Source organism: Quercus suber, unplaced genomic scaffold (genome assembly GCF_002906115.3).
Source record: "Quercus suber isolate HL8 unplaced genomic scaffold, Cork oak 2.0 scaffold_383, whole genome shotgun sequence".
In the NCBI taxonomy this organism is placed as follows: domain Eukaryota; kingdom Viridiplantae; phylum Streptophyta; class Magnoliopsida; order Fagales; family Fagaceae; genus Quercus; species Quercus suber.
In genome coordinates, this window is record NW_027069835.1 from 24,576 (window position 1) to 146,471 (window position 121,896).

General features: G+C 36.1%; 10 protein-coding genes, 1 long non-coding RNA gene and 1 pseudogene across 13 annotated transcripts; 3 read left to right on the forward strand and 9 right to left on the reverse strand.

Moving 5' to 3' along the window:
- The first annotated feature begins 13,521 nt into the window (after positions 1–13,521).
- Positions 13,522–16,068, forward strand: LOC112012581 (uncharacterized). The gene is made up of 4 exons (XM_065760827.1): positions 13,522–13,582; positions 14,066–14,826; positions 15,349–15,588; positions 15,787–16,068. Exons 1-4 carry the CDS (start codon positions 13,522–13,524, stop codon positions 16,066–16,068), a joined length of 1,344 nt encoding a protein of 447 aa, XP_065616899.1.
- Positions 16,069–18,429: 2,361 nt separating this feature from the next.
- On the forward strand, positions 18,430–18,867 carry LOC112008452 (uncharacterized). Its single transcript, XM_024040782.1, has one exon. It carries the CDS (start codon positions 18,430–18,432, stop codon positions 18,865–18,867), a length of 438 nt encoding a protein of 145 aa, XP_023896550.1.
- A 17,430-nt stretch (positions 18,868–36,297) lies between these two features.
- Positions 36,298–38,829, reverse strand: LOC136062123 (uncharacterized). Its single transcript, XR_010623952.1, has 3 exons — positions 38,232–38,829; positions 37,810–37,887; positions 36,298–37,461 (listed from the first exon to the last, which is right to left on the reverse strand). It is a non-coding gene; the product is annotated as an uncharacterized LOC136062123 (long non-coding RNA).
- Positions 38,830–51,320: 12,491 nt separating this feature from the next.
- Positions 51,321–105,189, reverse strand: LOC112018144 (putative UDP-rhamnose:rhamnosyltransferase 1; annotated as a pseudogene).
- LOC111990710 (uncharacterized) lies at positions 56,295–59,426 on the reverse strand. Its single transcript, XM_065760830.1, has 3 exons — positions 58,493–59,426; positions 57,330–57,459; positions 56,295–56,860 (listed from the first exon to the last, which is right to left on the reverse strand). The coding sequence occupies exons 1-3, from the start codon at positions 59,050–59,052 to the stop codon at positions 56,507–56,509; spliced, it is 1,044 nt and encodes a 347-aa protein (XP_065616902.1). The 5' UTR covers positions 59,053–59,426; the 3' UTR covers positions 56,295–56,506.
- On the reverse strand, positions 63,916–66,458 carry LOC111990699 (uncharacterized). Its single transcript, XM_024022486.2, has 4 exons — positions 66,254–66,458; positions 65,015–65,144; positions 64,216–64,550; positions 63,916–64,120 (listed from the first exon to the last, which is right to left on the reverse strand). The coding sequence occupies exons 1-4, from the start codon at positions 66,430–66,432 to the stop codon at positions 63,997–63,999; spliced, it is 768 nt and encodes a 255-aa protein (XP_023878254.2). The 5' UTR covers positions 66,433–66,458; the 3' UTR covers positions 63,916–63,996.
- On the reverse strand, positions 68,605–71,380 carry LOC136062125 (uncharacterized). The gene is made up of 3 exons (XM_065760832.1): positions 70,863–71,380; positions 69,624–69,753; positions 68,605–69,155 (listed from the first exon to the last, which is right to left on the reverse strand). Exons 1-3 carry the CDS (start codon positions 71,039–71,041, stop codon positions 68,817–68,819), a joined length of 648 nt encoding a protein of 215 aa, XP_065616904.1. The 5' UTR covers positions 71,042–71,380; the 3' UTR covers positions 68,605–68,816.
- Positions 73,577–76,988, reverse strand: LOC111997927 (putative UDP-rhamnose:rhamnosyltransferase 1). 2 transcript variants are annotated; one of them, XM_065760824.1, is made up of 2 exons: positions 75,253–76,988; positions 73,577–73,958 (listed from the first exon to the last, which is right to left on the reverse strand). In XM_065760824.1, the coding sequence occupies exon 1, from the start codon at positions 76,669–76,671 to the stop codon at positions 75,271–75,273; it is 1,401 nt and encodes a 466-aa protein (XP_065616896.1). In that variant the 5' UTR covers positions 76,672–76,988; the 3' UTR covers positions 73,577–73,958; positions 75,253–75,270. The 2 variants fall into 2 exon arrangements, with proteins under 2 accessions (XP_065616896.1, XP_065616895.1); XM_065760823.1 differs by having other exon boundaries at positions 73,577–73,962.
- LOC112018133 (uncharacterized) lies at positions 77,574–80,493 on the reverse strand. Of its 2 annotated transcripts, XM_065760825.1 has the most exons (5): positions 80,270–80,493; positions 80,049–80,178; positions 79,300–79,646; positions 79,085–79,203; positions 77,574–78,002 (listed from the first exon to the last, which is right to left on the reverse strand). In XM_065760825.1, the coding sequence occupies exons 3-5, from the start codon at positions 79,644–79,646 to the stop codon at positions 77,935–77,937; spliced, it is 534 nt and encodes a 177-aa protein (XP_065616897.1). In that variant the 5' UTR covers positions 80,049–80,178; positions 80,270–80,493; the 3' UTR covers positions 77,574–77,934. The 2 variants fall into 2 exon arrangements, with proteins under 2 accessions (XP_065616897.1, XP_023906422.1); XM_024050654.2 differs by lacking the exon at positions 77,574–78,002 and having other exon boundaries at positions 78,718–79,203; positions 80,270–80,481.
- LOC136062128 (uncharacterized) lies at positions 87,908–89,719 on the forward strand. Its single transcript, XM_065760833.1, has 3 exons — positions 87,908–88,286; positions 88,329–89,175; positions 89,473–89,719. Exons 1-3 carry the CDS (start codon positions 87,908–87,910, stop codon positions 89,717–89,719), a joined length of 1,473 nt encoding a protein of 490 aa, XP_065616905.1.
- Positions 105,190–106,717: 1,528 nt separating the features above from the next.
- LOC136061052 (putative UDP-rhamnose:rhamnosyltransferase 1) lies at positions 106,718–107,444 on the reverse strand. The gene has a single exon (XM_065760826.1). The coding sequence runs from the start codon at positions 107,429–107,431 to the stop codon at positions 106,733–106,735; it is 699 nt and encodes a 232-aa protein (XP_065616898.1). The 5' UTR covers positions 107,432–107,444; the 3' UTR covers positions 106,718–106,732.
- Positions 107,445–114,387: 6,943 nt separating this feature from the next.
- LOC136062121 (uncharacterized) lies at positions 114,388–120,763 on the reverse strand. Its single transcript, XM_065760822.1, has 6 exons — positions 120,406–120,763; positions 120,234–120,322; positions 117,014–117,834; positions 115,788–115,917; positions 114,974–115,320; positions 114,388–114,878 (listed from the first exon to the last, which is right to left on the reverse strand). Exons 1-6 carry the CDS (start codon positions 120,698–120,700, stop codon positions 114,755–114,757), a joined length of 1,806 nt encoding a protein of 601 aa, XP_065616894.1. The 5' UTR covers positions 120,701–120,763; the 3' UTR covers positions 114,388–114,754.
- Positions 120,764–121,896: the final 1,133 nt, after the last annotated feature.

Sequence of the window (121,896 nt, forward strand, 5' to 3'; positions counted from 1 at the left end):
ACAAACGCCACTATAGACTAATTTTTTTAAAAAATAAAAAAATAAAAATTGGTCTATAGTGGCGTTTGTAGGTGGTCCTATAGTGGCGTTTGCAAACGCCACTATAGGGCAGTCCTATAGTGGCGTTTTTGTAAAACGCCATTATAGGTCTATAATGGCGGTACAATAGTGGCATTTGTAAACGCCACTATAGCAAACGCCACTATAGCTAAAATGGGCCTATAGTGGCGTTTTTAGTACCTATAGTGGCGTTTCAAAAACGCCACTATAGGACCAGTTTTTTGTAGTGACTCCTTAAATAGATAGTGTTATATATATATATATATATATTTAACACAATTGTAATAGATACTTAATAATTGATACTAGAATATATAATTTCGTATTTAAACACAAGCATAATTAATCATCACAATCTTAATTACCAAATACCGTGATGGAGTTTGGATTAATTAACATGAAAAAGGATTATCTACTTTTACAGTTCCTTCTTAAAAAAAAAAAAAACTTTTGCAATTTGGGTAGAAGATTCACCTTGTATGCTTATTGCCTCCTCGGTTGAAGATGTATCGAATTTATCTTCTCATGATTAAAATTTTTAGTCTTCACATCAATAGTGATAATGATAATGATAATAACAATAATAATAATTATAATAATAATAATAATAATAATAATAATACAGTGATCGAGCTATTTGTTGGCAGAATTTCTTTAAAAAAAAACCTTAGTATATATAATTGAAAGGAAGATACTTGATGCTATCACCAAAGGAGTCAAGAAATTGATAGCTAACACATGTCAAGTGCGGGATAAAATGAAGGGGGATAACGTGGCCTTATTTGTGTGAATGGTTTGTTGGGTTATTTTTATGAAATTGTATAGCTGGGGTGTACATCCCAAAATTCGAGGCCAAATATTCTGTCTCATTCTTTCTGCTCTACTAATAAAAACTTATCACATGTGCGTTGTATTTAATTCATATTTAATTTTTAGCATTTTTTTACTTCAACTTTCTAAAATAAATAAAATTTCAAATAACCCTAACCTTCCCACCAGTTCTCCACCACATCCCACCAACCACACCACCAATCCTCCACCTGTTGGAAAAATAGCATAGAGTGAATAAGAAATTGATGTTTTCTATATTTACTTGAAGATGTTATTAAAAGTGGTAAAAATCCTGAGTCTCACATGGGAAAGGAAACATAGGAAAGAGATAATATATGAGTTTATATACTCATGAGTTGGACATTGGGTTGGGCCTTTGGCATATGTGGACCGGGCCTACTTGTCTAAATAATAATATTTTATTATTTTAATTTTTTAATAATTCATAGTCATTCATTCATAAAAACCACTTTTTAGAAAATTCTTCCAATGAAAATATTTTTGTGCATTCATTTTGTGTCAAAGAGAGAGAAAGAGACATTAAATAGTTCGCAGAACACGACTTTGTGTGCTTTGTTTTCGTGCTGTAAATCATTTTATCCTGTGAGGCAGACGTCTGTGAGTCTCAAACCACCAAAGTGATTGTGTGAAGGGCGAAATCTGTTTTAAGGAGATTGTGTCAAACACAATATTTGATTTGATTCAATCATCCTTCATGCATTTGGTCTGTGAGTTTTTAATTATTTGCATATTTCTTATTATATATATTCAGTATTTGTTTATTGCTTTTGCCTATCACATCTATTTGTGTTATTGCTTATTCTTAGATCTGTGTGTTGTTTCATTTTGCTTAATCACAAAAGTAAATTGTTGAAATATATCCAACAATCTTAAAGCAGATTTTCTATATTTTACTTTATTTTTGTGATTTCCAGTGAAAGGAATTTTGTGATTGTTGAAAAGCACCAAATCGGCAATTGTTTGTGTTCCTGCGCAAAACTTGGTTTGTGTTTATCTTATCGTGAATATCTATCTTCTTTGTTTTTCTATAAAGTTATTGGTCTTTGTCTTCCATGCATTACGTTTTGGTGTCGGTTTGGCCTTTGATATTGTTTGTAGATTTTGTTTCCGTGGGTTGACTGTAGATATTTTTATAGCTTCATTGGTTTAGTATTTTTGATATTATTATAAGCATTGGATAAAATTGATTTCATGCTTGACAGTGTAGGTGGTTTAAATTATATTATATAATATTAAGCTTTTTTGTCTTATTTACTTGGCTGGGCATTATTTAGATTCTGTAGTGTGTGTACTGTGCTGCTCTTTTTCTGCAATTCGGTGATGAAGTCAAAGCAAATGTTTTATTTGCATCTCTTGGTAAGTGGTGATTGGTCATTGTAGTACATACACGACAGTGTATGGAAAGGCAACGAATAACTGTTTTAATTTGTGAACCTGTGCTATCAATTGCCTAGTTTAATGGCCTAGTAAACTGAGAGTTTGATAATATTGATAGAATGGTATTTAATCTATGAGTAATAGATAAATGTAACAATGGTGTGACTGCCATCTTAAATTTGCAATGGCATATGGGTTTGATGAACAAAGAAAATTCGGTTAGAATAAAATATTTTGAATCTATTTTAATAGACTCAATTTTGGGCGTGACTGCCATTTTTTAGTTTTTGGTTAGCCTTTACTAATTCATCAAGTGATCCTCTATTTGATAATTAAAATAGTATTGTGAGAGCTATTATTAATAATTTCAAATGTGTGGATATAAGTCTAAGAATGAGACCAATTGCACACTTGTGGGGTTGTAATTATGGGGTTTCACTCTAAGTTAGAGTATACAGTTCACCCATTGGCTAGAGGTGTTATTTATTTATAAAGTTTAAGGCACAATTATTTGTATCGGTATGGAGGACACATGATTAATGTATTTGAGCACATATAGTCTTATTTTATATCATACATGTATATATATATATATATATATATTTTTTTTTTTTTTTTTTTTTTTTGGGGCATGTGTGAGCTTGATTGGATATTAATGTGTTTAATCCCAATATATGTTTTGTAATATTTCTTTGGTTGAAGTATATGTTACATGCCTTAGTTAATATGCTTAAGTTGTCTAATGTTTTGGAATGCACAAGAGTCTATTATGAGTGCTTATTAAGTAAGCAAGAATGAGGCATTAGAGATATTCATTCATTATAAGAATGAAGTTGAGAATAACTCAATGAATGCAATAAGTTCTTGATTACCATGGAACTTGCGGGGGAAAGCTATTATTTCGACCAATTATTTGTTCATTGAGATGCCTTAAAAGAAACCACTAAAACACATTGTGAATTATGGAAAGAGTGATCGCCTTTCTATAAATTCTTTAAATGTGAGGGTGTTTGATGAAGGTGGTGATTCCTATTCTTAAAGGATAAAGAACCATTGATTATGTTTTCATTGGTTATGGTCATAACAGTAGTGCATAGTGCTTTTATAATTTATGAATCTATTATTTTTATATGCATGACAATTAATTAGAATATATTTCAAGTGTTAAACTTTTTTAAAAGAAAGTTTGAGTCTACGTTTAGTATCTCTCATGATCAAGAGTTAATGGAAGAGAGGTTGAGTCTAAGCGTCGTACAAGGACAAACATCATGGTTGTTTGGTCCAAATTTTCTAATTTATATATTGGAAGATGAACTTAAAGCTTCAAAGAAGCAAAATCCTAAAGTGCCTTCTTGGAAGAGAGATTATCAATAGTGCAATAAATCCATCTTTGAAATCTATGCATAGTAATTGGTGGATCTACCACCTAAGAGTTTGAGAGTTGATGGAATTATTGACTATTACAATGCGAGACCTGTTTTAGAAGGCTACAAATAAAAGGAAGATGTGAGTTTTCTTGATACACAATAAACCAAAGGGGTTTATGGTTCTTGTACAAGGAAACAAAGTGCTTAAACCTATTAAATCTTTGTATAGATTGAAGCAAGTTTCAATCCAATGACATGAAAATTGGACAATGAGATGATGTCAAATGAGTTTAGATTTAATGCAACTAGTGTGTGATGTGAAATATATCACAAGAGGCTATGTTATTATGGGATATGCTCGTGTAAGTGTTGTAAATGTGATACAAGAAATGAAAATTTCTAATATATCTAATGGACTTGTCTTGTTTCAATCACATTAGAAATGTGACAATAGTCTAGTGAGAACACCTTATGCAAAGAGCATATGTCTTTTTTGGGAAGTCAACAAATCTAAACATGCATGCATTGTTGGAAACTCGTGCCTCCTATTTGTATATATTGGTAGGGCACAGAGTTATAGTAGGCCTCAACATATTTGTTGGAGACATAATACCATGAGGCAGTTGCTCTCAAATGGAAGTATTTTCGGAATATAAAATGGATCCGTATTCAATTTTTGAGTGTAGAGTAAATAACTGCGTGTTCATCGAGGGGAATGGGGTTAAAACCTACGACCTAAAGTTTCCACGACAGTAACCCCACCTAGTTGATTAGAGATCCCAAGATCTAGGTTTTCAAAGGGACAACAAAATTGTGGAGACTATTTTTATCACTATGGAGATAACATCTTCCTCCCATTCCTATGATGAAATAGTGATGCCTGTAAGCAATGTTTAGGGTAAGCTTTACTTTTAATGATTCTTATATCTTGGAAAACCAAGTGGGGTATAGCAGGATACTCTTAATAAGAGTCACCTATATGAGTGTGAAGTGGGCCGCTTCCATGAGAGTTTTTAAGGCTAAATTCTCTAAAGCACTTCATGAATTTACCGGGATATGTTCATGGCCGAAATGAACACAACTATAAGAACGAAATATGTTCGAAAAGGAGCTGTATAAATTCTATTGTCTTAATATACACAAACGGTTGAACAGTTCAAGACATCATACTCACTGGTTAGCCAGTACATCCAATAGTCTTTCACAAAGGAAAGTTCAAAGCTACAAGCTACTTCTCCCGATATAGTAACTTTTCTTCTACTCTCTTTGTGTCTGCATCATCATTTGCATTGTGTCTATCAATTTCTATTCATGTGGGGGATTGTTGGAAAAATAGCATGGAGTGAATAAGAAATTGATATTTTCTATGTTCACTTGAAGATGTTATTAATAGTGGTAAAAATTTTGAGTCCCACATAGGAAAGGAAAGAGATAATATATGAGTTTATAAGCTTATAAGTTGGACATTGGGTTGGGCCTTTGGCATATGTGGACTCGGCCTACTTGTCCAAATAATAATATTTTATAATTTTAATTTTTGAGTCAGTTAGTCTGTGCACAGCAAGTATTACTGAAACAGAGTGCCTATTTAGTAACATATAATAATTCATAGTCCCTCATTCATAAAAACCATGTTTTAGAAAACTATTCCAGTGAGAATATTTTTGTGCATTCATTTTGTGTCAAAGAGAGAGAAAGAGACATTGAGTAGTTCGCAGAGCACAACCTTGTGTGCTTTGTTTTCGTGATGTAGATCATTTTATCTTAAGAGGCAGACATTTATGAGTTTCAAAACACCACAGTGATTGTGTGAGGGACGAAATTTGCTTTAAGGAGATTGTGTCAAACACAAGACTTGATCTGATTCAATCATCCTTCATGCATTTGGTCTGTGAGTTTTTAATTATTTGCAGATTTCTTCTTATATATATTCAGTATTTGTTTATTGCTTTTGTTTATCACATCTATTTGTGTTATTGCTTATTCTTAGATCTGTGTGTTGTTCCTTTTTTCTTAATCACAAAAGTAAATTGTTGAAATATAACCAACACCACCACCACCATCAACTTTCGCCGGTGCCACTAGGAGAAGATTGCCAACATCATCAACAGCCAACAACCACCATCAGGTAGCCACCCACCACCGTTGGTCAGTTACCAAAATAAAAAATAAAAAACAAAAAATTCAAACTTTGGTAAGGGATGTGTTGCGATGGTTGGTAGGCATTGATGACATCGCTATCTCCTCCAGATGGTGCCGACGAAGGTAGGTGGTGGAGGACCGTTGGTGGTGGCTGTTGGGATGGTTTGGATTTTTTGTTTTTTTGTCAGAAATTTCATCCCATTACCAAGTCTTCACCGTCCAGAAGATTTGCAGGCTTTGGTTGGCATGTGATAGAGAAGAGATGACGGACTGTAAAGTGGTGAAAATACCACGTTGAGAACAATTTTGATTTTTGTGAGTTATTCCAAGTGGAGAAGAACCGTAGTTTGGGTTTGGGTTTATGAGGGATTTGATTTAATTGGGATGTGAACGACAACCATTTGGGAGTTTAGTGGCAGAGGTGGCATGGCCATAATTAGCAGCACTAGTGACCTGTGTCGGTGAAGATTGGTGGTGGTGTTGCTGCCATGTGCTGTGATGTATTAGTTTTTGTTTATTTTTTATTTATTTTAGGTAACTAAAGGAGAGAAGGCATAAAATTCAGTATTAATGAAATAAGTAGACGTGGCAAATTTTGATTTGTGGAACATAAAGTATAGCACAAAAGGTGGAACAGAAGATTTGGATTCCCCAAAATTGTTATTCTTTTGTATCATTATCATGAACTTTAATTGCATGCAATAAATTTCTACTGTTTATGATTAAAAGAAAAAGAAAGAAAGAACCACCGCGCACCCTTGGTGCAGTGGTCACTCCACAAATATAAATGCATGTGGGGTGTGGGGGGTAAGGATCATGATTCAAGTCTCAAAGAGAGAGTTTCACACACATATACTAGATTATGCTAGAGTAGAAATTCTATCTTATATAAAAAAAAAAAAGTAAAAAAAGATAAGTAAGATACAGAATCACCATATTTTGGCCCCCCAAAATTGAAAACTACTCTTTCAAAAAGTTTCTTTTTGAAAACTAGACTTTCCAAATTAAAAGTTGACCCAAAGAATTAAAAAAAGAAAATGGTCACTTGACCTATATTTGTTTTATATGAAAGTTTGGAAATTTAGGTTTAATTTAAATACCCTTGTTTAAATTCCATATCATTATTAGTTTCATTACTAATTTCAAAAGTAAAAACATTCAAATTATCTCTTTGATGTCCGGAGATAATATGTACCAAACTCAGAGTTGTAAAATGAGGTGATCTCATGAATTTCAAGTCCATATTAATCATATCTTGGGCCTGACTCTGGACTGATATCTATAACACAACTCGAATCAGAATAAGCTTTCTCAATAGAATCTACAAACGATGCATCGCCTATGCTTGAAATGCTTTGTAGTTGTAGAGAGAGTTGATTCATAAACTGCAGGTGAGTTGCATAAGCCATACCTCCCCAGTTAAAATCCCTTATACAACGAATGTCTCTCAAAGACTACAAATATCGAAGATTAACAGTACTCCCAAATTCAGACCCAACAAACTGCCATTAAAATGAGGACGAACATTATGGCTATGATGAAGAAAATGTAATTTTCTCTTGGCATGGGATTAGGAAAGGCCAGGAGAGGCCAATGACATTTCTTAAGATTGTTATTGCCACACCACCATTTGGGCTAGGATAAGAGCCCAAGAATGATGATTTACGGAAGATAGAATTGAAGAAGATGGCTTGTGCCAAGGACAAAGTAAAATGGCTCCCTAGTCCACCAAAATACTGAAACCATACACTCTTACTTTGAATGGGATGCCATTCGACATTGTTTAAGTGTCGAACGTCACTTCACATGTGTTGTTTGGCACTCTTGGAGTGCCGAAATGGCAAACATATTTTTGTTATAAAAATTCAGATCTAATTTTTACCTCTTGAAAACCATATTTTTGTTATAAAAATTTGGATATGATATTTTTTTTAAAATTTAGATATGATATTTTCTTAGATTATAACTAGGACAAAAAGCGATGTAATTAAATGTAATTTCATTCAATACTTAATGAGAATTCAGTTCCTCAATTTGTATTTTATTTTTCTATTTTTTGTGTAATATAAAAAAAAAAAAAAAAAGTGCCGACTCCACAAAATAAGAAATTCCACTAGTCTCTTTTGAAATCAAACCAATTTTTTACGTTCTCTCAAAATAGCGGTGGGGTTGGAATTTGTGGCCCAAGCCCAAAATTATAAATTTGTAGAGCGTGGGTGATAGAGATAGGTCGATTATGGAATTACCAACGGTTAATTACAATCTCCAAGTATAAACCAGCATAAAGATATACGTAAAGACGAAATGAATTAAAGTCTGAGGAGGTTTATGATAAATTGAATAGTGATTACAGTTCTTAGAGCTACAGTAAAACCTTTCTTTATTTGCTATCGTCTTTTTTCTCCCCCCCCTCCCTTTCTCAGGAGCCCTTCTTCTTTATATAGCATCCTTCCCCATCATTCCGATCGTCCACTTGTTCTTCATCCGTGTACCTACTTGAGTATATGTCACGTCATGTATCTTCTTTAGCTCTTTGTGAGTGGCGGTAGTTGAGGTTACACTGTTCAGGGGTCTTCTCTACATAAATGCAGCCAGAAAAGTTGTTGTAGTGCATTTAATACGGTGCTAGCAGCTTTTCCTTTAGATATTTCTTCGGTCTTATCGTCTCCAAACATACCCAGAGCTTATCTTTATCATTGGGGTTGCTAGGAAGATCATACGGACCTTCCACACGTTTGATTAATCAAGACTATTCGTATCCGAGGAGTAAGACCTCTTCGGACCAATGGTAACCTCTTCGGATTGTACTCCTCCTTCATTTCCAGGTATCTTTCTTCCAGATGGACTCCATCTCAACCGGTTCCTTCTCTTCGGACACACAGTAATCTTCAAATAGGGCCCTAGGCCCACTACGTAAGGTTGGGTTTTTTCCCCCCCACAATAGCAATTGAAGAATCGAGTAAAATTGGTTGGTCAAGTAGTTGGTGGTTTCTTTTTGTGTTGCTTTACCTTAGGTTCTCCTTCATTTTTGTTTCAAATTCACCAATTACATTTGTCTTCTATGGGGTAAATATTAATATGGTGATGGACTTTCGGTATCAATGTATTTTCTTGAATTTCTATGGGTTCTATTCATTAATTTTGGTTATAACAACAATCTGAATTTCCTATTATTTTGTTTTACAGTTTCCTCAAGACACAATTACAGATATCAAACCTCATTTACTAAGCATAGTTACTTCAAGGTACCGATTATAAACAAATCTGAAAATTATCCAATTGTAAATAACCAAAAGTAGCTTTTTTTGAAGTAAGCTAGGATACAAACTTAGATTACAAATGCAATTCTAAATGGATAAGCTTAAGGGAAAATTCTCATATTTCTTTGCAGGCATAATAACATATGTTTGTATGTTTATTATTAAGTTTGAGTTTATGTTTATAAAAAAAAGCGAGTTCTCTTAGAAATATGGTCAACCATGTCAAATACCAAATTTCAAAACACCTGCTTTTCGCTCATCTCTCCCGGAAAAATGAACCCACCTAGCCATTCTTCTATCAATACAAAATCATATAATGAAATTAGTTTATTCACCTCACATCTCCCACTTTTCATACCCCACACTCCAAATTCAAAAAAAAAAATCAAAAAAAAAAAAGAAAAAAAAAAAAATTGTTTTATAACTGTTGACAAAAATTGTTGACCAATGTTTAACAATAGTTGTTAAATTATGTTTGACAAACATTGTCAAATTGTGTTTAACAAGAATTGTCAGATTAGTCAAATTCAGCATACATAATTTCACCCATAAGCCGTTTGGCGTATGAATTTTATTGATGTGAGTAGTGCCGATTCAGGATAATGTATTTCTTAATTACAATCCCTTGTTTCAAGGAAAGACCCTTTGATTCCAATCACGACATCTTTGTACTTCATTTATTTTCATGTTTAAGGGAATATGTGTTTTTATTTATTTGTGGCTGCATCTAATAATTTATTTAGGTTGCCTACGTAAGCTTAACGGGGATGAAGCCAATTCGTAGTTCTTAATTTGAGGTTTTAGATTTAAAATCCTCAAATATGATTTTGCCCAATTAAGCATCGACTTAATTTTGTTTTTGGGTGAGATAATTGATTTTAATCTCAAGGATAAGTCAAGGACCATGTTTTTATGGAAATTGAACCAAGGATTCTCTCTTTGAGAAGAGTTGAATGTCCAAGCAATTCTTTGTAGGAATTTTAGTGATATTTTGATTGAGGTTCCCAAATTTAATTAAGGTAAAGAAAACTCTTTTGAAGCAATTTTTTATTTTTTTTTTTATGAACATTTTTTTAGGAATAGGGAATTGGAAAATTTCTTCAAATCAATTTTTATGCTCATTTTATTTTCAGAATTATTAATTCCAATCTTGATTAAGAAATTACGATTTCCAAATAATTAGTCATGTTGGATTTTGAAGGAATTAAAATCCTCACTTTATTTAAAATAATTTTGGGAGCCAAGGACTCTATTGAAATGAGGTGGAGTCGAGGACTCCATTAAAATATGGTAGAGTCAAGGACTCCATTAATTTAGTAAAATCAAGGACTCCATGAAAATGTGGTATAGTCCTTGACTCTACCTCCATTGATGAATTTGATTTGTTAGAGTCAAGGACTCTAGTTGAAAAAAACACTTAACCAAAACTTGAAAGAATTTTTATTTGGTAATGTTCAAATAGGATTTACAAGTCATGGACTCGTATCTAAAACTTCATGTATGGAGTTAAAAACTCCTAGTGAAACCCAACCCTATTTGTTTTACCAAACAAAAATTCAGATTTGAAGAAAAGGGAGAGAGAGAGATTTTGGTAAAGTTAAGGACTTTAGTTGAGAAAATATTAAATCAAAACTTGAGAGAATTTTTATTTGATAATTTTCAAATAGAATTTACAAGTTAGGGACCCGTATTTAAAGTTTCATGCATGGAGGTAGAAACTCCTCATGAAACCTAATCCTATTTGCTTTTCCAAACAAAAATTTAGATTTGAAGAAGAGGGAGAGGGAGAGATTTAGAGAAGAAAGAGGCTGATAAAATCTCAATCTAATGATGTTGTTGTGTGTTCCTCCTCTGCTTGTTGCTCTCTATCTCTGTTTGTGTCTCTCTTCTTCTTTTTCTTCTCTCTATGTTTTGCTATGTGTTATCTCTCTATCTGCGTGCTCCTCTTCTTTTTGTGCGTGATTTTTTTTTTTCTTCTGCTGCGTGTTCCTTTCTAATTTATAGAGCTGAGAAGCAGTTTTCCCCTATTTTTTTCTCTTAACCGACCAGTTCATAGGCCAAAACTGCTAAATAAAAAAAAAAAAAAAGTTGCAGCAGCGCATCCGCACTAGCATCATTCGGGTACAGTTGGTGAGGATTGTGGCTCATTTTCAGGTACTTTTGCTTTTGGAATTACTTGAGTGGTGCGTGTGGCAGAAAGTTACTCAGCCACACGTCCCACCTAATCTTCTCCCTTTTTATTTTTATTTTTAATTTTTTTTATTAAAGTAATGACATTAAGCCATCAATTTGACAAGACTTTAACCTCACTTCTTTTGCACGTGAGTGTGAGGTTATTTGATATATATATATATATATATATCATCCTTATTTTTCTTATTTTTCAACTATTGACTTTTGGGTTGCGCAGAAAACTCGTTAACCTGACAATTCCGTTTTCACCCGACCCAACTCTTCGGGTTGAGTTGGTTTTTAAGATTTGATGGGTTGTGTTCTGTTACAAAATTTTTTTTATAGTGAGTTGGGTTGGGTTTGGGTCATAAAATTACAAATCCGTCAAATCCGACTTGACCCACTTATATTTTAATATGTTTAAAATATATTATATATTTAATAAATTAAAAAAAAAACCAGCTGTAGAACACTTTCTCAATTCCTACTATCATATATAATATAAAATTCTATTAGTTCTTTTAATATATATTTAAATATTTTATATAATTAATAAATTTTTTCTAAATTTTAGATATATTTTGTTTATAATTGAGTTAGGAACTCATGTATATTTTGTTTATATGTGAATTATGATACTAGTTCATTTATATTTTGTTTATCAACTCAGTTGAATACTTAAACATATTTTGTTTACAACTAAGTTGGAATATTAGTTTATATATTAATGTATATTTTGTTTATCAACTCAGGTGGCAAGTGTGATATATTTTTTTTTCTGCTTAATTTAATAATAATAGTAATTAAAAAAAAATGTCCAACCCATGGGTTCAACCCGACCTTGGGTTGGACTTATGTGATGTGTTGGGTTGAGTTAAATTTTTTTTTGACCCACCTTAGTGGGTTGGGTCAAAAACTCCCTGTAAGGACTCAATTTGAATTGAGTGTTGGGTTTTCAGCCCAATAAGCCCAAACAATAAATTTATAGAGTATGGAATCAAGAACTAGTACTGTTTTTCAGGAAGGGTTCTACTCATCAAGTAATAAGGGATACTATTGATTCTCTCTATGAGGAAAAACTCTCCTCGGCCCTCTTCCAATTGGTCTGTTCTTCTCTCTCTCTCTTTTTCCTTTTTCTTTTTTTGGTCAGAAGTCCTTTCTGCTTTCTTCGTTTCTATATTATATACTTCGTTTCCTTTCTTGTTTCCTTTGTACACGTGTAGTTCTTATCCTGGGAGCTCCTTTCTGTCCCATCTAGTCCCTACCGGAACTTTCAGCTTAGTGGTCATAAAGCTGCTTAGTTACTATTCAGGTATCACCTCCACATTAATGCGGCCAGAGTGTTAGGTGGTCAGCATTTAATGAGGAGGTGATAGACTTTGGAAGATATTTTCTACCTTCTCCGACGCCTCTTTAAGCTATATCCAACTTCCAATTCAGCTACAACCTGGCAGAATCTTTCAGTCAGTACGAAGGTTACCTTCACCTCGGACTTTGGCGTCCTCGGACGTGTGCTATACCACTGTATATAACACCTGTTTATACCTTTCATATCACCTATTTAACGTGAATAAAACTTCTTTAGGCTGTCCTCGGACATACGCGTATCCTCGGATCGGGCCTTTGGGCCCTGGGCCCAATTCTGAGGGCTACTATACCTTTTTTAGGTAACAGGCCCCACAATAGCCCCTCAAAATCTCGTTTTTTGCCATCTTGGAAAAAAGGAGATTTTGATATCCAGCCCCACCTAATTCGTAGGTTTCCCCCACTTTCAGAATGTCTTTTTGTTTGCCCAAAGCGCGTTCCTGACGCTTCGGTGTCATGGGCACGCCATCATTAAATGGTAACTGCTTTGCTGTCCCACACGTTCAACGACCTGATGCAAATCTAACGGTGGGGTTCCTTTGCATTTATGGGCGGGGCTTTTCCCGCTTCTTTTTTCTGTGCCCTTGTAAAGTGCCTTTCAAATCAAATCTTTCTTCAGTTACATATTACTTTATCTCTCAGCACGTATTCATTGAATCTGTCTTTCTCTCATTATTCTACACTCTCATAAATACCAAGAGTCCGTCCGAGGAGCTTATTTTCCACACCTGTAAGTTTCTTTAACTTTCTCTCTACTCTTTCATTTTCTGTATCAAAAAATTTCTTTTTATTGCTAGAAGATGGGTAGATTTAAGTATCTAGTCGATTCCGAGGAGCAAATGGAATCATTTAGGGCTAAGTACAAGATTCCCTCGACAGTGGGTATGAGATACGCTTCCTCCCAAGTTTGGCGGCGCAATAGAAAAATGGGGGAGGTAGTCATTCCCATGGTGGCATTTGTTGAAGGGGGGATGACTATCCCAATGGGTAATTTGACCAGAGATTACCTTAGGTTTTTCACGTTATCTCCCACACAGTGCGCCCCGAATATGTTCAGGGTGCTTGGGAGTATAGAGGCTTTAAACGCCTTATACAACCTAGGTCTAACACACCATGATGTGAATTGGGTATACAGCCTTAATCATTTGAGGGTCAGGGGTACTACCTCAAGTCTAGGTACCCTGCGGTAAGACTAATTCAGTGCCTCCCTACCTCGAACAAGGGTTTTAAAGACGACTTCCTTATTCTTTCCGGGGAATGGCACGATGGTTCGCCTTGCCCAACTGAAGAAGGACAACCAGGTGGAGTTCCCAGGATATACGTCCTCGATAAGTCAAATTAATTTTTAATTAATTCAATTCATTTATTTATATTTATATATATATATATTTTATTTATTTATTTATTTATATTTTTTTTATGGCGCAGTTTTCATTTCTAATGGAATTTTGTGTTTTAACTACCCTGCAGACAAGCGCGCAACTAAGCGTCGTCTCAGGTTGATCAACAGGGAGAGCCTAGATAGAATTCTTCGGTCCGAGGTATTCGTGAATCCCTCTGACGGCCAACTACGAGCCGCACACCTAATACTCAAGTATACGCCTGCATCGTCCACAGCCTTTCAGGCTCCCAAGTACGTAATAAAGGCAGAGGATCCTCGGCTCCGCCGTGTTAGTGTACTCTTTGAGGGATTCGTCGTTCCTGAGGGCGAACCTATTCCTGAAGGTGAACCCTTTACGGAACCTTTGCCGGAGGCTAATCTTTCTATAGGAACTTCGTCATCACGCTCCACTCCCCAAAAAGTGGGAGAAGAAGACAAAGAAAAAGAAACCACAGAAGAAGAGGAAGGGGAAGAGGAAGAAGAAGAAGAAGAAGAAACGGAAATTCTTGGAGGATTTGTGGAGTTGCCCGATTCTGCTGACGAACTCGAAGTTTCTGATCGTCCCAAGTCTCCTGAAGCGACTTCTAGAAAGATGGTCATCCAGAGGAGAAGTCAGAGGAGCTTGAAAGAAGTAATTGAGGGTCAGCCTGGTGGGGTAGTGGAGAAGCAAGTTCAGGTCCAATCTCCGTCTCTTCCACCTCCACCTCCCCAGCCATCCCAATCGACGCTAAATGAGCCCAGTGACCCGAAGAGAAGAAGAGAGTCGAAGGGCAAAGAAGTGATGGGCGCTGGGCGGACTTCTACTACCAGCGAAGATGAAGACGAAGAGCTGCTAAGCAGCAGAAAACAGGTCACGGAACCCAACGAGGGGTGGATAAAACAACCACCCAGTCCTCGGATCCCGAGGTTTGGCTCCCCACTCCTACGCTTGACAAAAAGCCTATAAAAGCGGATGCTTCAATTAGGAACTTCTACGGCGGGCTTGGGTGCCGAGTTGCCTCAGCGTTAGAAGAAACACTTCTTCTTCCCAAGGATATGAATGAGCTGAGAGCGATTAAGAGGGACGAGGTATTTCAAAATACTAAGAGATACTTGGGCATGGTACGGTATTATGATTGTTGCCCTATTCTTTTTAATCGACTGTTATTGTATGCATAGATATATTTCTTACTGTTACATATTTTGAACTCTTTTTTTTTTTTTTTTTTTTTTTTTTTTTTTTTTTTTTTTTTTTTTTTTTTTTCTAGGCCGTACAAGCCACCTTTAGATTGGAAGAGATAGCCAAATCCTATTACGACCAAATTGACGATGAGAAGAAGAAAAGGATATCGGCTGTACGCACTCTGAATGCTTCCGAGCAAACATTGCGCAGCTAAAGAAGAAGTTATCAGCCGAAGAGGAAGCTCGGAAAAAAGCTGATTCGGCCCTAGAGGGTTCCAAGCACAGGCGAGGAACAGGGCGGCTCTTACATGACGCCAACGCCCGGTTGACATCCTCTAAGGAACAAGTGCTGGCCTTACAAAAACAACTGGAGGAAGCCCAAAAGTTCAAAGATCAGGCTGAGAAGGCTATGCCGAGGCTGAGAGGAGGAGAGATGCCGCTGAGCAGCAGGGTTACAATATGGGAGTAGCCGAGACGGAGGATAATTTCCGAGCCCAGGTTCCTGCCGTGTGTCGGGAATATTGTGCCCAAACTTGGCAGGAAGCCCTTAACCGAGCTGGAGTTGAATCTTATTCCGAGTTACGGAAGCCTGAAAACATTTATTTCCCCCCAGCCATTAGGGCCCCCGCTCCCTCTACCCCTATAGAAGGTATCTGTCATTGTTGCTGAGCCTCCTGAGAAAATTCAGACTCAGGCTCTTCCCACACTCAGCCAACAGGAACCACCACCAGTGCCTGGCAAAGAGAAGGATCTATCTTCGGCCGAGGACACAGCAGGGCTCAAAGATGGAGCAGCCTCCTCCACTTTTGAACAAGCCTTAGCTTCGACTACCCAGCCTACTGAAGATACTCCCACAGCACAAGAAAAAGATGCTCCCCAAGAGGTAGCTGGCAAAGCCCCTCCCAAGCTTCAAATAAAGTTGACCAAATAGCTGCTTGTAATTAATTTTCTTATTAGTATTTTCTTTCTTTTTTTCTTCTTTTTTTTTTTTAAGTTATAAGAAACCTCCAAAGTTTATCTGTTATCTATATAATTTTATGCATGATTACTCTTTATTGCTTTCGTTTGTCTATCCATTGGTTTTATGGTCTCGGGTTGTAAGGAGGATAAAAATGATACAATAGAGAAGAATCAAAACTTCATACCCAGAATCATAGTAATGACCTTCGCAGCTTTATAAAGGCTCTTTATAATAGTCTTTAGAAGATTATGCTTAACCAGGATAGTACTTTTACGATTCATAGTGTACTTAATTTCCACTAAGCTGTGGTCCGAGGACCTGACATGACTTAGCTTCTGTTTAATACTTCCTTTCATAGTGTACTTAATTTCCACTAAGCTGTGGTCCGAGGACCTGACATGACTTAACTTCTGTTTAATATTCCTTTCATAGTGTACTTAATTTTCACTAAGCTGTGGTCCGAGGACCTGACATGACTTAGCTTCTGTTTAATACTTCCTTTCATTCTATAAACACATATTGCAAAAGCGAATAAATTAAAGGGAAAGTAAAACATACTTGTTAATAATAATACCTTCTTAAGTTACTTACATTCCAGGGATGGAGTACAGTTTTTTCATCTAAATCTTCTAAATAGTAAGCCCCTATCCCCGCAACAGAGGTAATGCGATATGGCCCTCCCAATGGCCCAACCCCAGGCTGGGTTTTGGTATTTCCCAAAACTTCCTTAATACTAAGTCACCCGGAGATAACGGTCTTAGTCTGACATTGGCATCATAACCCTGCTTCAGCTTGTGCTGTAGTATGCTAGCTGAACATAGCTTTCTTCTCGTCCTATCTATTTCAAGTCTAACTTTTTCTCAGCAGCTCATCTTCCCGTCCGGGGTGAAATAGGCCCGATCCGAGGATACGCGTATGTCCGAGGACAGCCTAAAGAAGTTTTATTCACGTTAAATAGGCGATATGAAAGGTATAAACAGGTGTTATATACGGTGGTATAGCACACGTCCGAGGACGCCAAAGTCCGAGGTGAAGGTAACCTTCGTACTGACTGAAAGATTCCGCCAGGTTGTAGCTGAATTGGAAGTTGGATATAGCTTAAAGAGGCATCGGAGAAGGTAGAAAATATCTTCTAAAGTCTATCACCTCCTCATTAAATGCGGTCCACCTAACACTCTGGCCGCATTAATGTGGAGGTGATACCTGAATAGTAACTAAGCAGCTTTATGACCACTAAGCTGAAGGTTCCGGTAGGGACTAGATGGGACAGAAAGAAGCTCCCAAGATAAGAACTACACGTGTACAAAGGAAACAGAAGGAGAAACGAAGTATATAAGGTAGAAACGAAGAAAACAGAAGGGGGTTCTGACCAAAAAGAAAAGAAAGAAAGAGAGAGAGAGAAGAACAGACCAATTGAAAGAGGGCCGAGGAGAGTTTTTCCTTATAGAGCGAATCAATAGTATCCCTTTTTACTCGATGAGTAGAACCCTTCCTGCAAAACAGTACCAGTTCTTGAGCCCATACTCTATAAATTTATTGTTTGGGCTTATTGGGCTGAAAACCCAACACTCAATTCAGATTGAGTCCCTACAGTTATATTGTAAAATTTATATTATCCCAATATCTTTTATATCACTCTTATTTTTTAATTACATAACCATTACAAACTTATCATTTGGCATGAAAAAAAAATAGTAAAATTAATTATTCTGAGATTATTTATTAGAGAAAATTTATTATGAGATTAGATTGATTGTATCTAGAAACATTGTAAATATTATCTTGTTGTTATAAATTAGTATTATATTTTGTTTCTTTACGACAAAGTGGGACCTAAGACAAAAATATATCTTCTTTAGTGAACTCCACACCACACGGTAGCGGAACGCGTGTCCACCTCAAGCCAAAGTGAATTAGGGTAAAACAACGCGTTGTATTATATTGCACTTGTCGTACTCTACACGGTTTCCTTTTACGGTCAAACCTTACTTGATAAGATCTTTAAGTGAAAAATGTGAAGAACACGTAAATTTACACAATTTTGCTACAATAGTCACATGGAGTGATAGAGGTGTGGATCCTATGGAGGTCAAACATCTGTCAATCACAACTCTTATCATACGATAAAAATTGTATAAATTTATGTAGATGGTATTGCTCATTTTATATTTTGCACCTAACTTCATCTTTTTACGTCTATATATATATAGACCCATATCGTGTTAAGTTTCACAAGCTAGTGTTTGCTCAGCAAAACTAAAGAGAGAAGCAAGAAGAAGTTTAATTTCACAACCAACCTTTGCTTGAACTTGTTAGCTAAAACCTCCAATAATGCAAGCAACCAATTATAACCCATCTTCCCCCATGCTTTGTCCAATTTCAATATCATCATCTCCTCGCAAGAGAAAACCCTTTAGCCTAATTGTGAATGCAAGTAGAGAAAGAAAAGGAAGAGATTATGGGGGTAGACTTGTGGATGAGAACATGATTGTGCTTCGAGTACGCATGAAGGACTTGAAGATGCAAGAGACAAAAGAGGAGCCACCTTCGAATTGGATGGAGTGGGAGAAGCAATATTATGCGTATTATGATGAGGACGTTTGTGAAGCTGTAGGACATTTACAGTCTTATTTGATGAGTATTAGGCCAAGTTTGGCATTAGGAATGGTGGCACTTGTTACTTTGAGTGTGCCAATATCTACCGGGGTGGTCTTGTTTCATATTATAGAGATGGCTAAGAGAATCTTATCTGGTTGCATGTTTTTTTAATATAAGTTATTGATATTGTATTTGCAATTAATTGGCTTAATCTAAGTTGATGTTCTCTTTTCAATTGGCTTAATCTTTTATCAATTACAAGTGGGTTATTATTCTCTATTCCTGTATTCAAACGTGCATTCTTCCTAAGATTGCCAAGATATTTTATGTTATAACTTACAAGTTATTGTGATGCCCCAATTTGATTGATTGTGTGATGTGTGTGGATGTGTAATGAGTCCCACATCGGGTATTTACTAAATAGATCTAGGTTTTATTAACAACTATAAGGAGTCTCAATTGTGACTAGTCCTTCAGTTTAATTAAGGTTATAATTTGCTGTTTTCGGCTACAATATGAAATTTACCTACCCCAAAATCCCAGCTGATCAAAACACCACCTTTGAACTTATATACTACTATTGTAGAAGCACATCCTCTAAATCTAATGGTGGCCTCCTTCCATTGCAAATAATACCAGTTCCAGTAGAGTTGAACTTGAAATGGCTCTTTGCCTACGGACCAATTATACACATATAGATATAGGAGTGGATTTGCATTAAATTAATTATCGCCATTCATCCACTGCAACCTAAAATCATTTAGGAACTAAAAATGATGGCTCTTGCAGCACATTCACGCGGAGATGGTTCTCACCGTATTAGTGTTGTCGGTCTCGTCACCAACGTGCATGCGTTCTTTTTATTATCTCTCAAAGACCCGTTCCTCTCTCTCTCTCTCTCTCTCTCTATTAGGGATTTGAGCGTGAGTTTCTTTTCTTTCCTCTTTTGAGAAAAAGGTAAACGAAATTATATTAAAGAAATTAAGATAAATCAGATTGGAATACATCTTCTAAATCGCGGTAGATATTCTATCCATATATCAGTGTCTGCAAATAAAACTATTCTTCTAGCTAAACCATGAGCTAACATATTTCCTTCTCGACGAACAAGCTGAAATTGACATTGCCGTAACAAACATCCAAGCCTCTTGGACTCTTCAATAATGTGACCAAACAATGTGTTACTTCAACCTGAGCACTTTAAAGCTTGTATAACGCGAAGAAAATCTCCTTCAATTATCATATTAAACAAACTTAGTTCCCTAGCCAACACCACAACCCTTCTTGCTACCAGCGCTTCAGCCATCTCAACCGAATGGATCAAGTCAACTTTTTGACTCAAAGTTGCAATCACATTTCCTAAATGATCCCTAAACACCATACCTATCCCAACATTGTTCGTTCCTTCAAAAAGTGCAACATCAAAGTTTGCTTTGTAGCTTGCTTCAAGCAAAGGAGACTAATAGACCGGTGGTCAGCAAACAGGTCCCTGCAACTCCCTATGATGAACATCCTACAACTCCAAAACCAACTCCTTAGCTCTATCCCAAATCTCATGTAGCTACCAGGTGGTTTAACGCTCCCTCAATTTGTTCCTCCTTTGCCACAAGCATTATGCCACCGTTGCAAACAGAGAACATCTAAAATCCGAACCTTCATTGAATAGAGCCTCCAAAACTGCAATGAAAGACCTGCAATTTTTCTGAACCAAGAAAATAAAACCCAGATCGAAAAACCAAATTGATCAGGCTTGATCATACAGCCATAGGCAGTGCATGAGAGATTCTACATAATCCCCACTTCCATCACAAACTTCATCGATTGGAATATGCCGAGTCTTCAAATTCAGCTTGGTAGGGAGAGAATCTTTTGTAGCACACCATAGAAAGTGTCGAATTTTATTTGGGACTCTAAGCTTCCAGATTTTCTTCCATATAGCCTGTGTGTTATCCGCGAGGAAGAGCTTGGCATTGAGAGATTTTCAGCATCAACTAGCATACGATAGGCACTCCTAACACTATATTCACCATCTGGAGTTAAAAGGCCAAATCAAAATGTCCTCATCCCAACCTTCACTCACATGTATCCTCCCCACCATCTCGGCTTCCTAAGGGGGAAAGCAGCTTGCCAATTTTCGCAGATCCCAAATCCTAGTGTTTGGATAAAATAGGTCACAAACCTGAGCTACTAAAGAACCTGCTCTTGGAGACACAATCTTGCTACATGCTGGTTTAGGCAGCCAATGGTGACTCCAAACATCAATTCTTTCACTGTTCCCAACTCTCCACATTGCCCCTTTATTAATGACCTCTTGAGCTTGCAAAATACTCCTCCATGCATAAGAGCACTTCGGATGAATAGGAGCCTCTAGAATGCTACCATTCGGAAAATACTTGCACAAACACTTTGTAAAGTAATGTGCCTTTGTGATGAATAAGACACCAAACCTATTTTGTTAGGATAGCATTATTGAACTTTTGGAAATCTCGAAATCCCATACCCCCAATTGATTTAGAAGAACAAAGAGAGCTCTATTTAACCTAATGAATTTTCTTTGAATCTCCATTACCCCACCAAAACATTCAAATTATTGCTTCAATATCTTTGCAAAGACCAACCGGTAACTTGAAAACACTCATTGAATAAACTGGGATAGATTAGGCCACAGCATTAATCATAACCTCCTTACTAGCCTGAGACAAGAGCTTTTTCTTCCACCCCTGCATCCTATCCCATATCCTCTCTTTAATCTGAGTAAAACATGCCGTCTTATTTCTAGCAACAAAAGAAAGGAGCCCCAAGTATTTCTCATAATGTCGAATTGCCGAGACATTTAGAGCCACTTTGATAGCCTCCTCAAATTCTCATCTGTATTCTTGCTAAAGAAAAGAGTTGTTTTCTCCTTATTTATCATCTAACTAGAAAGCAACTTTATAATAAGCAAGCAACTCCTAAATTTTATCACACTCTTCTAAGGTAAATCTGCACAGGATCTAACAATCATCTGCAAAAAATAAATGGGTTAGTTTCGGTCCGTTTCTACATATAGAAAACCCTTAAATTTCTCCTCTAGCAGCAGCATTCTGCAACAAAGCATTTAACCCTTTTGCACAAAACAGAAATAAGTAAGGAGAAAGAGGATCCCCTTGTCTCAAACCTCTTAAAGGTGTAATCATGCCCTTCGGTTTTCCGTTCACAAGAATAGAATACGATACTGTGGTGATACACTTCATTATCAAAGCCACCCATGATTCTTGAAAGCCCAATTTGAGAAGAATTCTTTCCAGAAAACTCCACTCCACCCTATCATAGCATTTGCTCATATCCAACTTTATAGCCATGAATCCTTTCTTTCTTGTGCAACTAGTCTTCATATGATGCAAAGACTCAAAAGTGATTAAGATATTATCAGTAATCAATCTATCTGCAGTAAAAGCACTTTAAGTCTCTGAAATAATAGAATTAAGCATAGGCTTGAGACGGTTAGCAATCACCTTGCTAATAATTTTATAAATCACATTGTAAAGGCTTATAGGTCTAAAATCAGATACCATTTCCATGTTATAAACTTTAGGAATCAAAGTAGTAAAAGTATGATTTACAAATTTTAGGATGGAGTCCAAATTTAAACTAGATAGCACAGACTAAGTAACATCCATACCTACATCAGTCCAGTAAGTCTAAAAAAATAAAGGTGGCATACCATCCGGTCTTGGAGCTTTAAGTGGGGCCATCTCCCTGATTGCTTTGCTCACCTCCTTATTAGTATAGGGTTTATCAAATTTAGCTCTCACCTCATCAATAACCACAGTCTGGACTCCATCCAATATACAATTTAGATCATGTGGGTTTGAAGAAGTGAAAAGTTAGGAATAAACATTCAATAGAACTGAAAATACCTATTCATCCTCTTGCGATACTCCCTGCCCATCACGTAGACCCTTAAAGAAATTCTTCTTCTTCCTTTGAGTTGTTGAGCCATAAAAAAATCTAGTATTCTGATCACCACTCTTCAACCACTAAATACAGGATCGTTGCTGCCACATATTTTCTTCCTTATCATATAAAGCATTCAACTCCTTCTTCAACCGAGCAACTTCCTCATGATCACCAGATCTGGCCAAGGCCTCATCTACCCTTTATAATTGATCCTTTGTTTGCTTAATATTTCTCTGCACATTGCCAAAGTGGTCTCTGCTCTAGGCCTTCAAAATTTTCATGCACTTCTTCAATTTCTTTGTAGCAACAAACATAAGTGTACCATCACGAAAACAATCCCATGCTCTCTAACCCTTTCGAGCTTAAGCGGAAGGATGACTCTTCAGATCATGTTGAAGATAGGTATCATCTATGCTATCATTGATCTCTCCAGTGTATGCCTCGACCCCGGCCAGACAAGGCGAAAATCTTAGCTGATGACTAAGGTGCCTTAGAGTGCCTGGACCCTGCCTAGCCATGTCATTAGCCTCCAAATCTATGTCTAGATCAAAGATGAGTTCATCGTCTAGCTCTGCACCCCCAAGGCCTCCTCCCTTCTCGATCTGAGGGAACTTTGAAGAACCACCTCCTGAACCAATGTGGGATTGAGATGAGGCATTGGTTGTCTCCACTGAACATTGACTCTTGGTGTGATGTGCTATGTGTATGCCTCTAGTGGGCGCAGTATCATCACCACCTTGGTCAAAATGCTGCTGAAGGGTTTGTGCAACCTGCACGCTGGCTAAGATAGTGTCGTTGTCACTGCTAGGCGAGTCTACTCAAGATGGAACAATAGCAGGAGCCTTCCTACGATTCCCACTAGATCTCGCCCGTCGAGACATGATCTGCAAAAGCAAATTTAGATTTGGTTAATAAGCCTAAATCATATGGCAATGCAAATAGGTAGGTAAGTTTGTCTAACCCTACTACCTAATCTATATCATGCATATTCATACCAAAATTTCATGTTTTCTTAAGATATCAAAGTTTTCAAAATGCTTCTCTCAGGATTTATATTCGGTGGAGGTCGTTTAATCTTACCTATTTTGCCTCAAAAGTATTCGAATTTTCAAAATGCCTCTCTCTCAAGATTTATATTTGGCGGTGATCGTTTAATCCTATCTCTTTTGCCTCAAAAGTGTTTGAGTTTTCAAAACGCCTCTCTCAAGACTTATATTCGGCAGCGGTCGTTTAATCCTATCCATCTCTTCGAGATTTATATTCGGCGATGGTTAGTTAATCTCTCTTAAGGTTTATATTTGGCGGCAGTTGCTTAATCCTATCCATCTTTTCGACATTTATATTCAGCGGTGATCGTTTAATCTCTTTCAGGGTTTGTATTCGATGGCAACCATTTAATCCTATCCATCTTTTAGAGATTTATATTTGGCAGCAGTCGTTTAATCTCTTTTAGAGTTTATATTTAGTGGCAGTCATTTAATCCTATCCATCTTTTCAAGATTTATATTTAGTAGCAGTCATTTAATCTCTTTTAGGGTTTATATTCAGCGGCGATCGTTTAATCCTACCCATCTTTTTGAGATTTATATTCATTGGCGGTCGTTTAATCCTATGTTTCCAAAATTACCCTCACTCAAAATTGAATTGTTCTCACATTTTCATTCTCTCAAAATTTTCTATCTTTATCATGCAAAGTCTCTCAGATTTACCTAGTTTTCATAGCATTCAACATATGCAAGTTCGCCTATGCAACTTAAACATGTGAACGAATATATTTTCCAACATCATCATGGCATAAATGATAATATATATATATATATATATATATATATATACAAAAACAACAAAAATAAAATAAGTGCTAGCATGCTTTCCTAGTTGCATTGCTACTAACATATTTGCAGAAAAAATAAAGAGAAAGTGGAAACAGACATTGACATCAAGTGCAGAACAGTGGGTTGAAGCTGTGAACTAAAGCTGAAAGCTGGACCGACTAGATCGCGACTTGCTCCAAAAAATATTTAGAAGTGAGAATTTAGAGAAATGAGGTGAAATGGTCAAAATGAGGCTTTGGGTATATATATATATATATATATATATATATATGCAAAAACACCAAAAATAAAATAAGTGCTAGCATGCTTTCCTAGTTGCATTGCTACTAACATATTTGCAGAAAAAATAAAGAGAAAGTGGAAACAGACATTGACATCAAGTGCAGAACAGTGGGTTGAAGCTGTGAACTAAAGCTGAAAGCTGGACCGACTAGATCGCGACTTGCTCCAAAAAATATTTAGAAGTGAGAATTTAGAGAAATGAGGTGAAATGGTCAAAATGAGGCTTTGGGACCCTTTATAGGCCTTTGTATGGCCTGGACAACTCGACACACCTTGTGTGCCCGCCAGGTTTGCCTAGTGCACATTGTATGGCTACCGGTCAACGTTGACTAGGTTGGCCTTTGACCAAAAAAAAAAAAAAAAACCAAAGTTTCTTGCCTAATTCCAAAGACCACGTTAGAAAATTTCTCCGGACAAGCTGTAGCAACTCAACCTTGTCAAGTAAAACCGGCCTCGATCCATGAACAACGCAGTTTCCGCACACAATTTTGTGGCAACAAAATGCAAAATCATGTACTTTATCTGACACCTCTCATTGCACTCGAGATATCAAATAAAGAAGGGGAAACTGTAGAGATCGTATTTTGTCCACCCTCAATTTGCATGCCAAACCCCGAAAATTCCAAAAATATTATCTTTTCTTCATAGGGCTGCGAAAACATCTAGATTGGCATGGCGCAACCCGTTTGAGCATTGAAGCATCTAAAGTGCCATTTCAAGTCAAATTGACCAAAACACCCTTGGTTAACCCTGGGTTGACCAAAAAGTCAAAGGTGTTCAAAATCATCTCAAAACAACATTTTTCATGCTTTTACATCAAACCCGAGCCACTCGGAGTTTTTTGTCAACTTTGACCAAGTTTGACATGACGTTGACTCTAAAAGGCACTAGAAACCTTAATTTTAATTTGACTATTAGAACGAGTTGGGACCAGCATCATTGTCAAAATTATCAAATTCCTTTTCTAAAAACTATTCATGAGTCAAAATCGGAGTTAAAGCAATTGAGATATTAAGAAAACCATACAAAGTGCATCAACATACTTCTCGAGGCTATAACTTTTTATACGACTGTTGGATATTTGATTTCTTTAGTGTTTTGGAAACTAGACGTCCAGATCTTTTCAGGGACACTAAGATCAGCTCAATTCGAGTTCAAGAATACCTTCAAATACGTGTCCGAAACTAGACCAGAAAAACCCAAAACTGCTGATGTCAGGAGGGGAGGTCGGCGACCCTTAAGTGGCCGCAGGCAGTTTATGGCCGCCAGAAGCTGAAGGGTCAGTTTTTAGCTATAAATGCTTCCAAACCCCTCATTTTGCAAGAAAAAGTATATTTTAGGCAGTTTTTTGGGCATATTATCTCTCTCTTCTCTCTAATTTCTCTCCTAAACACATCCAAACACCTTTGATTCTTCTCTTTTCTCCACAATCACAAGGTAGTGTTCTTACACCCAATCTTTCTCTCCTTGGTTCCATACCTTGGATTTGAGGTTAGGGGTGCTAATGTAGCTTTTTAGCTACAATCTACACCCCTTTCTTTCTATAGCTTTTTCTTGTTCAATAATATGTTTTATTGCTTTTCCTAGCATGTTCTTCTTTCCTAACACGTCTTTATGGTTTTTCTAGCATCTTTCCTTGATTTTTCCATGATTTATCGCTTTTATGTTGTTGGCCTAGCCTTCTTGGGTTAGGATATGTCTAAATTTAATATTTGTTCTTAAATCTAAATGCCTATGTGTGCTTTGCCATGTTTATGTTTAGATCTACATGCCTACGTGTTCTTCGCCATGTTTATGCTTAGATCTATGCCTCTTTAGGCCCGATGTCATGCTTATGCTTTGGTCCTTGTGCTTGTACCATGTTTGTGTGCTTAGATCTATATGTTGGTTGCTATGCGATGTGCTTCTATAGCCCTTTTGTCCATTGATATCTCTCTTTCTTGTGTTTTGGCCCTTATTGGTGGGATCTCGTGGTCTAGGCCTACATCAAAGGGTTTGGATTATTTCCCTATTTGTCTATGTTTGCTTTGCTTGCTTCTATACTTTATGTCAATGTTAGCCTCTTTAGATCTAGGCTTTGCCATGCTTTGCACCCTCTATGGACTTGTGCTTGTTAGTCCTTGAGGCCACTTGCTTGTGTGGTTGCATCCATCCCTTCTAGGGCTTGTTTGGATGTAACCACTTGTGAGATACACCTCCGTGGCGTTGGTGTGCTTGATACACACCTTTCTCCACTCTGTGTGATGTTTATGTGCTTGCCTTGCTTGCTTTATGCCACCCGTTTGGTTTTCTTTGCTTCTTTTGCATCTTTGCATGCATGCCTACATGTTTATGCATGAGTCTATGTGTCGTCCATACTCCAATCCAATGGAATTATAGACACTCGATCCAAACCTACATTTTTCCTCCTAGGACACCCTCTTTTGTTTGATAACAAGCTTGTTTGCCCTTTCATATGCTTAGCATGCTTTTTTTTCCCCCGTTTGGCTCTTTTTGTTAGTATGTTCTTTGCATGCTCTTCCTATCTCCTTTGCTTCTTTCTTTACTTGTCAACTAGCTTGTTTATTTTACCTTTGCATGTACACGCATGGAGCACAGATGCTTGGAGCAAGGGTGAGACCTCCTAGGCATGAGCAAAAAGGGCAAAGACACAACCAAGAAGGGAAAAGATGCAAGCAAGAAGACATAAAGCCCAAAAAGGGCCATGATTAGTAGATTAGGAGGCCTAGCCCCTCCAAAATGATTTTCTCTTTCTCCCTCTCTTTAAAACCTCTTCCCTAAAGCATGCATTAGGGTTCCCTCTCTCCTTGTACCCTTTACTTTTCCTACTCCTTGCTTGGACCGCGTTCCCTAGGTATGGCAATGTTTGTTTTACATTTCATATACCTTGCTAGACCATACCCTTGGAACATTGGCAATATTTGATTTACTTTCCTCCTCTATGTGATAACATTGTGCATGATGTATGTATGTATGTATGTATGTATGTATGTATGTGTGTATATATATATATGTGTGTGTGTGTGTGTGTGTGTGTGTATGCGCGCGCGCTCACGGTGCTTGCCTGGGTGTGTGGCTGATTGTGCACTTTGCATGATGGATTCTCATGGTTATGTGAGTGACCCTCTTTGACCATGAGTGTTGTTTAACCATGTGGCTATGAGTATGTGCTCCAGGTGATTGTTGTAGGTGCATATTCGTGTCATACTGTGCATATAGTCACCGTAGTGTGATCATCCCAATCCATGTCACCAAGTGACATCGGTTTCCCCATGTATGCGCCACATATCAATGCGTTTAATGCTTTAAGGGGCTCTGGCTCATCCTAGCATGAGCACGTTGGTAGGCACCATATACATAGGCACGAAACAATGCTGGCACAACAAACACAAAACTTTGCCAGATTTTCTCTTTGAAAATGGTTCATCCTCATTGCTGTATTCTCACTTGGTGAGAATAGCATTTGATGTGCTATGACGCATCTGAGTCGAAGCGCTGCTAGATTTCCACCACGAAAATAAGGTGAAATGCTGTTGGATTTTTGCCATGGAAATTTGGCACCGATTCCAAACACACTTCGAAAGCATCGATCGAGACCACACCCATCTTGAAACCAAACCTCAATGCCCAATGCGTTTAAAGCCCTAAAAGCTAATGCCAATAGCTCATTTTCAACTACCAATGTCCTTAAATTATGATTTTACCAAAACAAAGGACTATTTATGGACAGGCGTTGTGGGGTACCTAATAACTTCCCCACACGTAACCAGACTTTCGAACTCAAGAATCAAGATTCTTTTATCAATTCACATTAGATTAGGAAAAATGCCCTTTTTCTTAACCTTTGATCGATAATAAAATCAAATAGAATCAAGTGACCAATCACACCTTAGAAAAACCCAATGATCGGTGACGACTTCACTTACCCTTGGTAATATCTTTAAAATCGACTCATATTCCAGTCACAAACCGAGGTATGACACACCTCCACCTTCATATATTCTCACAGCAAGAGAGAGGCGTGCGAGCGTCGCTAGATGGGTGGTCAAGCGGTCGCAAAGCGTCGACATAAGGAAAGATGTGAGGTTAGTACGGAAAAACCAAGAAACCTCCTTCACACGTCCAACCAATCAAAGAGCAACACGTAGAAACAATCAGACGTGTAGGTTAAGGCGCATTTAATGCGACATGAATGGCATCCAAATATAGAAATCCTTATCAAGACGAGTACAATCTGTCAATATTCCTACAATCATCCAAAAGATTGACGAAGGAATTAGGGAGCAACTAACAAGTACTAAAATTACAGGCTTGTCATACAACTGATGAGCATTCAATCTACAAGCCCGTTCATATAGATTATAAGCATACAATCCACAAGGTCGTCCATGAGAGGATGACCATACAACATTTATGGCACAGTCATTAATGGTTTCGTAACTGATGAGCTCCAACGATGGCCAACCATGAGCTATTTTAGCCTTATTTAAGTTCAGGCATATGTTACAAAAGACAGCCAAGAAAGCTATTAAGAGGCTGCCATCAATTACACTCTTAATGAGCCTCCCAACAGCTATATTGATGCTATAAATAAGCCACCAAGCACCAGGAGAAAGGTACAAAAATTCAAACATACTGAATTGCATTATGATTTTCTAAGAGATATTAAGAACTCTACTTACTTTTTCACTGGAGAACCTTTGGTTAACACCACTCTAGTGTCTTTCTCTCTCATCTTTGCAGGAAACATTACCTCATCATAAGCTCTGATGAGGCTATTGACAAACGACCATTTTTGGCTTCATCAAGTTTGAAATTTGAGCTTCTATATAAGAAAATATAACCAACGTCATAGTCAAATTCAAATAATTACAAGCTTGAATAATTATAAGTAATATGAAAGCTATTACTGATCAGCCAATTAACTTGTCTTATCATAGGGGTTGTAGACTAGCGGTTTTGGTGTCTATGTCTTCATTTTCACAAGGATCATGTTAACAGACACCTTAAATAATCGCTTTATTATGTAGATCATGACATCTAATTCTTTTAATTATGTCAACTTTGTTGAATTCGTAATTTCACACGCGCAAAAGTAGTATTTTCTTTTTGCTGAATTAAAAACAAATTGTGGTATTATTCGTGGGACGTATTTCTCACTTCCCTACGAATTTGGACGGTGGTACTCTTCTTTATTATATATATTTTAAAACGATCTCAATGAGTGGCAACTGGCAATGGCCCCCATTGTTGGTTATTGGAATTTAGACCGTACTCATCTTTTCACCACAACTTGTAAACTCATGGAGTATACAGTTTTTATGCAATTTCTTTCCGTGAAAGTTTACGTGACTTGTATTGCTTCTCTAGTGAAACTTCGTCTTATGCCAAGCATCCAATTAAAAAGGGGAAAAAAATTAATAATTAAAAAAACAAAACGGAAAACAAAATGTGAAAAAAAAGAAAAAAAGAAAAAGAAAAAGAGGTGAAACTTTCATCAGATCTGAAGGTGCCAAACAGTAATACCCGTAGTAAAACAAATTGTCATTGTTTTTATTCCCTATATAAACATCCAAATCTTCCTGTTTTGTTTCACCTCTAACATTTGATTGATATCCTCTATATCTTTGCCTAGAAATTAAGAAGATATCTTTAGTATCTTTTGTATCTTCATCAATGGAGGCAACCAACCTTTCTCTACCTAAGCTTCCCTGCCCACCATTTTCTTTTGCAACGCCACACCAAAGAAGGCGTGGTAGCTTCCATGTCACCGCGAGTGCTGGAGAAAGGAAAAGACGAGACTATTGCGGCAGGGTGGTGGATAAGAACATGATTATGCTCCTGTTACGGATTAGGGAGATGAAGATCATGGAGACGAATTACAAGCCGCCTTCGAACTAGATGGGGTGGGAGAAGCAATACTATTCACGTTACAATGATGATGTTTGTGAAGCACTAGGGTTTCTGCAAGATTATTTGATGAATATGAGGCCAAGTTTGGCTTTTGGAGTAATAGCACTCGTTACATTTAGTGTGCTCATATCTGTTGGGGTGGGTTTTGTAAGCTCGGAAATGTGTTGAAAACACAAGAGCAATTTAGACCCCTCCAATTAAAATTACGGCTTGGTTGATTTTACACTAACTTAATACTAAGTGCGGAATAGTGTAAACATAAGCGTATATGGAAGACAATTACTCTAATCTATATTTAAAACAACACAGCAGTAAAAATGAAATAAACAAGAGTAGGGAAGAAGGATGCAAATACAGAAAACACCGAGACGTGTTCTCGAAAAGGAAACCGAAGAACTCGGCGAAAAACCTCTCCGCTGCCCTCCAAGCGGAAATCGATCCACTAGACAATCAGTTAAGATACATGAGTTAGCAAGAGACCCTCCAAGCCTAATCTACCCGATGTACCAAAGCCCTCCAAGCTCCTACTCTAACAAGGCTTCTCGAAACCGTGTCTTGTCCTAGTTTTCCGGATCCCGCAACAAGCTCCATGTTGCATCTGCCATCCTTGGCTTCTTCCAATGCTTCCTAGGAACTCCAAAACACTCACTACACTCTGAATATGTGTGGGTTGTGTTTGGGTACAAATCTCATCTCAAGGTATGATAATGGGAGAGGGATGGAGAAGAGACTACAATGATTTTTCACTAAGGATGAGTAGCTCTTTCTCAAAAGATGGGTGTGTGGGTTTTAGAAAACCTCTCTAGGGTTTTTCTCTCTGAATAGTCTCACCTACATATGTGGGTAATGAGGGTATATATAGAGTGGGCAAGGATAGAGTGTATCAAAAATGACAGATCAGCTAAACAGAGCGTTTCGCGGGTATCTCGCGGGAAGGCCTTACCAGCGAGATACTCGCGAAAAGAAGCTATCTACATCTGTCCTGACGCTTCGCATTCCAGCATGTGCAGGGCACATGTGTCAATTTGCAGGAAGCTAAGTCGCGACATACCTGCGAGAAATCTTCAGTCTTCAAATGCTTGAGTTTTCTCACTCTCTCTCTTTAACACACAGCCCTTACAATGAAATCCCACAATAAATACAGGGTATAAATGATTGAATAAAATTACAATCAAATTTGGCACGGAATAAAAGCCAATAAAAAACATAATTGTAAATAACAACTTTACAATCTCTCTCTCAAAAGATGGGTTTGTGGGTTTTAGAAAACCTCTCTAGAGTTTTTCTCTCTGAATAGCCTTACCTACATATGTGGGTAATGAGGGTATATATAAAGTGGGCAAGGATAGAGTGTATCAAAAATGACAGATCAGCTAAACAGAGCGTTTCGCGGGTATTTCGTGGGAATGCCTTACTAGCGAGATACTCACAAAAAACGGCTGTCTACATCTGTCCTGACTCTTCGCATTCCAGTATGTGCAGGGCACATGTGTCGCGGGAAGCTAAGTCGCGACATACCTGCGAAAAATCTTCAGTCTTCAAATGCTTGAGTTTTCTCACTCTCTCTCTCTAACACACAACCCTTACAATGAAATCTCACAATAAATACAGGGTATAAACGATTGAATAAAATTACAATCAAATTTGGCACAGAATAAAAGCCAATAAAAAACATAATTGTAAATAACAACTTTACAATCTCCTCCTTTGTCTATTCCGTGATAAAACCCTAAAACGGACTCTAGACTTAAATGTGAGTTTGGGAACAAAGGCAAAACTCACTCACACCTAATTCTAGATTCTGATAAGCTTTTGAACATATGAACAAGTATCTCCTGAAAAACAATAACACACTAATATCATTGTATGCAGAAAACTTGAAATACATATGGAGCAAATATAAAATGATTAAGCAAAATAGAATAAAAACAATAGACCATGGCAAGATCAAACAAGCAATCACTTATACACAAGTAATCACTATGCTCATTCACACAAGGAATGATCATCCAGACATGCAAAATATAAGCTCATTTGAAGAGAATCATTTGCAAATCCAACACTCAACCAATGCAAAATACATGAAGTATTTGCATCTAGGAACAATCCTACTAGGGCACAAGAGTGTTCATCACTCAACCAATGCATAGAACGTATATGCATCTAGGAACAATCCTACAAGGGCACAAGAGTGTTGTACTGAAGTAAAATGTAAGACATTAAACAACAAGTACACAAGCATAAAGGTTGCATAAGCAAGGTACTGCATATGCATGGCACAAACCATAAAAGCCTACAAACGCATCATGGGTACAAACTATAAAGTACTTCCCTATCATATCACTCCCCCTATCATGAATCATAGGAGTTGTGATGAACTTGGAACATATATACCTGTAACCTAAAACACTTGCACAAAACACATTAGACCCTTAAGGTAAATCAGGTGATAAAAAGACAAGTATAATGTAACAAGTAAAATGCGATCAAGTAAACATGTTGTGAAACATATGAGCAACTTGATCAAACACATGACAGTCATATGCAAATGACAACAATGATCATATAGCAAAGCAAATGATCATCCAAACATGCAACCAATAAAGCACAATAGCATAAGAGTAAAAGCATGTCCAACACATAAGCACGATGCAATAAAAGCAATAAAGCATATCAAAGCACTATAAAGTAACAAGAAAACAAGTAAGTAAATCAAGGTTTTCTAAAAAAATGTCTTCTCCCCCTTGGTATATGCATCTCCCCTATGGCTTTCTCCCCCTACGAATTTGCACAAGGTAGAATTTCTCCCCCTAAAAGTGTGCACATGAGTCATATAGAAATGATGAAACACACCGGTATACTCTCTGGTATATTCTCCCCCTTTTTTGTCACGAATAGACAAATGAATCAAGAGGAAAGAGGGAAAGAAGAAAATATGAAGATGATGCATGAAGGATGCAAGATGAATAAGAAAATGAAGCTCAAACATGAGACAAAATCTTTTTTTTTTTTTTAAAAATACTACAAAGCATAAAGAACATGACATGCTAAGGATGATGGAATACAATATGGACCTAGGCATGATATAGACTCAAGAATATGTTAAATGTGTTAAAATGTCTAAAAAGACTTAATTAGCATAAGTGAATGCAAAAACATGTCAAGTGTTCAAGTGTGTGCAGCAAAGGTGCAACTAATGTGCATCTAGTGTGCATGTGAGATGCATGACCAATGCATGAGCAAGGCACTTAAGGGGCAAAGTGTACAAAACACACCACCAAAGATCAAAACATGATAAACATGAATAATTATGGTGATCCCCAAAATTTGGTACTCATCGGAGTTAAAAAAAAAACGAGAAAATGCCATTTGGGCATTTTATCAAACATTTGGAGTTCACACACTACACATGTATGATAAACAATGCAAAAACATATGAAAATCTTGCCTAAATACATGATATTTTTGTCACAAGGGGCCACCATCCAAAACAAATTATCATTTAAAACAAAGCCCAACCAAAATGATTGACAAAAATTAAGTTTTCCAACTCTCATTTGAGAAAATCCCAACTATGAACATAAAACCCCCCAAAAACATAATCTAAGGATCAAAATCAATAAAAAGAGTTAAAGATTACCTTAGAGATGTTAATGAAATGAAAAACACTGAATTTAGTTGGGTTTTGACGTTGAAACCTTAAAATAGGGGTTCGGGAGAAGATGGGAGAAGTTTAAAACAAAAGACCCCCGAAAAGCCCTTTAAAAAGCTGATCTGGAAAATTTCGCGGGAAGTTGACTCGCGAAAGTACTTGCAAAATTTTCGCGGGTAATCCTTACTCGTGAGCTACTCGCGAAACAGTCGCAAAACTCACTGTCCAAAGCTAAAAAACTTGCGAATTGGACCCTTTCACTCGTGACTAAACTTAAACATAAAATAAGTCACAAAAACACCCAGAAAATATGTTTTTCACACAAAAAAACTTTAAAAACTTTGAAAAACATAGGTGATACAAATCATTTCCAAAAGCAAACAACAAGAACAAAAATCTTTTTAGTTTGAACCACATATGGTTAAGCACACACACATCACATTTGAACATGTACAATCACACAAATGAAATAGACATTCATTGAACAAAAGTCTTGTGTGTTGTGTGTGAGGATCATGTGTAAAATAGTCCTTAGACTAGAGTGAAGTTTCAATGATCAATTCAATCTAGTCATACACAACTGATACAAAATCAAGTGGACTATCTCCATTATAAAAACTAGCTTTTAACCCGCGCAATGCCGGGAATTTTTCATTTTATTTATTTTTTATGTTTTATCTTTAAATATATTCCTTACAAAGCAACTTATATTCTTTAAATGTTTTCCTAAAAAGTAACTTAACCAGAGAGAAGGAAGAAATAATAAGAGAAAAAAAAAGAATCATTAAACATCTCTAGTAAATTTCAACTACTGATTAATTATTACAGTCCGTCAATGAGTATTTCATCACTAAATACAATAGCAATACTTGACTGATGCAGCCTTAATGCTACAGTAGCTCTTGAACAATGCGCAATCTAAAATGATAGACTTGTACACCAGTAGCAGGAACACAGCAGTGGTGCAACTTAAACTCCATGGGAAAAGCATACGTAGTGCCATTAAGCGCACACCATTTCAAAAGTAATATAGTACATCAACAGCTTCATCAAGCCAGCAAAAAATATAAAAAGAAAAAACAAATATAGAGAATGTTTGACTATGGCAAAGAAATAAGGAACCAAGCCAACAAAAACTTAGGCATACGCTGCCAAAAAAAAATATATATATATATATATATTGGCTTCTTATAATTACCTTCCACAGCCTTAGGATGCTACCTTTTTTAAAAAGTGATGTGCAAAACTTTTCTTTTTAAAAAAAAAAAAAAACAACACAATATATAACTTTAACAAATAACTCACTGAAACCTTGACCATTAGAAAGAAACAGATATTTGCAAACAAAGAATAGATGAAAAAAAAAAATTTAGAAACTAAGTAGGAAAAAATAAATGTATAAAAAGTTCTTAAGAAGCACTTTAATTTATCAATCACAGTACCTTATACCTTTTAGGTTGATGACACGATCAAAAGTGACAACATCACTGAGAAAAATTTATTAGGTTATCAATATTTTGCATATTCAAACTTCCTAACAACAGGGAAATAAAGATTTAGGCCTCTTATAAACTTCATTTTCCTCTTTTTGTAACAATGACATCACCACCTTAACAAAAATAGTTCCAATGAATCAAAATTCTTAAGAAAATCAAAATATCCTCATAAGTAATCTCCAAAAGGATTATAAGCAGAGCACTTACCTATAGGACTGCCATATTATCAATGGTATACTTAGGCTTCCAGGCATTAGTGTATACTTTTCCTTATTCCATATTCAGATTGGCTATACATACATGAATTTCTCTAGTATAGCGACTTCCTATAGACTCATATTATCAATGGTATACTTAGGCTTCCCAGGCATTAGTGGTATACTTTTTCCTTATTCCCATATCTACATCAGATTGGCTGAAATTACATACATGAATTCTACTTGATGCAAATTCACTGCAAAATGGTATTGGGAGTGGACCATGATTTCCTTAGTACAACAAATCAATGAGTCACATAATTACAGGAGAAACATTAGTATATACATAAAGTATAATATTACAAATAGAACTCAATTTAGAAGTTGCTTTTTGGCTCATTTAAAAATTTGCCAAAAAGAATAACTTGCCTTGCTATCAGCCCTATCAGCCATATCTTCAGCTGAATAACATACTACATATCCTTTTGTCTTTCTCTATTAATATTTTTATGTGACTAAGCATTTGTAGCAGTTGCATTACCTCAAATTCAAAATATATATGATAAATCAATGTTAGATACTTTTGCAACATAAAACCATGTTATCACCCAACTAACCTGACATTCTAAATCCAATCATTAATAGAATTAATGATTGTCCAACCAACTGCAAAGGGGAGGTTTCTCAACAAACAAAAAATTAAACCTGCAAAGAGGGAGAGATTATTATCAAAAGCAAATATGTGTTGGCCATCTTTTTAAAATGGGCTGCTCAATTTATTTGTAATCTTCATCTCAATTGAACATAGATCATAATTTTCTTAAACACCTAGAAATGTAATGATTTGTAAACACAATTTGACTAATGGAAATGTAATGATTCATATATCATTATTTTCAGCCTCCTTGAAACTTTCAATATACGGGATTTCTGTGGTTTTGAAGTGCTTATTGAGATTGTGCAACGAAGAAGAAGAAATATGGGTTTGAAGAGAGTGGTGTTTGAAGCAATGAATTAGTATGAACGCTTAGGGGAAGTTATTTAGCTTTGATTGAAGTGTTGTTAGTTTAGGCAGCATCTTTTGGGATGAAAAATTATGTGGGTTTGAAACATATATACTGAAATTGTTCAATCCGCGAAATGAACAGGCACTATTGTTTGGAAACTAAATAAGTAAACCACTGAAAAAGGAACAATTATGAGAAATGAGAAAAAGTCACATGGTGCAATGAGAAATGGTCAATAAAAAATCAAACCCAAAGTACCAATCCATTAAAACTACAAACTTTGAAACACAAATTGAAAGAGGGTTAAAAAATTGAACGAATCTCACCTAGATTCTTCAGTTGGGATATGATTCCAATATCTTCAATCACCTATCCTGGTGATTGCTAACCCTTTTGAAGCAATGGACAAACAAACACCATCCTTCTTTTATGCAGCCAAACTCTCTGCATAAAGCCAATTTTTCAACAAATCCATTAGAAACAGATCCATATCAAGAAAATCATATAATACGAATAATCGAAACAGGAAATAAGCCAAAGAACCATATCAGGGAGGTACCAAAACTTTATCACAACAAAACCAAATAAAAAATTTATTTTCTACCCCTCATTTTCTCAAAACCTAATAAACGAAAACCCGATCACAGGGCCGTATTTATTTCCTAATAAACAAAAACCCCATCACAACCAATCAAAAACCATATCTAAAAACTCAAAACTTTTAATTTTCACATACTTTCTTAGCACACAAACTGAAAACAAACACACACACAGAGATAGAGAGGGCAATACCTTAGTGCAATCATCGAACACTTTTCGAAGAAGAACTTCATAATTCGAGGGCAACTTCAATTCCTAGAATCAAAGACCCTAGAAGGAAAAAAAAAACCATATGAACGCAGATATTAGAAAACAGGGAAAGGCTTAGTGATTTTGTAATCCAAAATAGGGAAAAAAAAATCAAAAAAATTGAGAAAACAAACATTTTCATGGAGAACCCAAAAACCAGAACAAAAAGGAATCAAAACCAAAATGAAAAGCCAAAACTAAAATCAATATTTTTTTTTGTAATTTCGTAAGTTATAAAAAAGAAAAAAGAAAAGAAAAAAACTATCCTATCAAAGAATTTTTTTTTTTTTTTAAAATCAAATTTCATACCTAAATGTTATAAAAAAAAATTCATACCTAAATCTAAAAAGAGAGAAAGAATGTACCGGCGCCAGTTCTGATAATCTGATGGTGGCAGCGACATTCACGAATACTATCTCTGTATCCCTCTCAAATCTCAATCATTCTGTGTTTTAAAAACCTGAAACAAAAATAAATCAAATCTAAACCTATCCAAAAGGAAAACTCAAATAAAAGTAACGTCTCATAGCCAAATCTAAAAAAAATTATCGGTGTTGATGGGCCATAGATTTTTCTTTCTATGTGCTTGTGGTTCTGGTGGTCTGATTTTGCCTCTTTCTCTGTTTCTTTCTCCCTGCCTCAGGCCCCATTGCCTCTCTCTATTTCTATCTCCGTGCGCCATACGAACTCTGCCTCTGTTTCTTTCTCCGTGTCCCAAGATCGCCTCTCTCTTTCTCTGCTTCTTTTCCCGTTTCCTCGTCGCCTCTCTCTTTCATCGCCTCTCTCTCTATTTCTCTCCGTTTCCCAGGCTTCTCTGTATCGCTACGTTTTTTTTTTTTTTTAATGTGCGCTAGGGTTTTTTAAAAGATGCAATCGTTTTTTTTTTATTTTAATTTAACCGTTTTTTTATTTATATATATACAAAAGACTATTAAACGGTGTTAATGTTGGAAACAGCGTAAAGTACCGCTTTTTAAAGTTAAACGTGGCAGCATTTTAAATAGCCTTTTTTGTTAATGTGTCAGCACCTTATTAAAAGCTTCTGCTATTATATATAGTATTAGATGAGTATATATGACCTCCCACACATTAAATACGCAACTTAGAAGTTTTTCATTTGGCTTCTGCATAAAGCATAACAATTTATCCATTTTTGGACAAAACATCTCATTTTGAGATCGGTGCTTGAAATTTTTGATATTTCAACATTGAGGATTAGTCTTTGGCTTTTTGAGCACCATACATTTCAAAACAAAAGTCGCTTTCCCTTTTTCCTAGTCAAATACTAGTATGTGCGACAGGTTTTTGCAGCTCAATATCTCTTTTCATTTGGAGATTTACATTTGGTGAGCTGTTTTTGGAAAAACAGAAAAATAAAGTGGGAAGAGATATAGACACAAGTCTATGCAAGTTTCAAGACCATCAAGACCATTGACCAATCATTCATGACAAGCTTGAAGATCTATTTACAACAATCACACATAGTTTTCAAGATTTCTTCAACAAAGATAAATGTGCATACAGAACAAGCTAAGCTCGTAAATGCACTACGCCATTAGTACGAAGGTACTAGGCCAAACTCACATGTGAAATGTGCTCAAACATATATTATCACACTTTTTGAATTTTTCACTTTTTATGTGATTTTGGATTTTTACTCACACAAAACTAAAACATAAAAGAAAGATTAAAACAAAACAATGCATACAACGAAATGCAAGATGTACAAAATGCATGAAGATATGACATTCAATGCATGAAGGGTCCTACAAAGATCGAAAGAATTAGATCAAGGACCAAAAGAGCAAAAGCTTAACCATAGGAACGCTTCCTCATCCAAACGGAACAATTGTTTGGAATGAGTGTCTCATGAGAAGCGAGACGAAGGTTGGAAGAGAGACGAGGGTTGGAAGAATGAGAACCGGAGATGCACATAGTCAAGGAGTTAAGAGCATTAAACACTTTCTTCAACAACATGCTATTTTCACTCAAATCCGGTTTATCATGCAAAGCACAACTTCCAAGAGGCTCAAATTTCTCTTTTCTTTTAATTCTTTTAAGAGTATGAAACTTAAAGCAATGAGGTCTTAGATGACCAAAAGCACCACAATGGTGACAAACAATGTGTTTAGATCCATTAGGCTTTTTGGAAATGGATCTAGCAACTTGGTTTTGTTCTCTCTTCAACTTAGAACATTGAGGCCTTATATGACCAATCACACCGCAATGGTGGCAAGTTAGAACAAACTTAGATCCATTCAATTCCCTAGGATTGGACCTAAACATAGGCTTTGACTTAATAGCCTTTCTCTCCACTTTTTGATTTCTTTTATGTGGAGGAATGTACACCGATTTGTCCTTTGAGGTAGAACACACATTAGGCACACAATCAGATACCACAACATGATTGCAACATATATTTTCATCATTTTTAACAATAGGTTCAACAATCAAACACTTGGCATGCATCTTAATAGATTTATTTTCAGATTTAAGATCATCACAAGTTTATTAGACAAAACAAGTTTAGTATCCAAGTCCATATTCAAACATTCAAACTCTTTCAGCTTTTCAAGAGAATTTTCAGCAAGTTTCTTATATTTTTCAACCAATTTGATGGATTCATTGAGCTTGCAATCAAATCATCTTTTTCACAAAATAACTTGCTTAAATTCTTTTGAAACTTCTTAGCATTTTTCTTCAAGAGTTTAATGTTAGGAATATCAACAACATCCAAGGATTCATGTAACATAGCATCACAATCATAAGGATTATCACTCATAGAGACACTTTCACAAACACATGGCATGTTACATTCAACAACATCCATAGAAGCATACAAAGCATTATCCATGGCAAAACACACACACGGGGTCAAGGATCACACTTAGGTAATGAAACCAAAACAAGTGTACCCGCTTTGATACCAATTGTAAGCTCGGAAATATGTTGAAAATACAAGAGCAATTTAGACCCCCCAATAAAATTACGGCTTGGTTGATTTTACACTAACTTAATACTAAGTGCGGAATAGTGTAAACACAAGCGTATATGCAAGACAACTACTCTAATCCATATTTAAAGCAACACAGCAGTAAAAATGAAATAAACAAGAGTAGGGAAGAAAGATGCAAACACAGAAAACACCGAGACGTGTTCTCGAAGAGGAAACCGAAGAACTCGGCAAAAAACCTCTCCGCCGCCCTCCAAGCAGAAATCGATCCACTAGACAATCAGTTGGGATACATGGGTTAGCAAGAGACCCTTCAAGCCTAATCTACCCGATATACCTAAGCCCTCAAAGCTTCTACTCCAACAAGGCTTCTCGGAACTGTGTGTTGTCCTAGTTCTCCGAATCCTGTAACAAGCTCCATGTTGCATCTGCCATCCTTGGCTTCTTCCAATACTTCCTAGCAACTCTAAAACACTCACTACACTCTGAATATGTGTGGGTTGTGTTTGGGTACAAATCTCCTCTCAAGGTATGATAATGGGAGAAGGATGGAGAAGAGACTACAATGATTTTTCACTAAGGATGAGTAGCTCTTTCTCAAAAGATGGGTGTGTGGGTTTTAGAAAACCTCTCTAGGGTTTTTCTCTCTGAATAGTCTCACCTACATATGTGAGTAATGAGGGTATATATAAAGTGGGCAAGGATAGAGTGTATCAAAAATGACAGATCAGCTAAACAGAGCGTTTCGCGGGTATCTCGCAGAAAGGCCTTACCAGCAATATACTCGCGAAAAAGAGCTGTCTACATCTGTCCTGACTCTTCGCATTCCAGCATGTGCAGGGCACATGTGTCACTTCGCGGGAAGCTAAATCGCGACATACCCGCGAGAAATCTTCAGTCTTTAAATGCTTGAGTCTTCTCACTCTCTCTCTCTAACACACAACCCTTACAATGAAATCCCACAATAAATACATGGTATAAACGATTGAACAAAATTACAATCAAATTTGGCACGAAATAAAAGCCAACAAAAAACATAGTTGTAAATAACAACTTTACATGTTTCTTTCACGCTATAGATGTTGCTAAGAGAATTGGGTTTCATGCATGTAACCTGATGTAGTTTCTTTTTGCATAAATCCGTTCTCAAAAAGTAAGAGGGATTTGATTGTTTTAACTGTAAACTTTTATTTATGAGAAATGCTAACGAGTGTCCTTAGGGCATTGATTAACAATCTGTTTTAATAAAGTTTTAATATCAGTTTTATGAGAAATAAAAAAAACTATCAAAACATTAATTGCTTTTTTTTTCTTTTCCTATACAATTTTTTTTAACTGAATTATTAACTAATACCCAAAGAGCACTCGTTAGCATGACTCATTATTTATAAATCTAGCTATCTAGTTATATTATATGTTGGAATTGAGTACAATCTTTTTTCTCTTTATTTTTTTGGAAACAATTAATTAGTAAATTTTGGATATGATCCCTTTTTTTTTCTTTGTATTTCCAAGGTGAAATAATTAGTTTCAATGTGGTAAATGACCTTTGAGTCAACTAATACTTGTATTTCCAATGTTGGGTTCGAATCTCTATCCCTCCACTTAAGATGTATCCCAAGAAAAGGGAATAGCTTTGATGTCTCTTTAGCACTGTAACACTACTAAATTGACATGCAATGATAAGTGCTAATAAAAGTAGTATAAGTAGTGGACTTATGTAAAAATGTTGTTATTTCATTCATGACTTTTCAAGCTAGCATTTTATGAAAAATATTGCTAAAAAAAAAAAAATTATCTCCCTAACATTATACTACTATTTGTGCTTGTTCATTTAGATCCCTATAAATTAGATTTATTTAACATAATTAATTAGCCAAGTAGTTACTTAGGTTAATTATTTAGGTCTAGGTTAAACTCAAGCTATCAATTTACTTAATGCGGAAAAATAAAGAAGATAGCAATATGATGACGCAAGAAAATTAATAAAATGAATCATTTCAAGATAAAAAATCTGAGAAGGATTTAATCTAGTTATCCTCATGGTAAACAAATTCACTATGATAGAATGGAAGTTTACAATAGATTTTCTCTCTAAAATCTAAAGCTACATCTTGTAGAACTTACTCACAATACCACATACAGCTCCGACTCTACGAACTCTTCTATCTTGTATTTGTTGAACACAAACACCCACGTTTGTGATTTTAAGATCCCACTCAAATGTTTCAAATCACCATTAGTGGTAGATCTTTATGCAGAAACTTGTTTCCACCAGTTCTTGATTGTAGGTCTCATTCTAGTAGATGTTTGTAGAGTTAGAAGGTTACAGAAACCTTACAGATCTCACAGAAGTAACTCACAAGATTTCCAAGAGCTTCTAAAATGTTTTCCGTTTATACATAGTAGTGTTGGACTGAAAGTTTAAACATTTTCGCGGGCTTTGGCCCTGATTTAAAATCTGAAGAACATGACTTTCGATCGGTCAAAGCTATCTTTTGATTGGTTGAGCTTCATAGTAACTTGCTTCTTCTTTTTGTAACTTGACAGTTCTTGAATCTTGACTTGAACAATCTTAAGCAATGCCTAACAACTAATTTAGAAATGTTTTTATTCTCGGTTTGTCAACATACATAAATTTAGAAACTAAACATTTAACCCTAATATTTAGAACCTAACCATTTGTATTATTACGTTGTTACCAGATCCATAGTTGTGTCATTCCCTTTGATTGGTGAAGCCCACTAAATCTCTACTAGTACTACTTGTGTGAAATCAAAGAATTGTTAGTGTTACACTGGATTCCATTTTATTGTTTATTATATATATGTGTACTAATTTAAGTAATTTTATTTTATAAAATTACATTGTGTTTTCCTTTAACAATACTTTTGATTATTTTAAGAGTAATGCTATACTCACAAACTTTTTTATAATATTTTTACAAATTGTTTTGATAGCAAATTTTTATTGGTTCACATACAAGCCACCACTCACATCATTTTTTTACTTACTAGTAACTATTTATCACATCAGTAATTTATATAAAAAAATTTGTAATTCTAGCATTATTCTCATTTTAGTGACCATAAAAAAATTTATAAATCTAAAATCTAAAACAAAATATACAAGCCAAAAAATAAAAAAATGCTCAACAACAAAAATTACCAATAAAACTAAAAACAAAATTAAGCTCAATTAACTACTTTTATCCAAAATAAATAACCCTACCCTTTAAAAAATTCAAAACAAAAATAATTTTGTTCTTACAAAAAAAAAAAAAAACTCAATAACTAAATAGCAGAATAAAAAATTGAAACCACCACACACAACTAATAATAAAACTACTCCTCCAACTCAAAGTTCTGTCCGTTCCTATTTACCATTTCCATTTGTATTCTTCCAAACTTTGTCTTATGGATCGTGAACTCCACTAAAACCCAAGTTCTGTGGGGTCAAGAAATTCCACGTGGGGTCATCTTCCATTCAGAACAGGAGGGATGTTTGTTGATGAGTTCTTACTTTCCCGTTGAGATGCATAGAGTTATTTTACTATTTTTACAACGTTTGATTTGATGTGATACGATTTTGATAATCGTATCACATCAAATCAAACGTTGTAAAACGTTGTGATACGATTGATCATTTATAATACACAATTGAATTAGCCATTAAAGTTAATATAGGGCGTGTGACTGTCTAGTCTACTACGGCAAGCTTTTACTTTCATTTTCATGTATAAAATAAAATATTCTTTTAAAGTCGAATATATGGACTTCCTTTGCAAGTTGAAATTTTGTTCCACTGTACGTGGCTCCTAGTCTCCTATCCTATAAGTCGTCGTTGTCGTGTACGTAAAAGTAAAACAAACGTAGTAATGGTTTTAGAACTCGCTCAATCCTTTCTCTTGCATGAAAATAAAGAAAAGTATCTATCAAAAGAAGCCGTAAATAAATAAACACCAAATAAGCACTCATAATATTGGTCATAAATTGTAAAATTGCTGTGGCTTTTCTTCTCAAAACCGTGTCACTTGAACTATCATTATTTGTCTTCTCCGATCGAGAATATTTAGTATTAGGAAATAACAAATAAAAAATAATAATAACTTGTGAGGTTATTGTGAACGGTGAAAGTGAGACTCTTTGGAGGGACAATTCGGTAATAACAACACGAATTGCGCAGGTTGGGTCTCGTACTGGCGCTCAGCCGGTACTAGAACTTCTCTATTTGAAAATAAGTGAGTCTATGGAACTTGCACGTATATACTGAGGTGCCAGACTTGCAAGCTCTAATCAGTGCCGGCCTAGGCCACTTATGCCACTGCCCAGGACCCCACTAGAGGAAGACCCTAAATTTTGGGGGGAAAATTGATATATTTAAAAAACAAAATTGAAGATATAGGAAAAAAAATATTAGTTTTATAATTTTCCTTTGTTTTTAAAAAGTTCCAAAGAATTGAGCAATATTAAAGATAATATATATATATATATATATAATTGAAGTTTTTGAAACTCCCACAATTTTTCATGTCAGTACAATAAAAAATAAAAAATAAAAACAAAAAAACAAAAAAAAAGTCATAAACCCGACACTGAAAAAAACAAAAAAAAAAAAAATGTAAGCTCTGCCTCTGCCTTTCCCTTGTCTCCCATCCCCATCTTCTTCCTAAATCCTCTACCAGCACGATGGTCTGCCATCCCCATGTTCTTCCTCAGTCCTCTACCAGCTCCTCTTTAATGAGACCCACCATACCCACAAATCGAAGCCTCGATCTGCTTCCTCAGACCACCGATTTGCCACAAACCACCCACATCCAACCTCTACAACCCAGAAACGGCCCTCGTTTGCCGTGGGTCTCATCAAACCCATGGCCACAGATAACCCACCATGCCCACCATATCCACAAACCCACAAACATCGAGCTCCTTCCTCAAACCACCCATCTTTGTCTTCAGAATCGAGGTCGAGCTCCTTCCTCAGACCTCCCACATGCAACCTCTACAACCCATAAACGGCACCCCTTTTACCGTGGGTCTCATCCAGCCCATGGCCCATCAACTATGTCGGTCAGAAAAACACCCAAACCTGCCCGTCAAAACCGGCCCAAAGGTATTATCTTATAAACCTATAATATATATATATATATATTCTGAACCTGAACTCTATAACTATTAGGACTCTATAACTATTATCTTATAAATAGTTGATTCTTATTAGTGTTTTTTTTTTTCACGGCTGTTCAATTTCTAGGTTTATTCCTATTGCCTTTCTCTTCATTCTTTTCCTCCATTTGAATCAGGGTTAAAGGTATGGTATTCATTTGCCTCTATGATAATCTATGTACATCTAATTTCAGTGTGGATTTATTTTGTATTCTAAAGTTGATTGAATTGTAGTTTTAGCTGTGCTTCTCTTTGTATTTGTAATTGAGTTTGTGCACACACTTAGATAATCAATTTGAATATATGTTTTTGTGTGGAAACTGAGCTATGGTCAATTTGAATTGTTTTTTTTTGTGGAAACTGAGCTATGGGTTTGAATTTGTTTAGTGGAAACTGAGCGAGGTGGAGTTATCAGCTTGCTTCCTGATAATCTTAGCAAAATTGGTGTGGAGTACGTTGAGGTTAGTTATTCATTACATTGTTTGTGAATTTTTATTTGGGTTCATGTGGCTACGCTTCAAAACTTGATTTTAGTGTATAGTTTGAGGATTTAAATTAGAAATTCATAAGGAATTTTAATTTCTAATTCTTTGAGATTGTGTATTTGAAATTCTTTTATGATTCATATGTTAGATATTGGGATTGATATGGGTTTGAATTTTTTATGATTGATATGTTAGATATTGGGATTGGTATTGATGGTGGTATAGGTTTATATTGTAGAAAACAGCATTTGAAATTCTTTTATGATTGATATGTTAGATATTGGGATTGGTATTGATGGTGGGATAGGTTTATATTGTAGAAAACAGCATTTGAAATTCTTTTATGATTCATATGTTAGATATTGGGATTGGTATGGGTTTGAATTTTTTATGATTGATATGTAGAAAACAACATTTAGATAGTTTTGGTAATAGTTGATAGTATTGTACAATTTTTTTTTTTTTTTTGGCTGCACTATTGTAACAAGGTCTAATATAGGATTTAGGAAACATTCAAAATTCATCAATTTCTCTTATTGGAGTGGTCTATATTGCACATGTGGATTGTCACTCTTAAAGAGCATTCTCAAATTTTAAATCTGCTTTTATGCTTGGAGTTTTAATATCATAGTATATTGTAGTGTTCTGTTCACAAATTTGGATTCTTTTCCTTAATAATGGTCTTTCAATATGGTGCAATGGATTTTTTTTTTTCTTTTCGTTTTGCGTTTGTGATGAAGAAGTTGTTGTATATATGTGTACAGTATAATAGGGTGGTAGTATACTGCTTATTGTATTAATTTGTGTATGTGTGTGGTGATAGTTTTTTTTTTATTTATTTATGGGAATATGTTTATTTTGGATATTTCCATGGCTGAAAGTAATGATGGTGATGTTTATAATCAATTCCATCAATTAGTTCACCAAGTGGATTTAACTAAAGGATACAATTGATTTCTCAATGTTAATAATGAAATATGATGTTCTTTTTGTTTTGCGTTTGTGATGAAGAAGTTGTTGTATATATGTGTATAGTGTAATGAGGTGGTAGTATACTGCTTATTGTATTAATTTGTGTATGTGTGTGGTGATAGTTTTTTTATATATGGGAATATGTTTATTTTGGATATTTCCATGGCTAAAAGTAATGATAGTGATGTTTGTAATCAATTCCATCAATTAGTTCACCAAGTGGATTTAACTAATGGATACAATTGATTTCTCAATGTTAATAATGAAATATGATAGATATCACTGCATGTACATGATATGGATTAAGTTTGTTTTTCTATCTTTGGTCTAAGAAGCAGGTGTCATTTGTCAATCTATTTCTTTTTCATTATTGATAGTAGTGACACGTATTTGATTATAAATCAGATATCAGTAATTGCACGTATTTGTTGATTATGGACAACTAAGTTTCTATCATTGGTTTGAGAAGCATGTGTCATATGTCAATCTATATTTTCATTAGGCGTAAATGCACTTTTAGTCCCTATATTTTGAAGTTTTTCCATTTTAGTCCCTACATTTTATTTTTTCCACTTTTAGTCCCTAAAACCAATTTACGCCCTTCACTTTAGTCCTTGAAGCTAACTTCCATCACTAATCTAACGGGAACACTGACGGATGAATAAAATAATATTTTATAATATTAGATTATAATTTAAAATAATTATTTTTTAATTTTAACAAAAGAAAAAATATGAGTTAAAAATTAAAAAAAAAAAAAAAAAAGAAAAAAGAACACACAAACATAAGAACAAGAACAACTTGTTCCCGACCCTCTGGACCACACTGTCCCATGAGTAAACAAATTTGGGCGCACACATGAGAGTAGAAAGGATGGTGTCAGTGGCAAAGACGATGGCTTTGTCCTCGTTGGCGAGGCGGCAGATGACAGGGTCACCACACGTTCAAGACGGCGCTCATTCTTGGGAGTGATGTGGTCAAAAGATCGATCGTAGAACTCAAGAGTGCCGCAGAGGAGGAGGTCCTCAAGTTCAGGGAGGAGAAGGAGAGCTTGGAGAACTTAAGAACTGGTGGTGGCGCCAATGACATGGAGCTAGTGATGGGTGGCAACGGTGGAGGGGGAGCTGGTGATGGGTGGGTTTGTTCTCTCCTTTCTCTGTCTCGGCCTATCTCTCTCAAATCGGCGCGGAGGGTGTGGGTTTGTGGGGATTGGCGTGGTGGAGGGTGTTTGTTTGTGGAGATCAGCGTCTGTGGTGGACATCAGCATTTGTGGTCGAGGTTGAGGTGTGGGTCACGGTGGTTGCTGGGCTGTGGAATCAATGAATCGATGGTCGGGTTATGGAAATCGGTGAGTGGGTTGTGGGAATCGGTGAGTGGGTTGTGTGGGTTTGGGTTTGTGGGTATGGATTTGGCAGTGGTGGCGGTGGTGGTGTTGTTGGATTTTAGGTGGTGTTGGTGGTGGTGGTGGCTGCTGTGCTGTGGGTTTGATGTAGTTACTGGGTTTAATGAGAAATGGCTTCATTTAATTTAAATAAAAAATGACCAATTAGTGAATATGGAAAATGTCGTTGCTGGGTTTGCTCTTTGATTCTGGGTTTGAAGTTGTTGCTGGGTTTGATGTTGTTTTTGTTGTTGTTCTGGGTTTGATGTTGTTGCTAGAGATTGATTATAGGGAAGAACACAAAGAACATGAACATGTTCTTCCCCAAAAAAAAGAGAAACAAAATTAATTAAAAAATTTTCTTTTCTTTTCTTTTTAAATTTTATTATTATTTTATTCATCTGTCAGTGTTCCCGTTAGATTAGTGACAGAAGTTAGCTTCAAGGACTAAAGTGAATGGCATAAATTGGTTTTAGGGACTAAAAGTGGAAAAAATAAAATGTAGGGACTAAAATGGAAAAACTTCAAAATATAGGGACTAAAAGTGCATTTACGCCTTTTCATTATTAATAGCAATGATGTGCTATTTTATTCAATCCTTTGTTTTTTTTTTTTTTTTTTTTTTTTTTTTCCCTTTGCCCTTCTTTATTCATTTATTTTATGTGTAAATAATTTATCATTTTTTGTACCTATCTGGGCTTTTACATTTCTGGATTTTCCACTGATGTAATTGAGTTAAAGTATTTGTTCATAAGCCAATCTTATCCTATCCATCCCAACTTTGTCAGGTTACTATTTTGTGGCTCCATGATGATAATATATATATATATATATATATAAAAGTAGCACCTTTAAAGGATTTTTTCATGAAAATTTTGATTTAATTTTTACACTAATGGTATCATGTCTATAGAGTGCATGTTGATTATCCATGGTAATCATATTATAGATTTTATGATTTCTAAGAAAAAGAAGAGGAAGATGGAATTGATATTTTTTCTTTCTTTTTTCTGATGCAAGCTTCATATCAAATTGTTTGATGATATGAAGGAGATTAAAAAAGAAAAATTTGCATTACACTGCACTGTTTCATTTGAAATCTGCACTACATTGCACTGTTTCAAACTTTCTACACTGCACTATTTCTCTTCTATTAATGATTCTTGGCTGAAAATTGGATTCTTACTGTTTTATAGGCAGGGATTTAGTATTTTGATATTTGGCTGATTTGGTAATACAGCTACAAGACGAGGAAAGTCAGGTATTTACCAATCTTTCCTTTATTCCGTACTATTTATTGCATATTTATTGGTAATATGTTTGTAGAGAGAATTTGAAATTGGAATATGATTGCATATTTAAGTTTCTTGGTTATCTCAAACTTGGTTTTATGTTTGGTTTAATTGTTTCATCTCAAGATTTCCATCATTTTAATAACTTCTATGTACAATTTGTATTTTATCAAATAATCATTTTTTTTTTTTTATTTTGAAGTTACTTTGTGAATGCTATATTTTTCTTCAATTTTTCTTTGCTATATAGTTATATTTATGAATTAAAATTTTGTGAATGCTTTGCTTTTAGTTTATTCCCCAAGCATGGAGTCTGCTTTCTATAAAGATTAAGACAAAGATTAATTTTATCTAAAAGAAGAAAATAGAAGGGGTATGATATTGAGATATTAAAAAAATATTTTTCTTTAAAAAACTCATAATTAGTATGTAACCTAATAATTAGTATGTAACCTAGGCTAAACAAGAACAAGAGATGACGAGCCAGTTGAAAGGAGTATTTGACATAGATAATATAGCACTAATGATGAAAACAAAAAACAACATAAGTGCTACATTTTTTAGTTCTCCCAAAAAAGTTCTAAAATTAGGAAGAAAAAGTGATTTTTTTTTTTTTATTTTTGTCATAGGAAAATTTACAGAACCATTGGATTNGAAGCATGATATCAAGCTATTTATTACTTTTTGGGTGAAATTAAACTCTGAATTTCTGCAAGTTTTTTTTTTTTAATTTGAAAAATATTGGTTGTAAAAATTTTCAGTTTGGCTAAGAATATATAGCATTGAAGTTATTCTGAAACTTTGTTTTTGGTTGTGAACGATTAAATTTGGTACTGCTTGCATTGTTGTGAGATTAATATATGTTGGTGTTGTATATTTTGTATTCCTTATATTAGATTTTGTGATATTGTACTCTGTTAGAAGCTGATATTGTGGTTTTTGTCTTCATTATATTAGATTTTGTGAGAATAGCTATGTTAGATTTTTCATAAGAACCAAATACTGAAAAAATGTTTTTGAAAGCATTTTCAGAACCAAAACACAAGTAATTTTCCTTGAGGTTGAAAAATATTTTCCATCATAAAATATCTTATATCGAAACAAATGCAGCCTAATAGAGCATTTGAGCTTATCCTACCCACAAGAGAACATCAGCCCAAAACCCACCATATGTACCAATTAACCAAACAATAATAGCTGCCAAAATGAAGAGAAAGTTGTCATTGGTAACACTTTTATAAAGGAAAATTTATTGTTTCACACTTCCTGAACTACACTACTTCACACAATGTTCACATTTTTTCAAATTAAGCTAAGTATCCACATGTTTCAAAAATGTCCACACTTTACACATGATTTAGAAACTGTAGATACAGTTTAGAAGTTAAAACTTAAAACAATCACAACCCTAAAGGAACAACGATGCACCAAACATTAAAAAAAAAAAAAAAAAAAATTCTCATAACGGTTGAAAAAAGAGAGAGTAACTTTTGGCGAGATTTTACTTCCTTTTTCACCTTTTAATTATTGATGGAGAGGCTCAGAGGCTGTGGTGGTGTTCAAGAAACTCCACAAACCTGTCTGCATATCAAATATGGTTGTCAATACGTTTTTCCGAAAAGACGTTTTCCTAATTTTTGCGTTAATGAATTGAAACTAATCGAATAATTTCAGTTTTACATGAAAACAACAAGGCATAAATTGTTTTACACCTCTCAACCCCACATTGACATAGCTCATACATACCGTTGTCTCTACTCCTAGCCATATATAGCCCAATCAAGTCGCCATCACCTCTCCTAGCCCACACATAACACAACCACAATTGCCGTCTCTATTGTTCATTGGTAAGTCTTTTATCTTTTTCTCTCTTCCATTCGCAATCCTTCATTTATTTCTTCCTCTTTAATTTCTCTGTCAATATTTTTTATAGAAAAATATCCTCTTATGAGTGTTAGGTTTTAGCATCCATTATTTTACATGAAAGGTTTCCTTAAGATGATTGTTATAAAAAACTATGGTGAATTCCATTCACATATCCTAAGGTTTGGACTAATCTCAACTAGGTCATTTTTTTTTTTAAATAGAGAAAAAAAACTAATCAAGTTAGTTTTGAAAAATCTTGAACCTGATTGACATTAGTTCAAACCTTGTGATATGTTAACGAAATTTTACCCAAAAAAAATATTTATTTTTTCTTTTCCTATGAAAAAAATTCCAAATAATATTTTCTAAACTAATTTCTTTAAAGTATTTGTTAATTTTTCCTACTTTACATCAATACCTACAATTAGGGGTGTTTACCAAAATGCAAAAACTGTAAAAATCACACTATAATTGCCCGCAAAATAGCATAACTCACCGCACTACAAATAATAGTGCATTGCACCGCAAGGTGTAGTGCAGTTTGTGGTTTTATAATAAAAAAACTGCACAAACCGCACCGTCTCTATATATTAATATATTTATTTTTTAATATTAAATATATTATTAATAATTTAACAACCCTAGTTTTCCAAAAAAAAAAAAAGTTTAATAATCATAACAAGCGTTGATTAGAAAAGTCAACCCAAAATAAAGAAAAACTAGCTCAATAATTTAAAACTTGACAAAAAAAAAAATTAGTTTTAGGCTGGGCAGGAAACCCCAAAATTTGAAAAATATACTAACTTCAAGGAGGCGATCGATGTTTCTTGGTGTGGATATGAATGAAATACGATGACCCTTTTGAGCAATGAGCTTGCTGAGCTCTAAAAATGGGATTATGTGACCGAAGGCTAACCATGGAAACATGGCTATGTGAAGCTTCTTGGGCTCAGCCATAGAGTTCCTGGGATTGGTAATGGTCTTCTAAATTCTCAGTTTATCTTCTCACTTTTGATGCTCTGCTAAGATAGAAAAAACTAGAAGAACAAAAATGGCATAATCGTCCCACACTCTGTGGGGTTGATTTTATGACTTTTTCGATGGCATAATTATTGCTGTGGTAGGGCGAAAGTATGATGTGCCCTGATTTTGGCTTTTGTAGTCATTATTGGCCACCGAGGCAAAGTGGCAGACACAAGTGGATGTCGACAATATCCAATAGCACATACCTAAAAATGCTTTAGGAATGCTCCATGTAGATAGTAGGCCTTGTTGGACAATAATCACAACATGTGTGTGTTTTGGGGGGGTGGAAGTATAAAATAAAATAAAAACAAAAAACAAAAAAATCGTCATTCAAGAATCAAGATTAAGGAATATGATAAGTTAAAAATTAAATTAATGCATAATAATAAAATTAGTATCTATTCAGTGTCAAATAAAATTAGACAACAGATGAATTCATTCATGTATCAAATAGAGTTTGGTATTTCTTTAACATGGTGAAAATCAGATTTAATTGATTTTGTATTAACTTCTATGGCAACTTCCCTTCGATAATAGTAACTTCAAACAGTCAACAGATCACAACCTAGACGATATGCATGTCCCTTTCTTATAGTCCACCACAAGGCTTTCTTATAGTCCACCACAAGGCTTTTTTAAGTTAGAAAATAGGTTACTCTCAACAGCAATAGCAATAGAAAATGACGATGCGAAGCGTATTAACATCGGGCATGAATTAGTTAGTTTTGATCTCTATTGTTGGCAGTTTAAAGGTCTTTCTAAACAACACTAGCTATTTCTCACAAAGGTACCTTCTGTTCTCGCCATTACTTGCAAGGTCAAACTGAGATCTTTTTGTAAATAGAAATAGCCTTTATGATGAGAGGCTCATGTTTTACTAGAATGACTACGACCACCTAAATAATTCATGCACGTAGATGACGGAACATGGTCAGGCCTGTCATCCCATCAAAGTGAATAGTACAGCAGAGTTATAAAAAGTTGAGGGGGCATATGATAAAGGTAACATACCACTTGTAATTGACCATTAAGCAATGGAATCCTCCGTTCATGAGAGAACAGAATATCAGTACCAAAACATTATTATTCCGCTAACAAAAGCCTTCTAAGAATAACATATTCATTCAACTACACGTGACGTGATATGCTCTCCTAGAAGAAAAGACGCGCAATAGAGAAAAATGCTCCTGCAGGCACACAGGAAATTCACAAACAGAGACGGACCCACGTTGGGGCAGAGGGGGGCCATTGCCCCCCCCCCCCCCCNCTCACTTTTGATGCTCTGCTAAGATAGAAAAAACTAGAAGAACAAAAATGGCATAATCGTCCCACACTCTGTGGGGTTGATTTTATGACTTTTTCGATGGCATAATTATTGCTGTGGTAGGGCGAAAGTATGATGTGCCCTGATTTTGGGCTTTTGTAGTCATTATTGGCCACCGAGGCAAAGTGGCAGACACAAGTGGATGTCGACAATATCCAATAGCACATACCTAAAAATGCTTTAGGAACGCTCCATGTAGATAGTAGGCCTTGTTGGACAATAATCACAACATGTGTGTGTTTTGGGGGGGTGGAAGTATAAAATAAAATAAAAACAAAAAACAAAAAAATCGTCATTCAAGAATCAAGATTAAGGAATATGATAAGTTAAAAATTAAATTAATGCATAATAATAAAATTAGTATCTATTCAGTGTCAAATAAAATTAGACAACAGATGAATTCATTCATGTATCAAATAGAGTTTGGTATTTCTTTAACATGGTGAAAATCAGATTTAATTGATTTTGTATTAACTTCTATGGCAACTTCCCTTCGATAATAGTAACTTCAAACAGTCAACAGATCACAACCTAGACGATATGCATGTCCCTTTCTTATAGTCCACCACAAGGCTTTCTTATAGTCCACCACAAGGCTTTTTTAAGTTAGAAAATAGGTTACTCTCAACAGCAATAGCAATAGAAAATGACGATGCGAAGCGTATTAACATCGGGCATGAATTAGTTAGTTTTGATCTCTATTGTTGGCAGTTTAAAGGTCTTTCTAAACAACACTAGCTATTTCTCACAAAGGTACCTTCTGTTCTCGCCATTACTTGCAAGGTCAAACTGAGATCTTTTTGTAAATAGAAATAGCCTTTATGATGAGAGGCTCATGTTTTACTAGAATGACTACGACCACCTAAATAATTCATGCACGTGGATGACGGAACATGGTCAGGCCTGTCATCCCATCAAAGTGAATAGTACAGCAGAGTTATAAAAAGTTGAGGGGGCATATGATAAAGGTAACATACCACTTGTAATTGACCATTAAGCAATGGAATCCTCCGTTCATGAGAGAACAGAATATCAGTACCAAAACATTATTATTCCGCTAACAAAAGCCTTCTAAGAATAACATATTCATTCAACTACACGTGACGTGATATGCTCTCCTAGAAGAAAAGACGCGCAATAGAGAAAAATGCTCCTGCAGGCACACAGGAAATTCACAAACAGAGACGGACCCACGTTGGGGCAGAGGGGGGCCATTGCCCCCCCCCCCCCTCCCCGGGGGCCCCATTTTGGAAAAAATATAGCATTGCATGATCTCTATGATGTCTATCCTCTTTGTCTCTATTTTGCCACTGTGATAGACTGGTAGTGCAATGTGTTTTGTGTGTGTGAGTTTACTGTGTACTTTTGAAGTCTCTATTTTGCCACTGTGATAGACTGATAGTACAATACATTTCGTGTGTGTGAGTTTACTGTGTACTTTTTAAGAAGTCATCCTTTGTAATAATGATTGAGTCTTAACTCTTGAATTGGAAAAAAAAAATGGTCAAATAAGGACAAATGAGATAAAAAATAAAATAAAAAGAATAGAAAAACTTGGAACTGGCAATCAAAAAGTGAAGCCTATGGGAACAATGAATCAAATGTGTGCAATGGTTAGTAATAAATATTATTAATTAATGACGCTTGTTTGTTGGTTTATTTTATGAATTATTAACTATTTTTAGAAAATAATTTATTAACATTACTGTTGTTGTAGCTTGTGGGGTATGGTTTGTTTGGTTTATTTTTTGGACTAAATTTTGAAACTATAGAGCTATATAATATGGAAATAATGAAACTTTTATTTGAATGGTTGATGATGGGAAAATTATTATAATATTTGATTTTTTTTTTAAAGAGAAAAAATTACAAGTAATTTAAAGCTGATAATGCAGCATTGCCTCTAGTGTTGATGTCCCAATTTATGAAAATTTTCAAACAAAATTCCAAAAAATTACCACCGATTAAATCAGAATTAATTATAATGTTAATAAAGGGGGTGAAATTCAACAAAGCTTGAGTAGAAGTTAATTTTGATTTTCATAAACTTTTTTATGTTTATACTTTGGCCCCTCCCAACTTCGAATCTTGGTTCCGTCCCTGTTCACAAAAATGCAGTCAGGAATTTCTTATACTAAGAACCATTGGTGGAAAGCATTCTTCTTTGGGGTTTTTCTTACTGTGTCTGGACTTGGGGAATTTGAAGCGAAGTCATCTGTCTAAATTGAGTGCCAGTTTGAGCATGGAGATTAGACATTGCAGCAATTTGTTGTGCCCGTAACTGCATCTGGGGATGATGTCTAGCATTGATAGTGTTGAAGGAATTACCATCCATTGGTAATTCTGATGGGTTTTCAATCTTGACTTGTACCATTGGTCTGTCCTTCTCCACATCCATAACAGGGCGAGAAGCGGATCGTTGGCGTCTTCGGATTCTATCCAGCTGCTGCTGCTGCTGCGGCTGCTGCTGAAAAGTCAAATTTTGGGGATGAACAATTGGCTGCATCTGCGGATGTATTTGTCTAAGCATCTGTACGTTCACCAACAATTATAATGAAATCAGCATACTAATAATGCCACACTAGATCCTTAACAAATGGGAATATATATATATATATATATATAACCATACAAGTCAACATTGAAAATCTACCGACACCTAAAGCTTGAAAACTTACGGAAAATTTTAGAAAACTGGAATCCAGCTTGCCAAACTTAGTCCACACTAAAAGCTAGTGCTAAGAAAATAAACAATGACAATGGATGCAAAAATGTTCATAAAAAACACCATTCTTTGAACAATCCTTTGAGGTATGGAAAAAGCGGGGTGGCAGTTTGTTAAAAGTTAGATGCCATAACTTGATATATAGGAAAAAATCCAACTACAAATTAGAACCAGCTAGCTGAATTTGCAATTCTCTAAACAATTCATCACACTATACAAGGAACCGAGGCAATAGGCAAGTAAAATTCAGAGAGCCAAATGTCAATGCACATACCTGCTGGGCTATTCGAAGGGAATTATGCTGCAGTGACTGCAGCTGCGACTGGATTCCCTGAAGTTGCTGAGTTTGCTGTACCAAATTCTTGGAGCCATCCTTTACATGCTCTGCTAAATGGCCCAAATTACTTGTGAGAAAAGAGAAATATGTGAGATCAAATTACCATTTATCTTACTAATGTAAAACACTAGCACGCTCAAATTTGAAACAATTTATACCTAAAAGAAGTAAGAGACTAAATTTGAAGATCAAAACTAATTTCCTTATATTTTGACCCTTTCAGACTTGTTACCTAGATCTGTTCACAAATTATGCCATATGGCATAATAGAGATTTTTGTGGACATTGATTTGCCCTGGAGCCTGTTTAACATATAGGCTATTCAATAAAATATTGAACCATTTAAAGCATATTGTTTGGTCTAATCAAGCCTTCACAAAATTATGCAATCAGTTATGGTCACTAGATCAGACCTGCTAAAAACATGTCATCTCTTGGCCATATGGGCTATAATGGTATAAAGTTGCTGCAAAGGTAGGTTCCAGCAGGGTATGCTTGAACTAGATTGCAAGTGGAAGGGCAGGTACTTGCACTCCAAATTAGACGGGCTTCAATGGTAAGTTAGTAGTTATACGCACTCAGTAGGTCTTGAATCCATGATGTCAATCTCCATCCCATTATTATGGGAGGAAGAAGTGCTAGTTGAGCCATATTTACTCTTTTCAGGAAGCACTAATCAATCAGCAAGACTATGAGAGAATGATTATATGCAGGGAGAGAGAGATTACTTTTAAAGCCACAAATAAATTACAGTGAAAATCGTTGGCCCTTACACAGTTCTTTAGTTTCACTTTGCATTTAAAATATATAAATTTAGAGAGAGAGAGAGAGATATCATATATAAGCAAGAAAAATTTTTATTGTATTACCAATCAAAGACAAGACACAAAATAAAAAATGAGAACATCTTTCCCAATTGAAGCGAGAACATGCTTATTCCAGAATAAATTCAAGATCAATTAGTCACACAACTATAAAATAAAATTACAAATTCAGTGTTCCTATCTCTCTACAAAAACTGAAGGGGAATAAAAACCGACATGAAAGTTAAATACAATTTATGTTCTTAAAGCATAACATAAAAGAGATTTCATAGTTACCTATATCCCAATGTTTTAAGGAACATCTTAAGGAGTTCGGTAGCTGAACACTGCTTTCTGTAACTATCAACAAGAACTTTCAATATCCGGCCTAATTTACATGCATGACAGCTTAGTAATTGAGAGAAGACTTCCACTGGAACTTCTGTGGCACCATCAAACCCCGAACTTGTCAAAATGCGTGCAATTACCTGTCGAGACAGCTGTGACGCTTGCTCTGGACCAAGATGTTTCCTCTTTCCTTCAAACCCAATTTTTCCATGATGTAAGTTTCCACCATGTTCCATGCTAAGGTACTCAGGCCTGATACCAAGCCTCTCAATCATCACAGGACTCCTGATCATTACTTGAGACAAGTTATCAAGAACTCCATAGATCTCCACTTTCTGGTTTTCTTCTACTCTAGCCATAAGGGGGAGTGCACTATCAGGTACAGAGTTCAATGTAAATATTGTCTCTGGCAAAAAAGGTGCATCATCTTCAATGGAATTTTTACCATTTAAAACAGAATTTGGATGCATGTTTGATGCATTTTCCAACATGGAATTACCATAGCCCATGTAGCGATCCTCCTTGAATGTCACACGCCTTTTTTTCTGCTTCTCAAGAAGTCTTAGATAAGAGAAGACATATCTTCAGGTGTACGTTTGTCTGATTCATGGTCCCCAGATGACAACCTATAGGGTTTGCTAACTCTATACTTCTCAATAAACTGATTATACCATGTTTCAGACAGTTCTTCATTCCTGAATCTCTGGGATACATTATCAATCTCAGACTCACCATATCTTGATCCGACACAGAACCTGCCCTTGATTGAATCTGCACAGTTGAATCCATAATGTTGATCAACCTAATGCATATTGTCCGGGAGGAGAAATAACCAACTTAAAAAGAGGCATAGTACCATCTAGCCAAACTATCTTGAGCCATCAAAAATCCAAAAGATATGATAGTTTAATTATGTGGAAAGCGGAATGAAATATTTATTTTTATTAAATTTTACAAGTCAATTGTTTTTTTTTTTCTTTAAAAAATTGTATTTTATTTTGGGCCTTGGTAGTTAAATAGGCTTATCAGTATTTTTAATTTAATTTCCTAAAGTAAATGGTATTTTTTGGTAGGTTGGGTAAATGGAATTTTTGTCATTCAATAATTGGGATTTCCCAAGTCATTTAGGGTCCGTTTGGTTAGAAGGATGGAAAAATGAGAAGATGGAAAAGTACGTGGGAGGATAGAAAGGTTTTTAGTTTTTCTTGTTTGTGTTTTTGGTTGAAAAGGTGAAAAAGTGGAGAGATGGAAAACTTTTTGGTTTGGTTGAAAATAAGGTTTGTATAAAACAAAAAAGTAATAAATTATACTTTTTAAAAAAATTGTGTATAGATGAAAGTGGACATTTCAAAAAATAGCAAAAGGAATCATCCAAAAGTTTTTTCTTTAAAAAAAAATAAAAATAAAAATTAAGAAAAAAAAAAAAGAAGGAAAAGAAGAAGAACCCGCCACCTGACAAAACCAAAGAGAGAAAAAAGAAAAACCAAAAAACAAAAACAAAAAAAAAAACAAAAAAAAAAAAAAAGAGAAGCCAGAAATGATAAAAGAGATGGGCGCAGTTTTGTCCAAATATTTTTCCCACTTTTCTCTCCCCCTCCCCCTCTCAACCATACAATGAAAAATGCTATTTTCCACCCTATTTTCCATCCTCCCTGTTTTCATCCCAACCAAACATATGAGCAAAGTTAGAATTAGAATTAGATTTTCCCTCAATCAATTAGAATTAGATTTTCCCATATAAGTTAGAATTAGGGCTTAATATATGAGCAAAGTGTTGTACTCCTATGGAGACAGATTATTTTTATGAAGAATTAATTTTCTCTTGAAATCCCAGTGCTATGGTGCTGACTCCAATCAACAAAATCATGGTCAAATATCATTTCCTATCCCCAGGCTTGATAATATGTTGGATATTATGGTCGGAGCCTCAGTATCCCACTGATTTCATTGAGAGATTTCTTAGAGTGGGACATTCAAGTAGGAGGCCTCAGGTCATTTTGGATGTAATAAGACAGTAGAGGAAGTGCCAAATTTACTGGCCAGGCCTAAAGAAACATGTTGCTAGGATCATTTCTCATTAGTCCATGTCATACATGTCAGTTGGACAAAAATAGGAAGCAGAACACTGGCCTTTACACACCACTTTTGATACCTGAGGTCTTGACCGCCCTTCAAAAGATGTTACTATGGATTTTGTACTTGACTAAATTCTTGTGGTAGTGGATAGATTCTCCAAAATGGCACATTTATCGCATGTTTCAAAACCTCTGATGCCTCTAAGGTTGACAAGCTTTATTTAGACAATCATCAAATTATATGGCATTCTCATAAACATCATGTCTGATAGGGAAGTTAGTTCTTATGTTCATGAGTTAGTTCTGGAAACCCCTTTGACACATTTTAGGCACGCATACTACTCACCAAAATATTTTCTAAAATCAGTCTATTTAGCAAATTTTGTTGTGCTTGTTTGGTTGGTTTGGATTTTTTTTTTTTTTTTGGTGAAATAGCAATAGTGTTTACTTTGTTTTTTAGTGTTTTTTTTTTTTTTCCCCTAATTGAGAATGATAATGCTACAACTACAAATATTTTTACAAATTTTTACTAGTTCTAAAAAGAGAGAGAGAGAGAGAGAGAGAGAGAGAGAGAGAGAGAGAGAGAGAGAGAGAGAGAGAGAGAGAGAAGAAAATTCTAGAAGAATAACTGTTCAACTATTCAATACAGTGATGTACAATATATATATATATATATATACACACAAGGATCAACCACGGCCTTACCAGAGATCCCTGGATTTACGAAATGGATCCGTAAATTACAGAGAGAAATTAGGAACTAAGCAACAGTTAATAACTGCCTAACAGACTGAGCTTATCCAACAATAGCTATACAAAACGCAGCGTTTCAGTAAGTGTAAACTCAGCATTTCATTTAAATATATTCACAAGTCTTTGTATAACCAGAACGACATCGTTTTGATGAATTGCTAAAATAGTCGTTGGAAAAACTAGTCGTTGGGCATGCTCTGTTTATCTTTATGACTTCTTCTGGAACTACTCTCAACAATGAATTCATTCATGTACCAAATAGAGTTTGGTATTTCTTTAACATGGTGAACACTAGATTTAATTGATTTTGTATTAACTTCCGTGGCAACTTCCCTTCGATAATAATAACTTCAAACAGTCAACAGATCACAATCCAGACAATATGCATGGCCCTTTCTTATAGTCCACTACAAGGCTTCTTTAAGGTATGGGACCCGATGCATGGTAAGGATTGTCGGTGGAGGAAGTTTAGGTAGGCATAAATGCATAACAATTAACGAACATCACAAAATTTATTCAACGAGCCAGATCTGGAGGAACTTTAGGTAGGCAATCAATATTTCGAGGAGGGTTATTAATTTGTTGCTTTTTATCACAGCTTTATTTTGGATAATTTAACTTTTAACTTTTTGAAAATAAGTTGGTTTTAAACTCTGTCTCACATTATGAAAATAAACTATAGAAAATAAGTTGTTCTCAACAGCTATAGCATGAGAAAATGACGATGCGAAGCATAATAACATCGGGCATATATCAGCTAGTTTTGATCTCTATTATTGGCAGCTTAAAGGTCTTTCTGAACAACACTAGCTAATAGCTATTTCTCACAAAGGTACCTTCTGTTCTATCCATTACTTGCAAGGTCAAATTGAGATCTTTTTGTAAATAGAAATAGCCTTTATGATGAGAGGCTCTTGTTTTACTAGAATGACTGCGACCGCCTAAATAATTCATGCACGTGGATGATGGAACATGGACAAGCCCGTCGCCCTATCAAAGTGAATGGTAGAGCAAAGTTATAAAAAGTTGAGGAGGCATACGATAAAGTTACCATATTACTTGTAATTGAACATTAAGAATTAAAGTTGATGAAGCGTAAATTCGTCAGTCAAGTAAGTTCGTCAGTAGAGTTATACTGATGAACCGTAAGCTCGTCAGTCGAGTTGGTCAGATGGAAGCAATCCTCAGCCAGTATGAATGTACTCTCAAAGGTGGTCACTGGTGTGGTGCCTGCCGCAATGCCTCCGATGCCAAAGTCAGTATAAGAAGCTCTCTTGGGAATAAACAATGTAATTGAACAAAAATGAAAGAGATCTCTTAGTGTCTATGTGTGTATGTACCTTGCACCTGGAAATGTGGAGGCTTTATATATGCGGTTACAGCTCCTAGCCATTGGGGCAATTAAGGTGGTTTTAATGCTCTTCTTAGTAACGTTTCGTGCCTCATAATGTGGCTTCAATGTGCTCCAACGGCTTACACAGCTAGATCTGTAACTGCCCTATGTATTAATTAGCTGTATTGAATGGATGGTTTTACCCTCGTCAGTGACGTGGGCATTGGTTTTGTTCGTCCAAGTATGCCCTCGTCTGTATTGTTGAGGTCGTCTTCAGTAAATGAGTTCGTCAGTCCCGTCAAAAGTAATGGAATCCACCATTAACGTGAGAAAAAATAACATATTCATTTAACTACACAGAACGTGATATGCTCTCCCAGTAGAAAAGACGGGCAATAGAGAAAAATGCCACTATGTGGTTGAGAAAGTTTTTAGATGGATGCCAGCTGGGTTGGCGAGAAAGACATGGAGGATCAAACCAGGTATCTCTTTCGGTGAAATGATGTTCTGTTTTTTTCTGGCGTCACTGGCATGCCTCAAGACCCCAGTGCACCACCATCCGAGATGATGTTATGAATTAACAACCAGGTAACTTGGGCCATCGTCTCCAACTGCCGCTATCAGTTTTGTGAGATGGCGTGTGGGTTCTTCCTTCTGTAGTATGAAAAAAGGTAACTTGGGCCATAAACCCCCAGGCCCCAGCCAACACGGATGATATGGGCCCTATGGCGGAATCCTAGTTCTAAAACACAATCTATGCATCACTATTTAGGGAAAAATTTGTCAAAGTAGGAAGCAAACAAAGTGTTTCTTCGAGACACCCATCTATACCATGCCTTTTTGCTTTTGCATCCACACCACACGCACGTTAGCAACAAAAAGGGGATGAGCCCAGCAGAAGTACAACGCGTGGATTCAAATGAAGTTACAAAACAACGTTCAACGAAATTTTAATTTAACAAGATCCATTCCTATAATCCAACTATACATAAATTATGCATAGGTTATGTTAGAAAATAGAGGTCGGGTCTTGGTTTCACGGTAAGTGCCATGCACCCAAAGCAACATGTCATGGGTTCAAGTAAGGCTATCTCATAATCACTTCTCTCAAACCCCATAGAATTGGGAATTCTGACTCTCTGAGCACTGAATGCGCTACCCTTTATGTTAGAAAATATGCAGAAGGTGGTGCCATTTAGTACAAAAAAAAAAAAAAAGAGAGCTGTGTATTGCAGAAGTACCAAGGTCAATATCACCCACACGTGCAATGAATGATCAAAATACTAGCAAAGCTATTTACTTGAGGGGGACATCAACCTATTTTCATCAGCATCATGCTTTGATATAGCATCCCCACCCATCAATTCCTGAAAGCCCTCAACCTTCACTGGTGGAGCTCTAACAATGCCCATGCTCCTGCAGGCACACAGGGAATTCACAAAATTGCAGTCAGGAATTTCTTATACTAACAACCATTGGTGGAAAGCATTCTTCTTTGGGGTTTTTCTTACTGTGTCTGGACTTGGGGAATTTGAAGCGAAGTCATCTGTCTAAATTGAGTGCCAGTTTGAGGATGGAGATTTGACATTGCAGCAATTTGTTGTGCCCGTAACTGCATCTGGGGATGATGTCTAGCATTGATAGCGTTGAAGGAATTACCATCCATTGGTAATTCTGATGGGTTTTCAATCTTGACTTGTACCATTGGTCTGTCCTTCTCCACATCCATAACAGGGCGAGGAGTGGATGGTTGGCGTCTTCGGATTCTATCCAGCTGCTGCTGCTGAAAAGTCAAATTTTGGGGATGAACAATTGGCTGCATCTGCGGATGTATTTGTCTAGGCATCTGTACGTTCACCAACAATTATAATGAAATCAGCATACTAATAATGCCACACTAGATCCTTAACAAATGGGAATATATATATATATATATAATCATACAAGTCAACATTGAAAATCTACCAACACCTAAAACTTGAAAACTTACGGAAAATTTTAGAAAACTGGAATCTAGCTTAACAAACTTAGTCCACACTAAAAGCTAGTGCTAAGAAAATAAACAATGACAATGGGTGCAAAAATGTTCATAAAAAACACCATTCTTTCAACAATCCTCTGAGGTATGGAAAAAGTGGGGTGGCAGTTTGTTAAAAGTTAGATACCATAACTTGATATATAGGAAAAGATCCAACTACAAATTAGAACCAGCTACCTGAATTAGCAATTCTCTAAACAATTCATCACCTATACAAGGAACCGAGGCAATAGGCAAGTAAAATTCAGAGAACCAAATGTCAATGCACATACCTGGTGGGCTATTCGAAGGGAATTATGCTGCAGTGACTGCAGCTGCGACTGGATTCCCTGAAGTTGCTGAGTTTGCTGTACCAAATTCTCGGAGCCATCCTTTACATGCTCCGCTAAAGGGCTCAAATTACTTGTGAGAAGAGAGAAATATGTGAGATTAAATTACCATTTATCTTACTAATGTAAAAGACAAGCACGCTCAAATTTGAAACAATTTATACCTAAAAGAAGTGAGAGACTAAATTTGAAGAGCAAAACCAATTTCCTTATATTTTGACCCTTTCAGACTTGTTACCTAGATCTTTTCACAAATTGTGCCATATGGCATAATAGAGATTTTTGTGGACATTGATTTGCCCTGGAGCCTGTTTAACATATAGGCTATTCAATAAAATACTGAACCATTTAAAGCATATTGTTTGGTCTAATCAAGCCTTCACAAAATTATGCAATCAGATATGGTCACTAGATCAGACCTGCTAAAAACATGTCATCTCCTGGCCATTAAATGGGCTATAATGGTATAAAATTGCTACAAAGGTGGGTTCCAGCAGGGTATGCTTGAACTAGATTGCAAGTGGAAGGGCAGGTATTTGCACTCCAAATTAGATGGGCTTTAATGGTAAGTTAGTAGTTACACACACTCAGTAGGTCTTGAATCCATGACGTCAATCTCCATCTCATTATTTGGGAGGAAGAAGTGCCAGTAGAGCCATATTTACTCTTTTCAGGAAGCACTAATCAATCAGCATGATTATGAGAGAATGATTATATGCAGGGAGAGAGAGATTACTTTCAAAGCCACAAATAAATTACAGGGAAACTTTTTGGCCCTGACACAGTTCTTTAGTTCACTTTTCATTTAAAATATATAAATTTAGAGAGAGAGAGAGAGAGAGAGAGAGAGAGAGAGGGAGAGAGCTATCATATATAAGCAAGAAAATTTTTTTTGTATTACCAGTCAAAGACAAGACACAAAATAAAAAATGAGAACATCTTTCCCAATTGAAGCGAGAACATGCTTATTCCAGACAGAATTCAAGATCAATTAGTCACAAAACTATAAGTTGACCATGTATATATTTTGTGTGGGTATATGCATGTACACAAACACAAAATAAAATTAAAAATTCAGTGTTCCTATCTCTCTGCAAGAACTGAAGGGGAATAAAAACCAACATGAAAGTTAAATACAATTTATGTTCTGAAAGCATAATGTAAAAGAGATTTCATAGTTACCTATATCCCAATGTTTTAAGGAACATCTTAAGTAGTTCAGTAGCTGAACACTGCTTTCTGTAACTATCAGCAAGAACTTTCAATATCCGGCCTAATTTACATACATGACAGCTTAGTAATTGAGAAAATACTTCCACTGGAACTTTTGTGGCACCATCAAACCCCGAACTTGTCAACATGCCCTTGAGCACAGTGGAACAAGAGTTTATATTGATTTGGACATTCCTGAGACTGCTGAATTCAAAGATCAGTAAGTGCTTTGGTTTGGATTCACATTTTTATTATATTTACAGTATCTATAATACTATGTCTAATATCTTTATGTAATATAACAGGCTAGTGGAAAATAACCAACCAATAGTACAAATGCCAAAGCAATTCAAACCACAAGTGACAATTCAAGAAGAGACGAACATCAATAGAAGAACCATAAGTGAAATAACAAAAATTATGTGGGACTCTGATAATGAGGTAAGAAAAAAAAATACCTTCAACAATAATATTGTGTCCTTAATATTGCTTTATGTACTATAGACTTGCTTTTACAAAATTTAACTATAAAATTATGAATTGATTGATATTAAATTCAATTTCTAGGAAACTATCTTTACCTTTCAAGGAAAGATTATAAACATTGACATAGATAATTCTGGTTGGTACGTTATCTCTTGCGAAGTATGTCGTAAAAAGGTAAAGTCAAGAGATAAATTTTTATGGTGAGACAGTTGCAACAAAAAGGCATGCTTCCCAATCCCAAGGTACACAAAATGAAAATGTTTACGTTTTATATTAAAATACACAATAACTAATATGATATTAACATTATATATGACATTTCTTTTATCAGGTATAAAATTCAATTAAAGGTTGAAGATAATTAAAGGTTTTTATTTATTTGATTCAGAAGCAAAAAAATTACTCAACATATCAACGAAAGACCTTTTGAACAAATCTTTCGAGGTGAGAAGGTGGAAGATAAAATTAGTATTTAATATTTACTGAACTTTACTTGAGTGTACAATTTGAAAAATGTTACTTTTGTTCGGAGCCCGATGAAGTCATCCTTCCTATGCAAATGGAAAATATGAAAGGAAAACAATTTGTTTTCCAAATACAACTAAATGACTATAATCTCAAGTATGGATGGGTATTCTACACCATCAAGAAACTTTTTGACTCTTTTGAAGAAACTGACAAAGCAATTCAGCTTGATAAAATGACAAAAGTACGTATTCTTTAATTTAATAAAATTACAAATATGATATTTAAGATGTATATGTTGTAATACATTCCTCAACTTGTTCTATTGCCAGGCTTACATTAGTGATACTTCAAATGAATGTAGAACAACTTATCAACTAAAGAAGATGGTGATTGTACAAAATTTCAAAAACTTGATGTTCAAAGCAATGTACAACTCACACCAACATCTGTACTCAAGAAAAACAAAAGGGCATATTCAGGGACTACTATAAAAAAATAAAGGAAAAAGATACAAAAAACACTTTAAAGTTGTCTTTCAATCTCTAAGATTTTCTAAGCACAATTTGGTTTAATGGATTTGTGGTTTTGGTACTAAAGTCATATTGGAACAAAGGAAATTTTTTTGCTTTTATGCACAATTTGGTTTTAAATTGAAATAGAGAGGAATTAAACTCTTATATTTAGTTATATGAGGATACAACTTTACTTCAACATTTTTTAAATATAATGAATACATTGAATATTTAGTGAGTGAGTTTACTGTGTACTTTTGAAGTCTCTATTTTGCCACTGTGATAGACTGATAGTACAATGCATTTTGTGTGTGTGAGTTTACTGTGTACTTTTTAAGAAGTCATCCTTTGTAATAATGATTGAGTCTTAACTCTTGAATTGGAAAAAAAAATGGTCAAATAAGGACAAATGAGATAAAAAATAAAATAAAAAGAATAGAAAAACTTGGAACTGGCAATCAAAAAGTGAAGCCTATGGGAACTATGAATCAAATGTGTGCAATGGTTAGTAATAAATATTATTAATTGATGACGCTTGTTTGTTGGTTTATTTTATGAATTATTAACTATTTTTAGAAAATAATTTATTAACATTACTGTTGTTGTAGCTTGTGGGGTATGGTTTGTTTGGTTTATTTTTTGGACTAAATTTTGAAACTATAGAGCTATATAATATGGAAATAATGAAACTTTTATTTGAATGGTTGATGATGGGAAAATTATTATAATATTTGATTTTTTTTTTAAAGAGAAAAAATTACAAGTAATTTAAAGCTGATAATGCAGCATTGCCTCTAGTGTTGATGTCCCAATTTATGAAAATTTTCAAACAAAATTCCAAAAAATTACCACCGATTAAATCAGAATTAATTATAATGTTAATAAAGGGGGTGAAATTCAACAAAGCTTGAGTAGAAGTTAATTTTGATTTTCATAAACTTTTTTATGTTTATACTTTGGCCCCTCCCAACTTCGAATCTTGGTTCCGTCCCTGTTCACAAAAATGCAGTCAGGAATTTCTTATACTAAGAACCATTGGTGGAAAGCATTCTTCTTTGGGGTTTTTCTTACTGTGTCTGGACTTGGGGAATTTGAAGCGAAGTCATCTGTCTAAATTGAGTGCCAGTTTGAGGATGGAGATTTGACATTGCAGCAATTTGTTGTGCCCGTAACTGCATCTGGGGATGATGTCTAGCATTGATAGCGTTGAAGGAATTACCATCCATTGGTAATTCTGATGGGTTTTCAATCTTGACTTGTACCATTGGTCTGTCCTTCTCCACATCCATAACAGGGCGAGGAGTGGATGGTTGGCGTCTTCGGATTCTATCCAGCTGCTGCTGCTGAAAAGTCAAATTTTGGGGATGAACAATTGGCTGCATCTGCGGATGTATTTGTCTAGGCATCTGTACGTTCACCAACAATTATAATGAAATCAGCATACTAATAATGCCACACTAGATCCTTAACAAATGGGAATATATATATATATATATATATAATCATACAAGTCAACATTGAAAATCTACCAACACCTAAAACTTGAAAACTTACGGAAAATTTTAGAAAACTGGAATCTAGCTTAACAAACTTAGTCCACACTAAAAGCTAGTGCTAAGAAAATAAACAATGACAATGGGTGCAAAAATGTTCATAAAAAACACCATTCTTTCAACAATCCTCTGAGGTATGGAAAAAGTGGGGTGGCAGTTTGTTAAAAGTTAGATACCATAACTTGATATATAGGAAAAGATCCAACTACAAATTAGAACCAGCTACCTGAATTAGCAATTCTCTAAACAATTCATCACCTATACAAGGAACCGAGGCAATAGGCAAGTAAAATTCAGAGAACCAAATGTCAATGCACATACCTGGTGGGCTATTCGAAGGGAATTATGCTGCAGTGACTGCAGCTGCGACTGGATTCCCTGAAGTTGCTGAGTTTGCTGTACCAAATTCTCGGAGCCATCCTTTACATGCTCCGCTAAAGGGCTCAAATTACTTGTGAGAAGAGAGAAATATGTGAGATTAAATTACCATTTATCTTACTAATGTAAAAGACAAGCACGCTCAAATTTGAAACAATTTATACCTAAAAGAAGTGAGAGACTAAATTTGAAGAGCAAAACCAATTTCCTTATATTTTGACCCTTTCAGACTTGTTACCTAGATCTTTTCACAAATTGTGCCATATGGCATAATAGAGATTTTTGTGGACATTGATTTGCCCTGGAGCCTGTTTAACATATAGGCTATTCAATAAAATACTGAACCATTTAAAGCATATTGTTTGGTCTAATCAAGCCTTCACAAAATTATGCAATCAGATATGGTCACTAGATCAGACCTGCTAAAAACATGTCATCTCCTGGCCATTAAATGGGCTATAATGGTATAAAATTGCTACAAAGGTGGGTTCCAGCAGGGTATGCTTGAACTAGATTGCAAGTGGAAGGGCAGGTATTTGCACTCCAAATTAGATGGGCTTTAATGGTAAGTTAGTAGTTACACACACTCAGTAGGTCTTGAATCCATGACGTCAATCTCCATCTCATTATTTGGGAGGAAGAAGTGCCAGTAGAGCCATATTTACTCTTTTCAGGAAGCACTAATCAATCAGCATGATTATGAGAGAATGATTATATGCAGGGAGAGAGAGATTACTTTCAAAGCCACAAATAAATTACAGGGAAACTTTTTGGCCCTGACACAGTTCTTTAGTTCACTTTTCATTTAAAATATATAAATTTAGAGAGAGAGAGAGAGAGAGAGAGAGAGAGAGAGGGAGAGAGCTATCATATATAAGCAAGAAAATTTTTTTTGTATTACCAGTCAAAGACAAGACACAAAATAAAAAATGAGAACATCTTTCCCAATTGAAGCGAGAACATGCTTATTCCAGACAGAATTCAAGATCAATTAGTCACAAAACTATAAGTTGACCATGTATATATTTTGTGTGGGTATATGCATGTACACAAACACAAAATAAAATTAAAAATTCAGTGTTCCTATCTCTCTGCAAGAACTGAAGGGGAATAAAAACCAACATGAAAGTTAAATACAATTTATGTTCTGAAAGCATAATGTAAAAGAGATTTCATAGTTACCTATATCCCAATGTTTTAAGGAACATCTTAAGTAGTTCAGTAGCTGAACACTGCTTTCTGTAACTATCAGCAAGAACTTTCAATATCCGGCCTAATTTACATACATGACAGCTTAGTAATTGAGAAAATACTTCCACTGGAACTTTTGTGGCACCATCAAACCCCGAACTTGTCAACATGCCCTTGAGCACAGTGGAACAAGAGTTTATATTGATTTGGACATTCCTGAGACTGCTGAATTCAAAGATCAGTAAGTGCTTTGGTTTGGATTCACATTTTTATTATATTTACAGTATCTATAATACTATGTCTAATATCTTTATGTAATATAACAGGCTAGTGGAAAATAACCAACCAATAGTACAAATGCCAAAGCAATTCAAACCACAAGTGACAATTCAAGAAGAGACGAACATCAATAGAAGAACCATAAGTGAAATAACAAAAATTATGTGGGACTCTGATAATGAGGTAAGAAAAAAAAATACCTTCAACAATAATATTGTGTCCTTAATATTGCTTTATGTACTATAGACTTGCTTTTACAAAATTTAACTATAAAATTATGAATTGATTGATATTAAATTCAATTTCTAGGAAACTATCTTTACCTTTCAAGGAAAGATTATAAACATTGACATAGATAATTCTGGTTGGTACGTTATCTCTTGCGAAGTATGTCGTAAAAAGGTAAAGTCAAGAGATAAATTTCTATGGTGAGACAGTTGCAACAAAAAGGCATGCTTCCCAATCCCAAGGTACACAAAATGAAAATGTTTACGTTTTATATTAAAATACACAATAACTAATATGATATTAACATTATATATGACATTTCTTTTATCAGGTATAAAATTCAATTAAAGGTTGAAGATAATTAAAGGTTTTTATTTATTTGATTCAGAAGCAAAAAAATTACTCAACATATCAACGAAAGACCTTTTGAACAAATCTTTCGAGGTGAGAAGGTGGAAGATAAAATTAGTATTTAATATTTACTGAACTTTACTTGAGTGTACAATTTGAAAAATGTTACTTTTGTTCGGAGCCCGATGAAGTCATCCTTCCTATGCAAATGGAAAATATGAAAGGAAAACAATTTGTTTTCCAAATACAACTAAATGACTATAATCTCAAGTATGGATGGGTATTCTACACCATCAAGAAACTTTTTGACTCTTTTGAAGAAACTGACAAAGCAATTCAGCTTGATAAAATGACAAAAGTACGTATTCTTTAATTTAATAAAATTACAAATATGATATTTAAGATGTATATGTTGTAATACATTCCTCAACTTGTTCTATTGCCAGGCTTACATTAGTGATACTTCAAATGAATGTAGAACAACTTATCAACTAAAGAAGATGGTGATTGTACAAAATTTCAAAAACTTGATGTTCAAAGCAATGTACAACTCACACCAACATCTGTACTCAAGAAAAACAAAAGGGCATATTCAGGGACTACTATAAAAAAATAAAGGAAAAAGATACAAAAAACACTTTAAAGTTGTCTTTCAATCTCTAAGATTTTCTAAGCACAATTTGGTTTAATGGATTTGTGATTTTGGTACTAAAGTCATATTGGAACAAAGGAAATTTTTTTGCTTTTATGCACAATTTGGTTTTAAATTGAAATAGAGAGGAATTAAACTCTTATATTTAGTTATATGAGGATACAACTTTACTTCAACATTTTTTAAATATAATGAATACATTGAATATTTAGTGGNAAGTCATAAAATAAATGAAATTGAAAAATTAAAAAAGTCATAGCAAAAATACATGGTATTGGGACTTATGTGCATCACAAGGGTTCTTTTGTAATACTTATTAAACCAAATGTAAGAGCACATTATGATTATTGTAATATATTACTTCATAATATTTGTATCTATCTCATTTTTAATATTACTTAATAATATTACATGTTTCATCTTATATTAGAGCCAATTTAGCTTTCAATAATTGAAATTAGAGAGATATTTAAACCTGAACATGTTAACATTTGATTTAAAACTATTCCATGCATCACATGGGTTTGAGACTAGTTTTTTATAAAAATTATTGAACGACAAGAAGGATTTTCAAAGCCTGAGGGGCATTCACCCTCTCTCCGCCCTTAAAGCAAGATCGTTAAATTTTATAGAATATGATTGCTAGAGCATGATTTCAAGCTATTTATTACTTTTTGGTTGAAATTAAACTCTGAATTTTGCAAGTTTTTTTTTTTAATTTGAAAAATATTGGTTGTAAAAATTTTCAGTTTGGCTAAGAATATATAGCATGAAGTTATTGTGAAACTTTGTTTTTGGTTGTGAACGATTAAATTTGGTACTGCTTGCATTGTTGTGAGATTAATATATGTTGGTGTTGTATATTTTGTATTCCTTATATTAGATTTTGTGATATTGTACTCTGTTTGAAGCTGATATTGTGGTTTTTGTCTTCATTATATTAGATTTTGTGAGAATAGCTATGTTAGATTTTTCGTAAGAACCAAATACCGAAAAAATATGTTTTTGAGAGAATTTTCAGAACCAAAACACAAGTAATTTTCCTTGAGGTTGAAAAATATTTTTCATCATAAAATATCTTATATCGAAACAAATGCAGCCTAATAGAGTGCTTGAGCTTATCCTACCCACAAAAGAACATCAGCCCAAAACCCACCATATGTACCAATTAACCAAACAATAATATCTGCCAAAATGAAGCGGAAGTTGTCATTGGTAACACTTTTATAAAGGAAAATTTATTGTTTCACACTTCCTGAACTACACTACTTCACACAATGTTCACATTTTTTCAAAGCTAAGTATCCACATGTTTCAAAAATGTCCACACTTTACACATGATTTAGAAACTGTAAATACAGTTTAGAAGTTAAAACTTTAAACAATCACAACCATAAAGGAACAACCATGCTCCAAACATGTTTAAAAAAAAAAAAAAACAACAACAACAACAACAACAACTCAACCGTTGAAAAAAGAGAGAGTAACTTTTGGCGAGATTTTACTTCCTTTTTCACCTTTTAATTATTGATGGAGAGGCTCAGAGGCTGTGGTGGTGTTCAAGAAACTCCACAAATCTGTCTGCATATCAAATATGGTTGTCAATACGTTTTTCCGAAAAGACGTTTTCCTAATTTTTGCGTTAATGAATTGAAACTGATCGAATAATTTCAGTTTTACATGAAAACAACAAGGCATAAATTATTTTATGCCTCTCAACCTCACATTGACATAGCTCATACATACCGTTGTCTCTACTCCTAGCCATATCAAATTTTTTTTTATAGAAAAATATCCTCTTATGAGTGTTAGGTTTTAGCATCCATTATTTTACATGAAAGGTTTCCTTAAGATGATTGTTATAAAAAAACTATGGTGAATTCCAGTCACATATCCTAAGGTTTGGACTAATCTCAACTAGATCAATTTTTTTTTTTTTTTTTAAATAGAGAAAAATAACAAATCAAGTAAGTTTTGAAAAATCTTGAACCTGATTGACATTAGTTCAAACTTGTGATATGTTAACAAAATTTTACCAAAAAAATTAATTATTTTTCTTTTCCTATGAAAAAAATTCCAAATAATATTTTCTAAACTAATAACTTTAAAGCATTTGTTAATTTTTCCTACTTTTCATCAATATCTACAATTATGGGTGTTTGCCAAACCACACAAACTGCAAAAACTACACCATAACTACCTGCAAAATAGTATAACCGCACCGCACCACAAATAATAGTGCACCACACTACAAGATGTAGTGCCGTTTGCGGTTTTATAATAAGAAAACTGCACAAACCACACACTCTATATATTAATATATTTATTTTTTAATATTAAATATATTATTAATAATTTAATAACCCTAGTTTTCAAATAAAAAAATTTAATAATCATAGCAAGCGTCAATTAGAAAAATCAGCCCAAAATAAAGAAAAACTAGTTTAATAGTTCAAAACTTAAAACAAAAAAAAAACAAAAAAACAAAAAACAAAAAACAAAAAAAAAAAAACAAAAGAAACAAAACAAAAAAGGAAAAATCAGTTTTGAGTTAGGTAGGAAAGCCCAAAATTTGAAAAATATGCTGACTTCAAAATGCATCTTATACACTGCACCTCATATGTGACCGCAAAAATGAGGTGCGATGTGGTTATAATTTTGGTTAAATTCTAAATCACATCGCACCACACCACACCGCACCGCACATATGATCACAAAAATGAAATGCAATGCAGTTATGGTTTTGGCTAACCACATTGCAAACTACAACAATATTAATACAAACATATCCACATTTTTAAAAATAAAAAACTAGATGTAAAAAAATAAAAAAAAATAAAAAAATAAATGAGGAAGTTAGAGTATCATTACCCTTTCTTTCTTTCTTTTTCACATTTTTGCATGCCGTTCAAGAAATTCAATAAATTTGTCTACATATCGATACTGTAGGTCCGTGTCTCCAAATATGGTAGTCATTTCCTTAGCTTTGTCCCGGTAAGTCTTTCCCTCCTCTTCCTTCATAACCAACGTTAGTGTCTCAGCTATGGAGTCCCTGGTAAATGACCCATCTTCCTCATTTCTTGCAACCTCAACTCCTACCAGCTTCTCTCCTAAAAACCTTGCGATTGGCCCTTGGTCCACCAACATGAAGGGCAACATAATAAGTGCACGTCCGAATTGTAAAGCCTCTGCAACTGAACTCCAACCACAGTGAGTCAAGAATCCCCCAACCGACTCGTGAGCTAATATTCTTAACTGAGGTGCCCAACTCGTCCAAACAACCCCACGACCTTTTACTCGCTCCTCGAACCCTTCAGGTAGCTGAACCGAGTCCCCACTGGCCGAGTCACTTTGCTTCCTTAGAGCCCAAAAGAATGGCAACCCTGATTGCTCTAGCCCAAGTGCCAACTCGGTGAAATCTTCTTGACTAGGTCGAACTTCACTTCCGAATGCTATATAAACCACTGACCCTTTCTCTTGCTTGTCTAACCACTCAACAATTGAATTCCAAGTGCTATTTCCTTCACTGTCACTGCTCTCTTGGGCCGTGGTTGGCAATAAGCCCACAGGAATTACAGGAATGTCATGAAGCTCTCCAAGGAGCTTCACCCATTCATTTTCGATCTCCATGCAAGTTTTGACAGCCAAGGCTTTGGTGCCTGAGACCGTGGTCATGAAACGAAACGAGTCAGAAACACCGGAAGAATTTTCTTCAAAGGATTCGAAGATTTTCTTCGCCTCAAACAGCCGAAACACTATTTTGGTTGGGAAGGAAACCCATTTGGGAGGGACCAGGAAGTGCTGGAGCTCCATCGGTGGATCATGAGCGCCTTGATTTGCTGGTCCGAAAAAACATAATGTTGATGCCTTCAAAATACTGAAGAAGACCCGGGAGATGCCTAGCTTAGCAGCGATTGGTGGTAACCAGTGAGGGGCAAAGTCGTGAATAATCCAATCAGGAGCTGAAGATTCTAAAAAGTGAGACAATGGCTCTTCGAGACCATCGTGGGCTAGCTTAAGGTAGGGGATTATGTTGTGTGGTACGTCCATGGTAGCCTCTGCGTTTTCTGGCAAGTTCTCTCCACGAGGTAAGGGAAGTTTCACTAAAGTTATCAAGGGGGTTAAATGTGGAGGTATACTTGGGAGGCGATCGATGTTTCTTGGTGTGGATATGAATGAAATACGATGACCCTTTTGAGCAATGAGCTTGCTGAGCTCTAAAAATGGGATTATGTGACCGAAGGCTAACCATGGAAACATGGCTATGTGAAGCTTCTTGGGCTCAGCCATAGAGTTCCTGGGATTGGTAATGGTCTTCTAAATTCTCAGTTTATCTTCTCACTTTTGATGCTCTGCTAAGATAGAAAAAACTAGAAGAACAAAAATGGCATTATCGTCCCACACTCTGTGGGGTTGGTTTTATGACTTTTTCGATGGCATAACTATTGCTGTTGTAGGGCGAAAGATTGATGTGCCCTGATTTTGTGCTTTTGTGGTCATTATTGCCTACTGAGGCAAATACACAGGTGGTTGTCCGCAATATCCAATGGAACATTGTTTTAGGAATGCTTCATGTACATAGATAGGCCTTGTGGGACAATAATCACGACGTGTGAGCTGGGGTGGGGGAAATAAATAAAAAAATCGTCATTCAAGATTAAGGAATATGTTAAGATTAAAATTAAATTAATGCATAATAATAAAATTAGTATCTATTCAGTGTCAATAAAATATAGACAACACATGAATTCATTCATGTATCAAATAGAGTTTGGGATTTCTTTAGCATGGTGAAAATCAGATTTAATTGATTTTGTATTAACTTCTATGGCAACTTCCCTTCGATCACAACCCAGACGACATTCATGGCCCTTTCTTATAGTCCACCACAAGGCTTCTTTAAGTTATGGGACCCGATGCATGATAAGGATTGTCAGTAGAGGAAGTTTAGGTAGGCATAAATGCATAACAATTAACGAACATCACAAAATTTATTCAACGAGTCAGATCTGGAGGAACTTTAGGTAGGCAATCAATATTTCGAGGAGGGTTATTAATTTGTTGCTTTTTATCACAGCTTTATTTTGGATAATTTAACTTTTAACTTTTAACTTTTAACTTTTTGAAAATAAGTTAGTTTTAAACTCTTTGTCTCACATTATGCAAATAAACTATAGAAAATAAGGGAGTGTTTGGTAGAGTAGTTTGAAAATTGTTGTTTATAGTTTTTTGAAATACGTGTGGGTGAAAAAGTGTGTTGAAATGCGTAAAATGCTGTTTAAAAACTAAAAAATGTTGTTTAAAAATACAAACCAAACAGGCCCTAAGTTGTTCTCTACAGCTATAGCATGAGAAAATGACGATGCGAAGCATATTAACATCTGGCATGTATCAGTTAGTTTTGATCTCTATTGTTGGCAGCTTAAAGGTCTTTCTGAACAACACTAGCTATTTCTCACAAAGGTACCGTCTGCTCTCGCCATTACTAGCAAGGTCAAATTGAGATCTTTTTGTAAATAGAAATAGCCTTTATGATGAGAGGCTCTTGTTTTACTAGAATGACTGCGACCACCTTAATAATTCATGCATGTGGATGATGGAACATGGACAGGCCCGTCGTCCTATCAAAGTGAATAATACAGCAAAGTTATGAAAAGTTGAAGGGGCATACGATAAAGGTAACATATCACTTGTAATTGAACATTAAATATTAAAGTAATGGAACCCCTTTCTTAAAAAAAAAAAAAAGTAATGGAACCCACCGTTAACGTGAAAGACGAAATATTAGTACCAAAACATTATTATTCCGCTAACAAAAGCCTTCCCAGCATAACATATTCATTCAACTACACGTGACGTGATATGCTCTCCCAGAAGAAAAGACGCGCAATAGAGAAATGCCATTATGTGGTTGAGAAAGTTTTTAGATGGATGCTTAGCTGGGTTGGCGAGAAAGACATGGAGGATCAAGCCAGGCATCTCTTTCGGTGAAATGATGTTCTGTTTTATTTCTGGCGACACTGGTATGCCTCAAGACTCCAGTGCACCACCATCCAAGATGATGTTCTGTATTAACAACTAGGTAACTTGGGCAATACACCCCCAGGCCCCAGCCAACACTGATGATATGGGCCCTATGGCGGAATCCTAGTTCTAAAACACAATCTATGCATCACTAGTTAGGGAAAAAAATTTCAAAGTAGGAAGCAAACAAAGTGTTTCTTCGACACACCCATCTATCCCATGCCTTTTTGCTTTTGCATCCACACCGCACGCACATTAGCAACAAAAAGGGGACTACCCCAGCAGAAGTACAATGTGTGGATTCAAATGAAGTTACAAAACAACATTCAACGAAATTTTAATTTAACAAGATCCATTCATATAATCAAACTATACATAAATTATGCATAGGTTATGTTAGAAAATAGAGGTCGGGTCTTGGTTTCATGGTAAGTGCCATGCACCCAAAGCAACATGTCATGGGTTCAAGTAAGGCTATCACATAATCACTTCTCTCAAACCCCATAGAAGTGGGTATTCTGACTCTCTGAGCACTGAATGCGCTACCCTTTATGTTAGAAAATATGCAAAAGGCTGTGCCATTTAGTACAAAAAAAGAGAGCTGTGTATTGCAGAAGTACCAAGGTCAATATCACCCACACGTGCAATGAATGATCAAAATACTAGCAAAGCTATTTACTTGATCGGGGGGACATCAACCTATTTTCATCAGCATCATGCTTTGATGTAGCATCCCCACCCATCAATTCCTGAAAGCCCTCAACCTTCACTGGTGGAGCTCTAACAATGCCCATGCTCCTGCAGGCACACAGGAAATTCACAAAAATGCAGTCAGGAATTACTTATACTAAACAACCATTGGTGGAAAGCATTCTTCTTTGGGGTTTTTCTTACTGTGTCTGGACTTGGGGAATTTGAAGCGAAGTCATCTGTCTAAATTGAGTGCCAGTTTGAGCATGGAAATTTGACATTGCAGCAATTTGTTGTGCCCGTAACTGCATCTGGGGATGATGTCTAGCATTGATAGTGTTGGAGGAATTACCATCCATTGGTAATTCTGATGGGTTTTCAATCTTGACTTGTACCATTGGTCTGTCCTTCTCCACATCCATAACAGGGCGAGGAGTGGATGGTTGGCGTCTTCGGATTCTATCCAACTGCTGCTGCTGCGGCTGCTGCTGAAAAGTCAAATTTTGGGGATGAACAATTGGCTGAATCTGCGGATGTATTTGTCTAGGCATCTGTACGTTCACCAAAAATTATAATGAAATCAGCATACTAATAATGCCACACTAGATCCTTTACAAATGGAAATATATATATATATATATACATACAAGTCAACATTGAAAATCTACCAACACCTAAAACTTGAAAATTTACGGGAAATAAACAATATGACAATGGGTGCAAAAATGTTCATAAAAAACACCATTCTTTGAACAATCCTCTGAGGTATGGAAAAAGCGGGGTGGCAATTTGTTAAAAGTTTGATACCATAACTTGATATATAGGAAAAGATCCAGCTACAAATTAGAACCAGCTAGCTGAATTTGCAATTCTCTAAACAATTCATCACACTATACAAGGAACCGAGGCAATAGGCAAGTAAAATTCAGAGAACCAAATGTCAATGCGCATACCTGCTGGGCTATTCGAAGGGAATTATGCTGCAGTGACTGCAGCTGCGACTGGATTCCCTGAAGTTGCTGAGTTTGCTGTACCAAATTCTTGGAGCCATCCTTTACATGCTCCGCTAGAGGGCCCAAATTTCTTGTGAGAAAAGAGAAATGTGTGAGATTAAATTACCATTTATCTTACTAATGTAAAAGACAAGCACGCTCAAATTTGAAACAATTAATACCTAAAAGTAAGAGACTAAATTTGAAGAGCAAAACCAATTTCCTTATATTTTGACCCTTTCAGACTTGTTACCTAGATCTTTTCACAAATTATGCCATATGGCATAATAGAGGTTTGTGGACAATGATTTGCCCTGGAGCCTGTTTAACGTATAGGCTATTCAATAAAATATATAACCATTTAAAGCATATTGCTTGGTCTAATCAAGCCTTCACAAAATTATGCAATCAGTTATGGTCACTAGATCAGACCTGCTAAAAGCATGTCATCTCTTGGCCATTAAATGGGCCATAATGGTATAAAGTTGCTGCAAAGGTGGGTTCCAGCAGGGTATACTTGAACTAGATTGCAAGTGGAAGGGCAGGTACTTGCACTCCAAATTAGATGGGCTTTAATGGTAAGTTAGTAGTTACACACATTCTATAACTATTATCTTATAAATAGTTGATTCTTATTAGTCTTCTTTTTTTTTCTTTTTTTCACGGCTGTTCAATTTCTAAGTTTATTCTTATTGCTTTCTCTTCATTTTTTTCCTCCATTCGAATCAGTGTTAAAGGTATGGTATTTGTTTGCCTTTGTGATAATCTATGTACATCTAAGGTACATTTGGTATGTTGTAATAGCTCTTGTAATTGAATAGTTATTCATATGTAATATCAATTCAGTCATTTGGTTACATCTTTATTACATGGATTAGTTATTACATTAGAATAACTATTCTTTAAATTGAAGAATAGTTACTCCTTTTTAAAATGGATGTAATAGCTATTCCTTAGTGTATATAATAGGTTTTAAAATTAATATATTTCCAAAAATATAAAGTTTTTTTATACATCATATTTTACAAGCTTTCCATATGTGACAACCAAACTTATGAATAGTAATAGTTACTCCATTACAATGTGATCTATTCTCAGTAAGAAAGATTATTGTAGGGGCACGATTTGTAGCCCAAGGCCGAAAGATATGGGATATAAGCCCAATGAGCCTAATCCAATGAATTTGTAGAGAGTGGGTGGAAGAGCTAGACTATTTACGAATTGAACAACGGCTAGTAAGGATTTAAAAGATGAACAAGTACAAAAACACACTTAAAACCCAATTAAATTGGTGTCAGAGGAGATGAACTATGAATTGAACCATTGTTCATGAAAGGTAATACAGTCCTTAGTGCTACCGTAATTCTTTCCTCTCCCTCCCCCCCCCCCCCCACTATATTTTCCGATCCCCTTCTTATGGAAAATCTTTTACATTATATAGTTCCCTTTCAGACCATCTTAATCGTAAACTTGTCAATCACCTAAGCCTTCACACGAGTACATGTCCCATCAAGCATCTTCTTTGGCTCTCTGTGAATGGTGGTAGTTGAGACTGCATTGTTTAGGGTCTTCTCCACAAAAATGCGGCCAGAAAGGTTGCTGCAATGCATTTAATGCCGTGGTAGCAGCTTTTCTTTTAGATATTTTTGTATTCTTATCACCTTTGTACTTGCCTGAAGTTCATCCTTATCATTGGAACCTCCTGGGAGGTCACCTAAACCGCCCAAGTATCTGCTTGACTGATATTCATCGTATCTGAGAAGGATATACTTCTCAGACTATATTCCTCCATCCTAGCCTTACGTGATTCTCAACTTTAGACCTCTCCCAATCATTTACTCCTCCTCGGACATTTTCACGTCCTCGGATAAAGCCCAAGGCCCAATATACAAGTTTGGGCTCTTATCCCCACAATAGCCCCTCAAAATTTTAATTTTTCCCTCGCATCTGAGATGAAAAAATGGGATTTTGACCTACCATAGAAATAAGGGCTAGAAATGTAAAAATACCTGAGTTTACACATGTGGGAGCCTAGTTTTAGTTGCTTCATCATTGCTACTGACGTTTCAAAATTCGCGAAGCGTCATTAATTGCTCTAGGCAGCACTATGTCTTTGGCATCCAACGGTGAAACATTGATCCAACGGATGACATTTTTCCTCAAGGTTTGGGCAGGATCACTCCCACTCATTTTCTGCTCTCTATATAAAGCTTCGAAGGAGATCATTTTTCCTTTACTTCACAATCTCTCAGACTCTCCAGCGAACCCAAGCATTCAAACTCCCAAAATCCATTGAATCATTAAAATTTTACTTCTTTAGAAATCTTTGAAAACCCTTATAAAGATTTCAAAGGTCATCCTCCACTTTAGTTTGTGTAAGTTCTAACTTCTTCAACCCCTTCTTTTTCTCCTCGACCCACTTCCTCGGCCCTCAAATTCTCATTTCCCAGTTATCGTTTTCAGTATTTTCCTTTTTTATTTATCCGAAATGGGTAGATTTAAGTATTTAATGGACAGCCCTGCCCTGATAGAGATGTTTAAAGAGACAGATCACATACCGCAGGAAGTAGTCTTACGGTACTGTCCCCCGAAAGGAATAACAACTAACCGAGAACTGGGAAAAGTCATAATCCTTATGATAGCCTTCATAGAAGGAGGCATGACTCTCCCCATGGGTCGCATTATGAGAGATTACCTTCGTAACCATAGGCTTTGTCCCCACCAGTGTGCACCTAACCTCTTTAGGATCTTAGGAGCGGTTGATGCTCTGGACTAGCACTTAGGCTTAGGGCTCACCTTGCTCGACGTAGTCCATATGTATGAGTGTCATAAAAAAAAAAAAGGGTGGGATTTTACCTTAAATCCTGATCTGACATTGTAAGGCTCATCTCTTGTCCTAAGTCTAACAAGGGGATAAAAGACGACTACTTGATCGTCTCAGGAGCGTGGCATGACGGTCTTCATTGCCCAACCCAACCAGGAGAGCCAGGTGGGATATCATAGATTTAGGTTCCCTAATAATAGATTTAGGTTCTTCATCATCAACTTTGTTCTACTTCTCTTTGTATTGATGTTTTACTTAATAATTTCTGATTATGCTTAGCTCTGTTGTGGTATTGACAAATAAAAGGCACGTTGCTCCTCGACTCAGCTTGACCAAAGTAGCAGCCCTTAATTACCTGCTTATATCTCAGATTTTTGTGAGTGAAGATGGGCAACTTCGAGCTGTCCATTTAATTTTGGATTCACTACAACAAAATGTATTTTTAATGACGAAAAAATTCATCACTAAAAGTCCAGTTTTTCGTCACTGAGGACCTTTAGTGACGAAATTGAACTTTTAGTGATGAAACCCATTTCGTCACTGTAGCCCCGTCACTAAAAGTCTTGGTGACAAAAAATTCCGTCACTAAAAGTCCAATTTGATTTAAAAAAAAAAAAAAAAAAACTTTTAGTGACGAAAACGTTTCGTCACTAAAAACATTATTCAGTGACAAAAATATTTCGTCACTAAAAACACTTTAGTTTACTAAATCATATATAGTGATGAAAATTATTCGTCACTAAAACCATTTCTTACAAAATTTTGCTATATTTAGTGACGAAATTTTCGTCACTAAAACAATTTTTTGTTGCTATATTTGTGATGAAAAAATTCATCACTAAAACTTATTTTCTATTTTTATTTTTTTCATGGCTTTGATATTAACTTGTAACCTGTCATTACATTATTAAAACCTCACATTTGGATAACACATTTATTTCAATAACACATTTATAAAAATAAATAAATAAATAAAATAAAATAAAATAAAAAGATCCATCCATTCCACAAGTAAAAAATAAAACAAGTATCTAATTCAAACTCCTTCCATACAATAACTATTTGCCATGCATACAATAACTCTACATAAACCCTATTTTAGAACTAAGGGAAGATGTCCTCATATGTCTTCAAGTAATACCAAAAGTAAATCCCCTAAAAGCCACCAATAAGAAATCTGCACAAATATAAAAACAATGCTTCGTTAAAATCGTAAAGTAAAAACATTAACTATGTTATAAGAAACATTTCTAACAATGCATTAAGAGTAACCATACCAATAAATTAAAATCACAACTCATAATGTATAAGTTGTAGAAAGTAAATAAAGTACTAACCAAAAAGTGTTTTAACTTGAAGTTGAACCACCCCCATAAGTAAGAGCGTCATCATAACCCTTGCTCCTCAAAAAATTAAGAATATTCTTTTGGACCTCATCTTGCTTTAGCTCGCACCTCTTGCTCCTTAGCTCACTCCTCTTCGTCCCTAGCTCTTGCCTCTTTGAGCTCAATTAATAAATGCATTGACCCCTTCAATATATGGATGGATTAATCTACCATCGAGTGTCTTACACATTGTCATCCAACTTTTATCCATGTTTGACTACAATTACAAGATGACTGCTACTTTAGTAAAATAAGGACAACTCATGCATAATGTATTCTAGCATCTAAGTCTATAAGCTACTTAGATAAAGTTCTATCTCATTCATGAATGCACAAGTCTATATTAGTACTTAAACAAATATACATTGCACACATAAATATACACTCCCAATATAAATTAAAACCACCATATAACACCATGCAAGCCACCCGCTTACTCCAACATAACAATCCACCACAAAACCAATCAAAAACATCACAACTATAATGTTTACAAGTATTGAAATCAAATAAAGGAACACAATTGCTACTAATCAACAAGTTTCATTCACATTTGCAAGAAATTAAAAACACTCCCAATATGAACTTAAATCACCTTATAATACCATGCAAGCCACCCGCTTGCTCCAACACAACAACCCACCACAAAACCAATCACAAACATCACAACTATAATGCTTACAAGTATTGAAATCAAATAAAGGAACACAATTGTTATTAATCAATAAGTTTCATTAACATTTGCAAGAAATTAAAAACACTCCCAATATGAACTTAAACCACCTTATAACACCATGCAAGCCACCCGCTTACTCCAACACAACAACCCACCACAAAACCACTCACAAACATCACAAGTATGATGCTTAGAAGTAATAAAATCAAATAAAATACTATTCATCACATCTAATCAACAATACTCATTCACATTTGCAATAAATACAAAACACTCTCAATATGTATTTACTATTCATCACATCTAATCAACAATACTCATTCACATTTGCAAGAAATGAAAAACACTCACAATATGTATTTAAACCACCTTATAACACCATGTAAGCCACCTGCTTGCTCCAGTACAATAACCCACCACAAAACCAATTTCTAACATCACAAGTATATATAGAGTTCTACAAGTTTTTAACTAGAATTTACTTACTTTGCTCAAACTAAGTTTACAACTTTCAAAAAAAATCCAAAGTTAACTTGTGTTCTTCACCTTGTTCCTCACAATTTCTTCAGCCACAAAAGAGAAAGAAAGCTGGAGATAAAAGAAAGATAACTTTTAGTGAACAGTTAAGTAAACCCAAATTTAAAATACATATTCTTTATTCTTTTTCCCGTTTCTAAACAGTGGTATAGCTTAGAATTCAATATTGAAAAGATTGAAACCCCACTTCGTGGTATCAAGTCCCCACCCAAGGGCCCACACCTAACATTTGATAAGCCTCCCAATGATCTAATGGTTGCAGTCATCAACACATTCTATGTATCAATAGGATTTCACCTGCATGCAACACATAGAACAGTGAAGCTTTACCTCTTGATGGAGACAATGCAAGAATTTCAATAAAAAGATGACTCTCAATCTAGAATACCATAGATTCACATAATAAATAATAAGTAGAAATACATAATTATACACAAAGTCATGGCTTAAACTGACATTGAATGGCAATCATATAATAGGAAGTGAAAGCATATGCACATTGATTGTTAACACTTCCATAACACATTGTAATGAGAACTCCTAGATTAGCTTTTCTTTTTGCATGAGAGTAACATTTTACATGTGTCCATTCATGTCATTGTTACATGATAAAAGAAACAATTATCAACTTCAATGTATGATAGTTCTAAGTGGAGAGAGTTTAACCCTTAACTCTTAGAAAGCTATAGCAAGTTGTGTACTTCAATATCAGATTAGATAAAAAAAAAAAAAAGTGTGAAACCTCTATAGATATTCAAACAAGTTGAAACAAGGTAGAGACAGGACAGGAATTTTTTTAAGGGGAGCCAAACTATATAATGCAAAACATTATTAAACTAGACACGCACACACATAGCCACACATTTATACATGTATATGTGTACGTGCATGTATACATTTGTATGTATGAGTTTTGCTTGAAAATATAAGTGAAAAATTCATGCTTTTTGAGAAAGGACTAAATAACACCACAGGAAAGTTCTTGATTTAAATTTTTTAGGACTTGTTAACGTTATAAGTTCTTAGTACAAATATCCTTTCATGTAGGATTTTATAAAGCTTAATACAATATTTACTTTGTGTGGGGGGAAGAGCCCAGCCATACGTAGTGGGCCTAAAGCCCAATGTGAAGGTTATTGTATGTCCGAAGAGGCTAAAATTGTTGAGGGATACTTCGCATGAAAGAAGGATACATGGGGATGAAGAAATTTCGTCCGAAGAGAGCATCAGTGCTCCGAAGAGATCATTATCCTCGGGTGAAAAGATTTTGGGTTATGTAAATATCTGGGGAGTTCGAATGAGTTTACTTGTAACTTCAGCAATCTAGATAAATTTTAGACATGTCTGGAGATAAGAGAAACGGAGAAATATCTAAAAGGAAAAGCTGCAACCACCGTATTAAATGCACTACAACAACTTTTCTGGTCACATTTATGTAGAGAAGACCCCTGAACAGTGTAACTTCAGCTACCGCCACTCACAAAAAGCTAAGGGAGATACATGACATAACATGCACTCAAGTAGGGAGCTAGATGAAGAACAAGTGGACGATGAGGATAATGGGAGGGGGGGGGGGGGGGGAAGAAAAGAAAGGAGAGGTCTGACTGTAACCCTAAGAATTGTAACCTGTATTCAATTTATCATAAGTCTCTTCGGACTTGAACTTACTTGATTTTTACGTGTATTTTCATGCTGGTTTATACTGGGACGTTGTAATCAACCATTATAAGCTCCATAGTCAACCTAACTCTATCATCCATACTCTACAAATTTATTATTTTTAGGCTTAGGCCACAAATCTTAACCCTACAATTGGCGCCGTCTATGGGAAGAGCTTGAGTAGAAGTGGAACCAACAGTTGATAATGGCTGAACCAGGGCAAAAACCAGCAGAATCTAGGGCGTCCCAACACATAGACCCTTTTCTCAATTTGGAGCAAAGACAAGATCGTGAAGGTAGCGTGCATACTACGTACCCTGAGTGAAGTCAACCGCATGGAGGAAGTCACGTGTCTCATGCAGAGAAGAACAACATGCAACTGGAAATTAAGAGGTTAAGGAGGGAGTTGCACCATGCAAAGAGAAAACATATTTCTTCGCATTCTGATGAGGATTGGGGTGACGAGCAAGATGTCACTTACGAGCAGAGGTCTCAAACACCAATCAGTGAATCCTTTTCATACGAAGAGGAGTACCGTCGCAAAAAGCAACCTCAAAGCCCATCACGTGGAGGGTTAGGAAACGATGCTATGAGTAAGGTTTTGAATCAAATCTCTAGGTCACCATTCACGCACAGGATCGAAGGAGCGAGACTTCCTCGGCATTTTAACTAGCCAACCTTTACCATTTATAATGGTAAAACGGACCCTCTGGAGCATGTGAGCCACTTTAATCAAAGGATGGCTGTCTATTCCAGAAATGAAGATCTGATGTGTAAGGTCTTCCCCTCCAGTCTTAGACCGGTGGCAATAAGATGGTTCGACAGCCTGAAAGCAGATTCCATCAATTCCTACAAAGAGCTCACTCAAGCTTTTGGTTCACGTTTTGTTACCTGCCGAAGAGTGGCCAGGCCCTTATCTTCTATGCTATCCTTGAGCATGCATGAGGGTGAGACCTTGAAGGCTTACTCGGATAGGTATAAAGAGATGTTTAATGATATAGAGGGCAACTTTGATGCAATGGCCCTCGACACGTTCAAGCTCGGCCTCCCTACTGACCACAGTTTAAGGACGTCCTTGTCTGGTAAACCTGTTACTAACATGCGTCAGCTCATGGACCGTATTGAAAAATATAAAAGGGTTGAAGAAGATCAGTAACAAGGGAAGGGTAAGGACAAGGTTATCCCCCAGGAGAGGAAGGATTTCAGGTCGGACCGTTACAATAACAACAAGCCACGGAGAGATTTCACTGGGCAGTCGAGATCAGGAAATGCTCAAGCAGTCAATACAGTGTTCAAGGAGCCAGTCCACCAAGTTTTGAAAAAGATCAAGAATGAACCATTCTTTAAGTGGCCGAGTAAGATAGTGGGGAATCCTGAGAGGCGCAATCACAATCTCTATTGCCAATACCACCAAGACCATGGGCATACCACTGAAGATTGCAGAAGTCTGTGGGATCATTTGGACCAACTGGTCCGTGAAGGTAGATTGAGGCACCTCTTGCTTCACTCCAGTGGCCGAGGAGGTCAGATGAATTCCGAGCCCGAGAGGAATGATTCTTCGAAACCTTCATTAGGAACTATTAACATCATCTTCGCAACACTAGGAAGAACAGGGTCCTGGCCATCCAAGGTTATGTCAATAGCTCGGTTACCGGTAGGGGACTTTGGTCGAGATCCGAAGAGAACTAGACCGGTTATCCAGCCAGTTTTAGGCTTTTCGAATGAAGATAAGATTGGAACCGTCCAACCTCATGACGACGCTTTGGTAGTCACCCTCAGAATTGGAGGATATGATGTGAAGAGGGTAATGGTAGACCAGGATAGCGCGGTGGAGATAATGTACCTTGACCTCTACAGGGGGCTGAACCTCAAACCTAATGACTTAACACCATACTGTTCTCCCTTGGTTAGCTTTGAGGGAAGAATTGTCACCCCGAAGGGCCAAATACGGCTACCTGTACAGACTGACTCGGAAGTAGTAGAAGTAGACTTCATTATCATAGATGTGTATTCCCCTTATACGGCAATTGTAGCCAAACCTTGGCTACATACGCTAGGGGCTATTTCCTCTACTTTACATCAAAAATTTAAATATCCATCCGAAGGGCGAGTTTGTGAAATCCGTGGAGATCAATCCTCAACCAGACAATGCTTGGTGGCTGCCATCCAGCACAAGCCCGAAATCGAGTCCTCGGCCAGGGCCGAGGGGGACTTATAGCAGTTAAAAAGTTGGGAATCGCCCATCGAAGATCTAGATGAAGGCATTAGATGTGAGGATTTAGTAAAAGTTCTAATTGGGGACAGTCCTGAAAGGTTCTTTCAAGTCGGATCTCAGATACCTCAACCAGAAAAAGAAGAGCTAATTGAGTTCCATAAAAGAAATCTTGATGTATTTGCCTGGAATGCTTACGAAGCCCCAGGAGTGGATCCAGAGTTCATTTGCCACCATCTAAGGGTCAACCTGCTGATTGTCCCCAAGAAGCAGCCTCCTCGGCATCTATCTAAAGAACATGCAAATGCAGTCAAAGAAGAAGTAACGAAACTCAAATAGGCTGGAGCTATTAAAAAAGTTTTTTACCTCGAGTGGTTAGCAAATACTGTAGTAGTGAAGAAGAAGAGTAGGAAATGGTGAGTCTGTGTAGATTTCACTGACTTAAATAAGGCTTGTCCTAAGGATCCTTTCTCCATGCCGAAAATTGATCAGCTAGTAGATGCTACTGTCGGCCATCCTCGGATAAGTTTCTTGGATGCTTTTCAAGGTTACCATCAAATACCGTTAGCCCCAGATGACCAGGAGAAGACCGCTTTTGTTACCCCTACAGGTAATTACCATTATAAAGTGATGCCATTCGGTCTGAAAAATGCAGGCTCTACTTACGAGCGAATGATGACAAGGATGTTTGAATCACAATTAGGCAAAAGCATTGAGGTCTATATAGATGACATGGTGGTAAAAAGCAAAGTCATTTCTGAGCATGTGAAGGACCTTGACAACATTTTTGAAATCCTAAGAAGGCACAAGTTACGTCTGAACGCTTCCAAATGCTCATTTGGTGTAGGGTCAGGAAAATTCTTGGGTTACATAGTGACACACAGGAGAATTGAGGTTAACCCCGATCAGATAAAGGCTATTCAAAATCTACAGCCTCCTCGAAATCTGAAAGAGGTTCAAAAGTTAACAGGGATGACAGTTGCCCTGAACCGATTCATCTCTCGATCTGCGGATAGGTGTAAACCTTTCTTCTCACTGATCAACAAGTGGAAAGGGTTTGAATGGACTGAAGAATGTGCTACGACCTTTCAACAACTCAAAGAATACTTGGGTCAGCCACTAATTATGTCTAGCCCTGAACCGGATGAGGTCCTGTTTGCCTATATTGTTGTGGCTCCCTATGCTGTAAGTCTAGTACTGATACGAATGGATCAAGGCCAGTTTACTATGTGAGTAAATCTCTACATAAGGCCGAGATTAGGTACTTACCACTGGAGAAAGCTATTTTGGCAGTAGTACTTGAAACACGAAAATTGCCCCATTACTTCCAAGCACATACGGTCGTCGTGCTCACACAACTCCCGCTTAAATCCGTACTTCGAAGTGCCAACTACACAGGGAGAATAGCCAAATAGGGCACTATCCTGGGGGCTTTCGATATCAAATACATGCCTCGCACTTCAGTCAATAGGCAGATCCTTGCAGATCTGGTGGCCGAGTTCACGGAACCTAGTTTAGAAGAAGTGACGGCAGAGAAGGACATGGATGAAAAATCAGTTGGCGTGATTTCTCAACAAGGCCCTTCCCACTGGGAAGTGTATGTGGACAGCGCAGCGAACCAGAAAGGTTCTAGAGTGAGGCTAATATTGATGTCTCCTGAGAGAATCATCATTGAAAAATCGTTAAGGCTGGATTTCTTGGCAACAAATAATGAGGCGAAGTACGAAGCCCTATTGATGGGAATTTCTATGGTCCAAAGAATGGGAGGAAAGGCAGTGGAGTTGTTCTCGGACTCAAGGTTAGTTGTGGGTCAAGTACAGGGGGAGTTTGAGGCGAAGGATGAAAGGATGCAGGGATACTTGAGCCGAGTTAAATGTCTGCAATCTCAGTTTGAATTTTTTAGTTTGCTGCACATACCCAGAAGCGGTAATGCACATGCTGATTCTCTGGCCACACTCGTTACCTCTTCAGCACAAAACTTGCTGAGAGTTATCCTCGTCGAGGACTTACATGGGCCTACTGAGGCAAGAAGAGATGTAATCCAAGTTCATCAAATTAGAACCGGGCTCTGTTGGATGGATCTGATAGTTAAATTCTTGAAAAAGGATATTCTGCCTGAAGAAAAGGGGGAAGCCGACAAAATTCGGAGGAAGGCGACCAGATTCTGGCTATCCGAAGACCAGAAATTATACAAACGCTCCTATTCAGGACCGTACCTATTGTGTATGCATCCTGAAGCGACTGAGTTGTTACTAGAGGAATTGCATAAAGGAATTTGTGGGAGTCACACCAGAGGTAGGCCTTGAGCTCACTGAGCCATTACTCAAGGTTATTAGTGGCCGAACATGCAAAAAGAAGCCCATGAGTATGTTAAGAAGTGCGATCAATGTCAACGATTTGCGCCGAACATACACCAACCAAGTGGAGTCCTCAACCCACTATCTAGTCTATGGTCGTTTGCTCAATGGGGCTTAGATATAGTGGGTTCATTCCCAAAAGCCGCAAGAAACAGGAAGTACCTTCTGGTCGACACAAACTATTTCACCAAATGGGTTAAAGCTGAACCTCTAGCCAACATCTGAGATGTAGATGTGCAGAGATTTGTATGGAAGAATATTGTTACTCATTTCGGAGTTCCTCATACTCTCATCTCGGACAATGGCCTATAGTTCGACAGTAAAAGGGCAAGTGGGTGGAAGAGTTGCCACACGTACTTTGGGCTTACAGAACTACGCCTCGCAGATCTACTGGAGAAACCCCTTTCTCGATGACTTATGGGGCTGAAGCTGTCATCCCTCTAGAAACTGGGTTCCCAACTCTGAAAACTAGTTCATTCAGTTCGACCAGCAACAATGAACTGCTAGAAAGGAGTTTGGACTTGATTGAGGAAATGAGAGAAAATGCAATGGTTCGATTGGCACATTACCAACAAAAGCTCCGGCAAGGCTATGATGCCAATGTAAAGCTAAGGCCTCTAGAACCTGGTGATTTGGTACTCAAGAAAGTTATGGGCACTGCGAAAAACCCATCCTGGGGAAAGCTAGGACCCAATTGGGAAGGGCCATATCCTATCACTTTAAGGGCTGGCATTGGGGCATATTTCCTTGAGGACTTAGATAGTCATGTAATACCGCGCCCTTGGAATGTAAATAACCTTAAAAGGTACTATTATTAATCGAATATTCTTTTTAATCCCTATGACAATTCGTCATCCTTAACGGTTCTATAAGTGTTTAAACTTAAATCCAATCATGCTTGTAGTCCTCAGACCAAATGATTTGGGTTAGTTAATACTCCTTATCGGGTCTCTAAGTGTTCAAACTTAAATCCAATCATGCCTGTAGTCCTTGGACCAGATGATTTGGGTTAGTTAACACTCCTTCTCGGTTTTCTAAGTGTTCAAACTTAAATCCAATCATGCCTGTAGTCCTCAGACCAGATGATTTGGGTTAGTTAACACTCCTTATCGGTTTTCTAAGTGTTTAAACTTAAATCCAATCATGTCTGTAGTCCTTGGACTAGATGATGTGGGTTAGTTAACACTTCTTATCGGGTCTCTAAGTGTTCAAACTTAAATCCAATCATACCTGTAGTCCTCGGATCAAATGATTTGGGTTAGTTAACACTCCTTATCGGACCTCTAAGTGTTTAAACTTAAATCCAATTATGCCTGTAGTCTTCGGACCAGATGATGTGGGTTAGTTAACACTCCTTATCGGGTCTCTAAGTGTTCAAACTTAAATTCAATCATACCTGTAGTCCACGGACCAAATGATTTGGGTTAGTTAACACTCCTTATCGGATCTCTAAGTGTTTAAACTTAAATCTAATTATGCCTCTAATCCTCAGACCAAATGATTTGGATTAGTTAACACTCCTTCACATGCCTGCAATCCTCGGATCAGATAGTGTGGGTTAGTCAACACCTCTGTGTAGTTATTGTTATTGAAGTTTAACTCTGGAATGAGTCTTACCTGACATTCTCGAATGTATTTAAATTAACTCTAACTTATGTTAAGCCTTCTTTGTGCATGTTCGAAAAGACCTGTGAAGCTTTTATAACACTCATTGCATTCATTATTTAGTAGTAGTTCTTATACAACTGCTCTTTTTAGTGCCAATTTTAGTTATGTACATTATCAGCATGATATGGTGATTATATTTACCTACATTACCATAATTACAAAGTACAGTTATTTCTAGCAAAAGTAAGTCATATGATATGCAATAAAGACACCAAAAGTAAAAGAGAAGCCGTTTTATTGATCAAAAGAGGATAGTTTACAATCCCTTACATAAAAGAAAAACAAGAAAAAAAATAATAATTAAAAAAAAAATCTAAGTATCTAAGTTTTTGCTTGAGGGACCGCAGGGTCGGCAGCTTGGCTTGTCCGAGTAGCAGCAGCTTCTGAGGCCTGGTCCTTGGGCTCTGAAAAGGTCTTCTTTTTTTCCAAGCCCTCGCCCTTATCCTTGGGTGACTCAGCTGGTTTGCTCTGATCACCTGGCTGACCAGACTCTTTGGAGGCCTCAAGGGTGGTTGGAGGAACTTGGCTGACCAAGGATTGCTCCGAAGCCTCTGGGAGTTGTGTTGGAGGAGGGGGATCAGACCCTGGGAGCTCTCGAATGTCAGGGTCATAATATATGCTCCCAGGCAGCCTCAGTTCCGAGTCAGCAGGCACCCCAGCAGCATCCAGTGCCTTGCCCCATGTTATATCACAGTAGTCTCGGCTGACCGAGGCAAACTGCTCAGTTAGACCTTTTTCGATCACCTCCACTTCCAGCTGGTATGCTGCTTTCTTTTCAGCCTCGATCGCCTCCTTAGCCAGCTGAGCATTCCTTTGAGCTAGCTTGGCAGTCTCCTTAGCCTTTTGGAGTTCGGCGCGAAGTTCCTTCACAAGCGCTTTCTCAGCTGCCAAATTGGTCTGAGTCTCATTTAGCAACTTGCGTTGGGCTTCGGCCTAGCTCTCAGTATTTTGCAGGCCAGCATTAAGGCTATTCCTTTTGTTGGTTACCTCTTTAAGCTGCTCGGAGATTTGAGAAAACTCCTCTTTCAAGCTGCCTAAGGTTTTCTCTACCTCGGACCGAGAGTGGGCCTCTGCTTGGGCTTCGATGTATGCCTTTTTATTCCACTCTTCGGCCACGAAGACTTGCTGGGTAATCTGCATAATAAAGTGAAAGAGTTAGCAAAAAACAAGCGAAAAATTAACTTGCCAAACTGAAGAGCTGGATTAACTCACTTACCATGGCCAAGTCCCTCTTCAGGGACATGAAGAGTTCATACTGGCTAAAACGCCTGTATGACTCCATGTCTCGGGGGAGGAGCAATGGTTGCTCTAAAAATTTAGCCACTAGCCCTGCTCTTCCCCCATCATAGTTTCTGAGGGAAGTATCTCAAGAAATAGGAGCGCCGTCCAACTCCAACTTGGGAAACCATGTGCGTGGCCCTCAGCGCACATCAGCAACAGGAGGCTTATCCTAACTCTCAGTAGATAAGGCCTTTTTGCTCCGGTGGTCTTTCACCACCTTCTGTTGCTTGGTTGTCTTTGGTGGCACCACCACCTCCCTCTCCTCAGTTTCGAGGGGCCTCTTCTTCTTCAAGTCCGGCAAGGGCTTTAAGCCGAGATCAGGAACTTGAGGTGGCGGTGGAGGTAAACTCACCACTGGTTGGGAAGTCCCAGTACCTTTCGGCTCGACCTTCTTGCCCCTATTCCTCATTAATGCCTTCAAGTTTGACATATTTTCCTCTTCCGAAGAGTCTTCCGGAAGAGCAGTTATCAGAATAGGAGGATGGACACTGGATTGCCTATCAATCTCCTCCTCAGAGTCCGAGGATGGTATCACTTGAATCCCTCCTGAAGCTTCCCCCTCGAATTTAAATGTATCTATTTGTTCCTCTAGTAAGGAGGTCGAAAAGCCAACCCTTTCGCCTACAACTACCGGTTCAGGGGGACTTGCTGAACAGGCTGGACGAGCAGTGGTGCACCCTGCAGGTTTGGATGTGGCACTAGAGGAAGATCGAATGGAGCCAAAAAATCCTTCTGACCAACGTCGATTCGGTTGAGGCGATAGTCTCCTTGTCTTATCGCATTCTCGACCAGCTGCAAATCGAATGGTTTGGATGTAAAACCGAGAATGAGGGGAACCGATCGGAGTTGCCCGTTTTCACTTACAAAAATCTCCGATCTCAACAAGTAGTTAAGCGTGGCGGTGTTGGTAAGGATCAGCCGAGAAGAAACATTTCTTTTATCTGTCAACATCACAAAAAAATTTAATCAAAAACTTGACAACAGCAAGACCGAGAAGACTAAGTTGCAAAGAAAGGTCAATCCTAAATCTAATGTTAGCAAGCCTAAATCTAAGATGCCCCCACCTGGCTCTCCTGGTGTGGTTGGGCAGTGAAAACCGTCATGCCAGGCACCCGAGATGATCAGATAATCGTCTTTCATCCCCTTGTTAAACTTAGGAAGGCAGGAGATGAGCCTAACAGCGTCGAATCGAGATTTCAAATAATATCCCGCTCCTTTCTGACTGTGGCACTCGTACATATGCACCACGTCTAACCAGGTGAGTCCCAAGCCCAGATGGCGGTTCAGATCATCGACGGCCCCTAAAACCTTAAAAACGTTGGGCGCACATTGCTCAGGGCTAAGCCTATGGTTTCGAAGATAGTTAGTAGTGATGGGGCCCATAGGAATCGTCATTCCTCCTTCCAGGAAGGCGATGATAGGGATTATCACTTCACCCTCTTTTCGATCTATTAGGACTTTTTCTGGGGGGCTATATCTCAAACCCATGTCTTTTGGTATGCGGTATGTGGCTTTAAACTTCTCCATCTGAGCAGACTATCCACCAGATACTGATACCTACCCATCCTAAACAAACGAGATAGAAGGAACTCTAAACACAGTGATTAGGGGGTGACTACTCGAAGGACAAAAAGGGTGTTTGAGGAGAAGAGTAAAGACGAATATATGAAGACTTACACGAACCAGATCGAAAAATGATATCTGAGCTTGTGGAGATGCTTGTAGATTTAGGATGTGATGGTCGTAGAGTCTGGTCGATTTGAATGCCTCTGTTCACTGGAAAGTCTGAAAATATGTAAAGTAAGAGAGGAAAAACCTCCTCTAGGGCTTTATATAGAGACAAATGAAGGGGAAGGAGTTATCCCGCCCAAATTTCGAGGAAGAATCACGTCCGTTGGATCAGTAGTCCACCGTTAGATGGCAAAGACAAAACGCCGCCTGGAGTAATTAATGGTGCTTTGGAAACCTTGAAACGGCAGCAGCAATTATGAAGTGCGCAAATCTATGATCATACACAGGTGAACTAAGATATTTTTGCATTTCTGATTTTTATTTTGTAGCAAATCAAAAAATTTTTTTTTTCTCTTCGGAGGCAAAGGAAAAATTAAAATTTTGAGGGGCTATTGTGGGGGGAAGAGCCCAGCCATACATAATGAGCCTAAAGCCCAATGTGAAGGTTATTGTATGTCCGAAGAGGCTAAAATTGTCGAGGGGTACTTCGCGTGAAAGAAGGATACATGGAGACGAAGAAACTCCGTCCGAAAAGAGCATCAGTGTTCCGAAGAAATCATTATCCTCGGGTGAAAATATTTTAGTTCATGTAAATATCTGGGGAGTTCGAATGAGTTTACTAGTGACTTTCGCAATCTAGAGAAACTTTAGACACACCTGGAGATAAGAGGAACGGAGAAATAGCTAAAAGGAAAAGCTATCATCACCGTATTAAATGCACTGCAACAACTTTTCTGGCCACATTTATGTGGAGAAGACCCTTGAACAATGTAACTTCAGCTACCACCACTCACAAAAAGCTGAGGGAGATACATGACATGACATGCACTCAAGTAGAGAGCTAAATGAAGAATAAGTGGACGATGGGGATGATGGAGGATGATGCTATATAAAGAAGAAGGACTCCTAATAAAAAGGGGGGAAAAGAAAAGGGAAGAAAGAAAAGAAATGAGAGGTCTGACTATAACCCTAAGAATTGTAACCTGTATTCAATTTATCATAAGTTTCTTCGGACTTGAACTTACTTGATTTTTACGTGTATTTTCATGCTGGTTTATACTGGGACGTTGTGATCAACCGTTATAAGCTCCACAGTCAACCTAGCTCTATCATCCACACTCTACAAATTTATTGTTTTTGGGCTTGGGCCACAAATCCTAACCCTACACTAGAAAACAAACAACAAAAGGTGGTTAAAATCTAGTGAGGCAGAAGATCCTCTTCGGTCGAGAGCAGAGAGGATCTCCTAGCGGCTGATGTACGCTGACAACCGCGCACATGGTCCCCTAAGCTTGAGGTAGATGGCACCCCCATCGCTTGGGATGCCTCAGTCAAAAATTACCAGGGAGGGCAGGCGGGTCATATTGCCAAGGCCTTGGAGCAGCCACTTCTCCTGCCCAGAGACATGAAAGCTTACAGGCATTTTAATCACTTTGAGCTCTTCTTATCCCTTAAAAGGGATTTGGCTATGGTAAGTGATTTGACCTACTCCTTTATATAAATATTTAATCACTTCAACTTATCTATTATTATGTTTCACTCGAAACTTTCCTATTCCTATTATGCAGATTACCCAGCAGGTTTACGTGGCCGAGGAATGGGTCAAGGATGGCTGTAACAAGGCCAGGGCAGAGGCCCATTCTCGGTCAGAGGTTAAGAAAACCTTGGGGAGCCTTAAGGAAGATCAGGCAAAGCTGTTTGGACAATTGAAAGAAGTGATTAGGGCTAGGGACAGCACTAATACGGGCTTAAAAACTGTAGAGAGACAAGCCGAAGATCAACGCCAAAAGTTACATTTAACTGAGATTGATTTGGCAATAGAAAGGCAACTGGTGAAAGATCTTCGAGCTGAACTCCAGAAGGCGAAAGATGCGGCCCAGTTAGCCAAAGAGGCAATGGAAGCGGAAAAATCAGCGTCTTATTTGCTCGGCGTGGAAAAAACGCAGATAAGGCTGGCCAAGGAACTTTCAGGGTTTGCCAGGAATACTATGGCGTAACATGGGGCAAGGCCCTTGACGCTGCAGGAATCCCAACAGACTCTGTTCTGAGGCAATCTGGGAGCATATATTATCACCTAGAAATTCGTGAGCTCCCAGATTCTGACCCCTTCCCTCCTTAGCATCTTCCAGAGGCATTAACGTAGCCCATTACAAGCCAAGCTGTTCTTAACCCTACTGAGGCTTTAAAGGGGTCCAACCAGACAATGGATTAGGGTAAGGAGGTTGGGGGAGTTCAAGAGAAGGAGAAAATTCAGGAGAAAGAAGTTGCTTCCAAGGACAAAGCGAAAGATAAACAAGTTGACTCTAAGTCCAAGGTAGCTGCTTCTTCTCAATCATTTCAAGCCACCGATCCCTCAACCCCAAAGACCACAGCCCCAAAGCCCAATAGTTAATGAATGTATTTTTATTTGTTTTTATTTTAGAGAACTGCTATTTAGAACAATGTATTCTCTTTCTCTTATGTTAATGAATGTATTTCTTTTCCTATTTCCTATGTCTTCACTATTGTGGATAGTATTGCTTTGTTGCTACCTTAATTTGAACAGAATCAACAATAACATCCTACTAATGATGCAAATAACTTAGCTAAGTATTGACCTAAACTGGTTCGTATAAGAATTAGTAATAAACTTTGAAAGATAAAGATGCTTTTTACTTTTTTTGATATTTAAGCAAAAAGTTAAGTGCTTTACCTAACCTTTATCAAGGATGCCACTGAGTGTTAATTCAAACCTAGCACTTGATCTGAGGGATCTAATCTTAGGATCCATTTAAAGACTTACAAAAACTGTAATGGAATGTTAACTAACTCATATCATCTAGTCCAAGGACTTCAAGCATGATTGAGTTTAAGTTTAAACACTTAAAAAGATTGTAATGAAGTGTTAACTAACTCATATCATCTAGTCTGAGGACTTCAGGCATGATTGAGTTTAAGTTTAAACACATAAAAGAATTGTAATGGAGTATTAACAAACTCATATCATTTGGTCCGAAGACTTCAAGCATGATTGAGTTTAAGTTTAAACACTTAAAAATAATTATAATGGAGTGTTAACTAACTCATATCATCTGGTCCGAGGACTTCAAGCATGATTGATTTAAGTTTAAACACTCAAAAGAATTGTAATTGAGTGTTAACTAACTCATATCATCTAGTTTGAGGACTTCAGGCATGATTGAGTTTAAGTTTAAACACTTATAAGGATTGTAATGGAGTGTTAACTAACTCATATCATCTGGTCTGAAAACTTCAGACATGATTGAGTTTAAGTTTAAACACTTAAAAGGATTGTAATAGAGTGTTAACTAACTCATATCATCTAGTCCGAGGACTTCAAGAATGATTGAGTTTAAGTTTAAACACTTAAAAGGATTGTAATGGAGTGTTGACTAACTCATATCATCTGGTCCAAAGACTTCAGGTATGATTGAGTTTAAGTTTAAACACTTATAAGGATTGTAATGGAGTATTAACTAACTCATATCATCTGGTCTGAGGACTTCAGGCATGATTGAGTTTAAGTTTAAACACTTAAAAGAATAGTAATGGCAACAGAAAATACAAAAACCTTCATATAATAGATAAGAATATTGATGAAGGGAAACTCATTAATAATAATACCTTTTAAGGTTATTTACATTCCATGGGCGTGATACTACATGATTATCCTAATCTTCTAGAAAATATGCTCCGATGCTAACCCTTGAGCAAATACGATATGGTCCTTCCAACAATCCAGCTTTATGGATTTTCCTTTACTTCTTCTGATGTTTAATAGTTACAGCAAATATATGGTTTCTGTTTTAAATCTGCTTTTATGCTTGGAGTTTTAATATCATAATATATTGTAATGTTCAGTTTCCATTTCAATGGAAAAAGTTATTTTTGCAAAACAATGGATATAGCCTTAACCCTCGAAAATCCCTGCCTTATCAAGTCGCTCAATTTCTGTTTGTACTAATTACCAATCAAAAAGTAAATAAGTGGGCAGAGGTACCAATAGGTTACAAAGAACAGTTAAAGAAAGTTGTAATTGTTACTTGATCTATCAGTACCCTAATAAAAGAGAAGGAACTTATTAGCTTTCCGAATTTACCAAGGTTTCATTTTGTTAGCATGAGAAATTGGGGGGTGCTGAAAATTTTCCCCCTTTTGTGGCAAACTTAAAGTTACTTGCATGATCTATAGAAAATCCTTTATAAAAAAATTGCAAGAAAAGGATTCTAATTCGATGGAAGATTATTCGTTCTTTCACTTACAAAATTCTGATCTTAATCATCTATAAAAAAAAATATTTACCCACGCCTTTGGACTAAAGTAACAATTAATTATCCTAATCTGCAATACCATTTTTTTTAAAATGTAGGTCCTATTTTCATTGTTGATTCTAAAATGGCACAATACTAGAAAAACATTAGAACTTTTTGATTTTTCCTATTAAAAAAAAAAAAAAAAACAAGAAAACCATTAGAAATTAGTGCACTTACAACTCATGAGCCAAGTCATAGCTATGAGAATTAGTAATTGGAAAATATCCCAGTCCATGAAGAAAAGTGCTTCTAAGTGGACTCACTTTCTTAGCCACCTATATCCATCCCTTTTATACAAACAAACTATGGTTCAAGACCTAGTATTTTGTAAAGGATTTTGTGTCCTGCCACTTTCATTATAATCATACTAATGGAATTCTTTGTCTTAATAGTTGCTCCACTTCTTTTCACTCCTTAACAAAAACACCATTATACCAAAGAGCAATAATAACGTGTAACTTCAACCGTTTACTGCTGGGTTATTATTTTCATATGTGTTGTTTTAGCTATGTTTCTTTTGTATCTGTAATTGAGTTTGTGCACACACTTAGATAAGTCTTAGGTTTGGAACTTTGTAACTGAGTTTAGTAGTATATTTTGACGATAATATTTTTTGAAGTGAGTTACATCTTCAATTTTTAAATAGATATTAAAATGGTGATAATCAATTTGAATTTTTTTTGTATGGAAACTGAGCTGTGGGTTTGAATTTGTTTAGTGGAAACTGAGCGAGGTGGAGTTATCGGCTTGCTTTCATCACACAACATTCCATTTTATCTGAGCGAAATTGGTGTGGAGTACGTTGAGGTTAGTTATTCATTATATTGTTCATACTGAATTATGTCTCTTTTTTTCTTTTAATTTTCGTTTTTCTTTTCTTTACATATATGGAGCAGGTTTATAAAATAATTTATATCTATGCTTAGTACAATTGTATCTTATAAATATTTAAATAATTTATATTTCCCCTGTGTATGTTTAATAGTTACAGCAAATATATGGTTGCTGTTTTAAATCTGCTTTTATACTTAAAGTTTTAATATCATAGTATATATATTGTAGTGTTCTGTTCACAAATTTGGATTCTTTTTTCTATTTGTAAGTAATAATTATGGTCTTTCAAAATGTGCAATGGATTTTTTCTTCTTTTCATTTTGTGTTTGTGATGAAGAAATTGTTGTATATATGTGTACAGTTTAATGGGGTGGTAGTATACTGTTTATTGTATTAATTTGTGTATATGGAAACTAAGCTATGGGTTTGAATTTGTTTAGTGGAAACTGAGCGAGGTGGAGTTATCAACTTGCTTTCATCACACAACATTCCTAATTATCTCAATGAAATTGGTGTGGAGTACGTTGAGGTTAGTTATTCATTACATTGTTCATACTAAATTATATGTCTCTTTTGTTCTTTTAATTTTCTTTTTTCTTTTCTTTACATATATGGAGCAGGTTTATAAAATAATTTATATCTATGCTTAGTACAATTGTACCTTATAAATATTTAAATAATTTATATTTCCCCTGTGTATGTTTAATAGTTACCGCAAATATATGGTTGCTATTTTAAATCTGCTTTTATACTTTGAGTTTTAATATCATAGTATATATATTGTAGTGTTCTGTTCACAAATTTGGATTCATTTTTCTATTTGTAAGTAATAATTATGGTCTTTCAAAATGGTGCAATGGATTTTTTCTTCTTTTCATTTTGTGTTTGTGATGAAGAAGTTGTTGTATATATGTGTACAGTTTAATGGGGTGGTAGTATACTGTTTATTGTATTAATTTGTGTATGTGTGTGGTGAGAGTTTTTTTTTTTTTTTTAAGGGAATATGTTTATTTTGGATATTTCCATGGGTGGAAGTAATGATGGTGATGTTTGTAATCAATTCCATCAATTAGTTCACCAAGTGGATTTAACTAGTGGATACAATTGATTTCTCAATCTTAATAATGAAATATGATAGATATCGCTGCATGTATATGATATGGATTAAGTTTTTTTTTCTATCTTCGATCTAAGAAGTAGGTGTCATTTGTCAATCTATTTCTTTTTCATTATTGATAGTAGTGACACGTATTTGATTATAAATCAGATATCAGTAATTGCATGTATTTGTTGCTTATAGACAACTAAGCTTCTACCATTGGTCTAAGAAGCATTTGTCATATGTCAATCTATATTTTCATTATTAATAGCAATGATGTGATGTTCTATTCAATCCTTTGTTTCTTTTTCTTTTCTCTTCTTTATTTATTTATTTCATATGTAAATAATTTATAAGTTTTTTGTACCTATCTGGGTTTTTACATTTCTGGATTTTCCATTGATGTAATTGAGTTAAAGTATTTGTTCATTAGCCAATCTTATCCTATCCATCCCAACTTTGTCAGGTTACTATTTTGTTACCCCATATGATAGATATATATATATATATAAGTAGCACCTTTAAAGTATTTTTTTCATGAAAGTTTTGATTTAATTGGGTTTTGGTTTTGTCAAATAACTCAAGTAATTAAGTATTTTACACTAATGATATCATACCTATAGAGTGCATGTTGATTATCCATGGTAATCATATTATAGATTTTATGATTTCTAAGCAAAAGAAGAGGAAGATGGAATTTTTTTTTTTTTTTTTTTTTTTTTGATGCAAGCTTCCTATCAATTTGAATTGTAATTTATTATGTATAAATATTCTATATGTTGAGGATGCTATGCTAGCTTATCGAAATTGGTATGGGTAGATTTTTTGTAGCCTATGTGACCCAAGTGTTTAAAACTTTTTTCAACACAAATAGAAAATTGTAGTGTGTAGCTTAATATAGTAAAAATTTTAGAAATGCCCTTGAGCACAGTGTTGTTTAATTTTTCAAATTTGAATATTATATTGCTCAACAACATTATTTTTGTCTTCAAACACATGTCTACAAGATACTATGCCCTCTAATCTAGACCTCTCTCTGTCACTGTGATGATTCCATTGAAACTTCAATGTACTTTTTTTCTAATGAATCTCGTGCATTGTAGGAGAGTATAACTTATCGTCAACAAATGGAACAAGAGTTTATATTGATTTGGACATTCCTGAGACTATTGAATTCAAAGATCAGTAAGTGCTTTGTTTTGGATTCACATTTTTAATGTATTTATAGTCTCTACAATACTGTGTCTAATATCTTTATGTAATATAACAGGCTAGTGGAAAATAACCAACCAATAGTACAAATGCCAAAGCAATTCTAACCACAAGTGACAATTCAAGAAGAGATAAACATCAACAGAAGAACCTTAAGTGAAATAACAAAAATTATGTGGGACTCTGATAATGAGGTAAGAAAAAAAAAATACCTTCAATGATAACATTGTGTCCTTAACATTGCTTTATGTACTATAGACTTACTTTTGCAAAATTTAACTATAAAATTATGAATTGATTGATATTAAATTCAATTTCTAGGAAACTATCTTTACCTTTCAAAGAAAGATTATAAACATTGACATAGATAATTCTGGCTGATACTTTATCTCTTGCGAAGTATGTCGTAAAAAGGTAAAGTCAAGAGATAATTTTTTATGGTGTGACAATTGCAACAAAAAGGCATGTTTCCCAATCCCAAGGTACACAAAATGAAAATGTTTACTTTTATATTAAAATAAACAATAGCTAATATGATATTAACACCCTTTCTTTCTTTTTCACATTTTTGCATGTCGTTCAAGAAATTCAATGAATTTGTCTACATATCGATATTGTAAGTCCGTGTCTCCAAATATGGTAGTCATTTCCTTAGCTTTGTCCCGGTATGTCTTTCCCTCCTCTTCCTTCATAACCAACGTTAGTGTCTCAGCTATGGAGTCCTTGGTAAATGACCCATCTTCTTCATTTCTAGGAACCTCAACTCCTACCAGCTTCTCTCCTAAAAACCTTGCAATTGGCCCTTGGTCCGCAAAGAAAGGCAACATGATAAGTGCACGTCCGAATTGTAAAGCCTCTATAACTGAACTCCAACCACAGTGAGTCAAGAATCCCCCAACCGACTCGTGAGCTAATATTCTTCATTGAGGTGCCCAACTCGTCCAAACAACCCCACGACCTTTTGCTCTTTCCTTGAACCCTTCAAGTAGCTGAACCGAGTCCCCACTGGCCGAGTCACTTTGCTTCCTTAGAGCCCAAAAGAATGGCAACCCTGAATGCTCTAGCCCAAGTGCCAACTCGGTGAAATCTTCTTGACTAGGTCGAACTTCACTTCCGAGTGCTATATAAACCACTGACCCTTTCTTTTGCTTGTCTAACCACTCAACAATTGAATACCAAGTGCTATTACCTTCATTGTCACTGCTTTCTTGGGCCGAGGTTGGTAATAAGCCCACAGGAATTACAGGAATGTCATGAAGCTCTCCAAGGAGCTTCACCCATTCATTTTCGATCTCCATGCAGGTTTTGACAACCAAGGCTCACTACAAAAAAGGGTAGCTAAAGCCGCATTTTTTTAGCCGCGTTTACAAAAAACGCGGCTATAGCTAACCTATAGCCGCGTTTCTCAGAAACACGGCTAAAGCCTCTAGCTATAGCTGTGTTTTTTCAAAAACGCGGCTATAGCTAACCTATAGCTGCGTTTTTCAAACACTACTATAAGCCCAGTAGAATAAAATTTTTTTAGGGGGACCTATAGCTGCGTTTTTTAAAAACGCAGCTATAGCTGACCTTAAGCCGTGTTTTTAAACGCAGATATAATTTTTTAAAGAAAGTCCGGTTAAATAAAGATCTTTTAATGGTGACCTATAGCCGCGTTTTTGAAAAACGCGGCTATAGCTCCAGCCATAATGGTGGGCCTATAGCGGCATTTTACAGCCGCGTTTTTTAAAACGTCACTATATGTAACAACAACAACAAAAATTAAAAAATTAAAAATAAAAATATTTTCCTTCAACTTCCCACGTACCCTCCCCTTTCCCACCTACATCTCCACCTACCCCCACTTTTTTCTTTTCTTTCTTATCTCTTTCTTTCTTTTTTTCTTTCTTCATTCTTCCCTTACTCTTCTTCTACCGTAGCTCTTCAGATTCTTTTTTTTCTTTTTTCTTTTTTTCTGCCTTCCTTCCTCATAGCTGGGTAACCCTTTTTTTTTTTTTCCTTTTTCTTTCTTTGTTCTTCACATCTATGTAACCCTTTTTTTTTTTCCTTTTTCTTTCTTCCTTCCTCACATCTGGGTAACTCTATTTTTCTTTTTCTTTTTCTTTTTCTGCCTTCTTCTTATCTTGTTAACTCTTTTTTTTGTTTTCTTTGTTTCTTTGGAGCTGCTACTACTTTTTTTTTCTTCATCTCAAGCACACTGATTTGTCAACAGATCTAGTTTTTTTTTTGTTAGTTTATGAATAGTTAGTAAGAAAATGGAGGAGATGCTGAAAATTTTGAATGAAGTGGATATTCTAGCAATATTTGATTTTGAATTTTTTGGATCTGTGCTTAAATTTGTGCTACTGTGTTGCTAATATTGTGATTATGTTTAAATGGGTATGTGTTCTTAAATTTTGGGGCACGTTGTGTATGATTTTGAATTTTTTGGGTGTGTTTGTATTGTGAGTATATTGTATTTGATTTTGAATTTTCTGGGTGCTTTTGTATTGTGAGTATGTTGAATTTGATTTTGAATTTTTTCAGTTTGTGTTTAATTTTGAATTTTTTGGATTTGAGTTTAATTTTGAATTTTTTTCATTCGAATTTCGAATTTTAAATTTTCTGGAAAAAAAAAACCCAAAATATTTTTTTTTGTTTTCTGGAAAAAAAAAACCCAAAAATATTTTTTTGTTATTAAAAAACCTATAGTCGCGTTTTTAAAAACGCGGCTATAGGTCCGAACCCTTTCCCACGATTATAAACTCAGCTGCAATCTGGGATATAGCCGCGTTTTATAAAAACGCGGCTATAGGCCAGAATCCTGTTGCTACGGTATAGGAAATGCGGCTCTAATCCTATAGCCGCGTTTTTGTGGTCAATAGCCGCGTTTTTGAAACACGGCTATAGAGCCCTTTTTTTGTAATGAAATTTCTTTAGTGCCTGAGACCGTGGTCATTAAACGAAACGAGTCAGAAACACCGGAACAATTTTCTTCAAATAAGACTTCGAAGATTTTCTTCGCCTCAAACAGCCGAAACACTATTTTGGTTGGGAAAGAAACCCATTTGGGAGGGACAAGTAAGTGCTGGAGCTCCATCGGTGGATCATGAGTGCCTTGATTTACTGGTCTGAATAAACATAATGTTGATGCCTTGAAAATTCTGAAGAAGACCCGGGAGATGCCTAGCTTAGTAGCGATTGGTGGTAACCAGTGAGGGGCAAAGTCATGAATAATCCAATCAGGAGCTGAAGACTCTAAAAAGTGAGACAAAGGCTCGTCGAGACTATCGTAGGCTAGCTTAAGGTAGGGGACTATGTGGTGTGGTACGTCCATGGTAGCCATTGCGTTTTCTGGCAAGTTCTCTACACGAGGTAAGGGAAGTTTCACTAAAGTTATCAAGGGGGTTAAATGTGGAGGTATACTTGGGAGGCGATCGATGTTTCTTGGTGTGGATATGAATGAAATACAATGACCCTTTTGAGCAATGAGCTTGCCGAGCTCTAAAAATGGGATTATGTGACTAAAGGCTAACCATGGAAACATGGCTATGTGAAGTTTCTTACGCTTAGCCATAAAGTTGATGGGATTGGTAGTGGTCTTCTGACTTCTCAGTTTTTCTCACTTTTGATGCTCTGCTAAGATAGAAAAAACTAGAACAAAAATGGCATAATCGTCCCACACTCAGTGGGGTTGGTTTTATGACTTTTTCGATGGCATAATTATTGCTGTTGGAGGGCGAAAGAATGATTTGCCCTGATTTCGGGCTTTTGTGGGCATTATTGCCTACTAAGGCAAATACACAGGTGGTTGTCGGCAATATCGAATGGAACATTGTTCTAGAAATGCTTCGTGTACATAGATAGGCCTTGTTGGACAATAATCACGTAGTGCGTGTTGGGGGAGAAAGTATATGATGTTTCAGGAACTCCACATCAGCACCTAGTTGGTGTTTCTAAATCCATTAAAAATGTGACATCTGTCTAAAAGAAACAAATCAGCATACCACACCTTATACACTTGAAAAGGCAAATATACCCCTGAAAAATTTCAGACCCCGCCTTTTACACCCTTTTCCCCTTCTTCAACAAAATCAAAACTCTCTCTCCATTTCTACTTTCTCTCACGGCACCACCATCTTCACTCTCTATTTCTCTCAACTCCAAAGCTCCACAGCCACTACCTAGCATCGCCGCTGGAAAAAATTTCAAAGACTCGCCCTCTCTTGCTTTTCCCCTTTTCGCAAAATCAAAAAAATTTCATCTCTTTCTCTCTTCGTTTCTCTCGGCACCACCAGAGCACACCAACACCTCCATGACTCCATTTCTCTCTCTCAACTCCAAACCTTGACAGTCACTACTTAGCATCGTCGTTGGAGACCGACCTTTGTCTTGTTAGAAAAATGCCCAAAACTGTCTCTCTTTCTCGTTGTTTCCAACCACCAATGCTAGAAATTTTCTCGCCGCTTCTAACACCTGAATTTGCAAAGAGAACCAGTACAATCAAGTTCTTCTTTGAGGACCTAGTTCACTTCTCAAGGACAAGGGTCAAAAGCACGATTCCCATCCGAGCTCTCGACCCTCAAAGAGATGAAGAAATAGAGAAACCAAACATCATTGACAAAACCGGTGCTTTCACATCACAGGTCACTCTCTTTCTCTTGTATAATTTTCCCATACATGTCAAATTTACCATTTTTCTTTTGTTGGTAACTTTATATTTTGCCAAAATGTCTTTTTTTGCATAGTCCTTAATTTTATTAATTTTTTTGTGTGAATTTTAAGAATAATTCTTGCATAATATTATGCTACTTATAATGGGTTTGTGACATATTTCTTCAAATTTGAGGTTAATTAGAATGATATGTGTTAAGGTCACCATGTTTGTTCGGGTACATTGTAGCTAATGATTTGGATATCAAGAAATGCTTGTATTCCATAGTCAGTTCTACAATTTTTGTTAGCAAATTCCTGAATTAGAGAAGATATGAACTTTAGGTACATCTTGTAAGAGATGCATGTCTTTTGAGTTTGAGTCCAGTTAAAGAGCATGTGTAGACATAAAATGTGGCCCAACTTGTGATACATTTAGCTTTTATTTGGATATCTATCTTGCTTTTGTTAGGATTATTGATGAGAATTAGCTATAACCTGTTCTACATTGTCCAAAAGTTTTTTTTTAAACTCTCGTTATCTATGTTTATTGCTTCCTCACTTGGATGATGGGATAAGTACTAATCTGATGGAATTGCTGAATACAGTAGTAAGTACTTTTTTCCCCCAATCAAGTTCAACTTCACCGATCATGTCCCTTGTCTTAACTGGTGTTGATAAATTTTCTTCATCATCCACAGTCCACACGAATGAGTTATGCCTTAAAGTTGTAAATTATTTGGTCAGGCTGCTTTGAAATTAGGGAAAAGTGAATTCCAAAAGGTGGGTGAAAGAAAGCAATATCTCTTACTGGAGAATGGGGTAGCTATATATGGTTTGCTTATAGAATCACAATGTTTCATATATCATCCAAAAGCCTAAATGCATAATTTTCCTTGATCAAGTCTCTTTTACAAACTAATAACACCTCAAGTCTTTCATTGGTTAGCTATAACAAGAGGATTGGAATTTTAAGTTCAATGGAGGAGCTAGGAAAACCAACAATTTGTTTGCGAGCATGCTTTTGCGATTCATCCATGTTTAAGAACGCAACAGAAGAAAGATAATTATGTTTTGATCCTGTGTGACCTTTTGCAAACTATGGTGATAGTTGCTAATTATACTCTTAAAAAATTTAATATTGATTAGGAAAACTGAAACAGTTTCAGAAACATAGCCACATAAAGGAGGGTATACATGATTAAGGTAGTTACAACAGGTTGAGGATCCCAAAACAAGTAAATTCGAATATGCAGTCTTTGGATGTTTTTACACAATATAACCTTGTGGGTAGCTAAAATTTCACTCATATGCATGACCAACTTCTATATCTATTTGAAAGGAAGATCCAATGTAGGACAGAGTGAGGCAGTAAGCACAAAGAGTGACCTGACCATACTTCAAAAATTTTTTTTTTTTTTTACTTTTAATTCCTTACCAAATTTGCTAAATAATTATACTTTCTTATTTATTATTTTGCTATTTTTCTAGTTCTTAGCACATTGCTTGCTTTGTCTTTTTCTTTGTACTTTTTAATCATAATTGCAGTGGAGTTTTATTTACCTATCCAAAATATATATATATATATATATGGTATATGTATGTATGGTTATACTAATTATTAAATTTTTGTTTCTTGTTGGATTATTGTAGGGGGTTGTCAACTATGTAAGATTTTTCATTAAAGCGATGAAGATATCAAATATGAAGCAGTGGGATAAATTGAAGCTTTGAAGTATCAATCAATGATGGATAAATACAAAATAATTGTGAAGCAGCTAAAGTAGGCATCAATAGGATCTTGGCTATTTTTTGTAGTTTGTTTTGGTGTGTTTATGTATGCTGGCAAAACAAAAGCAGCCTAAATGTTGTTACATTAATGTAACTTTTTGAATATTGATGCCAATAATAGTGATGTATCATAAAATTTATCTTTATGTTAGCTTTTGGTTCAATGAAAATTTATCTTTATGTTAGCTTTTGGTTCAATGAAAATTTACCTTTTTGTTAACTTTGATAAACATTGGGTACCAAAGACAAATAACACCATTGATTAAGGAAGTTGCATTTTATATGATATAAATTATAGGTATTACAACAAACAGCAACACATTATATATAATTTAAATTTCAGAATTGTGTCCTGGGAAAAAATCTTGCTCAAGCTTTGATAGAATAAGTATTTCAATTTACAATAACATATTTTCAAGTTTGACAAAATAGGTATTCCCATAAGAGTTTCCATGCTATTGATGTAGCAACGTAGTCATGTTATTCATTTATATCACACAAATATGCAATCTATAAAAATGCGGCTTTATTTAGAATAAATAGGTGAGAATTATCACCTAAAGTTGCAGAATTACATTAAGGACCAAAAAAAAAAAATTTTCCAGAATTATTTGCAAGTACATACTTTATATCACCTAAAGCTCCAAAATTATCACCACCAAATGTACGTGGATTATATAAAACAGATTATTGTTAATGCCTAGTTATATGTTCTCAAATCCTCCAAAGTTTGTTCTTCTTCTTGGCCTGCATCCTTTGAATTTGAATCTTCAGCACTTACAGTAGCTATTGAATCTCCAGCACTTGTAGCAGCAACCCTTGCTTCTCCAGCCCTTGTAGTAGTTTCAGTTACAAAAACAGCACTTGTAGTAGGAGTGGTGTCAACAACCTTCACACACAAAATGAACTTGCCATGTTTCTAAAAGTCTTCTTGTAAACACACCCTTGGAAAAATAAAAATAAAAACAAATCCCATTCTCCCCGCTTGCAAGAAATCTAAATAAAAAATAAATAAATAAAAGGAGTCCACACCTGTCGTTCACAACATTATCAAAAAAACAAAAAAAAAAACAAAAAATATGTCTAGCACCAAAATATTGCCTTAACTGGAACAATATAGCACCTGCACCCACTAGTCCTCAACCATAAACACATACACACTCAAGTGGGCTTTATACCAATTATCAAAATATCCTAATTTTCCATAATAACTCAACAAAGACTTAAACTAAGAAAATGACAAAAAGATAGATTGAATACCTCAGAGGAGACTCTTAGGAAGAAACTATTTATTAAAATCAATTCCTACAGCAAAAACAATGGAACAAAACCATCACATCCATCCCTGCACCATGAAAAAAAAATTATTACAAGGAATGAAACAAATTGTGAAAATTCCAACTATGAAAAAGCAAATAATGCAGGACACTGCACCAGTTGTGTGAGCTTATTACTAAGGTCAGATTAGGTATATTTCCTAGCTAGAAGTAATTGAATTAATTGATAATAATTTCTAATATAAGAATTATGAATTCTTGAAGCACAGATTTGTATTGTTAGTGAAATGTGAGTGTGTGTGTGTGTGGATAGATAGATAGTGAAATGTACATACAAAATTGGTATGGATAGATACTAATCACAAATGGTTTTCACTAATCCAGAAACAACTTAAACTTAGCTAATCCGAAATTGCAAGTCTCCCATACTTTGGCTATTCTAGTTCCTATGTTTATAAATCCCACATAAATACATAATCTAATCAACATTCTTTGGGTTTTTTTCATAAGTGCTTCAACTTGAAATACTACTAGTAATTGCGTTGTAATATATAAATGCATCATCTCACTGAAGCATTTTATCGAACAATACAAGTTTCCTTTCTACATATGAATGTATATGTCAATTTATAAAAATAAAAAATAATACAAAGCAAAACACATGTAAATAGAAAATTTCAAAAAATAAATTCATAAAGAGAGAAGAAAACCTTCTTGCAAATTCAGGTGTTAGAAGCAGCGAGAAACCTTCTGGCGTCGGTGGTTGTAAACAACGAGAAAGAGAGACCATTTTGGGCGTTTTTCTAACGAAACAAAGGTCGGTCTCCAGCGACAATGCTAGGCAGCGGCTGTCAAGGTTTGGAGTTGAGAGAGAGAAGATGGAGTCATGGAGGTGCTGATGTGCTCTGGTGGTGCCGAGAGAAATGGAGAGAGAAAGAGATGAAAATTTTTTGATTTTGCAAAAAGGGGAAAAGCAAGAGAAGGCAAGTCTTTGAAAAAAATTTCAGCAGCGATGCTAGGCAGTGGTTGTGGAGCTTTGGAGTTGAGAGAAAGAGAGTGAAGATGGTGGTGCGGTGAGAGAAATCAGAAATGGAGAGAGTTTTGATTTTGCTGAAAAGGGGAAAAGGGTGTTAAAGGCGGGGGTTTGAAATTTTTCAGGAGTATATTTGTCTTTTCAAGTGTTTAAGGTGTGATATGCTGATTTATTTCTTTTAGACAGATGTCACATTATTATTGGAAGAAACACCAACTAGGTGCTGATGTGGAGTTCCAGAAACATCATATACTTTCTCGTGTTGGGGGTGGGGGAAATAAATAAAAAAATCGTCATTCAAGATTAAGGAATATGTTAAGATTAAAAATAAATTAATGCATAATAATAAAATTAGTATCTATTCAGTGTCAATAAAATATAGACAACAGATGAATTCATTCATGTATCAAATAGTTTGGTATTTCTTTAACATGGTGAAAATCAGATTTAATTGATTTTGTATTAACTTCCATGGCAACTGCCCTTCGATAATAGTAACTTCAAACAGTCAACAGATCACAACCCAGACGACATGCATGGCCCTTTCTTATAGTCCACCACAAGGCTTCTTTAAGGTATGGGACCCGATGCATGGTAAGGATTGTCGGTGGAGGAAGTTTAGGTAGGCATAAATGCATAACAATTAACGAACATCACAAAATTTATTCAACGAGCCAGACCTGGAGGAACTTTAGGTAGGCAATCAATATTTCAAGGAGGGTTATTAATTTGTTGCTTTTTATCACAGCTTCATTTTGGATAATTTAACTTTTAACTTTTTGAAAATAAGTTGGTTTTAAACTGTGTCGCACATTATGCAAATAAACTATAGAAAATAAGTTGTTCTCAACAGCTATAGCATGAGAAAATGACGATGCGAAGCATATTAACATCGGGCATGTATCAGCTAGTTTTGATCTCTATTGTTGGTAGTTTAAAGGTCTTTCTGAACAACACTAGCTAATAGCTATTTCTCACAAAGGTACCTTCTGTTCTCGCCATTACTTGCAAGGTCAAATTGAGATCTTTTTGTAAATAGAAATAGCCTTTATGATGAGAGGCTCTTGTTTTACTAGAATGACTGCGACCGCCTAAATAATTCATGCACATGGATGATGGAACATGGACATGGATGATGGAACATAGACAAGCCCATCGCCCTATCAAAGTGAATAGTACAGCAAAGTTATGAGAAGTTGAGGGGGCATACGATAAAGGTACCATATCACTTGTAATTAAACATTAAGAATTAAAGTAATGGAACCCACCATTAACGTGAGAAAAAATAACATATTCATTCAATTACACGTAACGTTATATGCTCTCCCAGTAGAAAAGACGCGCAATAGAGAAAAATGCCATTATGTGGTTGAGAAAGTTTTTAGACGGATGCTTAGCAGGGTTGGCGAGAAAGACATGGAGGATCAAGCCAGGCATCTCTTTGATGTTCTGTTTTATTTCTGGCGTCACTGGCATGCCTCAAGACTCCAGTGCACCACCATCCGAGATGATGTTCTGTATTAACAACCAGGTAACTTGGGCCATACACCCCCAGGCCCCAGCCAACACTGATGATATGGGCCCTATGGCGGAATCCTAGTTCTAAAACACAATCTATGCATCACTAGTTAGGGAAAATTTTGTCAAAGTAGGAAGCAAAAAAAGTGTTTCTTCAACACACCCATCTATCCCTTGCCTTTTGCTTTTGCATCCACATTGCACGCACATTAGCAACAAAAAGGGGATGACTCCAGCAGAAGTACAATGTGTGGATTCAAATTAAGATACAAAACAACATTCAACGAAATTTTAATTTAACAAGATCCATTCCTATAATCAAACTATACATAAATTACGCACAGGTTATGTTAGAAAATAGAGGTCGGGTCTTGGTTTCATGGTAAGTGCCACGCACCCAAAGCAACATGTCATGGGTTCAAGTAAGGCTATCTCATAATCACTTCTCTCAAACCCCATAGAAGTGGGAATTCTGACTCTCTGAGCACTGAATGCGCTACCCTTTATGTTAGAAAATATGCAAAAGGCGGTGCCATTTAGTACAAAAAAAAAAGAGAGCTGTGTATTGCAGAAGTACCAAGGTCAATATCACCCAAACGTGCAATGAATGATCAAAATACTAGCAAAGCTATTTACTTGAGGGGGACATCAACCTATTTTCATCAGCATCATGCTTTGATGTAGCATCCCCACCCATCAATTCCTGAAAGCCCTCAACCTTCACTGGTGGAGCTCTAACAATGCCCATGCTCCTGCAGGCACACAGGGAATTCACAAAAATGCAGTCAGGAATTTCTTATACTAACAACCATTGGTGGAAAGCATTCTTCTTTGGGGTTTTTCTTACTGTGTCTGGACTTGGGGAATTTGAAGCGAAGTCATCTGTCTAAATTGAGTGCCAGTTTGAGGATGGAGATTTGACATTGCAGCAATTTGTTGTGCCCGTAACTGCATCTGGGGATGATGTCTAGCATTGATAGTGTTGAAGGAATTACCATCCATTGGTAATTCAGATGGGTTTTCAATCTTGACTTGTACCATTGGTCTGTCCTTCTCCACATCCATAACAGGGCGAGGAGTGGATGGTTGGCGTCTTCGGATTCTATCCAACTGCTGCTGCTGCGGCTGCTGCTGAAAAGTCAAATTTTGGGGATGAACAATTGGCTGCATCTGCGGATGTATTTGTCTAGGCATCTGTACGTTCACCAAAAATTATAATGAAAACAGCATGCTAATAATGCCACACTAGATCCTTAACAAATGGAAATATATATATATATATATATAACCATACAAGTCAACATCGAAAATCTACCAACACCTAAAACTTGAAAATTTACGGGAAATTTTAGAAAAATGGAATCCAGCTTGCCAAACTTAGTCCACACTAAAAGCTTGCGCTAAGAAAATAAACAATGACAATGGGTGCAAAAATGTTCATAAAAAACACCATTCTTTGAACAATCATCTGAGGTATGGAAAAAGCGGGGTGGCAGTTTGTTAAAAGTTAGATACCATAACTTGATATATAGGAAAAGATCCAACTACAAATTAGAACCTGCTAGCTGAATTTGCAATTCTCTAAACAATTCGTCACACTATACAAGGAACCGAGGCAATAGGCAATTAAAATTCAGAGAACCAAGTGTCAATGCACATACCTGCTGGGCTATTCGAAGGGAATTATGCTGCAGTGACTGCAGCTGCGACTGGATTCCCTGAAGTTGCTGAGTTTGCTGTACCAAATTCTTGGAGCCATCCTTTACATGCTCCGCTAAAGGACCCAAATTACTTGTGAGAAAAGAGAAATATGTGAGATTAAATTACCATTTATCTTACGAATGTAGAAGACAAGCACGCTCAAATTTGAAACAATTTATACCTAAAAGAAGTGAGTGACTAAGTTTGAAGAGCAAAACCAATTTCTTTATATTTTGACCCTTGCAGACTTGTTACCTAGATCTTTTCACAAATTATGCCATATGGCATAATAGAGATTTTTGTGGACATTGATTTGCCCTGGAGCCTGTTTAACATATAGGCTATTCAATAAAATATTGAACCATTTAAAGCATATTGTTTGGTCTAATCAAGCCTTCACAAAATTATGCAATCAGTTATGGTCACTAGATCAGACCTGCTAAAAACATGTCATCTCTTGGCCATTAAATGGGCTGTAATGGTATAAAGTTGCTGCAAAGGTGGGTTCCAGCAGGGTATGCTTGAACTAAATTGCAAGTGGAAGGGCAGGTACTTGCACTCCAAATTAGATGGGCTTTAATGGTAGTTAGTAGTTACACACACTCAGTAGGACTTGAATCCATGATGTCAATCCCCATCCCATTATTATGGGAGGAAGAAGTGCCAGTTGAGCCATATTTACTCTTTTCAGGAAGCACTAATCAATCAGCAAGATTATGAGAGAATGATTATATGCAGGGAGAGAGAGATTACTTTCAAAGCCACAAATAAATTACAGGGAAACTTTTTGGCCCTTACACAGTTCTTTAGTTTCACTTTGCATTTAAAATATATAAATTTAGAGAGAGAGAGAGAGAGAGAGAGAGAGCTATCATATATAAGCAAGAAAATTTTTTATTGTATTACCAGTCAAAGACAAGACACAAAATAAAAAATGAGAACATCTTTCCCAATTGAAGTGAGAACATGCTTATTCCAAACAGAATTCAAGATCAATTAGTCACACAACTAAAAGTTGACCATGTATATATTTTGTGTGGGGATATGCATGCACACAGACACAAAATAAAATTACAAATTCAGTGTTCCTATCTCTCTGCAAAACTGAAGGGGAATAAAAACCAACATGAAAGTTAAATACAATTTATGTTCTGAAAGCATAATGTAAAAGAGATTTCATAGTTACCTATATCCCAATGTTTTAAGGAACATCTTAAGTAGTTCGGTAGCTGAACACTGCTTTCTGTAACTATCAGCCAGAACTTTCAATATCCGGCCTAATTTACATACATGACAGCTTAGTAATTGAGAGAAGACTTCCACTGGAACTTCTGTGGCACCATCAAACCCCGAACTTATCAACATGCGCGCAATTACCTGTCGAGACAGCTGTGACGCTTGCTCTGGACCAAGATGTTTCCTCTTTCCTTCAGACCCAATTTTTCCACGATGTAAGTTTCCACCATGTTCCATGCTAAGGTACTCAGGCCTGATACCAAGCCTCTCAATCATCACAGGACTCCTGATCATTACTTGAGGCAAGTTATCAAGAACTCCATGGAACTCCACTTTCTGGTTTTCTTCCACTCTATCCATAAGGGGGAGTGCACTATCAGGTACACAGTTCAATGTAAACATTGTCTCTGGCAAAAAAGGTGCATCATCTTCAATGGAATTTTTACCATTTAAAACAGAATTTGGATGCATGTTTGATGCATTTTCCAACATGGAATTACCATAGCCCATGTAGCGATCCTCCTTGAATGCCACACGTCTTTTTTTCTGCTTCTCAAGAAGTCTTAGATAAGAAGACATATCTTCAGGTGTACGTTTGTCCGATTCATGGTCCCCAGATGACAACCTATAGGGTTTGCTAACTCTATACTTCTCAATAAACTGATTATACCATGTTTCAGACAGTTCTTCATTCCTGAATCTCTGGGATACATTATCAATCTCAGACTCACCATATCTTGATCCGACACTAAAACCTGCCCTTGATTGAATCTGCACAGTGGAATCCATAATGTTGATCAACCTAATGCATATTATTCGGAAGGAGAAATAACCAACTAAAAAAAGAGGCATAGTACCATCTAGCCAAACTATCTTGAGCCATCAAAAATCCAAAAGATATGATAGTTTAATGGTGCGGAAAGCGGAATGAAATATTTATTTTTATTTAATTTTACAAGTCAATTGTTTTTTTTTTCTTTAAAAAATTGTATTTTATTTTGGGCCTTGGTATTTAAATCGGCTTATTAGTATTTTTAATTTAATTTCCTAGAGTAAATGGTATTTTTTGGTAGGTCGAGTAAATGGAATTTTTGTCATTCAATAATTGGGATTTCCCAAGTCATTTAGAATTTTAGATTCCCTCAGTCAATTAGAATTAGATTTTCCCATATAAGTTAGAATTAGAGCTTAATATATGAGCAAAGTATTGTACTCCTATGGAGACAGGTTATTTTGATGAAGAATTAATTTTCTCTTGAAATCCCAATACTATGGTGCTGATTCTAATCAACAAAATCATGGTCAAATATCATTTCCTATCCCCAGGCTTGATAATATGTTGGATATCATGGTCGGAGCCTCAGTATCCCACTGATTTCATTGAGAGATTTCTTAGAGTGGGACATTCAAGTAGGAAGCCACAGGTCATTTTGGATGTGATAAGACAGTAAAGGAAGTGCCAATTTTACTGTCCAGGCCTAAAGAAACATGTTGCTAGGATCATTACTCATTAGTCCATGTCATACATGTCAGTTGGTCAAAAATAGGAAGCAGAACACTGGCCTTTACACACCACTTTTGATACCTGAGGTCTTGACCACCCTTCAAAAGATGTTACTATGGATTTTGTACTTGACTAAATTCTTGTGGTAGTGAATAGATTCTCCAAAATGGCACATTTATTGCATGTTTCAAAACCTCTGATGCCTCTAAGGTTGACAAGCTTTATTTAGACAATCATCAAATTATATGGCATTCTCATAAACATAATGTCTGATAGGGAAGTTAGTTCTTATGTTCATGAGTTAGTTCTGGAAACCCCTTTGACACATTTTAGGCACAAAGCTAAAATTTTCTGTGGCATACCATCCCCAAGTAGATGGTCAGACCAAAGTAGTTAGTAGTTGCCATCGTAACCTATTAAGATGTCTTGTGGGTGAGCATGCTAGGAATTGGGACTCCATTCTCCCCACAGCAAAGTTTACTTATCATTCTATCAATAGGTCCATAGGCATTCGTTCGTTTGAAGTTGTGTTGGGGAATCCATTAGATCTAGTCCCATGCCACTTATTGCATAGGTTTATGTCATGGTTCGTATTAAGCCCAAGCAGTTTCCTTCGGGAACAGTTAGGTAACTACAAGCTCACAATGTCAAACCATTCAAGGTGCTAAAACAAATTGGTCCGAATGCATATGTCAATGATATCCCACCTGACTATGGTATTAGCTCAACTTTTAATATCAATATTTCATTTATTACAAAGGTCCAAAAGTCATACCAAATGACCCATTTGAGGAACCTTCTCTTGACCCAATAACCAATCCTATCCTTCATCCCATCCCACTAAACCTTCAACCAACACTCAGAATCTATAGATGCTATTTTGGATGAGGAAATAGTTTTCACTAGGAAAGAAGTTGTTCCATGCTTTTTGGTTTGATGACAAGGACAATAGAATCAAACTAAGCATGGATCACCAACAAGGATCTACAACAGCTTGAAGCACTACTGAAGCCACCTAGATGCACCACCAAATAATAGATATCGACCTTAGATCACGTGTGTTTACAGTAGTCCGAAGAGGCATAGTGCTCACCCAGTGACCTTGTGGCTACATGGTGGAGGCTTTCTTGACACTAATTGACTCACTACACGTCCACCTACAGCTTAACTCGACAAGGTCAAGTCCCTCCCACCCTAGGAGAGTCGGTGCAGACACCATTTATTTCATAGCTTTATCGCTTCAGATTTTATCATTTTAGATACCATATTTCATTCAGAAATTTGAAATTGGGTTTTTATTAAAACTAAGGATTTCTTGAGATGTAATTGTGACTTAATTATCTGATGAGCGATTTCCAAAGCACTCTTAGGTGAAGAAGGCTAAGGTCTTTTTTGTTTCTTCCTTTTATTTCTTATTTTTGGAAATACATTCTGCATTGAGTGAACAATGACTTAACAAAAAAAGCAAATATGAAAGAAGTTAATTTCCTGAATCCTAACTCTCCTTTCCATTTACACATACAACATTAAATCACATAAATCTGCTCTCCCATGCCATAATCTTAATAGAACAGTTATATGATTAGTAAACCAAAATACTTAAATCTTAGTACAAATTTAGCTTCGCAATACAGTTGAAATTAGGGGAACGAACGAGTGAACTAACCTTGGACGACGCCGTATTGGACGAAACACCAACATCTTGGGCTGCACTCTCCAGCGTGAAGTACACGTCATCACCGTGCAATTGCAAATCTGCAAAATCAAACGGCGTCAATCACAAACCATTGATTTCCATTAAGGAATAGTAAGAGGTGGAAATTGAAGCAGGAACTCACAAGTTGGATTGAGCTTGGAAACAGAGAGAGAAGAAGAAGAAGAGGGATTGGAGCGGAGGAAAAGAGAGACGCTAGCTTTGTCGAAGAGGAGAGCTCGAACGCGGAGTTGGAGGAGGATCTGAGGCCTGGATTTGGAGTCGTCGACGCGCATGAAGGAATCCCATAAGGATGGGGACTCGAGGAAGTGGAGGAAGATGGCGTAGTTGGACTCGCCCAGCCACGTCCGCCATACTCCAACGCTCTCGAGCTTTCTGGCCAGCTCGTAGCCGCGACCGTCGTCGCCCAGTAGAGCCATCCGATCACTGCTCTCTCTACTCTGCCAATACTGGATTTTGACCTACCCTGCCCCAGCCCACCCTGCCCCGAGTTTTAAATTTTTCATATCTTAAAATACTATTATTTAAACAACATATTAATATTAACTTAATTTACTTTATTTAATATAGTTTTTTACCTTTATTTTGTTATGTGTTTTACTATAAGTTTTTTTTTTTATAATTATCTTGTTAAACGCTAGGATATATTATTCAATTTTAAAAAAAAAAACTTAATTTGAAGAATGATTATATTGAGATCTCTTCACCCAAATGTCATAAATCCCAAGGGCTCTCCAATGAGGTATCTTTACAACCCTCTTAATACGACCTTCAAGCCTTACTCAATCCACCTCTCCCATCAACAATCTATTGATTCTTAGGTCTTGGTCAAGTCAATTTATATTTAGAATAAGAAAGAGAAATGTTGTATATAACTCATTTCTCTACCTAAAACCTACCATACGGTCCATACGTCACTATTAGGGGCTCATAAATCTGGAGCCTTATGGTTTCACATTATGCCAATAAATGACCATCTTAGGATGAGAAGATGACCAATTTCAATGATGGGGAGTCTCAATATCCCTTTGAATCCACAACACCAAACATCCTTATCAATGAAGATTGCAACCTAGAACTATAGAGTTGGAAACAGTCGATTTCACTCTAGCACTCGAGAATTGATTCGCATTCATCATCTTGTAATTACAACGATTGCGGAAACTAGGATACTAGCAAAATAGTTACTTGAGTGATTGAGAGGTTGGGCTTTACTTGTACTCATTACTTGGACCTGAAAGGATATTCCGTGTGCGTTTGGAACCCCTTTTCAGTTGCTATTTTGCTTAATTTACGAACTGTTTGCGGGTTTCACGTTGGTCTCAAAGAAAGCAGCTTCTCTTTTTTGTTTTGCTTTAAGTTAGCTTATTCTCTAAACAGCCATGGCTATTGTTTGTAGGTTCCACCACCTAATGTTTTTGCTTAAAAGTCAACAACAGTTAACTTATTGCGGGTCCCTCTATATGATTTTTGCTCAAAATTTCACCCTCTATATGATTTTTGCTCAAAATTCCACTACACAGTTACCTTCTTGCAAATCTCACTCTACTTTTTTCTATATTATTTTTAGCAAAAAAAAAGCGGGCTTTTTTTCTATGATACCTTCAACAAATCA

What these genes read in the sequence shown, in the direction of transcription:
- LOC112012581 (XM_065760827.1), top strand. Translation starts at nt 13,522, where the DNA reads ATGGGGGAGGTAGTCATTCCCATGGTGGCATTTGTTGAAGGGGGGATG. An exon ending in GGGGATGACTATCCCAATGG is followed by an intron (nt 13,583 to 14,065) that starts GTAATTTGACCA and finishes ACTACCCTGCAG; the next exon opens with ACAAGCGCGCAACTAAGCGT. An exon ending in AGATGCCGCTGAGCAGCAGG is followed by an intron (nt 15,589 to 15,786) that starts GTTACAATATGG and finishes CCCCTATAGAAG; the next exon opens with GTATCTGTCATTGTTGCTGA.
- LOC112008452 (XM_024040782.1), top strand. Translation starts at nt 18,430, where the DNA reads ATGCAAGCAACCAATTATAACCCATCTTCCCCCATGCTTTGTCCAATT.
- LOC111990710 (XM_065760830.1), bottom strand. Translation starts at nt 59,052, where the DNA reads ATGGGCTATGGTAATTCCATGTTGGAAAATGCATCAAACATGCATCCA. An exon ending in CTTAAAACATTGGGATATAG is followed by an intron (nt 57,460 to 58,492) that starts GTAACTATGAAA and finishes TTTTCTCACAAG; the next exon opens with TAATTTGGGCCATTTAGCAG. An exon ending in CCCTTCGAATAGCCCAGCAG is followed by an intron (nt 56,861 to 57,329) that starts GTATGTGCATTG and finishes GTGAACGTACAG; the next exon opens with ATGCTTAGACAAATACATCC.
- LOC111990699 (XM_024022486.2), bottom strand. Translation starts at nt 66,432, where the DNA reads ATGTTGACAAGTTCGGGGTTTGATGGTGCCACAAAAGTTCCAGTGGAA. An exon ending in CCCTTCGAATAGCCCACCAG is followed by an intron (nt 64,551 to 65,014) that starts GTATGTGCATTG and finishes GTGAACGTACAG; the next exon opens with ATGCCTAGACAAATACATCC. An exon ending in ATTCCCCAAGTCCAGACACA is followed by an intron (nt 64,121 to 64,215) that starts GTAAGAAAAACC and finishes GTGTGCCTGCAG; the next exon opens with GAGCATGGGCATTGTTAGAG.
- LOC136062125 (XM_065760832.1), bottom strand. Translation starts at nt 71,041, where the DNA reads ATGTTGACAAGTTCGGGGTTTGATGGTGCCACAAAAGTTCCAGTGGAA. An exon ending in CTTAAAACATTGGGATATAG is followed by an intron (nt 69,754 to 70,862) that starts GTAACTATGAAA and finishes TCTTCTCACAAG; the next exon opens with TAATTTGAGCCCTTTAGCGG. An exon ending in CCCTTCGAATAGCCCACCAG is followed by an intron (nt 69,156 to 69,623) that starts GTATGTGCATTG and finishes GTGAACGTACAG; the next exon opens with ATGCCTAGACAAATACATCC.
- LOC111997927 (XM_065760824.1), bottom strand. Translation starts at nt 76,671, where the DNA reads ATGGCTGAGCCCAAGAAGCTTCACATAGCCATGTTTCCATGGTTAGCC.
- LOC112018133 (XM_065760825.1), bottom strand. Translation starts at nt 79,646, where the DNA reads ATGCCTAGACAAATACATCCGCAGATTCAGCCAATTGTTCATCCCCAA. An exon ending in ATTCCCCAAGTCCAGACACA is followed by an intron (nt 79,204 to 79,299) that starts GTAAGAAAAACC and finishes GTGTGCCTGCAG; the next exon opens with GAGCATGGGCATTGTTAGAG. An exon ending in GTTGATGTCCCCCCGATCAA is followed by an intron (nt 78,003 to 79,084) that starts GTAAATAGCTTT and finishes TCACTTTGATAG; the next exon opens with GACGACGGGCCTGTCCATGT.
- LOC136062128 (XM_065760833.1), top strand. Translation starts at nt 87,908, where the DNA reads ATGGCTGTCTATTCCAGAAATGAAGATCTGATGTGTAAGGTCTTCCCC. An exon ending in CATGCGTCAGCTCATGGACC is followed by an intron (nt 88,287 to 88,328) that starts GTATTGAAAAAT and finishes ATCAGTAACAAG; the next exon opens with GGAAGGGTAAGGACAAGGTT. An exon ending in GACTTCATTATCATAGATGT is followed by an intron (nt 89,176 to 89,472) that starts GTATTCCCCTTA and finishes AATTGGGGACAG; the next exon opens with TCCTGAAAGGTTCTTTCAAG.
- LOC136061052 (XM_065760826.1), bottom strand. Translation starts at nt 107,431, where the DNA reads ATGGCTAAGCGTAAGAAACTTCACATAGCCATGTTTCCATGGTTAGCC.
- LOC136062121 (XM_065760822.1), bottom strand. Translation starts at nt 120,700, where the DNA reads ATGGCTCTACTGGGCGACGACGGTCGCGGCTACGAGCTGGCCAGAAAG. An exon ending in CTTAAAACATTGGGATATAG is followed by an intron (nt 115,918 to 117,013) that starts GTAACTATGAAA and finishes TTTTCTCACAAG; the next exon opens with TAATTTGGGTCCTTTAGCGG. An exon ending in CCCTTCGAATAGCCCAGCAG is followed by an intron (nt 115,321 to 115,787) that starts GTATGTGCATTG and finishes GTGAACGTACAG; the next exon opens with ATGCCTAGACAAATACATCC.